The sequence below is a fragment of the Tympanuchus pallidicinctus genome, unplaced genomic scaffold (assembly GCF_026119805.1).
Source record: "Tympanuchus pallidicinctus isolate F22 unplaced genomic scaffold, pur_lepc_1.0 scaffold8, whole genome shotgun sequence".
Lineage (NCBI taxonomy): Eukaryota > Metazoa > Chordata > Aves > Galliformes > Phasianidae > Tympanuchus > Tympanuchus pallidicinctus.
This window is the reverse complement of record NW_026294802.1, coordinates 6,669,729-6,791,624: the sequence shown is the minus strand read 5'-3', so window position 1 is coordinate 6,791,624 and position 121,896 is coordinate 6,669,729. Positions and strand designations below refer to the sequence as shown.

The following is a 121,896-nucleotide window of genomic DNA, read 5'->3' as shown; positions in this document are numbered from 1 at the left end:
TCTGTAAGAAGCAAAATCATTGGAGGAGGGAAAGGAACTGACGTTGGAAAGAGAGATGTGGACAAGACAAGGATGAGTTATATGGTTCTCTAGACATCTCTTGATCTCCACACTTGCCAAGAAAGCAAGGGAAAAGAAAGAATTCTTTTTCCCTCTTAATTACTACAATCTCCTGTTCTTGTCGCTACTCTTTTTTTTTTTTTTTTTTCACTTGTTATACCAATTTTACACTGTACGCAGTAGTTCACTCAGTAAAAAGAAAAACAGATACCACATACAAAAACACTTTTATTATTGTTATAATTTGCTGTTTAATGCAATGCTTTAACTAGGGATACAGCTTGGCAAAAATACATACACATATATTGCATGTAATTTACTTGTGTAATTTCAAACCCACATTGCCTCATTCCTTCATGAGTTGTTTTGGTTGAAGCACCTTCTTCCTTTATTCTGCATAACATGTTTGAATGTTGCTGAATCAGACAGGTGTTCTTTCTCCAAATGGAGCATAACATTACATCAAAATTCCCAGTTAATATGACTATCAAACTTTACTTTCACTGTATGAATATTGTGTATAATATGTATGTATCTATACAGAATATATAAATATATATCTATAATTTATATATAATCAAATGGGTCAGCTTTACGATGCTAACCATAAACTTGTGCTTATCTTCTTTATGAGATCAAATACAGCATCAAGAATTTGACCAGTCCCCAACTTCTCAGTCCTACGATAGGATTTTTTATATCATATTCATGTAATGCATTCCTTCTTTTTTTCAATATTTACTTTGAAGAAAGGAATGCAATGTTTTTTCATATATATATATAAATGGATAACAGATTTTCCATATCATTAAGCTAGAAAAAGTCTCAAGAAGAGATGAGGTCCTTGTACATAGAACTTGAAGATAACTGGACATTCATTCTAGATATATTTACATTATAACTTAATTTGAATAGCACTACACATACTGTGTTATTTCTGTACATAGTCAAGATATGCTGCTGGTAATGTTAAAACACACTATCTAAAGGTATTTACAAACTGCTACTCTCTGATTTACTAACCACCTTTAAAAAGTGGCACCAGTATTAAGGGAAAATTATTCAAAGGTCCATTTATTGGCAACCATGGTATTCTTTCCCGTATCATTTTTATCAATAATACTGTTACGACTGTTTTGTACTTCAAAGAATGTCTATCTTTGGAGTAAAAGTGCACGGACAGAACTACTGGGGAAAGAAATTCCTCCCCTACTCCAGCAGCCTACACAAACCAGAACAGGAGAAAAAAGACAACTGAATATCGACCTGTCCTTCCCTTTTCAAAGTTAGGGCATGCTAAACCTGTGCCCCTGTGCTTTCTTCAGAGCTGCCAGATGAACCAAACCAAAGGTTAAATACACAAGGAAGTCATTCATTTCAATGACTATGATAATAAACACCTTAAACACACTGCCTCACACACTATCCATAGTTGATTTTCTCAGAGAGTCAGAGCATTTTTGGGGCACCTGTAAGTGTTTCTATGTGCTTCTTTGCAAGTACTCTGAAACACACAAAAGAAAAGCAAACAAACAAACAAAAACCAAGAGAAAACCAAAACAAAACAAAAAAGCAAAAAAACCCAATGCTAATATATAATAACTCATTATACAAAGGTGGGAAAAAAAGGAACAACCCAATGGACTTTTTCAGGTTATGCAAAACTTTGGGAGGGGAAAAAGCATGTGCTTCCTTCCCCCCCGCTTCCCCCCCATTCCATTACTTGTGACATGAAATACCTCTAACAAATCTACCCAGTATACTAAAGGCCTGGGAGAACTAATATGTTCATGTGTTCCACTAGTTCCATAATGTAGAAAATGAGGCCATAGCAAATGAAGGAACCAAAAAAAAAAAAAGAAATAAAAATAAAAAAATAAAAAAAATATTGCATTTTTTTTGGTGAATGAGTGATGTCCATCTCAACTCTGTTATAATTACTTTCTTAATCATGGATTTTCAATGAATATTCTGCTAGTAAGACTGGGAATAAAAGGGCAACCAAGGAAAGGGAAGACTGCCTTACCATTGCCCAGGACATAAAGTAAATGTTGCTGCTTAATAGTGCTGCTCACTCTTTACCATCATCCTCTGTTGTTTCTCATATAGACATAATAAAACTGGGGAGAAAGAGAACTGATTTCATTTCATGTGAGGAATTTGCTTCGTTCCAAATTAAAACCACTGAAGAAAGGATTTATGAAACTTCTTACTCCACGCATTATTTTGGACTTCAGCAGAGGTGAGAAGGCAATATAATATTTTTTGTGGACTTAAGGATTTTGAATACCAACATTCACAGTGCCTGAAAAGCAAGAGAAACTGTGTACCTGTAGCTAAAACACAAGTTACAGATACTTCTTAAAGTGAAGGAGGAAAAATGCATTTTGTCAAGACTGTGACAAAAGAGGAAAGGCAGGCAGAGAAACAAGAAAAGACGTCACAGCAAATTAAGGACCATCTATCAGCTTCCTTCAGGGAAAGATTTTCTATAAATTAAAAATGAAAGATTTCTTAGAAGTGTGGAGCTGTTCATGATTTTACAGGAAAAATAAATAGGACATTGTCTCCAGTGAGTGTCTCTAGACAAGTTTTATAAAGTATCTGTAGACCCAGGAGGAGAAAAAGCCTAACTCTTTTTGGCTGCTCAATTTCTACCATTTGCCTTGCTGGCATCTGTGAATACAGAGCCAACCAAGAAGAGGGCTCTAAAAATATTGAAAGCCCCTGTATTCTGATTCCACTTCCTGTCAATAAACACCTGAACCCCAAGGCCCAGAGCTTGTTTTCCCGTTCTTGTTTTCTTTCTTAAGTTTAACTTCACAAAGAAAGCTCCATGTTTTGTAAAAAGTAAATATATTTAGAAATTTTTGTAAGGGGAAGGAAGGAAAACAAATCTTAGCAGCATATTTCCTGCCTTCCACCAACTGCATCATGGAGCATAATGTGGCTGTAAGGATGCTTTAGCAACTTGGTCTCGCAGAGAGCCAATACCAGCAGATGTTTTGTTTTGGGTAACAGAAGTGGCAAGGCAAGGCTCTGACAACTGAGTTGAAGAATTTTAATTGTACCATCCTAGCAACACCAGAGAAATCAGGTGCTCTGTCAGCAGGAGTAGGGAGAAGAGCAGGGAGAAAATTAATAAATTCTAGGGAAGGAGCTAGTGAGTTTACTAGCAAGCCCCACCGAAGAGCAGACAAAGGAAACATTCCAATCCATGAGGAGATGAAATAAACAAACAAAAAATAGAGTGCATCTCCTTCTGCCTCTGTTACAGCTGGGATGTCTGGGATGTCTGGAATGTCTGGGAGCAATTGGTACACCCTGAGGTCTTAAAAACGAGTGGACAACCATAAAACAGAGGGCTGATGGATTTAGCTGTTGCTTTTGACTCCTTCACATTTTGTGGATGACACACAACTTATCCCAGGATTCCATTTGAACACTCTCATACCCATGAACATTTGTGAGGTTGAAGAAAGGAAAGAAAGAAATAGGGAAAGAAGGAGTTAAAGAAAGAGAGAAAAGGGAGGAAGGGAGGAAGGGAGGAGGGAAGCAGGGAAGGGAGGACAGGAGGAAGGGAGGAAGGGAGGAGGGAAGGAGGGAAGGAGGGAAGGAGGAAAGGAGGGAAGGAGGGAAGGAGGGAAGGAAGGAAGGAAGGAAGGAAGGAAGGAAGGAAGGAAGGAAGGAAGGAAGGAAGGAAGGAAGGAAGGAAGGAAGGAAGGAAGGAAGGAAGGAAGGAAGGAAGGAAGGAAGGAAGGAAGGAAGGAAGGAAGGAAGGAAGGAATTTGACTCACATATTTGCGTTGGCTGATTTCAGACTATTTTTCATCAGGCAGTGTTCAAACACTCCTGTCTCCAAATGAATCCTCATGATTTCTGGCACATCAAATGAAAATTTCAAACATAAGACTGACAAGTTTTCCTTCAGTTTTGTACTAATTGGAAAACAAACTTCTGAATATTGCTTCAGTTTCTTTCTTCTTAATTTTTTAAAAAATTAATCTATATATATTTAACCACAGATATCTTTAGTACTCAGGAATGTACCAGTTAGACTGATATATCACTAAGCTGTTGTCCTCTCCTTGAAGAGTGAAGGTAGCATGACCTGTGAGAGAGTGATTTGCCCACCGTGGGCTGCTAATGGGACAGTCCTGCCGCAGCAGGGCTACTTCAAATGGCTGAGCCTTTTTTTGGTTTTAGCTACTTCTGGGAATGATTAAGAGGAAGAAGATGAGAATATCAGAAGTGCTCACTGCAGTTTTTATTGTTGTTTGTTGTTGTTGGTTTTGGTGTTCTTTTCATGATTCATCCACAGAGTTTTTTCAACTTCTGTGTGAAATCAAAGTGGCCAGTGCAGCACACTGTATGGAATAGTTGCTGAGATCCTCTGGCCAAACCTGGTGTGAAGACGTGGCAGCACTGGCAGCAGGGCCATCAGGGGCCATAGGAAGGACGGGACGCAGGTGACAGCCAGGAAAGCCAGAAGAGGTATCCACGGAGAGTTGCTTTTCGAGATCAACATCTGCATCTTGCAGAACTATCTTTCAGAAGGAGAGTGAAACCTGGTAAATGTGGTTTGGAACACAAAGCAAAGAAATGAGAGCTTAAGAGATGTTCAGAAGAGCAAATTATTATGTGACCCTGAAAGATTATACTGTGTTTTGATCTGATCCAGAAACCTGAGTTGTTCCGTGGGTCTCAGGAACGGGCTCTCCTGTCTATTTCCACGCCAGGATAGACAGTGTCATCAGTAAGGACTGTCTCTCACCAGTTGCCAGCAAGCACAATATAAACACAATCCCATACAACATCTTGAAGGTTAGATGATTATTTTCCATGTATATAAGCCATATTGGTGTGTGTCTTTGTGTTCTTATGTGTACGTACATTGGTGTGTATTTTCACCCATTTTAATAGCTGTGAACATAAATATATACGGAACAAGATGGAAACACACAGGATTATGATTCTTGCAAGCCCCTTAAATATGCAACAGCATACCAAAAATAATTTTGTCTTTTAGGATCAAAAGTGGAGGTGACTTAAAAGAAAAGTTCTAGAAAACTTTAAACATGGCTGCCTTTTTCTTTTTCTTTTTTTTTTTTTGTTAGTTGTTTTATGAATACCGGCCCCAAAATAAATTTTTTCCTAAAGATACGTTGAGCATTATGAAGTCACAGTCACAGGATGAAAAGTATAATTGTAATCAATAGCTTACACTTCTTAACCTATAGAAATGTCCTCAGCTATTGGAGGAACTCATAATTTATGAACAAGTGGCAGTTTCAAAGAACAGAATAAAGCATGGGTGCCCAACTTTTTGTCTTTCCTGAGACTGAATGAAGAGGAATTATCTTGGGCTGTATACAGAATATGTAATATAGTTAATGTAAGTAGGTAACAAAAAATATTATTATTATTATTTTGTAATATATATTTTCTTTTTTACTGAAATTAAAAAAAAAAAAAAGGGAGAAACAAAGCATAAAATTAGTGAGGTGTGAGGTGACTCTGTTTTGTGAAACTGATGCAATAATGTCTGGTTTGATGGAAGCATTTGCGATTCTTACTGATTTTTCAAGGTGCTCATCAGCTATTTTTTGATAAAATGTTGCTCCTCCTCCACTTCATCCTTGAGAATAGTTGCTCACAAATGTATATACTGCCAAAAAGTGGTGACAAATATAAGGTGTGATTGTGAAGTGAGGACTAGTTTTCCCTGGTAAGATAGGTCTTACAAAAGTCTAATGAAAAGACATGATCAAATTTTTGAGTTGAATATCTGATGGCAACTCTATACATTTCATTTGAAAATTTGTAGGTATTGTATTTTTTTACTGAAAACGGAGTTGCAAGTATACACAAAAATTGATTAAATTCTCTTCAGTCTTGAAACCTGTTCTCAAATTCCTTTATGAAGACAGAAATCAAGACTGCCTATTTTTTGTTGTTCGAAAGACTGTGTTCAGCCAAAGCATAAAAAATGTATAAAATTATTTGCTATGTCTTGAGTTAGCACTGTACTGTACCTTCCACTTGTCCTAGGTTCAGCTGAGACACTGATATATTGGTTGTTGCTAAGAGATGGATGTGTGCCCAGGTCTTAGCTGGACCGCTCAGAAGGGAAGAACCACCACCATGATAGTGCGGGGAAGGGGCAGGCTGCAGTATGAGATCTCCTGGGGCTTATGTGGCCAGTGGATTAGACATGCCTGGAATAAAGCATTCTCATACTTGCTGGAAAATTGAAGCTAAAAGATGAAATAATCATAGAATCATTAAGGTTGGAAAAGAGCTACAAAATCATCTAGTCCAACTGTCAACCCATCACCTCCCTGGGCAGCCTGTTCCAGTGCATCACCACACTTCTGGAGAAGAAATCATTCCTAATGTTCTCCTGGAACAACTTAAGGCTATTACCTCTCATCCTATGACTGTTACCCAGGAGAAAAGGTTGATCCCCATCTCGCTACAACCCACTTTCAGGTCACTGTAGAAGTGACAAAGTCTCCCTGAATCCTCCCCTTCTCTGGACTAATAAATATCAGTTCACTCAGCCACTTCTCTTAAGACTTTTGTTGCAGACCCTTCAACAGCTTTGTTGCCAGCTTTCAACTTCTCTGCCCATGGTCCAGGGCCTTGATGTCTTTCTTGTAGTGAGAAGCCCAAAACTAAACACAGTACTGGTGAGGTGTAGCCTCACCAGTGCAAGTACAGGGATGATCACCACATTAGTATACTATTTCTCATTTAAGCCAGGATACCATTGGACTTCTCGGCCACATGGGCAGACTACTTGTTCATATTCAGATGGCTGTTGACTAATATCCCTATATCTTTTTTTGTCTGTGCAGCTTGCCAACCAATAGCCTGTAACATTGTATGGTATTGTTGTGATCAAAGTGAAGAACCTGGCACCTGGTCTTGTTGAAGCTCATCCTGTTGGTCTCAGCTCAGAGATCCAGCCTCTTGATCCCTCTGTAGGACTTTCCTATCCTTGGACAGATCAAAACTTCCTCCCAACATGGCGTTATCTGAAAACTCACTGAGAATACACTCAATTCCCTCATCTAGATCATCAATAATGTTACTAAAGAGAACAGGCCCAACACTGACCCCTGAAGAATACCACTTATCACTGGTTGCAAATGGATTTAACTCCATTCACTACCACTCTGTCCCAGGCCATCCAGATAGCTTTTTACCCAGTGAAGATTACACCTATCCAAGCCATGGTCTGCCAGCTACTGAAGGACAAGACTGCAGAAATAGAGTCAAAGGATTTGCTGAAGTCTAGGCAGACTTCTTCCACAGCCTTTCCTTAATCCACCAGATGGATCACCTGGTCATAGATAGAGATGAGGTTGATCAAGAAGGACCTGCCTTTCATGAACCCATGATGACTAGATCTGATCCCCTGGTTGTTCTACATATCACACGATTGCACTCAAGATGATCAGCATGATCTCCCATGACACTGAGGTCAGGTTGACAGCCCTCTAGCTCCCCAGACCCTCCTTCTGGCCCTTCTTGTAGACAAGCATCACAATGGCAAGACTCCAATCAACCGGTATACATTCTTTGCCATTTGATATGGTACTGTATTATTGTACTATTGATACCTAAAATACATGCTGAAAGAAAGGAACAGGTGTGTTTCTTCTATCCATCCTTTCTAAAGAAGTAAGATTTAGAAAAAACATATTTTATTTTTATTTTTTTTTACCTGCATTTATTTTTAGCAATCTGGGGGAATAATTTATATAGAAATGATCATGTAACTCTCACCCCTGATCTGTCAAGATAAGACTAGTGGATGTAGCTTTGAAAGACTTACTCAGTTTTGCAAGACTTAGTAGTGAGCAATTGTTTCTTATCAGCAGGACGATGAAACCTGTGGTAGTAAATATGATTCCAAATGAGTGTGGTTTGCCAAATTACTTTCTTGACTACATGGAGTCACTTAGATGTATCAGGATGAAATCCCTAGAGCTGTAAAAGCAGTGAGTGCATAGTAAGACATACTCATCCTAAATTTAATGTGGCCTTAATTTACTGCAGTTTAATCCTCCTCATTTTCCCTTTCTACTTGAAACTTGTACCTTGAAACATGAAAATTATCATATTGCTAAAGTGCTTTGACACTCTTCTCCAATAAGCTTGTCAAATGTAAAGCTTAAGTCTGCAGGTTTAATTTTCCCACAATCTTGAAGGCTTTTATTTCAAAGTGCATTTTGGAAGACTCTAATACGGTAACATGAAATAATAGAATGGTTTAGGGTCCCATTTAGTAGGTGGCTTTCACTCCAGAAAACAGTCTCTTGAGAGACTATGCAGCAAACTGCTTTTTGGTAATAAAATGCGTAGGTTTACCTCCTGTTAGAGTTATGGAGAAGGAGGTAACTGTAATATGCAAAATTCACAGACAATTTCATTTTTGAGTAATCTAATACTCTTTGTTCTATCCACACAGTGCTCAGTTGTGCTACAATAAATATGAAATATTGAGATAGTAAATTCTTTGCCAGGAAGAAATAATACGGATTTGAGCTGGTGCAGAGTAGCAGATAATAACTCAATCTTGAGCCTTGCCAGCCCCCAGTCTAGACTATTTTGGTATCTTGTTTTGAGTAATCACTGTTTTCATCTCAGCCTTTTTATTAATATTATCTGTTGGCATTCAGTGAAAATATTGGTCCTATTTAGCACAAAATGAAAAATAGTGAAAATCTTTTCCAGAAAGTAAAGATCTTGTCAAAGATGCATCTAGGTAGGACCCTTGTTTCACACTAAGGGCTTAGGCAGAGCATGATCTATGTGGGCACATTGGTTTCTTCCATTCTTTTCCTCAATTAATAAATTGAGAATTTTGTCTGATTAAGAGCACCGTCATTTAATATTAATTATTTCTTCTGTGGAGGCTCAGCATATTTCTTCATCTGTATATCAAACTTTAAAAGGACGTAACCTCTATTTTCCTAGTAATGAGCTCATTTCTAGTTTTCAGCTGAGGCTCTTCATTTGGCCACCATGGTGGTTGATTTGATAAGACCTTTGAATTTACAACTTCTTTTGATATTCAGTCCTTGTGCCTTAGAAAGCTAAGGTACAAAAGGAAACAAAAGGTGAATGGAAGCAAAAAAGAAATTCATGGGTGGATTTTATATGACAAACAAAGTGCACAAAATTGTCTCAAAAGCTTTCGCTTGCATGAATGCTGAAACAAATCTGGGATGTAGCAAGCTGGAAAGGCTATCTTTTTTTCACTTTTATTTTGACTTAGTGGGGGGATAATGGGACAAAAATCCCTAGAAAGGGGTAAGTGGCAAACTTAGACTGATACATGTTAGGCAATGGTTACATGTCGAGCAAAAATACACTTTCATAAATGATGCAGTTTCGGAAATGAGAGTGTTATAAAAGACATAAAATAAGTTTCATCATGTTTTACATAACATTACGTTTCTCACATGACACAAACAAAAAGCTTTAGACAACCTTGAGCTTTGGAAACCTGCTATGATTTGGATTATGTAAAGTTCTTTCAAGCCCCTATGTCTCTTCCACATCATTATTTTTAGAGTTTGCTTATTTTTTTTCCCTAGATGAAGACATTTCAAACACACAGAGAAAAAAATAGATATGGTGACAAAAAAAAACCCACAACAAACAAAGATTCTAAAGCCCTTCTTCAGAGTACTCTCAGAAAGTAAGGAACTGTGCCTCCAGTCCAAATACTTGAATAACTCCTCAGAACTTACGCATGTCCTCAAGATTTGTTGTCAGTGATTAAAATAAAAAAAAAGATCTTTAGTGTAGTTCTCAGGGGTGGAGTTGATGCTCCATCTCAGTATTTCCTCTAATGTCTCTGATTGCACATTCCATAATAGAGCATAAAGTGCTATGACATTGTTGTTTGTTTATTTGTTTTATAATTTAGCTTGGAAATTCTTCATGTTTTCCATTACTTTATTATTATAATCTATTTATTTATTTACCTTGTTGCTCCTATATTCTTGTAATGGCACATAAGAAGGTGCTTAAAGGTCTTCTTGAATGTGGCATTGCAGAGCGCATAACAAGCAGGATTGATGGTGCTGTTGATGTAACAGAGCCAATAACCTATGGTCCATACAGTACCAGGGATGCAGGATGCACAGAAGCTGTTGATGAGCACCATAACATTGTATGGGGTCCAGGTGATGATGAAAGCTAGGAGGATTGCTAAAATGGTCCTTGTCACTTTTTTCTCTCTAGAAGGTGGTGGTTTCTTTTTGGCTGGCTGCTTTGTCATCTTGACTATTTTCCGGGCTACACTATTCTGCTTCTCATCCCCATTGGTGCCTACAATTTCCACAGTAGTGTTGGTGGGAGCACAGCAGTCACCCTTTTGGGACTTGGTTACTATCCTGATGCATGTCAGCTTGGAGTTCTCCACTTTGAGGTGGTCTTGGGAGGCAGAAGTCTGGCTGGCATCTTTGGCAGCTTCATCCTCTTTTATGTTGGAAGGGACAACACTCACTGAGGTGGAGTCATTGGAGCTGTCCTTCTCCTCCCCTTGAACACAGTTTTCCATCACACTCTCTCCAGCAGTTTTTCCATTCTGAATTTTATTATGTTCCAGCCCATCTGAACTAGTTGGGATGTTGTTATTGTTTGGTTTTACTATTTTACCTTGGACAAGGCTGGGGGAAACTGGATCCTGGTTTTGGGCAGCTTCCTTTTTCCCTTTCTTTATTCGACTCTTGCTGGCTCGAGAGATTTGCCAGTAAAGAACAGTCATGATTATAACAGGTAAATAGAATGCTGCAATGGCAGTGCCAAAAGTGACAGCAGGATTGGAAAAAAACTGGATGTAGCAATCCTTGTCAGGAACAGTCCTTCCCCCTACAATGAACTGCCAGAAGAGAATTGCAGGGGCCCACAGGATGAAGGAGAGAACCCATGCAGCTGCAATCATTATGCCTGCCATCTTAGTCGTCCGCTTTACAGGGTATGTCAGAGGCTTGGTGACACAAAAGTATCTGTCAAAGCTGATGATAAGGAGGTTCATCACAGAGGCGTTGCTGACCACATAATCAAGAGCCAGCCAGAGGTCACATACCACGGGCCCTAAGGGCCAGTAGCCTATCACAGTGTAGAGGGTATATAGGTTCATGGAAAAGATGCCTATGATCAAGTCAGCGCAGGCCAAGCTGAACAGGAAATAGTTGTTGACAGTCTGCAGGTGCCTGTTGACTTTGATTGACACCATGACCAGGATGTTCCCAATTATGGTAACTAAGCTGAGAGAACCTGCCACCAAGACGATGAAGACCACTTCGATAGTTTTATAGGGGCTCTCCAGAGCTATTACATTTTCAGAGGAAGAGTTTATGTACGTTGAGTTATTCATTTCTGTGCTGCTAACAAGATACTCAATTATCACTTAAGCCTGCAGAGGAAATAAAAGACATATACCATTATGAAATTAGTCCCTTTGCTTTTAGGAAATGGAAAACTACCTGGAAAGAATTTAAAGGTAGAAGACTGAGTGCAGAAGAATCATTCAATTCATGCTAATGTAAAACCCCTTAAAATGTATAATATCCCCTTAGGAGTAACAAAGCAATAAGATTCTCTTAAATATATGATAAAGATACTACAGTTGAATGCAAATTTAGATTTTTTTTTTTATCTTCTCTTATTCATTTCTGCCTTTGTCCAGCAACTGTACACTGATTCTTTCCCTTCTAACACTTTCCAATAAACCAATCAGTTCCTGGGAATATGTCATTCTTGTAACTCGTGAGGAAGTTAATTACTATGAGCTGGATCATGACAAAGTGATTTATGTCTCCTTCTTTTCTTCATGTTCCTGAATGAGTATGCTTCTGTAAAGTTTATGGAACAAGTTTGTGTCATCTTTCCCCCTACTTTTCGTATATTGATGTGTCTTTCTTTCGTTCTTTTTTATTTTTATTTTTTTATTTTTTATTTTTATTTGTGTGTGTGTGTGTGTGTGAGAGAGAGAGAGAGAGAGTGCATTTGCAAAGATTTTGCCCTTAAGGCAGTAGAATTAGTAGACTCACCTCAGCTCCATCTCTAGCTTTCTCATTAGATGTATATAAATTAGTCTTTTTTTTTCATTTTAGTGAAATCAAAATAATTTTATATGTTCAGTTGACTATTTGTGCCTGGAAAATGTTGGGTTTGTTTGTTCGTTTTTGTGTATGTGTTTTCTTTAAACATGGTGTGCTCTCTTGATACTCGCTTGCTTGTACTTTCCCCATTATAATTTTTTTCAATTCACAATATTTTTAATCTTTTAATATTTTTAATATTGCATAGAACTATGACATAAGGTATGAAATGGGTAGGAGGAAAACTATAAAAAAATAAACAGATTAAAATCACTTCTGTTCAAATACAGCAACTCTTTTTTGCTATGTACACCTATCGGCAGTACTCAGTAAACATTAATTAAAATACTAGCAAAATATATTTGCTAGAAGACCAACAAACAGCACATGATTTTGCCATAAGGATATGTACTATCCTTTTGTGCATCCCCTAGAAATCAATAGAATGTGCTGGAATTGTAGAGACAGTCTCTGAGCTCTCATTATTTATGAGCTGTGCTCAAGGGATTATTGAGGCATGAAGGCCAGATGTGACAGAGAAGTTAGATTGTTTTTAATTGGAATATTTTCCCTTTTTTTTTTTTCCCTCCTACCCAAAAGGCACCACTTCCTCAAGACAGATCTTCAAGAATTGGAGATTCAGGCAAAAGAAGGTAGAAAAAATCAGTTATGTTTGAACCTTTTATACTTCAAGGGTAACGAATCCTTCTCTGATTCCTATAACAAAGCTGTTGATGCACAGAAATATATAACCCATATTACTTAAACAGAGCAATGCATTTTCATTGTCGTTTTAGCACTATTTTCTTTCAGATGCAGAAGGAAGAAGATGATGTCAAATGTCAACACAACAGAAAAAGCCCTTCTGATCTCCCTGAAAAATAAGCAGGTTTGTCTCTGTGGAAAAGTCAAGTTGCTAAACCAGGGTGAAGGGTCTTTGTCTGAGGTGACTTTGTAATCTCGTAATTTATACTAAAAGAAATACATCTGGCAGAATATGAAGCTCATCTTTTAAAAGATTTGTTTGCCATTTCAGTGGTAAGGTGCACACATGGATAAACAGAGAATTGTAAGGCTAGACAGATTTTTTCATACCAGCTGTTCACAGGTATATCCCTAAAGTCCTTGGGATGAGTTTCAAGAAAACAAAGCTATGAGGAGAAATGCTTTAATTAAATATGTATTTTGTGTGGTAAGAATAGGCCAAAGGGAGTATAACAGGCTTTACATTCTGTGCAAAATAAATAAATAAATAAGTTTCATGTACTTTTTATATATATATATATAGAGTGAGAGAGAGAGAGAGAGAGAGAGAGAGAGAGAGAGAGAGAGAGAGGATTAGCCCAGAAATCTTTAGTCTACTGGACTGGCATTTCAGCAGGGACCCCAACTGTGCGGCTGACTGTCTAACTAGGTATGCAAGATATCACATTTTTGGGACTTCTCCCAAGTAGAGTTATGAACATTCTTGACAGAATGAATTTTTTATGAAAAGATGAACTGACTCATGAAGATGCATTGATTTAAAAAAAAAAAATCATGTGAAAAGCATTTGTGATCCAGGGCTTTGCAGCTACCTCTGGTGACAAAGAGGGAACAAGAGAGATTGGGAAAAGAAAGGAAGAGGGTAAGAGAGAATCTGAGAGGAAAACGTTATGCTTTATAATGAGAAAATGGATGTTTCTGTACAATAACACTGTGATAAAATGTTCAGACTTTTGTTTTTATTTCACTGGAGAACTAAAATTCATTTTAAAACCTTGAAACTTGTGAAACTGAATTACTGCCTCCCAGCTAACTTTATTCCCAAGTATTTTCTGATGTCTTTTTTTCCATTTACAGTGGAAATACTGGGCATTCCCCTGATTTTATTATCTGAGTTTCTGGGAGCTGAATGAAACCAAAAAGCTAGTTTTACCTGATAGGAATAGGATTTCACTGTTCTTTTGAATGGAAGCAAAGCAGAAGAGTCCCTTTCCCACTGATTTCCCTTTGCACGATGCTCTCCTGCTGTGAGAAAGCTGATAATTCTGCATTGCAAATTATGTTAACTACTGTGGCTTTCCCAGGTATAGAAAAAGATGCGGGAGAATTCTGCTGTCACATATCCTAGCAAAATCTTTTCTCTTGTCAATATGATTGCAATCTGTGTGTGTTGATGAGAAGGTACAAAAATGTAAAAAAAAGTTTGATTGAAATTGATATATCTCATCACTGCTGATGGACCTACTATTTTACACATATGAACAGAAATGGGGGCATTCCTGCTTTGTAATCCGAAGATTCTGAACTTGCTGTACTGTCTTTTGCTGACCCCAGTAGGATTTGAATCATGCCTGTTGGGAGATCTGTCATCCTTACTGGGACTCCATTAGAACAGGATTGCCTGTGAACTACTTTTATTTTTGTCAAGCCACAGACCCTATCCCTCTTGCTGGAAAGGCAGTTGTTGTGGGAACAGATGTTACTCATCAGACGGATCTATGGACAGAGGTGTTTTAAGGTAATATGACCTCCCATTATGAGAAGTACCAGATCTTGTTCTTGAGCAAACAAAGATCTCTTCTGCTAGCCCATGGATTTTTGTGTGAGCTGCACAGTATGGCACTGACTCACACGGGCTACCATAATTTATCCTTGTATATGAAGCGCATTCTTGCTGAACAGAGAATAGCCAGAAAAGGTAAGAAATTTCTCCTGCACCCGAGTTCATTTTCTGAAATATATTTTAAAATATGTGACTTTGCAAAATGTAAGCAGTATAATCAGTGTGTGGATAATGTGCAAGTCTGAGAAATATTAATATAATATAAACATAATATAAAAAAATTGTTTGATCTTTGGTAAATGGTTGAGAAACATTTTCGGTGTAGTAGTTTTTCTTCTCTTAAGAGTTTCCTTGCAGTGCTGAAAATCATTCTTTACCTTTCTGTTGACCATAGGTGTTGGGGGTAGAATGGGGAGATCAGTTGGTATTCACAGCATGTGAACTTTTGGCATGGTTTGATGCCAGGTCTTTTTGCAGTGGGTGGTAGCAAGGTCAGGGAGCAGCTGGGCACTGGTGGTTGACCTGAGCCGCTATCACCACTCCCAAGGAGAAACTCAACAAAGGCTGGAGTGAACTTTCACAGAGCATGCTGGCTCTGTTATCTTCCTAGAAGTTATGGAGGATACAAAAAAAGAGGTCTGGTCTATAAGTTTATTCCTGCAAACCATTTGATCAGAAAGTGGAACTATTCTGAGGGTTAGAAAGCAAAATTACGTAATTGAGGGTGTTCATCTCAGAAATAGGAAGGCAAAAGAAAGGGGTAAGGACTGGATACCAACCATAGGCTCACAATCTTCCAACAGAAGTTATTTATCAATTACAATCTGCTGAGTCTGTTTTCCATTTGCCCTGACAGGATCTGATCCCTTCAGAAATCCTTACAATTTTTGCACTGTGAACAAATCATCAACATCTGTCACAAACCAGGCTATAGAAATATTTACACTGAAAAAAAAAAAGAAAAAAGAGTGATATGCCATGCCTGTCAAATTTTGTTAAACAAATCCTTCCTTTGTACTGTATATATTGCCGAGTAAAATGTGGTAAAGATTTAATGGTTTCTTTCAATTCTCTGAAACTGTAAAAAGGTCAAGAGATGAAAGAGAAAGCAAACAATCTACACCTGAAATCCATGTCAGTGATTTAAATAGAAATACCCAGCAATCTATGTGCATAGCTACTCTGAGTACTTTTCAGATTTCAGCGCTCAAAACTTTTCTAACTTTTATTTATCTTTGATCCAGTTCCTCTCTCCAATACAAACCTACGCAAAATGGATTTCATTTTTGCTGTATCAAGAATAAAATTGTATTTTTTCCTAAATTGAATTTGATCCTATACAGCACTGGTTTTGATTCTAAATTCATTTCTGGCACCATTTAATACCATACTGTGAAAAAAGAGGAAAACAAAAACCCCAAGCCTCTGACAAATACACTGTGCACATTTGTCAGATTTTATTATAAATTTTAAGAGAGATGATGAAACTTTTCTGGGCTTTTGATAAAAACAAAACAAGACGAAACAAACAAACAACAGCAACAACAAAAATCAGAAAATATCTCGAATATGAGAAGACTAAAATCTTCGCTGTATGTGTTATTCCTTGAGAAAAGAAGACTGAGAGGGGACCTGATCCAGGTCTATAAGTATCTAAGGTGTGGGGGGCAGAATGGCGAGGCCAGGCTCTTTTCAGTGGTGAGTGGAGACAGGACAAGGGGAAACGGCTGGAAACTGCAGCATAGGAAGTTCCGCACAAATGTGCACAAGAACTTCTTTACAGTGAGGTGACGGAGCACTGGAACAGGCTGCCCAGGGAGGTGGTGGAGTCTCCTTCTCTGGAGATGTTCAAGACCTGCCTGGATGCCTACCTGTGCAACCTACTGTAGGGAACCTGCTTTGGCAGGGAGGTTGGACTCGATGATCTCTGGAGGTCCCTTCCAACCCCTACAATTCTGTGATTCTGTGATTATCTTCTGCCACCTATCTGAGACTAAAACTTTCTCTGCACAATGCTACTGCTTCCATGTGGTCTATTCTTATTTTCACACATGCAGTTTGTTTTTCTTAATCAACATGTCCTACAAAACACGATACTCTTTGGGACTGCCTAGATCTACTTTTCCCCATCTCATCAATAAGAGCGTGAAGGCAAAATAAACAGTTCATGCACAACTCTTGAAACAGTGCCATAGAGCATTAACAAAGGCAAACTAGCACTTAGCCACTAACAAGTGAAATAAAGCAATAATAATAATAATAAAATCAGCAGGGAATTGTATATAAGAAGATGACTGTCCTGGCAACAGCATTACTGCCTCAGTGCTATTCCTAAGACCCGGGGATTTGTACTGTTCTTAAACATATCTTGCACACTACTTTTCCCTTAGTCTAAAACTGTTGTATATACTATGAGCCCGACTAGCCTGTATTCAAAATTTCACGATGAAAAATACAGGCAGTATATACAAAAATCCAATCTGTCTTGTTTCAGATAACAAAAAAGAGTTTTACCTAGATGTTTTGGATAATTATGTATTTCTACTAAATTGGTACTGTTTTTACTACAGTGCCGATAGACTCTTACTAGTACAATTACTCTTACTTTTTTTTTGTATGCATAGCTTTGAATGTAGATATGGCTTTGTTTTTCAGGACCTGGCTCATCAAGAGAGTATTTGCATTCTGTCTTTGGGCAGCTGACATCACTCCAATTTAAACTCTGCTTCTGTATACGCTGTGCAAACTTGAAAAATATAATTAATTGGCATAGCATTATTTAACTGATTTTGATGGGAAAAAAAATGTATTTTTGCTTTCTGAACTAGAAGAGGATATGCCTTCATTCATGTGTCTCCTTATTCTTGATAGGATTTTATATAAATAATCCTTGGTCACGAAGAAAGCAAATAACCAAGACTTGTGGCAAAGATAGCAAGGCTTTCATCTGTGCAGTGGTGGAACCATAACAAAGTACACACATATGATACAGCCATCCATATAGTAAGAGGAATGGAATACGATAGCAATTCCTTCTCAGTCTACATCAGAACTACAATACTCTTCAGCTCAGCGTGGTAGAATATTTAGACACTAGAGGAAATAAGCATAATGACAATTGGAAAAGACAGAGTCTTTGCCCTCTGCACTTCAGAGACAGTAAGTAGTTCAGGCCTTTTTCATTTTGGTAAACTAAAAAGTGTAGAATAGCCTTTTGTTTTCTTCTGCAAGTAAGCTGCACAGTTTGGACTGGAAATGTAGTTGCTACAATCAATACAGTTTTATAACACAGAAATGAGAGGACAAAATCATTGTGTATGAAATGTAAAAGGAGGTGGTTATTAAGGGGAAAGGAAGAAGCTACTGCTGTTATCCTCAAGTACTCAACATTGACTGGTTTCTGTGGCATTTCACCTGACATTTACACCAGCTGAAAGTATTGGATCCTGGAAAATGAGGCTCATATACCTCAGTGCTTCCAAATGGATGTCAGTCCTTCTCCTGTGTGCATGTCCAAGGTAGAGTAAGGAATGAAAACATAAACGAAGAGAAAGGATAGGAAAACTTATTGGGAGCATTATTAATATTAGTTATCATGCTCCTTTGTAGGGTTAGATTGAGAAGCAGAAGCCCCAGGACAGCTATCAACTGAGAATGGTACAGACATTAAAGGAATCTCACAATAAGTAATACTGGTCTGAGGAAAAATACAAGATACTGTTGTGTCACAATGGTCAATTCCTGAAAGTTGTTTTTAATCCCTCTCTGTACTATATCCACGTATAGCTTAATCTACATCCCCCGTACACACTGCCAATTAACTACGGTACTTAGGTTCCCAAGTTAAAGACAGTGTTCAAAGTGTTTCTGCAGCTGCAGACAGCAACAGTTCTTTAATAGAAATTTTAAATATAAGGAGTACAGATCTGAAACTGTGAATATTCTGCAGAGACTTAGATATGCAATACCAATTATAATAAAAGGGGAAATAGACAACAGCAATACAAGTTGGAGAACTTAGAGATTTTAGGAAATTTTAGACGTCTTAATTTATCAGATGGAATAATGTATAGATTTGAGGGTATGTTACCCAACTTTTGAGATGGAGTATATTTTATGATAGGCATAGTTCCTTCATACCCCATTTAGAAACATCTAACAAGACTACACCCTGCAGTGTCCTTGTAATAAGATGTCACCACTCATCTCTTTAATCACTAAGAAAGGAAAAAAATCAAAGCATAACAAAAAAGTCTAAATTTAAGAAATATGCCAATGTACCATATGTCATATTAGCCAACCCTAATAGTGGAAATCGTTCAATCCCTCTGCTGGTTAGTGGCATTTCCTCTCTTATTCTCCTAAGTTCTGGGTATTTGGGTTCTACAGAAGGTGTAGGGTTCAGCTTGAAATATGAATAAAATAGAGTAGAATATGTACTACACACAGGCATGGAAAGAAATCTCTGACGTGGATGGCCTGTGCAACAAATATTAAATATCAATAAGCATCTGCAAATATTAGAAAAAAAGTTACATTTTTTTTAATGCAACCCATCTGTTTTTGTCATGTAATTTGTAACTTAAGCTTTTTTTTTTTTTTTTTTTTTTTTTTTTTTAAGCTAATGCCTTAATATTCTATCTAGTGAATGAAAAGAACCATGCATCTTCTGAAACATCCTACTGTTCTCAGTGGAAGGCTGAACTAAATGGATAGGGTCTCCACCTAGAGGCATACAATGGCAGTTACCACTCAAAACAGACGATCGCAGCAGTAGGATGGCCTCAAAAACGTGGTGGGGATTTGCTTGCAACTGAAGTATCTCTTAGGTGGAGGAACTCCACATTTTATTATAATTTACATTTTATTAAAATTTACGTGTTATTATAATTAAGGAGCGTAACTATAGTTTGATTAAATTGGGAAATCATTAGATTTTGATTTATTAGTAATAAACAGGCTGACTACTGAGGTATAGTTAGACTATGATATTCACTTCTGAGCAAGCAGTTTTATTTAGTCATCTCTTTGGTTATGTTTTAACTCAAATTGTTGCTGCAGAGTAAGTTGTACAAGGGTCAGAAAAGTGACTGGTGTCATCAAAAGGCAACAAAAGTAGGACCTTGCTCACACCTCACACACATTTCATCAGTGGACCAATGCTTGTTTCCACTTGCAGCGGCTTGCTGGGAAAAGGAGATCAAAACAACAGATTTCAGCAAGTTGCTTCCTTTCTCTACCCTGCAATGTGCCACTGTAGTTGGAAGCTGACTGAAGTTCGTCACACAAGTCTACCTGAGCAAGATAAGTTTTATCTGACTCCAACTATCTTCTTCAAGCACTTTGTTAAAATATTCACCCCAGAACTCAGTCTAAAATTATATGTATCGGCTGCCCTGATAAATGTTCCCCCAGCAGAAGAGTTATTTAAGCTGCTGTTAAATTGAATTGAAGATCATTAGATTCCAGAATATTTTATCTGAAAGAACAGAGCTGTGATAGGTAAGTACTCCTTCTGCAGCCCAGTTTGAATCAGAGCACTTCATTATCCTCATATCAGCCATCATGCCTCTGCTATTAAATAGAAAAACCTTTTGAGAGCTACTCATAGTCTCCAGGTGACAGGTGATAAAGCTGGAGAAAGAGGAGGGTGTTTAGAAGGCTGAGTGAAACCAACTCATAATTTGTTCTGAATACCTGGAGTTAGTGCATTTCTTATTTAAAATACATACTTGTAGACTTAAAATGTGAAAAAAGAAAACTTACACACTACTTATGTTTTTCCTAGTTTAAATTCTATTTTTCTGCCAAAATGTGTGAGAATATTGTGGATGAAATAATAGTAAAGAGCTATAAGACAGCACAGGGGATCTCACAAAGATCTACTGATTAAATCCGTCTTCCTCCAGTGAGTCCAGTAAAGACACTGTGACATTTCAGTGAATCTCTGCAAATCCTTCAAGTTGTGGATGTCCTTGCAGGACCCTGAATAAATCCATGGAGACTCTCATTGTTCCTCAGAGGTTTTGTAACATGTGGCAGTGTTGCTGACAGAAATATTGACAAACTGTAGGTCCAAAGAGACTCTTCCTGTAGTTAAAAACAGAAGTCTTTCCTTTGATTGGAATAGGTGCTAGCCCACTGCCTTTTATCAAATATTTCCTTATTGATTCACTAATGATCTAGCACACTCAAATTGGAAGGTATTTTTACTCAACCAGTACTTTTCAGACATCTTATCAGCCCATTGTGGTCACTCTTGCACGAAGTCCTCTAGAGCTTTAAAACTGAATCCCTTCCATTTCTGTGCCCACTAGTCTGGGGCAATTTTTACACACCTTCCATTTTACGTAATTACTTGCCTAAGACAATGATTAGAAGCATGGAGAAGAAAACTGACTCAGATATAAAAGGGTTTGGCCCAAATTCTTTGCAAGAACTTAAGCATATATTATACCCAAGTTCACACTTATTTCTAAGAGGGCAACAAAATCTTTATTTACATCTGCAGACCAATTTAAGGTAGAGAAATAGTGGAAGAACTTAGTTAGTTCTTTAGCTTATCAGAAAAGAGTGGTACCTAAATTCCCAGAACAGAATCTACATTTTCAAGACCATTTTGCAGTCTGAAAGACTTTTTTCTTTTTTCAAAAGATAGATATAAGATCCAAAATATAGACAAGTTTGTGTTCCTAGTTTTTCTGGAAAGATGTTAACAGTACTTACAGTTTTAAGATATTTTAAAATCTCAGAAAAAGTGCTTTCTGTAGCTAATTATAAATATAAAACACATCCAAGCTGGAAGTGGCTCTGGGCAGCCTGGTCTAGTGATTGGCAGCCCTGCACATATCACAGAGGTTGAAACTAGATCATCATTGTGGTCCTTTTCAACCCAGGCCATTCTGTGATCCTATGATAATTAATTACAGCTATGTATGTTTATGGTGAGTACATGATCATTTTCCCTTTCGTGGACAGAGAATCTTGAAGATTATATATTCGTTGCCAAGGCAGGTAGTATTTATCTAGAGATATTATTTCTGTGGCACTTATGTACAGCTAATACATTATTATAGGCTCTCTAAATCTGACTGTGTCACATTCCACTAAACGTCTGCTACCTGCTTTAATTGCACAAGCTGTAGTCGCAAACTAATAAAATTTTTATTCCACTGCAGTTTAAGAAATCCATGTCTAATTCTGTCTCTGATGCATAGCTACAGATACTGGTCTCAACACACTGCAGTTACACTTAACAAGGTAAAATATCTTAGCTTCTCCTATGAATAATTCATCATTGCATTAAGAGAAACCCCTATCCTATGTTAAATAATAATGTAACATTTAATAAGGTTAACTTAATAGCAGGAAACAAGGGGACTTGTCTCTGACCATGTACCTACTGTTAGAATCATATTTAACATCACTAGGCCAGGAAGACTGTAATGCATAAAAAAATAGTTTCAAGTTCTCTACTTATTTTGGTTTTTAGAGAGATCTTGCAGAGCTTGAACACTTCCTATTCTGACCTCTCTTGCATGTTTGTAAAAGCTAAAAAAAAAAAAAAAAAAAAAAGGACTGTTTGAAATGCAAGCTTTTAAACATGCTAAATGGGATTATTTGAAAACAAAACTGTTAAAGGACTGAGGAATAATCCTAATACGGTATAGAAAAAAAAAGATAGCAATTATTTTGTAAACAGATTTGTACCATAAGGCAAGAAAAGGCTACAGGGGAAAATGTTCCTAGGTGCCATGGCTTCAGGTGATCCTCTCTGTCATAGGAAGCAGTAGTCAATGATTGCTAAGCATAACTTATACCCCAACTTCTTGTCACAGGAACTGTTTGAAAACAAGTATGTAGAAAAAAATGCTGTTTTTCCACATGGGAAATTGCAGATATCACTTCTACAAAGAGGACTAGGGATACAAAGCTGCTGAAGAGTCATGGTGATAAATATGTCCCCTTAAAATCTCATTCTGATTCCCAAATGAGTTAAAAAATAAATTTAAAAAACAAAAAACAAAAAACCACCAAGAACAAATTCACACTCGCACAAAGACTTCAGACTCAAATAATTTGATTTAGAGATTCAAACACTGTGTTTTTCTATTTTACTGCATATTTTACTTTCATGACAGAACCACTGTATCAACTTCACCAGGGCTGTTGCCAGCACGACATGACTTGTAAGGAGTCAGCTTTTATCTCATTTCTGATATTGTTTTTATTAATTTCCTGAAATTTCATAATTGTGCTATAGATTATTTGCTCCCTTCATTTGTCAGGCTTATCTGTTGGGATTTTTTGCATGCTTGTGATTTCTGTTTCCTCACCTTAGACCACAGCAAACACATCTGTGGAAGAAGACTACTAATGACTTTTATTTATTGAGGCTTTAGTTTACCCTCATCTTCTACAGTGTCACTTCATGTCTCAGTTCTCTTAACCTAGTTCCTTCTTTATCAAAAAACCCTTTAAACTGATATTTGATGGGAACACAAGCTGATGGGAGGTGAAATACTAACTAGATAGGAGTGTCATCTAGTAAAGTACTTTGGGAACAATCTCCTTCATCAAACTGCAGAGTCCCTTGGTTGTCATGCCGGAGATTAAATCCCTCCCACTGTGCTGTGCCACAGCAGAATCTCTTAGTAGCAACTGCTGCATTGCAACGTGCCTCCGTGTAGCACAAACCTATCTGATGGGCACCAGAGCATGCTTAAAGAAAAGCCTATCAGGAGTTGTCGGGGGATAGAAAAGAGAAAATAAATGAGTTGAAAGCAAGAAGCAGCAAATTATAGAGGGGAAAAAAAAAAGAGCTGAGATGTGAATGAAGAAAGAAGGAACTAAATGAGGAGAAGCAAGGAAGAGTGACTGCAAAAGAAATGTAGTGTTGTGCAAGAGCACTTCACCTAAGCACTTTGAAAATATACAAATGTGTTTCAACAACCTGGATTAAATGGGATTTTATATTTTTCAGTTCTCCTGACATTTCCTATTTTTCAGTGAAACAATTTTCATCTGTTCTGGTAGAAGTGAATTTTGTAACAATGAGATGAATATTTCTAAGATGTCTCTGAACACCAGTATCCATTCTGACAAACAAACATAGGATCGAAACCTTCTAAACAAAATACCCTCAGTTTTGTCTGTTAAATTATGCCAATTTACAATTTATTTTGAACTGCTTCTTTGAAACAGTGGAACATATCAGAAAAATAGCAAAAATGCACATAAAAGTTGTTTTGTAGATTAAAAAAAGGTTTTCTTTAATTCCTGTCTCTTATTCTCTGTTTTCATAAGAAATCCCTTACTGAGTCTATTTTCAATGCCTATGTTATTCCATGACAGCCCATGGAGACACTGGCTAGCAGTCCCTTATGTCTCTTGCATACTGAATAAAGTCTCAAAGCACTGAGTGAATTGCAGATTCAAAATCTCATCTCCAAGTGTCATTCAAATATTTAATTTCTTAAATCCTGTTGCGATTTACTGAGATACGGCCTCCACAACCTCATTGGTGAAGGAAGTTGAAATGATTTTTAGAAGTTCCCATTAATTCCAGTGTATTCATTTTTTCTATAGTGATGAATTTCTCCTCTGCAAATTTATGTTGCTGTTTCCTTTGCTGTTATTTATGGTGTGGATATGAACATATTTCCCTCTTGCCCTGTCATTTTTTTCTTGCTCAGTTCATCAGCAAAGTCATGACCTTGGATCTGGGACCCTTAGCAATCAATTCTTTGATAGGACTGCCTCTAGAAGGTAGGATATTCAGATAATCAACAGGGATTCAGATATTTATGTCTAAAGCCTGTTTCATAGGAGCTGAAGCCATCACAAATTGCATTTCTCTTAGGATTTCTGTATCTTTGCGTATGATCACTGTTAAATTGTACAAAAATACAATAGAAAGAAGTAAAACAGCAAAAGAAACATCCATCCAAACTCCTGGGACCCCTGGAGCCTGAAGTCCAGAACACCATGTCCCTGCTATATCAGACAAGTTGGCAGAGGCACAGTTCAACACCATGGAACAGCTGCAGCTCTCTGTGGAGTCACGTCTTAGGGATTTCAATTGTCATTCTATCTTCCCCAGCACATTTCCCTCCTTGTTGTACTACTAACTGCTGTCACTGCATCTCCTCTCCTTAACAACACTCCTTCCTCAGATCTGAACTGTGGCTTAAGGACTGATATTGACGCACATCACTCTCCTCTTGCTGGCTTCCCTTTTCTTTTTTCTTTCTGCCTAGTGAAGCACCTTTAACCTCTCTTGCCTTTCTCATCTTATTCTGCAGTCTCTTGCTGCTCAGATCAGACTCTTTGCTGTCATGTTTTTTTTTTAGGCTAGAATGTGTTTTCCTCATCTCACCTTTTTCTGTTTTCTTCCCAGAGCTGAGCTCCCATTTCTACAAACTTTTTCAAATTCAGAAAAATGAAATCATTCATGCATTCTAAACTCTTAGAAGGGTCTAGCAGGAAGTGATCCTGAGATTGAACAGTATGGTGCTGCCCTCTCACTCAAGATGAGTGCTGAATAGTAGTTCTACCATATAGCTTACAGAAACTATCCTAACCTTGCTCAGCTTTTCTCCAAAGTTTGTAAGAAACTTCAGCACTGTTTATTCCAAAATCACAAGTCAGTTTTGTTCCCTATTTAATATTAACATTAGGGCACAGTATCTTATATACAGTATCCTTTATGTAAGAATCATAGAATCATTATGATTGGAAAAGACCATAAGATCATCTAGTCCAACTTTCTGCCTACTACCAATATTGCTCACTAAACCATGTCTCTCAGTGCCACATCCACAAGTTTCTTGAACACCTGCAGGGATGGTGATTACACCACTTCTTTGGAAGTGTATTGTAGTACATCATCACTCTTTCTGAGCAGAAATGTTTACTAATATCTAGCCTGAACCTTCCATGGCACAGCTTGAGGCCATTCCCTCTCATCCTATTGCTGTTACCTGAGAGGAGAAGTCATCAACAACTCACCACAACCTCCTTTCAGGTTGTCATAGAGAGCAAGAAATTGCTAGGATGAGAAATGCAGATCTGTGAGCGGAGCATAAGGAGATATAGCCAGTCAGGACTGAGATTTTCTGCTAATCCATGTGTTTGACTATGAGTTGAATCAAATTCATCTGAGCAGAAATAACTTTTAGTAACTTCAAAGAATAGCATATTCAGAGGGTAGATTAAAAGGAAAATAAAATGGCAGAGAAGTGACAATATCCAGTACTACTAGTGATTGGGCTGAAAGGAACGTAAGGTAGTAACCTCACTTAATTTATGTATATATAATAAGAAATTATTATATATATATAGAATGTGTGTGCATGTTCAACATCTTCCTCAAAAGCAAATTATACCAACACAACTGCTGTGCTCATTAGCAGTGAAACTCCCAGGTGGGAAGGTACGATCAGAATAGGAAGAATGAGAGGAACGTCTCTATCTAATTTTTCCTTTCGGAAGTTTTTGGTTCTCTGGTGCTCTGAGTCTGAGGCTGAACAAAGCCTCAGTAATGCCATGCTGATTTGCAGATGTCATGTACCACAGTCATATATGCCTTGTGATAATCTTTGAGAAGTCTGTGGCTCAAAGGCATATTTCACAGCTTCTTGCTCTCAGTCATTCACACTATAAGCCTGTGACTTCAAAGGGACATCTGAAAGAAAATGTTTGGAGAAAAAAGAGAAAGATTTTCTGCTTGTATCTTCCCTCCCCCTCCTTTTTTCCTTTTTTTTAACCTTTTTTTTTTTTTTTTTTTTTTTCTTTTTTTGTCCCCCCTCTGGCACATAATATAACAGTTTTAGGACACTTTTGTAAAACTGTTTCTCAGGGTTTTTTCTTTTCTTTTTTTTTTTTTTTTTTAACTTCTTACTTTACAAAAAACACAGAAAGAAATTGACGGGAAGAAAAGAGCTGTGTGATCCCAAACCACAAGCTGACATTGGACTTCTCAAAGTACAGGTAGGTAAGTATCTACAAGTATCTACTTCTAAGAGGTCTTTTTCGGTCAAGCTGGGATGATGTCCGAAATAGTGACTCCAAGGCTTTTTCACATCAGGACTATCAATAGTGGTATACAAAAAAGTGTGTCCTGCTCCCTGCTGCATACCCAATCATAAAATAATTTAGAAAAGTCTATGATGGTAGGTCAGCCTATAGGTGGCATCACTAATATAGGTACAAATGAGATTCAGTCCTAAATTCAGTAAGTTTCATGTTTTTAAAGATGTTATATACTGATGATCTCCATGTAGAGTCCCAGTGAGTGACTTTCACGAAGTGTCTGAAGCGTATTACTTGGAGTGGAGGCATTGCATTATATATACAGTAGCATTAGACTTTCTAATGTTTTTAATCATGTTTTGAGGTCGTTTTTGTTGTAGTCTGTGATATGCAATACAATGACATCAAATGGTTGTTGCACAGAATGATACTGAATGGTTAAAACACATGCATTCTTGTTTGTAGGGAGACATAATGGAGAGATTTACAGTCAGGTTAATGTTTAACCTCTTAGTCTTTCTGATGTTGTGGTTGCAAAATGCCCTTTAAACTTAATTATCTGCTTCTTTACATCTGCTGTTTCACAAATGAGAATTTAAAAATGTCAGTCATCTCTCTTCACAGACACCTATAATAAATAATTTTGTACCACTCATAATGATGTTGGTCATTTTAAGTGAATGCCACTCAGCCCACTGTGCCACTGGGAGAATCATTTATTCCCTTAGTGGTTTGAGGTTTGTGTATCTCAGACCATGTAGTCCAAGGGATAATGTATTTTCTCCTTTACTCCTCCGTATGTTAGAAAACAGAAATCATTTAAATCTTAACATATTATGATTTTTCATCAATGTGATGAGTTCTTTAGTAAAACAAGTCATACAAATTTCAGTAGGAACTTCTATTTAGGAATGTGCTACATTGTCCTGTGGAATTAATTATTCCAGAAAAAAAGGCCTAAGATTAAAGCTCATATCATATACTTACTAATGCTTAGAAAAATATAAATCTAAGAAAGTAACTTCATATGGATTCTACATAAGGTACAAAATGTCTTAAGGCACCTGTTGCCATCCCATTTTCTATATTGTCATATCATTTTCTCAAATGTTTGGTAGAGTAGGCTTAACACTTTAGACTTTTTGTGGGGGATATTGCGTGGGACTGCTGTTTTTAAATAGCTGAAACAGAAACATGAGAACAGTACTGCTTTAACTACGTGATGAGGATAGACCCTGTAGGAATAGATGGCAAGAAAACATTTATCAATGTAGCATCTAGCTCCCTGCCTCAGGTTTCCAGCTTACTATCCAGGCTGACGGGATAGTAAGTCATTATCAGCAAAGAATGGCAGAATAACTAGGTAAAAAAACCCCAAGAGATAACTTTGTTATCTGTTTCCCATATTCTTTCTTACAGAAATGAAACATTCCTTTGCACAGGAATGAAATACCTCTTGGGGGGCCTGGGGCAGAAAGGACCTCTTGGGGCCCTGTTGAAACGGAAAAAAAGGTGAATATTGATACCATTGCTTTTTTTTTTTTTTTAAATTTGAATCAATGCTGGAAACAGACAGAGGACAAATAATGTAAGGGATGTGGGAAAAATAGCACAGTTCCTTACTTAAATGTTACACAGAAGTGCATTAATTCTTTCTTTAATTATGTTCAAGGCAGGTATTACAAATAAGTAATCCATTTAAACCAGAGATATTGTATTTTTATTGCATTACCTAGTTAGATAAGGTCAAACATCAAAAAAGTGTCTCTCCAACTAACATTATTATTCCTAGTAATAAGATATATGTATTTTCTAGCTACTCATCCGGGTCTTCTCATTTACTATGTTTGTAGCCTAGGCTTTTTCTGCTTCTGCACCATCTGAAACCAAACATAGTAACACAGATCATGATTATTTTCAGCTACCTATTTGGCAAAGATATGAGTAGGATTAACTCTTACACTATTCCTGGGGGAATCTGTCCTCATTTCCTCATTGTCTTCACAGATGAAGGAGGTTTGATGCTTTACATCAATGCACTGGCTCGATTCTCAGGATACTGAGAAACTGATGCAATCTACCCTGAACTAAGCAGAGCCAATATTCTTTAAAATCCCATGTAAATATACTGGGACTTTGAACACAAACAGAAAGTTGAGTTTTGAACATTCTGTTGAATTTGTCATAGTCCTGTTGCCCACAACTTGCAATACATTCTGTTCATTCAACACTGGGAAACAGGGTGATTTTGGAGACCAAGTAAACATTGATCCAGTGTATTCTGATGAAAAGAGTGTACTGGTATTTGGCTAAGAGTAGGCAACATATTAGAAAGAGGAAAAACTCATGCTTTCCATATAGTTGATCTTTTGCAGTTGCCTATGGTCAGAAAATGGTTCAATCTACATGCATATGTTATTGTGAGTATAAAAGTCAACCTCATATTGTGAACGTGGATGGTTGAGGCAGAAGTTTTTGTTTTACGGAGATGATTACAGGAAGAAGCAAGAGGTATTTGAGATTTTATTCTTTCTGAAAATAAAGGTCACAACATTTTTGAGACTTACAAAGTGACAAAGGTACTAGTATTAATCATGGTGAATGCCAAAATTGTAACGCTTCATTTTTGATGAACAGTTCATAGTTATGATGCTCACGTATAACTGTCTTACGCCTATGCATTCAAGACCTCTCATAGGAATGTGGCATTTTTTGCTTGTGGACAACCAAAGCGCACTCTTTAGGGCTTTTCCTGGTTCATCCCCTTGGATACCAAGAAAGGACTGTGGAAAGTGCCCTAGGAAAAAAGCTAGATGAAAGATTTATTTCATCTAGAATATCAAAGAACAATTTGAATTATAGCTTGTCATGAATAAAGTATGTTTGTCTCCCCCTGTCCAGGCAAGTTAAAATTAAGATTGAAGTGTAAGAAGCATTTTGAATTTTTGGAAGATTTTCTTATACATTCTTTTTTTTTTTTTTTTTTTTTTTTTTTTATGAAATAATTAGCCTGCTTGATTTTGCCTCACCAGTTTGAGAGGCTAAGTATGTTCTTACTCTGATAGGACTATTTCCTTCAGCATGACACACTGGTGACAAAAGGCAAGTGCTTACTGCTGATATTTTCCTGATTTGTAGGAAACCTTTCTGTTTGCCACACCAGAGCTAACAAAAGTACTAACAAAGTTCTGCTGTATGGCAAGCCATACACCAGAAACCCTCTCCTCGGTTTCTGTGAAAATCATGCTGAAGTGATCATCAGTCTACACCCACCTACAGACCAGACATAGACTCCCCTCACCAGCTCAGCTCTTGAGGCTGCACATAGAGAAGTGCTTGAGATCATAGATTTTCTTCCTGGGTACTCTGCAAAGGGAGCCTTGAGGAAGGACACACTAACCAAACCTGTGCTCCATCTACTGAACTTTAAAGGTTTTGTTTCATCTGTCTTAGCATTAACATGGTTTATCACTAACTTAGGAACCAGTAGGCATCTTCTGGTCTGCGGCATCCTCTAGTACTTGCTAGCTCTTAACATGAATCAGGCATGTGATATGAACCATTGAACAGTTTCATTCAATTCATGAGTGAGTTTCAGCTGGGATCCTTTCCCTCCCTTTCTTTCCCTTCTCTCCCTCCTTTCTCTTCTTTCCTTTTTAAAACTTTTAATGTTTTCCTATTTTGTTGTCTTATCTTTATATTTTTATTCAAGGAGATTGTATAACACCAGTGATGACAATTGATACCCCAGAATATACAAAAGGCAGATAGAGCTAATTGCTATTCAAACAATTATTTTTTCCTGCTTTCTTACGAAAACCTATTCTGCAAAAGATTGAAAATCAGAAACCCATGATGCTAGAAAATATGATATGTCTATCAGTGCATGTGTGGAACGCACATTTTTTTTGCAGTATTTCCTATCTTTTTTGTCCTTTACTGGATACATTTCTTCATATAGTTTATTTGTAATGCATTGTATTAGTGTTTATCTGTCTTCTTGTCATTATGTATATGAGAAGTTTTGGACAGAATGGTGAATATTTGACACACAACAGTAAACCCAATATGATCCAAATTATACAGGCTAATTAACAATAACCATTGTTTCCATTAGAAAATGTGCACCTATTGAGTATTTAGCATCTTTGATGTCTGTTTCTCTGTGTTGTTTGTTTTCCAGATTCACAGAACTAATCTGAGCTTTGTCTGTACCTAGCAGACAAAAAAGAGCAGAAACTATTTACTTGTGTTAGATTCATTTAATCCAACCTGCAAACATGCGACTTTTGTGCAGGCTTATGTTCTTAAGAATAAATTAAATATGAGCATTCATGAAACCAGCAGTCACCAGGAGAATGTTACTTAATTTTCATGAAGTGACTTGTGAATTTCCATGCATCTGCATAGGCAATGAAGCCTGTCTCAGAGAGCGCTGAGAGCAGGGGTCTACAGTATAGGCTACATTAGTCATCTGAACTCCAATTTCAGAGTCTAAAGTCCCATGGTAAATTGCTCTGAAAAAAATCAATAGGTCAAAAGCCCTGTGCATACCAATGAAAAAACTGCTGTTATTCTTGGTAGGTTCAGAATTTTGCTAAGAAAGGACAAGGGAAGGGAAGGCAAGGGAAGGGAAGGGAAGGGAAGGGAAGGGAAGGGAAGGGAAGGGAAGGGAAGGGAAGGGAAGGGAAGGGAAGGGAAGGGAAGGGAAGGGAAGGGAAGGGAAGGGAAGGGAAGGGAAGGGAAGGGAAGGGAAGGGAAGGGAAGGGGGAAAAAAAGAAAAAAGAAAAGAGAAGAAAAGAAAAGAAAAGAAGAAAAAAAGAGTACTGACATCTGGGACAATCCCTGTTTTTGTTTTATTGGATACATAATTATATTCCTGTGTTCTCTGCTGTAAAATGTCCCAGGATTGTGTTTGCTATTCATCACTCAGGGGGCAAGTCTCTCTCCAGTAGCCCTTTTGTAACGTTCATTGTGTCCAACCAAGCATTTCCTTCTTCCGAAAAACTGCACTCCTTTTTCTCTCCTTTGCATAAGGTCATGCAAACATACCTAGGGCTATGACCATTGCCAAGCAGCTGTCACACATAACTTCATGCAAAACAAATCTGCAAAGTAGATTTGGATTCTAATATGCTCCTGTGTAACCCAAATCTGTAGATACAGTCTGCTTCATAGGCTTTTTGTCAATACTTCCCTGCTTTTGAGCACCTGTTGCAGATCACTCATCAAGCAACCGCATTTTGTTTATAGTCAAATGGATCTCTGTATAATAGTCAATTTAAGTCATAGAGTGGGATCTTTAGCTGATAAAAGCACTTTGTGAATGACAGAAAATAGCAAAAACATCATAACAGAGGACATAGTAGAAAGATCATAAACATGCACGATAAGCAGCAGAACAACTAAGGAATAAAATATCATCTCTATCATTCATCTTTTCTATGGAGAAGATAGAGATAACAGGCATTCCTTTATAAACTGGAAATTAAGACTGGGGAAATAGCTGCAAGAAGCAGAGCTACTGGAATGAAATGGAGGAGGTCCTGATGAGACAGGATAATCATACTGCACACAGAAGGAGAGGAAATAAATGATATGACTACCATGGGTATTTTTCTGAATTAAAAAAAAAAAAAAATTAAATCTTCATCATCATCATCATCCTCCCTGTTCATCCCTGATGATGCTGAGTGAATTGGACGAAGTAATACAGAAAAATGCACAGAACTGCCACACACCCTCTTTCAAGCCCCTTGACCTCTCCCCTCACTCCCCCCTCCAAATAAAGCAAATAAATCTGTATTATGGAGGTTGCTCCAAAAGTAATGCCTGATATTTTTTATTTCCATGGAAACTACAATAGATGCAAAGAGTGCAATAAAACTATTTGATAAAGAAAATTCACAGCCATAAAACACTAATTTTTTACATAGTCACCTCCATTAGCTGTGCTTTTTTGACATTAATGAACAAGAGCCTTCTGCACCAGCAAAGGTGATCCACTGTCATTGTCACCACTGCTGCACTGTACCACTCATAAAAGATGTTTATGGTCTATGTAACAGTTCAGCAAGTATCAGTGAATGTCAGTGGGTTAAATTCATCTGGAGGAATTCAGTTCCTAATCTTTGCTTTATCATCTCTTTAACATCTTTATCACTGACATAGATAGTGGGATTGAGTTTACTCTGAACAAGCTTGCAGATGACACAAAGGTGTGTGGTGCAGTTGACACAGTAGAAGGGAGGGATGCCATCCAAAGGGACCTGAAAAGGCTCAAAAAAGTATGTACATGAGAAACTAATGAGGTTTAATAATGCCAAGTGCAAGATGTTGCACTTGGGCAGGTGCAATCCCATATATGAGTACAGACTGGGAGAAGAACTCATTGATGGCAGTCCTTTTGAGAAGCACTTAGAGATTCTGGTGGATGAAAAGCCTGACATGAGCCAGCATGTGCAGCCCAGAAGGCCAACAATATCCTGGGCTGCCTCTAAAGAGTAGTGTCCTACAGGGTGAGGGAGGTGATTGTCCCCTTCTATTCTGCACTTGTGAGGCCCTATCTAGAGTATTGCATCCAGGCCTAGGGCCTGCAGCACAAAACAGATATGAAGTGGTTGGAGTGGATCTAGAGGAGGGTCACAAACATGATCAAAGAGCTGGGACATCTCTCATGAAGAAAGGTTGAAGGAGCTGGACTTGTTTAGCATGGAGAAAGCTCTGGTGAGACCTCATTGCAGACTCCCAGCACTTGAAGTTTACAAGCAGGGACAATCAACTTTTACATGGTCTGGAAGTGACAGAACAATGGAAAATGACTTCAGACTAAAAGAGGGTAGATACAGGTTGTCTAGAGATGCTGTAGATAGTCCATCCCTGGATGCGTTCAAGGTCAAATTGGATGAAACCCTGGGTAGCCTGATCCTGCCCATGGCAAGAGACTTGGAACAAAATGATGTTTAAAGTCCCCTCCAGTCTAAGCCATTCTATGATTCATATTCACTTTTGCAACAGACAGCATTTGTCAGACTGCCCCTCTGCTGCCATCTATTCCAAGACAACAAAAAAATGTAACAGAATATTCTCGGGAAGGTTCAACATCTACTGCCATACCAACATCTTCCTCTGATGTCATAGCCCAAGATAATAAAATAGAAGGCATTATTTTTGAAGCAGCCTTTGCAGAAACATTAGTACAAGATTCTGAATTGTCTTTAGCTCCTTTATGACACTTCTGTAGAGAATGGTAATAGAAAAGCTGCCAGGTAACAAAATAGTCTCTCCCTGCTGAAAAATCTCTGGGTGGCTTAGACTCAACATTTAAAAACACTTAAAAATGTGATTAACTTCAAGGTTCCACAGGTGGCCACTTCTAACACAGTTTAACACAAAGGGCACTAATTAAAGTTCTCTTTGTGTAAAAGGGAAAGCAAAAGGGAGTTCTGTGTTTCACTCTCTCTCAAAAAAATCGATGAAAACTACAGGAAATTTCTAAGACACCTGATGGATTGGAGATTGGTTCCTACAGTTCAGTCACTGAACACACACAGAGTGGAAGATATAATGCAGTATTCTCAATGGCAACAGTGCTCTGCCCTGAAAGGTGCAGAGGGAAAGAATCATCACTGGGGGAAATGTGGTGTTTATTCCTTCAACTCACAGTGTTCTGTGCAACTTTTGGGGAGTTACCACTGTAATGTTGGGGGCTGCGATTAGACACCTGCCCAACGGGCAGTAACTTTCAATACCTCTTCATTTCCCATGAGCTATGAGACAGAAGGTATGTCCATGGAGAGCTATATTCAGCAGACCAGAAATATCTGAAATCTAGAAAAGATTTCCAATCCGAAAATGCTTTTGTCTATAGATGGATGCATCTTGGAAAGTAACCTGAGAGCAAGTCATGTGTCCATTTGATATCCTCAAGTATACTGCTTGTGAGGGGAGATTAAGGGTAATGGGTTTGATTAGTCTGGAGGAAGATAGCTTTATGGTAACCTGGCAGCAGCCTGCCCTCCTTCAGGGAAGTTATGGAGAAGATGGAGCTAGATTTCTAATAGTGGTACATGGTGGAGTGTTCAAAGAAAACAAACAGGGTATGGATTTGATGAGATTTAAAGAGAAATTATTTCAACAACTGGAAAGGAAAGGTGTGTATCAGGTTGTCCAGAGGTATTTTAAAGCCTCCATCCTTGGAGTTTTTCAAGATAAAATGAGCATAAATCTTAAGAAATCTGGTCTGAGCTTGACACTGAATTTCTTTGAGGAGGAAGTTGGAATAGAGACCTTTGGAGACTCCTTCTGTTTGAACTGTTTGGAGCTTCTGCAGTTATGTGATGTTAGTATATGCCTTGAAATTCACTGTTAAAAGGGTCAGGGAAGCAGGATCACATTTGCTCTTATTTAATGTAGTCTACAGTAGTCATGCTTAGTTTTATTTTCCAGTATGAAAACTCAGTACAGAATCATTGGAAACACTGGCTACATAGAGTTCAACCGCAAAGGCTTATGGGAAAATAGACAGGCTTGTTGTACTATCACGTGAGCTGTTAACATAGTGTTCCCAATTTTCATTTACAATTGAATTGTAATGATGGAATAACAATTCACTCAATATGTAGTCCAAAAAATAGTTACCTCCAGAATTGGTCCTACTCTTGTTACACCAAAGGTAGATCAGTATTCTCTGCCTTTTTTTTTTTTTTTTTTTTTTAGCTACCAAAATAGTATTAGAAGTATAACTTGCAAAACACTTGCATATGAAAGAACTTTCAGGATGCATCAGGGCAGAACCATTATACTAGAAGGGATAATGTCATTACAGACAGTGACACAAAACTTTGAAGGAAAAAGAATTTTATAATAAAAAGCAAAGGCAGATTGAACTTTCTCCTGCTCCAAGTTTCTCTTGCAACAAGGCATAAGGGGTATCTCACTCAAAGCTGCACAAAGCCAGGTAGAAAAGACATGATAGCCAGTACAAAACTGTACTGCATGCAGTTTTGCATTCTGGTTTGTTTCCAGGCACAACATCCAGTGAAATGTGCATAGGCTGGATTTATTTCTAGATCTGTGGTACACAGAGCCCATTCTTGCTGAGATCTGGTGACATTTTTGAGCATGTCACTGATGGCAAATATTTTTGTGACACTAAGGGAGGGCAAGAACAATGCTCAAAAATGAAGGAAAAAGCAGGACTTGAGAAGGCAGTAAAAGAAGGTAAGAAGATTCATTGAATGCAATGGAGCTGAGATAAAACCTGGATCAAAGTCTTGAAATGATACCATGAAGTTAATGTGAGCCTGGCAGAACTGGCTCAAATAAGGCTCAAATAACAAATGCTTTTTGCATATAATTTCTACTCTCCTTCATCTTTATGAATTGAATGTAAGTTAACTCTTATTCCATATTGCTGTGTTCAGTGAAACAGTGAAGAAGGAAGTGTTGAGCTCCAGCTGTACTGACAAGAATTGGCAAAGGCCTGATAGACTTGCAGTATTTTTCCAAAAAGAAAAGCAGCAAAGTCCAAGATGCCTCCAGCAGCCATCACCTTCCTCTCTTCAGTGTATATATTATTGCCTCATCTGTCATGACATTGGAGCCATTGGTACTTTGATAAATGGACTAAAAAGACATTGAAGTTCACTGTAGCCTCATTAAGTACCCTTGCATCCTCAGCCAATATACAGCTTTGTATATTTCTGAAGAAATTTAATTCCCAATGAATCACAACAAAGGGAACTTAGCCTCCTGCAGAGTTGTCTCTTTTCTCTCTTGTGAGGGCAAAACTAGGACAGTGACATGAGTGATTAATTCATTGGAATATGGAATCTCATCAAGTTCTGCTATTAAAGATGAATGTCTGTCCCACAGCCAGATTCTAGTATCTCTTGGCTTTTCTATGATGCCTATCCTGCTTAGGTATTTTTGCAAGCACCATAAAAAGACAACATATACCTTTAAACGTATGAGTAATTTAATAATATCTGATCTTAAGCCTGAAAACAAACACAGCGCTATCAACAGGACTGCTTATGAGCAGAGCTTTGTCTCAGATGGTCCCTCAGGACTTGTGTAAACTAGTATCTACAAAAGTGTAAACTGGAAGTTTTCTGGAACAGTATCTTCCATTCAATAAGTACTGGGAAATATCACAAGGAGGATGCTATGGATAAAAAACAGACTGGGAAATTATCCTCCCTTTTCTGTTCAGGTTCTAACTGAAGGCTTGTACACATAACTGCATATTGTTGGTTTAATTTTCTTTTTTAGTATTTTAATTCATCTTTAAACTGTGGATCAGGCAAAAAAATATTAGCGTTCAACTTCTGAATGCTGAGAAAAGATTACTTCTGAGCATCTGCAGAATTAGGCTACTTAATTATTGAGGTTTCATTACGAGGAGCCATTGGAATATTATTGTACTAACAGACACTCACAAACCCAGAGAATATTCTGTTCTCTGATGACAGCACATCTCAGACTGTTTTAAGAGGTCAGCTCCTGATTTATCCAAAGTCCTCATTACTTTATGCCTTTCTGATACTGTTTGCATGAGTGCTCTAAAAAATAGCATTGATGAAAACAAGGATTTAAATAATTTTTAATTGCATATTCACCAGTAATTCTGTGTGATGTACAGGTGTTTTAAAATGCAGTTTCTTCTTAAAGTCTTTTCATTGCACTTCCAGTCCTTGTCAAAATTGCTAATATGTTTCTAGCTAAATCTCATATTTCACTAAAGCGTTTTGAAATTGCGTGAGATATTCATATGAAGAAAAAAAGAAAAAAGAAAAGCATCAAGGCAGTTGATGGATATTTATACCAAGGGCATTCAAACAGTCTTTTCAGAAAATGCCAGTGCCTGGAACTTTTCACTGAAGAATTGTACAAGTGTTGCCAGTTTGAATGTTCCAGTTAAGAAAATCTAATGTTTCACTATTCCAGTCCTGAAGAAAGGTAAAGGTCATTGCTTCCAGAAAAGCTGCATTCTTTCCAAGGTAGACAGCAACATATAAAGGTGGTTTCTGTCATCAGCCGTGGTATGAGTGGATCATGCCATACACTCCCACACACCACAGGAGGCTTACAGACTTTGCACTTCAAAAAAATCAATCTTGCCATTTGCTATACTCTCTTAAATTTACCAGATCTCATTTATTTTGAGAAGGTAGTCTGCACAGGACAGCTTCTGTGGAAAAAAAAGGTCTTTCTATAAACTTAAATATTATCTACAACCAAGGCCTGTACTGGTGATTTGCTTTCCTGTAAACATTTTGCCTGTCTTGCTGCTGCATTTTTGTCTCATAAATCATATTTGGTGGGAGTGGAATCTATTTCTTCTACCGGAATCTATTTCTTATGTATGTTCTTTCACTGTCTTCCTGACAAAATTAAGTCTTTGGACACTATGCATAGTGCCAAGCAGTCATTGGTGATCGAAGACTGGCATAAAAGATGGAGGTAGAAACCTGCAGGAAGGAATTTAAAGAAAGATAATGCCTCCAAGGTGCGGAGAGAGGTTTTGTATGATTGCCAGATCTGCACCTAAGAGTCTGAACTTTCTGGATGAAGGGAGCAGAGATATTTTAAAGAGGAAAAGCACAATTGTCTTTGGACAAAAAGATGAAAGAAATGGTAAGTATAATGCTGGAGAGCAAAAGTAGAGTAGGAATGTAGAAGACAAAGAAATGAAGGAAAAAAATGGAAGGAAAAGCACAGTAAATTAGAGCAGAAAAATAGAGGACTTTGTGATACACAGAACAGAGGAAATAGGTAGGGAAGAGGATACAGAGTGATACAAGGCTGTTACCTAGATTTTTAAACTGTTAGTTCTTTATGGCCAGTTTGTACAGCAAGAAGGCTATGGTGCTGTTTCTGATTATAGAAAGGGTAGTAGATGGTAGTTGCACAGATGAACAGATGTTTAATTACCTCCCTTCAATTTTTTTTTTTTAATTTAATCTCAAACTGTTAAATTGTGTTATGATTATCAAGATTGCAAAGTTAATTAAGTAAGAATTTCTGCAGTCAAATCTACCTGCATGCCCTCAAATCAGACTTTACATAGATAGTGATACTGTTTTATGTAGAGTTCCAGTATGTTCACACTATGGAACAGAGTAGCCTCAAGAGAACAAAATGTAAGTGTGAAGGAATTGGTACTGAGAGAATATCTGGTCTTCATGCAGCAAAGCTCCAAGACTATGTCAAGTATGATGCTTGCAGTGAAGAGGGAACCAAGAACTAAATTTTCATAATTATTCATTCACAACATTTGCTGTCCTTTGTAAAAGATACTGAAAAGCATAAAGTACCATGTAGAAGGAGAACAAAAAAATATATCAAAGAATTTCTACTCTTCTTGATCAATTGTAATATGTTTTGATAGCAATTGTTTAGTACTTTTTAACATGATATCAGCTAGACTGTCATCATAAACAGGGGTGAGGGATCTGGAACACAGGCCATATGAGGAGAGGCTGAAGGAGCTGGTAATGTTCAGCCTGGAGAAGAGGAGGCTCAGGGGGGACCTCATTGCTCTCTATAACTTCCTGAAGGGAGGTTGCAGTGAGCTGGGGGTCGGCCTCTTCTCTCGTGTCATTAGTGATAGGACCAGAGGGAATGGTTTCAAGCTACGGCAGGGGAGATTCAGGCTGGACATGAGGAAGTATTACTTTTCAGAAAGGGTGGTCAGGCACTGGAACGGACTGCCAAGGGAGGTGGTGGAGTCACCGAGCCTGGGGGTGTTCAAGGAAAGGCTGGATGTTGTGTTGAGGGACATGGTTTAGTGGGAGCTATTGGTAATTGGTGAACAGTTGGATTGGATGATCTTTTAGGTCTTTTCCAACCTTGGTGATTCTATGATTCTATGATTCTAAACACCTCTCTTTTGCTTTATAAAATCCAGCAAGGAAACGTGTTACAGAAAAACTCACATGTATCTGTACTTTCTAACCCATTAATTCATCCATTTTCACAACTGATCCTCTGATGCCATTAGAAAGAAAACTGCTGAAAATATTCCAAAAACATTTGCTTCTCTACAAATTGTTTTATACATATGACAGTGTTTTCCGTCCTTTGTACCCACCAAGTTGTGCACCGTCTCTCACTGTTCTGTCATTTGCCATCCTCCCGGGATGTCTCATTTAGGGTTTGAAAACTCCACAGGGCTGCTTTCAAAGTAATACTCTATGTTTTTTTTTTTTCATGGACACTTTTCTATTTATAAGAAAAATCTTTCTGGAACAAACTTCTAAAGCACTATTCTGCCTGATATTTGCTTTTTCTCTGAATGTCTACTTTCAATTTCTTAGATATTCTGGAAATGAAAAAGACATTTGAGATTTGAATAACTGCACTGCTTGAAAGATATTTAAGAATTGTCTTGTCAAATGGCTTGTGTTCTCTTATTTCAGAGCTCATGTCATCATGCCAGTCCTATTCAAATACTCTCCACCTTTTAGTGAAATAAGTAAATTGAGCACCAGATATCTGAGGAGATCAAACACTTTTAATTCTAAATCACCTGTGACCACATGGTAGCAGCACTCAGCAGTAAAAATATTGTTCTCTGATTACTGTCCCACTCCCTTAAATCTTTGCCACACGCTTGGTAGAAAACCACAGGGTTTCCTCTTTCCTCCTTTGTTGGCTTTTCAGGTATTGTATAGGCAGAGCCTTTACCAGCTATTGCTCTTCTGGTATTTATTACTCACCAGGCTGCTAAACTGTGCTGGAAGTCTACTAGATGAAAGTCCTCAATAAATTCACTGTTTATCTTTTGCTTTTCTTATTAGTTGGTAAGTGAGAAGAATTTGAATCAGGTTGCCTCATCATCATGCTCTTTACTTTGAACAGCCTACAGTCCCATTCATACTAAACTTATTCACAGATTTTATATATATTTAGGGTTTCAAGATTTGCCCCAGACAATCATCATTTTATATTATGCATTCTAAAAATACATGACTTTGACTGCTGCCAGAAAAACAAATTTTTACACTCTCTCTCTAAAACCTTCTTTTTGGTATTTGGATTATTTCATTTCTAACCAAATTCATAAATACTCGAAATACCACTTTAAAGTATCTCTTCACTTGAGAAGGTGAAAACTTTAAGGAAGTTACCTACATCTAAGTATTTCTTTAGCATCCTCACATGACTACATAGAATCATAGAATCAACAAGATTGGAAAAGACCTACAGGATCGCCCTGTCCAACCATCTACTGATCACCAATAGTTCACATAGAACCATGTCCCTCATTACAACGTTCCTTGAACACCTCCAGAATTGGTGACTCCACTACCTTCCTTGGAGGTGGTCTGTTACATGACAGAGATTGCTCTATTTTTATTATTTGGACCCAGTATACCAGCAACTTTAGAAGGAACAGAAATTGTATCAGAAAGTAAAGAAAAGGAAAAGGATGGAATCTGGATCGTCAGTCACTACAGTTTCTGATCCCATGACAATACTTATGACAATCCACTATGCACAAGAATGATCAGGGTAAATTCTTTTAGCACAGCTCTATGGGAAATATCAGAGATTTTCAATCATTCCAGTCTGATTTTTTTTTTTTTCTTTCTAGTAAGGTAGACTTTGGGATCAAAAGAAATGAGGCCATTCTGGATTGTCCCAGGAAATAGTGCTCATCATGTGCCTTCTAGTATGATTCATATTTTTCAGCATTATGATAATACCTATCTTCAGAAAGATCCAAGCATAATTCTCTAGTGAATCTGTGTTCACAGTTATTGTAAATGGCATGTATTAGTTAGTATAAAATTGGAAATGTTGGTAATGAAAGTATGCCTAATAAGGGTTTTTACTTGTAATGAGCAGCTGACAAGCATCTAGGACTTCTGAATTCTAATCTGATCAAATCGGAGTATGTAGTTCAGTTGACTTGCATTTCTTGTTTTCCAGAACTGCATACAAATCTTTAACAATGGCAATTACTGTTGCTTTCAATTTTATCTAGAGAGGAACACATAGGGTGGGATACTGCAAGTGAGATGTGGGATGCACGGTAACAATGATGATAACTGTTTCATGTGAAGGGTGAGAAATGTGTAGTTCCCTTTTTTGAGGTTTCATAAACCTACTCAGGAATCCACACTCTGGAATGATAGAATTAAGGAAGTAAAGGAAGTAAAAAAATAGTCAGAAGATATGGAAGTCAAAGAGAGGACAAATTAGAAGTCCTTGCTCACGGATTGCTATAGAAGCTATGTGTGTGGAACAGTATGAAAGCACGGGAACACAAGCTCTAATATGCCAGCATGCTGTTAAGTATCTTTCTGCCAGCAATAGTTACCATTTAGTTACTGTAGAACATAAGAAAAGTGGAACAGAGAGATTTCATACTAAAACTGGCTGATGTTAAATTATGGTGCATAAGTTAGCAACCTTATCCTCAGCTTTATAATGAATGAAGATAGAGAGATCCTTTCACAATGGTTTGTCTCTTCAGAGTAGTCAGCCCCTAAAGCCTTTATCTCCTGTGTCTTAGGCTCCTAACCCAAGGATCTCAGCTGGCTGTCTCTGGGTCAAAAGCATGAATCTCCACTGTGACCAAAAAAGAAAAAAAAAAAAGAAAAGAAAAAAAGAACTGTGTTGTCTAGCCTCTGCTATCCAGTTAAATTCTAGAGAGTATTTCAGTCTCTCATCTTTATCTCATCTCTACTTCACAACTTAATGTGCAACCTCATGTAGAGAAAATTGACAGTCAATCAGGTATGTCATAAATATTTTGGAATGAGAGAGGTAAACTGCATGACAATGAACCTGCCAGCAAGCCTCCTTTGCAAAATGCTTTTTATTATGTTCAGTTGCAAGTATCATCTCCCTAATGCAGCCCATTTGTCTTGTACTGGATTACAAATCAAATCTGCATACACCCATGCTCCCTTGGAATTTAAGAGGCCTACCAATGGCAACTCATGGCAAATACACTGTTTTAAAACCACAGTGGGTTCTCTGCAACTTATTCTTCCAATTTTTGATTTTGTTGCTACAGAAGAGACAACAGCAACTAGATGTTCTTCAGTCACATTGCCTTGGCTTGTCAGGCAGATGTTTCAGATGCAAGAACAGTAGCAGGGGGACTTGGTGAAAAATAAAAACTCTGGTAAAATCTAAATATTGTGCAGTGGTAACATAATTGAGGATAGATATAGGAAAATGGGTTACTGCTAAAGGGAGCAGAGTACATTTGCTGGTACTTCAGTAGCATGATAACTTTCACCTGAGACGGAGAAACGAATGTTTGTGTGCTTTGTGAGAAGTGGAGGAACAAAAAAATGAGAAAAGCACAACACTATAGAGGATAATAATGGAAGTTTCTAAAAAAGCAGTTGCTCAAGTTCTCATCTGGAGTCAAATTGAAATAAGAAGACAGAGATGGCTGCCATGATACAAGTTCAGTATCTGTTTGCATCAGTAGCAAAGTGAATTTGCCCTCTAACATCTTCTGTCATGAAGAAAAATCCTTTGTCTTTCAGCACTTACTAAAACTAAACCATGACAACTTCTACTAAGGTTAATAAACTATTCTTGTTAATGCATTCCAGAAACCCAAATCAAATCATCTGCCTAATCTCAAATTCTAAAGCACATATTTCTGAAACTTCAAAATATTTACATTTTCTAATCCTGGCACAATAGCAGGCAGACGGTTTTTCCTCTTTACTACAGAATAAGCTTTTCTGCTTCTTGTTTGTTTGTTGAATCATGAAAGATTCAAGTGCAGCTTACATTTCAAACCTCTTTTGAATTATGGTTTTCACTACCTCAAAATTTAGTGATTAAATAAGGAAATAACTTATTTCACTAGAAGGAAAAAAACTTCATCAAAATATTTACCGTTAAATACTCTAAGCAATTCTTTAAAAGCTACATATTGGCCATACTGAGTTAATATTTTTCTCTCTAAACATTTTGTATTTAAATTGCTTTCACCTCTTCTACATCTACAAATATTTTTTTTTTGTTTGACCTAGTGAGATCAGAGACCAACACTTATTAATTTGAAGAAAAAATTGGAATGGATGTAGTGATCAAAGAAAAGACACTCATTGTTAGAGGTTAAACTGGACTCCTATGCTTTACCATCTCTACAAACAGGAGGACTTAGGAGAAATTTGAAACTGCACAGATATGAATGAGATATGAACAGAAAGATGTTCATGTACTGTACACATAGCTGCAGAACTCACTGACATAAGAATAGATAGGGATTAAGCATTTAAAAGCATTTTTTAAAAAAGAACATACATACTCATAACAGGTACACCTAAAATGTTCACAGTATAAGAGAGCATGCTGGTCTTCTAGTTCACCTGTGTGTAGATTTCAGGTCTTAGAATCATAGAATCATAAAATCACCAAGGCTGGAAAAGACCTCCAAGATCATGCAGTCCAGTTGTCCACCTATTACCAGTATTTCCCACTAAACTATGTCCCTTAGGATAATTTCTAAACAATTTGACTTATAAACATTTATTTATTTATTTATTTATTCATTCATTCTGACTTGTAAAAATTTATTTGTTTCTTCTTTCATTCAATCAGTCAGTCATTTATTTTGACTATTTATTTATTTATTTATTTAAAAATAGTGACAACTGGTCACCGTGGCATTTATTTAGAAGTAGCTGATAGCTCCACCAAGATTCTCTGAAAACTGTTAGGCAGGACTAAACTGATACTACAAACTCTTTGAGTAAACTCTGTGTTCTCACAGGTTATCACTGTTTGACTAGCACAAATTGTGCTGGAGTCACCCTTGAGCATGCACATTTTTCAACCTTTGTCACACCATTAGATCTCTCAAAGATTTCATTCTCTTGAAAAAAACGTACTTCCTCTCTGAAGCGTTTGTTGATCTGTGGACCTTAACGTGGTCTTGCTCTGTGGATGAGGTAAGAAGGCTTGGAGATAATGCTCTGGATTTTTTTGCAAGGCATACTTATGCTAACATTACTGCAATTATCCAGAGTGCTAAAAGGACTTACCCAATATATAATTTGAGTCAATGTTTTGCAATTTCAGTAATATGAATTATGAATCATTCATTAAGTGAATAATGTGTTTAATCAGTTAACATTAAGGTGTCCTCTTTTATTTTATTGTGTAATATGAGGTCACTGATGTTGTTTTACGTGTGTTATAATTATATTGAGTTTTATATGGAATTGTCACTAAAACAAAACACATTATTTGCTTCAGTTCAAACCGTTTTTATACTTAGGAAAGAGAATATGGAAATGGAGAAGAGTCTTAGATGTGCAGCCTATGATATCTCCCCAGTTTTGTATGAAGTGCCATTCCTTTGCTCACAGGTCTAAGAGACAGAATGCTGAGATATCAAAGGATGAAAAAGAAGTTAGTGATGCATTTGCTTGCTTGATGTTTCATATCCTCTTTTGCTGTAAATTGGCATGCTACTTTAAAGCTAGTAGAGTTTTGGTTACCAGGTAGAAAAGAGGCAAAAACCTGGATTTGAGCAGGGCTCCATTCCCCAGACAGTACACTTCCAGGCTGCCTATCGCTCAATCAGACACTGCAAAATTTTATTTAATTGCACTGTTTGCTGGTTATTTCATCAAAGATTCCAAAGATGATGGAGCCCCAGGATACATTCCCATCATTCAGTGTCAGCAGAAAATAAAAGGATGCAGGCAAAGGGACCTAAGTTTTCAGAGATCTGAGTAGGCCATTTTTTTTCTACACTGACTTAGTTTTTATTTTTCTTCCAGTATATCCAAACAAAGAGTTGAGAAAATTATCTCCCAATTTTGCACAGACTCACATTTTCTGGATATAGTCATTCCCATGCTCAGTTAACAAAGGAATGAAGGCAAAACTTCAGTTTCCTGAGAACTACCTTTAACTGGATAATAATTGATGCTTTTATAGATCGTTTATTTGTATTGAACACTTTGATGGCTTAATCCTTCCTCACACAAGATGGAAAGAAATAATAGCTTGATAGACTTCACCATTCATGAAATGCAGAGTAAGCAAGCCATCAAGAAGATATTTTGATTATATTTTGTCAGAAGGATATTGGAGCACAAAAAAAGCAGTTTTCCCTCACTCCTTTCAGTTAGGGAATTTATACCAATCTAAATTTTTTTATTATTGAAAATTGCACTTGGGTTCAAAGCTAAGAAAGGGAAGAATGACAGGGAAATTATGTAAGAATGAAGACTGGCAGAACACTATAGACACTAAGGAGAGAGATTCATTACTTGTGATGGGGCTTGGAAAAGAAAAACCACTTAGAAAATGTAAGTATAATGGGGGAGGAAAAAAGATTCTTGTGTTTCATTAACTCTTTGCTTTGTTCAAATTTAATATGGTCAGATTTTGTGCCATAACAATGGAAACATATCAGAGCAGTTAACTCACTGCAGCAAAACTTTCCATTGATAGATGTTCTTCAGTCATACTTTCTCTAAATATTCCTCCCTATCTTCCACAAAATGCATTTCTAAAGAACAAGCATAAAGACTCAAATAAATGGCACATGGTATGGATTATGAATGTAGAAACTTGGCTTTTGATTAAATTAAAACATTTTGTCGTAAATTAACTTTATTTGAGTTGAATTCAAGCTCTCTAAACTCAGATGCTTTCTCATGAGTCTGTGATTCTACAATCATTTTTGTTATGTGGACTGAAATAGCACTTGCAGAAGGTTTTAAGTGTTACTGTATCTGCAAACAAAGTTCTGCTATTACCTCTGAGTGCTAATGTGTTACTTCTTATCTCACAGAATCACAGAATCAAAGAATTGTAGGGGTTGGACCTCCAGAGATCATCGAGTCCAACCCCCCTGCCAAAGCAGGTTCCCTACAGCAGGTCGCACAGGTAGGCATCCAGGCAGGTTTTGAACATCTCCAGAGTATGTTGTAGTATATCCTCTAACAATCCCTGGTAGCAAACTGATGTATGCAATTTAAAAAGTATTTTATTTTATCTTATTTTATTTTATTTTATTTTGTTTTGTTTTATTTTATTTTAATTGCAATTTATGTTGTAGACTGCAGAGTTCTGATACTGCTAAGGTGAATTCTATTGAAGGAATAAAGATAAGAAGCATTTAACTGGACTTTGGTGCATGCTGGAAAAGGTCAATAGCTTGTTTGCCACCTTGGTTGGCATTGAATATCTCAGAATTGGAATTAAATAAGGTACTTCCAAAAAGTACTTTGAACTTGATTTATTCTGTTGCCATTTAAAGTCTATAAAAAATACTCTTGGCATTTATTGTAGTGCAGTCATGGTGGGACAGCAGCATGAAAATCTTGCCATCCTAAAAGCTCTCCACACACTTTGCTGACAATAGAATCATGCCCCAGGATTCCACCTAGGTACCTTTTTCAATAATATATTTTCTGCAATCAGTCAGTTTCCAAAGCAGGAATGGACACTGCATGCCATTTATACAAATAGAATCCTTTTTTAAATCTTGCCAAGCTTTTAGAATCATTAAAACTCCCTACAGAGAGAAGCTTCAATTTAATTAAATGTTGCATAAAATTATATATTTTTTCCCTGTTGTACATTTGCTGCCTATTAATGCATCCTGTATTATTGAACTCAAGGTAAACAGACATCTCTCTCTGGTGTTCTCTAGGCAATTAATTTGCTTTTATAATACTGTCAATGACTGATTCAACTCTTTGCTTTTAGATTCATCTTTCCCATCCTCTTCACTTCCTTCTTGTACTGATATTTTCCCACACTGACCTTAGACGTTAGATAGTAGCTCCTATTTCTGTATTCTCTTCCCTAAGAAAATTGAAAGCAGAAATGGGAGGGCTGAAACTGCTGTTGTTGAAACACTTCACATTACAATTTATTTATTTCCTCCTTCTTCCTAGTTTTGCCCCCTACTAGATAAATTAGAGAGATTTATCTTTTTTTATTTTTATTTTTATTTTTTTTCCCCTGTAAAGATTACCCTGATTCCCAAATTTGTCAGCGGACATGTACAGTCTCAGGTGGGTCTATATTTACCATCCTGGAATACAATACAATTCATTTGGAGTATCTTGTAGTCCTACATATACCGTCTTAGGTAATCTAATCAATGTCATTTGATAATTTTGCCAACTCAACATTTCTGTTTAGCCTACTGATTCTTCAGTTGCTAATAATTGCAACTAAGAGCAACTGACCCAGGTGACAGTCCACTTATGAGTCTGACCTCATGCATAGTTTGACATTATGTCATTTCTGTTGGCTTCTGTCTCTTTGAGCCATATTTTCCTTGTAGAAATGAGCTCTGATGAGAGCTGAAGGATGGATGTTAAAAGTCCTTTGTTTATCCAGGACATACATAAATCAAGTCTTAATATGATGTGTGGATTTTTTTGTACTTCAGAGCCTGAATGCTGTAAAACCACACAGTAGTCTGAATAACTTCTCAGACAGAGAAGTAAGGAAAATTAAATTGCCTTCCTGTGGGGAATATTTATAACCTGTTTTCAATCCACATTGATGAAACGTTGACATCTTAACTATTTTCACATAAATGACAGTGGAAAACAATCTCAATTTATAAATATTGCACCGCAAAATGCTTAGTCTTTTGATCAAAGAGAAGAATATTAAACTCAAAAACCTGAAATGTTTGATATTTGATAATGAAAATACCTATAACATTTCTATACCTATAACAAATGGAAGTACCAGTGCATTTTTTTAAATTACTATTATTTTTTTTTTAAGTTATACAGAAAACTAATTTGAAATGTTCTGGAAAAGTCCTATATTTTTTGTAATATGAATATATTTTTTTTCTTGCTTTTTCTTTGATGTTCCAATATTTTAAAGGAAAAATTTTCCTCCACCCCTTTCTCCCCCCCTACTTTTTTTCTTCTAGAAATAAAGGAAAAGAAACCTCTTAGAGAGAACTCTCACATGGTTTCCTGCTGGTATATAACACATTCATGCAAACTATGTTCTCCCAGTGTGCCAGGGAAGGGGTATATTGAAGAGATGTCTGTTACAGAAAAGCACAATGACTTCTACATTAACTCATAAATTCCCTTAATTTCGTTTAGTTATTCATCTTAGACTAGGGATTATTGATGACAGTTTTCCTTAATTGTGCCTAGTTTTCATTTTCATTAAAATACTTCAGATAAATTATGATGATGCTGTCTTTATTTGTTGTTTTTGTTGTTAATTTAATGTTGGGGGATTAACTGAGAAGAAAATTGTGTTTAGATGTGGAAATGGAGCCAATTATCCTGGTAACTGAAACTAAATTTTGGTTTTGAGTTCAGGTAAATATCTGTAATATTTATTTAAAAAAAAAACAAGCAAAGAACTAAGAAGCTAACAAACAAACAAACAAACAAACAAAAAGGTGATGGGATTAAATTAAATGTTCTGATTACATTGGTTTACCTGAGTGGGAGAGTTCTGGAGCAAAATACATGCCACAGTCCAAATTTCAAGAGTTTCCTCTCATCTTGGCCAGTGCAGGCATGTAGCCTCATCATCCACTAACACTTCAGCTCAGGCCTGGAGGCACTGCAAAGGCAAACTGAATCAGCTAACTGTATATTAATGGGCATTAAAATCATGCAAGCATTCTCTTTCAAGAGTCAAGACTCTGTATGTCACTGCAGTTTAATCTTTCTCTGAGGAGAGCTTCTCCTCATTGAAGTGTTAGCATAAGGCATAACTCCAGCATTGTTACTAGCCGAACTCCTGCACACACACACAGCAGTCCCTTGCTTGAATTAAGCAGTGATTAAAATGTCTTTATTGTGTTTTGCATCTGTGCCAGAATATCAAATGTAGTGTCTGGTGTCTTACATATCTGGATGTGGAAGCTTGCTACTTGCTGACTTTTAGTCTGCTGTACTGCATCAGAGTTGAATTAGCTGTTTTATTGCAGGCCTAGACAAAAAGCTGAGCAACGCTTATTTTCAGAGAACCAAGAGGGAATCCAAACTCTTGCTGTTAATCCCTGCATAGAGGTTGTCACTAGTCAGTCTCTCCCTACAGCTTCAGTATTTTCAACATGACCGTATTTCCCAAAGGATGTTGGCTTCAAAGGAATCAAGCTGCCTGTAAGGGTATGGGTGCATGACTGGAGTCAATTGAGTTACTGAGACTTAACAAGTTGCCTCTAATCAGTTGATGAGCTGTAACTCAATAAGGCACAGAGATTTTATTGCTTTTAATTTCATATCTCCATCTTTGGTAACCTGAGTTAACCCTGCATTAGCAACGTTTTTCCCAGAGAAAATACAATGGTATATGAGCAGAGAGACATAAGAGGGGAGGGGGGAGATTCATTGGTTCCAATTTGTGACATGTGATTTGTCTGGCTCATTGCTGCAGTATTCTTTAGAGATAGGGAAAGGGAAGCCTGTGAGAGGTGGCTTTGAGCATATGAATTAGGCACACTTGCTCTGAGTCTTTGATCACAAGCCATTAGGAGGAACAGCCAGCCAAATCAACCATAAATGCTTTCTTTGGACATTGTGCTCACAAAGAACAGAAAGTAGGGTTTTGGAAGAAATGCCATGTGTCTTCTTGAGCAACAAACGATAGATTCTCCCCCATAATTTGGTGTATGATGCCAGCAGGGGATACAAAATGTACGTCCATAGATTCTGGTTTAATTTTACTAACTATTTGCAAAAATTAATACTTTAATTAAAAATTTAACCTCCTTTTTTTTTTTTCTTCCTTCCCTCCTTCCTTCCCTCCTTCCTTCCTTCCTTCCTTCCTTCCTTCCTTCCTTCCTTCCTTCCTTCCTTCCTTCCTTCCTTCCTTCCTTCCTTCCTTCCTTCCTTCCTTCCTTCCTTCCTTCCTTCCTTCCTTCCTTCCTTCCTTCCTTCCTTCCTTCCTTCCTTCCTTCCTTCCTTCCTTCCTTCCTTCCTTCATTGTTTGTGTAATCGGAGAGAACAAGCACAATGGTCCTTTTGAGGTATGGTCTTTATTGCTCTTTCAGCTGACTAGGTAGAATATTGCTACGTATTACAATTTAGAAAATCACTTATATACACAGGCCTTTCACAATTATCAATCCTAAAAGTTCTTCTGAAATTGTGTGGGACAGATTTGTTTAAAATTGCACATTCTGCAGCCAAGTTAAGGGCATTGGTGAAAGTTATAGCAGACCAGGATGGGTTAGAAGAATTTTTGCAGCAGCAAAAAAAGGATTTCTCATCAAACTCTATTCATACAGCATACCTCTGACTTCAAATTTCATTGGATATTAGAAGATGGTGTACTACTCACTATCTTTCATACCCCTTTTTGGCAAATATGGAACCTGTTTCAAACAACATATGCTTTCCAGTGAAAACAGATATTCTTGGATATTTAACGTTAACATTCAAAACTCAGATTAAATGAAAATTGACAAGTTTACCATGGATTACCAGTGAAAAATTCATCAACTCTCAAATCCCAAGTCCCAAATCCTTGTTATTTGCTACTCCTTTGTGATAAATAATCATATCTCTGAGAGCTTTGTCACCAGAGAATTTTCAACTTTAGCAGCACAGATAAAAGCTCTGGATGCATAAGAAACCAGTAATGTGCTCTACCTCTCTGAATCAGAAATGCATTCATAATTTTTTATTAAGATAAAAACTCATGCTAAATTTTCCTGTATGGGAATTTGCTAGAAGAAAAACATTGCAAGTTGGACATCTGTTGGACTGTACAACTATTTAATTCCCAAGCCTCTGTCTCTCCCATTTTCTCCTGTCTTACTTTCCTACACTTCCACATAGTGCACTACAAAGGCTAAGAAAGTTCTGAGAAAACTTATTCACAGAAATTCAACAGTATGTCCCAAGGGGGCAGTTTATTTGGACATAGACCCTCCAGTTTTACTCCAATGCATACTTGTTTTTCTTCTCTTTTTCTGTGCTAAGAGTAGATGCTGATTTTCATCATTTCTCTCCACATGTTATACTTGCTCCACTTTTTAAACCTCAAGTGCTCTTCAGCAGATGTGAGAGCCTCAGGCTCTCTTGGCCTCCGAGCCATAGAGAAATTCTAATTATACAAAATCAGATGTTAAGAATCAACAACAGGCATTGGAGGATGGAGGTGTATTTCTAACAACAAGTACTAAAGTTGTAAGGATGTCTAATTGAATTGCTAAAATCCCGCAAAGGAGGGCTAGTACAATAAAGTTCTCTCCAAATATGTCTTTCTGCTCCTAGTGTTGCTCTTTTTAAAACCCGTTCACATTTTCCTGGCAGCAGTTCTATCCTCTAACTCTATTACTGCAGTTTCTCTTCAGCAGTTACTCAGATTAAGTGGTTTGATTAAAATTCTTTGCTAAGCTCTTGAGTTTTCAGCCATGTAAATGGAAGAGTTATTGAGAGAATGAGAAACTTCTGCAGTCTCCAACGAAGTGTCCTGTGTCTCATCTTGATTAAGGAGTGAGCAATGCAGATTCCTTATTCTAAATAATGCGCTTCAATACTTGAACTATCTTTAGTCAAGGGCCACACTGAAAACAAATGTACGCTGCTCCCATTGTCTACATGCTATGCTTACAGTATTGCAGCATTAGGTACAGTGATTCCTTCTAGTACTGACCAATGTTCTGATATATGTTGTGGATATCTGTTGATTCCATGAGTGTTTCCATCATGCCAAATTCCTAACAAAAGACTGAGGTTGATATAAAGATATTCAGACTCCAAAGGTGAAGTCTACAGAAAATCTCATGAAAATTGCTTTTATTACTACAGTAAACCAAGTTCATTTACTGAATAGCTTTTCCTTTTGTTTAACACAGTTTGAAATGGTACTGGCTTTATCCCTTGAAAATTTAACAACTTTGCATTTCTAAGACTTGTTTAAAATAATTTCTGGAGAGAACAGTCATTATTTTGCTCTGTGAATGTTTTTATGTATGGGTGCATACCCAAAGGACAAATGTACACATGAACCAATTTTTTTTCATAATTGAAAATGGATTTAGTTTGAGCTTCAGGTTAATATTAAGGTCATTTCTCATTTTAGTTAAACAGCTTATTTTCACTAATCAAACACCGATCTTTGCCTGAGCCAAAGCCTAATCTGAACATGAGCTTTTTCCTCAGTAAGATTAACTTCCCAGAGAGTCTTTCTTTTCTACAATTATTTGTTATGGATTGAGAAGGAATTGCAGTTCATTGGCATTCTCCTGCATTCACGATCACAACTTTATACAAATCTCAATTAGTTACAGGCAATACAGTTTAAAGCTAAACAATGGTTACAGTGAAAGTTTAAACTAAACCTTCAGTGTATATAGACAGTACTCTTGTTTCAAAAGTGAAAAGATGTGGGGAAAAGCACAGGAACTGACGTGTCTAGAAACTTCATGATTGTACTGGAAGTGTTATTATCTTCTCAGAATCTAGTGGAAAGCAACAAGATGAGGAATTGCAGAATAATTGCAGAATATTATATTAAATACATCAAGACCAGGGGAGCAGTTTTCAACATATTGCTTGTCTGAGGTGATGGTGGTACTTCTAAAATCAGTTTCAGGGCAGGTTTCTCTTCTCTTTGGGATAAGAGATCCAGAGGGAAAAGGATGCCTTAGGGAACAAAATAGCCTTTAAAATACCTTTAAGATCTGCAAGACAAAATCATCAGCTAATATAAAGCAGCATAATTTCTTTCTGGCTTTAATCCCAATACAGTTCCTGAGCAACAATGGTTTAGGTTGCAAGAAACTCTGGAGATCATGTTGTCCAACTCCTTACTCATTGATAGGATAGAATAGGTTGTCCAGGAACATGTCCAGACGTGTTTGAATATCTCCAGTGTTGATATTCACACTTCTCCACAACTTCTCTGGACAACCTGTTCCATTTCTTCCATTGCTTTTACCTCGCAAAGAGTTTATGAACTACACAGAAGTGGAAGAAACTAAAAATGTAACCATACATAATATATCTTTTGCAAGTAAGTAAGGGATAAAGCTATATAGAGAAAGATTTTTCCTGTTCACCATGAAATCTCTGCAGGACTGTTGATGAAAACAGAAAGGAGATGATTACTGTACACTAATTTACGTGATCACTCGCAGACAAGTTGCATTTCAGTTCTTGCACTTGGAGTCTCCTAGAGGACTTTCTGTGGCCGGAAGGCTGGCATAAAAGACATATGTTGTTTGTACTTTCTCCTTGAAGTGGAGAAGGAAGGTGACAGATGCAAAATCCCATTGCAGCTAATTTGCACTGAGGGATTCCCCTGGGACATGAGAAGCAAGGACACGTTTTTTCACTGGTGGTGTGAAGTGAGAAAGGAAAACGTATGAAGTTGATGAAAGAGTACAGCTTTGAATATCATTTTAAACTTGAATCTAACACTCCTATCATAATTGGACTTCCTCTTTGTATCTCTTATGTCTTTACTCCTGATTATGGGAGCAACATTTAATTTCCCAGAATGTTAACTTCAAAATCAAAAAGCATCTCAGAACATTTTGTCAGTCAAAATCAAGTAGAGTAAAGGAACCAGATGTTGCAAGAAAAAAATTCACAGCACATGTAGAGATTTTTTAGCTACTGTTGCCATTGCACACTGACATTCTTCATTGCAGCTTTTCTTCAGTTGAGAGCACAGGGACAGAGATTTTCATTTCCACTGCATATTATTTTTATTAATCTCTTGGTTGTTTTTGTCCTTTACATTTAAAAGACTTTGCTTCTTCTGTATATATTTCCTCTCTTGAATTTCTTCTTGTGTTCTCTTTTCTCCTCTACTTTCAGTTGTTGCCTCCAGTTATCCAATAATGTCACTTCATTCACTGATAAATGCATTCTTCATAGCTATCTGAAATATCATCCCTAAAACCAAGTTGTATTTTGAGTATTTCATTTCCATACATGCTAGGTCCCACCACAGTACTGTGTGCTGTAACATACAGACTTATAGCAAAGGGAATGACTCTTTCTGAATTTTAGTTCACTATCTTTCATTTGCAGTTCACAGGGCATGTGCCAGGCATGTTGTTTCACAACTGCCAAAAGAAAATATTTTTGTCTGAGGGCAGTTTTGAAGTTCTCAGTAGTGTCTCTTATTCTACAATGAAGCCAAACTAAGGCTCTCAAGACATTCCTATAGAAATGAAACAGTACTAAATAGCTATTATCAGAGCTGGATACATTTGATTCAGGAAACCTGCTAAACACGTTAACTATTTATTTCCATTATAATCTCACTTGATGAAACTACAGGGGATACTATTTGTCTCTGTGGAGTCAGAGATAAACAACAAGGTATTTTTTTCAAGTGTCAACACCTATGAGAATTGCTGCACTATTTCATCAGACTATCTGAACCACTCACTTTGGAATTTGCTAGCAAAAATGTGCAGATATTCTTCAAAAAAAAAAAAGGAGGTTCTGATTTGCAGCATTCCCTTTAAAATATTAGCAGAGATTTGGAAATTTCAAAATCAAAGCACTTGAGAGCTTATGGCCTGCATAACCTGAAGAAATACGCTGGGTGTATTCTGCCAGCTGTTGAGCAATCTTGTTGCTGACTTCCTGAAGGCCAGGTTGGGTACACCAGACGAACATGGAAAGAAGCACAAGCCATGAACCTCCTTGGACACCCTTTTGATTCGTATTTGCAGGGGAGGGATGAGTTTTTCTACTTTTCCCAAATGGCTTAGTTTGGAAGATGAATTCTTCCCAGGAAGAACATGCCACCAGTCTGCAGTAATTGCCATGAGAGATAAGTCTATGGCACTGCCTGATATAACTACCCGTATCACTGGAAATCTCTGTTAAACTGCAACTGCTTGGGGAGAAATAAAGAGGACAGAAAGAAGAATGGAAATTCCCAAGCTCGGCACAGGTGATATAATTACAGAGGATGTTAAAAAGATCTGATTAAGTGAGGCTGGTTGAATGATTCATCTGATATCTGCTCAGAGAAATTTTACACTTCGAGGCATGGGACAATGCCAGAAGTTAATTACCATCATTGCTTGTCCATAATAAACATTACTTGCATAGGCGCTTACAAGTCTATCTGCTTTTCAAAATTAGGAAGCTGCAGAGTACAAGCAGAGAATAAGAATAAAAGCTCATACTCTCTGCATTATATATTCAGTACAAAAAATTACATTTTACAATGCAGCATGGTACTAATAAAACTTTGACTGTAATATAGTGGAAAGACATAACCTCCTACATAAGTCTTGCATTTTAAAGCATCCAAGGTCATACCTTCACTCATAAGAAGCTTTATGGCACCTAACTAAAAGCTATTTTATTAGCCAAAAGTGTTTCCATGCCATTATACTGATTATTCAATATGCAAAATACTTAGCCACTGTTCCATACTCTTGGATGTCTGAAGACAGTTTGTTGTCACAGTTTATGATCAGTGCCATATTTATAGGGAACTTGTCGAAATAATTTGAATTATAAAAATTAATTCAATGTCAAACAATGTATCTGGTCAAAAATGACAAATATATTCCTTTGATTCTTGTCAGCATTAGAGAAATGGAGAAGTTGCATGCAACCTGTATCACTGATGCATTCATGATAATCTCATTATTCATGGCAATCTTCAAATTCATTTCCAGTTTAAAAAAGCTTTAACATTTGAAATAATTATGTGCCTCAGCTACTTAAGAGATATTTTGATGTTGTCATGTATTCATAAAAATGAATATAATTATTGACATTTTTGCATAATTTATGTTCATTTTAGAAGGATGATTATGTTGCAATAAATGACTGTTCGAAATATTCAATGGACATTAAGAATCAAAGCACATAGGAATATAAGGAGAAAAAAGGAAGAACTTGTATTATACTACAACACAGTTATCTGAAAAATTCAGAAAATACTTTGTAGTCATTTTCAGTTAGGAATTATTAAAGAGTTTAATGTTTTAAATGTGTGTAAGAATTAACAGAATTGTATAAATACCTCATTTAAAAGTATCAACAAATCAACTTCTTTTATTTTGAAAAAATATTTGAAAAGAAAATTGACCATTCAAAGCAAAACTTCAGAGGAAAAACTGAATTTGAATTGAAAATTCTTCTTTTTCTTTTTTTAACATTGAAAATCTTCAGTAAGACATAGAATTTAGGATTTTTCTAATGCAAGATGCTGATGTCAGTTTGTTGTGTTAGGCCTGGGTAACTGAAGCCCCCTCCAGACAATATATGGATAATAGAGAGTTGTAAGGATATATGATGGCCATTTTTCCCTTACTAAAAGCCTAATCTTTAACTGTCATGTAGTAAATGCACATGCAGTTGTTGATTATTTTGAAGTTTTATACTGAAACCAAGGAAGAAATCAGGTACAATTTGTTCTTTGAGCTATGTGCTACAGAGGATGAAAACAAATAGATTGATTGGGAACATGTGATACTCAATGATTCTTATGTGGATTATTGTCCAACACACTTTATTTGTGTGCATTCTTCTCAGTTACTAACTTGTTCCTAAAATCGTTGAAGTTGACCAGGTTAGAGTATTTCAAACCAAGTTTCTCCTTACAGATTCTAGCATAATCTTGACAGGTCATTCCAGCTGTAGTATGCAGAGGGACTTAATCTGAGCTGTTCAGCCTTCCTGTATGCTTGTAGGAGGCTGAGGGCTACTTCTGTACAAATCCCTACACACTAAACCTCAGGTGACAAAACAGTATTTATGCTGCAGTACACATATCTTATATAAAGCTAAAGAAACATAATTTCAAAGATAAGGCTTCATTATAAGTAGAGAGTCCATTCCTTCCTTTTAAGTGTCTTCAAAGTCATCAGAGTAATTGTGACTGCAATTAATACAAGCACTAAAGAAGAGCAAAAATTTGCATTTTTAATGAATAACAATACCTATATAAAGCAGCTTTTAGCCATTCCCTGAATGCATTCTACCACATCGTAACTGAACCTAATGTTTGTGGTCACAGATCCCCTTTCTCAGGAAAGCTGGGTGATTAAATGTCTAATTACATTGTTTTCTCTATACTTAGTCAGTATGCCCTGACCTGACATTAGAAGACTAATTTGCTTAAGCAAATGAAAGATGCCTGTCCCAGCTAATTTATATTTGGCATCAGTACTGTAGAATTTTTTCAAAGAAAACATTCTTTCCCCTTGCCAGAGGCAGGTAGATGTGGTGTGAGTGACAACCCTATTGTAAGTTGTAGGTTAAGAATGAGGTGGGTGAATCTAAGATACTATCATGAAAGCACAGGGGACAAAATATCTTAGCAGTAACTCGTATGCTGCAAATTCTCTGCACTATCGATGTCATTGTTTCAAGGCTGTGTCTAATTCAAAGTAAAAGGTTGCTAGGATGAGCTGGATGTGGGATTTGCATTGTCCTTTCTTGGGAAATTGATTCACAAAAAGAAAATAAGTTTAGGTTTACATCTGAGAGATTGTGAGATGAAATTGAATCTTATAGCTTATATTTTTCCCGTCCCCTCTGACAATAAATACAAGAGAAGTTTTCTAAATTCCATTATGACTTCTCTCTAGATGAGGCAACCTGACTCTCTGCCAAATCTTCTTTTGGCAAAATTCCATTATGCAGCTGGAGAAATCCACTGGCTATATGAGCAGAAAGCTTGGATCATAATCCCCGTCATAAACAGATGTAATTGCAATTTCAGAGGTTTGCCTAGGGTGAGGGAGGTTATCAAAGTACAGTACTAGAAGTAATATTGCTGTTTTAGTTAGGAGTTTAATATCTTTTGCCTATTATAGATAGTTGGAAGGAAAAAAGGGTGCAAAACTTTTAATTTAATGAACTAGGACAGGAAAAGGAGACCTTTCCAGAGGGAGAAGGAGGGAAACATTAATTATTGTGCTAAGAATTGGAAAATATCCTTCTTAAAAACAGAAATGCTGTGTGCATGAGAAAAAAGTCCTTCCATAATGTCCACATACGTTGAAATAAAGATTTCTGTGTTAAATTAAGCTGAAATGTCAGCAATAATTTCAGCTGTACCACTAAGCAAATAAATCCTTTAGCGGTATAAACATTTTCAGTATCAAAATGCAATAAAAAAGATGTTGGGTATCTGTAAACCTAAGGAGACAACTTAAAGAAGATACAGTCTAGGTACCTCTTGTCCTGTGCTTTTGTTGTTTTATGTCCTCTAAAAGGAGAGAGATGGCAAGAAGCATGAATTTTAGACACATTTTCAGCTGTGAAACCAAGCTTTGTTGTAGGGAAATCTGGACTTGTTATATGCAATGTTACTTTGAAAGTTCTGGCTACAGGACTTTGATGAGGCCTTTCTTAGTGTCACCAAATGGCATGGCACCTTGCATAAGCCTTGTGCCTCCAGTAAGACAGTTATGGAATAATGATACTCATTTAGTCTCCAACTGAAGGTCAGCTGAATCATATAAGCAGCAGAGAATAGAAAAAATTCTAATGTGCCTGACTATTTAAGGATCTTCCATGTTTAGAAAGGGCAGCAGTATGCCTACAGTTCTGGAGTTTCAAAAGGCTTTTGGGTTTATATTTTTCCATTACTGGAATGGGTCTCATGGAAATGTTACTCATGTTTTGCACAAGACTATAGTGAATTCCCAGCAGTTACTATCTTTAAAGAATTGTGTTAGTCTCAAAAGGTTTATAAAAAGAGAGAGCAGCTAAGAGGAAACTCCCCAGAATGTTTAGTGGTCTCCTTCCTTAATCTTAGATCTACTCTCTGAACTCTTTCAGATCTAAATTGCAGCCTGGTTTAGTTCTTCTAGTGATTGATCATGACCTGCCTAAGGTGGAGTGTCCTCTCTACAGTACTTGAATTTTCTGGAGTAATTTGTATCCTATAAATAGAATAGAATAGATAGAATTATAGAATGGATTAAATTGGAAGGGACCTTAAATCCCATCCATTTCCAAGCCCCTGATGTAGGCAGAGTACCACCCACCAGATCAAACTGCTGAGGGCCCCATCCAACCTGACCTTGATTCCATCCAGGGATGGGAAATCCTCAGCTTCTCTGGGCATCCTGTGCCACAGCATCAGTACCTTCTGAGTAAGAAATTTTCTCTTAACACCCACCCTAAATCTCCATCTTTTTGTTTAAAGACATTCACCCTTGTCCTTTCACTATCCGATCATGTACAAAGTTGAACCCTCCCCATCCCTCTCCTCCTTTTAAGCTTCCTCTAAGTAGTGGAAGGCTGCAATGAGGTCATCCTGGTGCCTTCTCTTCTGCAAGCTAAACAAGCCCAGCTCCCACAACCTTTCTTTGTAAGAGAGGTGCTCCAGCCCTCTGATCATCTGCATGGCCCTCCTCTAGATCTGCTCCATATCCTTCTTGTTCTGGGGGCCCCAGGCCTGGACACTGTATTCCAGATGGGGCTTTTCTGAGGGCAGAACAGAGGGAAGCAATCATCTCCCTCACCTTGCTGGACACTCCTCTTTTGATGCAACCCAGGATACAATTGCCCTTTTGAGTTGAAGGTGCACAGACTCTCTTGTTTCAGCATGTTTAGAAAAAAAATAATCACTGTTATTCATTTTTCTAAACAAACCTCAAAACATATTTACCACTCATCGTCTATAAATCCAGATGAAGAAGTCACATTTCCAAACTGTTTGAATTATGTAGATTACTCCAAAAGTAATGTTCCTGTTTATATCTGTGGAAACTACAACAGATACAAAGAGCACAAAAGCACTATTTGATAGAGCAAATTCTCAGTTACAGGATACCATTTTTCAACATAGTCACCACCATGAGTTGTGCATTTTCAACAGCGATGAACAAGACTGCAATTTTTTTTCTGCAAGGTGGAATTTGGTTACACACTTTGCTTTAGATACACTTACATGCCAGATGCCATTTTGTCAGACTGCACCTCTGCTGCCATCTGTTGCATGGCAACAAAATATAATGGAATATTGGTGAGAAGGTTCAGCTTCCACTGCTGCAGGTCACCATCCACCTCTGGTGTTGTGAGCCAACATCACACAAAAGGAGGCATTACTTTTGAAGAAATCTTTGTATTTCTCCTGTATATAGTGCTCTCTTATGTTTCAACTCTTCCTTTCTTATTGACAACATAAGGCCAATATTTTTAAAGAGACTCTCTTTTAATCTGTCTAGCCCAAGACCCAACAAACATACAAAGTTTATGATTCAGCTGTATGACCTTTGCACTAACTGGCCGATATTACTCTCTCAAACTATCTATCTGAAAGGATACTTCTAGACAGCAACTCAATTAAAAGCCTGTTTCCTTGATAAATGTTTATTTGATTAAGATTGCTAAGGAAGGCTGTCCTTCAGTCTGTGCTCGAAGATAGTTTGTCTGCTTACTGATGGGGACATTCAACATAGATAGTGAACATATTTGCATCCTTTCTGACAAAGAAATTCAAAACAGAAAGAGATGATTATCCAAAAGGCTGTGTGGAGATTCTGACTGTATACTGACAACTGAGTGCTTTTGCCATGTAGTATGCTGAATGTCTAAGCTGTTTTGAGTATCTTCTTTTGAGAGCATATACTCCATTACTGTCAAAGGACAGAAGCCTTCACATAAAAGATATACGGCAATGGGAATTTTGTGATGACAGAGAACTGAAAAAAAAAAGAGAAAGGAAGGAACATAAAGGAGAAAGAGAGGAAAAAAGAAGAGGATGAAATGCATGAAAAATGGTGAGAAAAGTTAAAAATTAGAAAAAATGGAAAATGAAATATTCTGCAGCTTTTATAGTCATAGCACTGGTCTTCCTGGAGGATTTATACAGCAATTGTAGTTGGTAAATTATCCCATGTTGAAAAGTTTCAGTTCATTTATGGCAATACAATTGCTGGAAGCAGTCTAAGATTAGTGAAAATCCTTGCGCTTCTCATGTGCAAGAAGAAAGGCTTCCACCTTTTGATAGAAGTGTAGTGATATTTTTTTCTTTGCCTTTTTTCAAAATAACAAAAATTAAAGACAAAAATTCCTATTGCAGACTCACAATTAAACAACTGAGCTCTGTCATCTCTGCTTTTATCAGATCAACATCAGCTCTACCTCAGGAAAAGTATATAGTAGATCTTGATAGAAGGTACTGATGGAAGAACGAAATACCATTAAAAACCCACTTTCTCACTGTGCTTCAGGATGTTTCTGCTCATCCTCATGCTTTTAAATACAATTGAGTGTAGTATCATTTTAATAGCAGACAGTAACTCTAAGAGGAGACTGCATCCTTTCTCTAGAGCACTTAATGGTGTTGTTTTCCGTCTGTAACTGATATGAGCCAGCATATGACATGAGAGCATGGCATTATACCATGCCACTGTGAACTGTGCTACATCACCACCCCTGCACTGAGATGCAGCCTGATGGTGTTATCATGTTTAGCTTAGTTCTGAAAATAATGCTCTAAAGGTTACAGTTATAAATAGACCTGGTATGCTGTCTTATCACCTCCACAGTCTGAGCTGGGAGCCAGCATCTGATGCTCACATAAGACTGACTGCACATTCCCAACCTTCTAAAGCACACCACAGCAACGCCACCAGGGTGCTGTGTTTTGCCAGTTGTGTGAGAAGTTGGGTGTTTCTACAGGTACTGAAAGGTAAATGAACAATATATAGCATTTTTTTTTATTTCTATTCTCAAATGCTCTATCTGCACATTAATTTTGCATGTAATGCTCTAGGAGAGATAATATCAAACAATTCTCCAAAGTGAAGTCATGAGATGTTGTTAAAGTACCCAAAGCAGAATCTTATGAAATATTGTTCTCCCCAGAAGCTCCATCTGACTTAAATATGATCACTTGAAAACAGACTAGGGAAAAACAAAGGACTGCAAATAAGGATAACATTTCTGTGATGACACTTTGTCAAATCTCCTGGTGCATGCAAAGGAATGAGAGGATGGGTAGAGCTACTTTTACATTAGCTATGAAATCTGATGCTGTAATTTAGACTTAAATCTTGGGATTACCATTAAACATCTATATAAACACTTTCTTTGGGGGGATACTTTCATTAGTTGGGTTCTCAAGAGATTTGGAACCAGAAGAGGAAAAAGCAATATCAATTTTCAAGTCTGAAGAACAATAGTTGGAATATAAAGCCACAATGAAGAGGAAGAAAAGAATGTATTAGGAGAGGTGTGATCAGTAGAAATATTATTCAGATAGTATATTGCATTGTAGTATAGATATCAAGGAACAGTGTGATTTAGCACTCTCCTTAGAAAGGTGGTTTACCAAGGAAAAATCAGTAGTAGTACTCCCACACTACTGTGAAAAAAACAACACATGAATTGGTGAATTTTTCTCAGTGGAACAGATGGAGAAAAATTATGGAAAATATCTCTACCCCACAGTCCTGGAGTTGTTAATGACAGTAGTCAGATATTTATGACTAAAATAAAGGAGTAAAAAGATGTCTGCATCTATGCATATTTACATACATTTGCGGTGGCATTCTTTTCATCTAACTATTATGAAGAATTAATTTTACCTGCCTCATAAACCTAGATGACTAGGATGAATATCTATGTAGTAAAGTAGAACTCATCCTGCATGTACCAAGGAATGGACTAGTATGACTAAACAAAGGAAATAGGATGAAAAATGGGATGAAAAGAAAATGGAAACTATGCATTCTTAAGGCAGCTTTGTACCAAACTGGGAAGGGTTTATGAAACAGAACCTTGCAGAGAGCTCTCCTACTTGGAATGTATTTTGAAATTTTGTTTAGTGTTTTAGATGGTAAAAGATCATTTACAATGTTTACCAGTGTTTGCAAGTTGTGTAACAATGATAAGCACTTAGAATAATGATCAGAATTTTAAAATATCCAATAGACTGAAAACAAATCTGGAATCAATATGGTAAGATTTAATAAAGACAAGAAAGAAGTGTTACACAGAGGAAATGAAAATAGAAAATAGAGAATAATGGTCTTGTGGCAGAGAAGATCTGAGTATTAGTAAGAACTAAAAAGCTATGCTATCGTGACAAGATGAATTTTGTTCTGGTTGTATATGTAGTGATGGTGGCATCTGTAAAAGTGAGGAGAACAACAGTAACAAAATATTGTGTATTTGATATTCATGTTGACATATTTTTAGGAATTTACTTGCTGCATCAACTTCTTCTTCTAAAAATTAACTTTAATGACTTGATGTCATTGAAAAAAGTTTATACAGGGGTCCGTGTAGTTTCTGAGCTGCTGGAAATATTATGGGATAGTATCTTGGCTGCAGCAAATCATCATTCTATTGATTGTAATGGAACTGTGTCACGTAACAGTTGCTGAGATCAACATTAGGTCTGGCTGAATATAATGCCTTTTGACTAAACATTATTTCTCCTTTCAGTCATTTATCTTTACATACGATCTGGAAGTACAGGCATTCATCTACTTATGGTTTTAAATCAAGCTCCTTTGTACTTCTACTTGGATCCCTTAATATTTTTGCCAGGATAAAATATAGGCCTTAGAGTATTAAAGGGTAAAGGAAATACTGTAAAACTTCCTGCATTGATCTTTGGAATCTAAAGCAAAATGCCAATTCCAATACTTGTAAAATGCCACAGGGCATGACAAAATGAGTGACCTCAGAGTAAAACAAAATCCCCCAGTAATTTATTTTATTTTAATTTTTTTAAGATTAAAGTTTTTGCTGATAGAACATCTAAAATCATGCATAGGGGCATAACATTCAAATATATATCCTTTTTTGAGTAGGCTATCAGGAGCATTAGGAATTCAAAGCAATCTTTTACAGCAGGAGAAAAACTATGAACTCCAGAAATTGTCAGTATGCATACAATAAGGCAGTTCATGAAAATTAACTACACTATAAAATCACATCAGTCTGGCTTCGTAGGACAGAAATCACCCATTGTGAAGTGTGCAGAAAAATCATTTTGTAAGTTTAATAATTCTCCAATATTTTTATTATAGCCTAAATCCACATGGAGAAAATATAGCCTTAAGTGTTAATACTGAGGTGAGCTTTAGCTAATTCAAGAGAAAGAATTGATAAAAATGGAGCTATGCAGACCACTGGCCCAAATCAATAGCATTTAAAAAAAAATCTGTAACTTTCAGAAATTTTTTTCATGACTCAGAGATTTTGTGCCTGTTATCAGGAAAAAGAATTAGAAATCTTGTTCTTGGAAGGTTTATTTTAAAATTAATATGTAATCAAAATAAAATAATTATATGATACTTAATAATTTGAAAGATAACTGCTCTGTTGGGAAAAGAACTCCTTTGTAACATGTGTGAGTTTTATACATTGGTAAATATAATTATACCTGATAAAAATGGACATGCAATGCATCATACTTCATTTTACAAAATTATGAGTTAGGAAAGAAATAATAATAATAAAAAAAAAAACGACCATCAGCATCACCACTTCTTCCATCTCTGGAAGATCAGTTTCCACATTAAACATCTCGGAAGCACAGAGATCATTAAGTTAGGAAGGAGGACCAAAATCACCAACATCACTATCTCAGTGGGACATCAGTTATCTACTTATTTCTGAAAGTAATTTCCTTGTGGAGCTTTAATGTCCAGGGAATTAAGCTGTCTGGCGCTGAGCTGGAACTATCTGTTGATTCAGCATCCAGTACATGGGGATTTTTTGTTGGAACCTTGAATGGAAAAATAACAAACAAACAAACAAAAATTAATACAAAGAAACATCTTGCTCTGTATCTCACAGCTGAAATAGAGTTCTAGCAAAAATTGTGCAGGGGGTTTGGATGTTTTCCAGGATCAGAGCCCCAGATCGTAGACACTTTCAAAAGCAGAAGTTACTGAAATGCAGTTATGAAAAGCATGGAAGTTCCTTGCAGCTATGCCTTGCCTTGCTGATGGATACTCCTGCTGAAATCAACAAATCACCTCCAAAAAACTTCAACTTAACAATTTAAAGTCTCCACAAGTAAGATGGCAAAAGAGATGAGCCAGCATGATATCTCCTCACTAGTTACTAAGGGAAAGGTGTATACCTTTCACCAGAACAAATCTGTTTCTCTGACAATATCCTATGGAAACAATCATATCTACTTTAAGATACAGTAGAAAGTACTTATCCTCACTTGTTTCTAACAATTATTCTTATTTTCTGAGAATCTCAGCAGAAAGGCAGGAAAAACGTTCCTCAGGAACCTATATACATCACCTAGCTGAGTATTGCTTTGTGTTAGTAACCATGTAAGAAAAACATCTCACAGCTACTTTGGAAAAAAATTCCTACGATGCATACTCCAGTTTACTTTGTCCACTCAGTCAGCATGCACTGACATCTCTAAGGTGAAAAATAAAAGGTTTTTGGAAGTAAACTAGTTTTCTTCTTCACTCCTATCAAAATTTATAGTTTTCCTGAAGCAAGGAGGATGCTTTCAGATGTCAGAAGGGACAGTTAGTTGGAAACAACATCCTACTCAAGTTGCAGGGATGCAGGCCCTGTTATTTCCTTATGTTAGAAAGCCATGGGCAGTCATGCTATCTATGAACCATTTAGATTTCAATTGTGAGGCTTCCCATTACAATCAAGAGACAACATCAAGAGACACTACAACATAACACAACTGTGTTATGAAAGTCTTGGCACTTATTAAAAAATAAATATATTACTCATTTTCTTTGACATTAGCAAAGGTTCTTAAAGCACACAGATTTGGCTATTATTAGGTAAAATGTCAGTCCTCAGGCCTGTGATTAGAAAGCTTTCAAGCAAAGAATTACAGATGCAGGACAGAATTCATGGTGGAAATGAAATGGCAGACATCTCTGGAAACAAAACAAAGTAATAATGGGACTTTTCCTCCCCACTCCAAAGGTTGGTAATAACTACAAGCCTACACCATAAAAGTAACATGAGGGGAGTTCTATTCAATGTTTGCTGATTTATGTGGATTTTCATATCACATCTGCTCAGCATACAAGCAAAAGGCAATAAGAGTGTCTGCAAGCCCTGCAAACCCAGCCTCACTTCTAAAATTTCCCATAATAGAAGTGCAGTGACTAAGATGTAGCTGACAATTTTGCTGATGATGCATGCATCAGAATATCAGAACATAGCTCATTCTTTCAGATTGCAATAGCTCTGCATTGCTAACAATAGAAAATCTTGGTTTGGTCAGTACATGAAGCAGAAATCTTCAAGGACATTTACATAATAAGGACCAAAAAATGCCTTTTTCCCACTTTAGACTATTTTAACTGTGTTGACTTGTGCTATCTACTGCAAATGGTATTGCTTCATCACAATACATCAATAGCACTGAGGAATAATTAAAATAAAAAACTTTGAAACAGGGAAGCAAGAAACCTCCTCCTGCACAACTTCAGAAAGGCAGCAAGCATGAATGGACAGATATAATCTCAGAGGGTGAATTTAGTGCAGGATCTCTCCTGTCACCTAACCTTCAAAACAGTAATTTGTGCCATGGATGATATAATATGAGGTAGAAAGGAGCATGCATAATGATTACAGTTGTTCTCTGAGTAAAAAACACTGAGGAAAGAAATGGTTACATCTCTCATGAAACTATAGAAAGAAAGGCAGAGTACTAATCCACCTTTTGAATGTATTCTGTTCCTATTGAAAACTGACTTTTCATCTTACTGAAGCCCTTCAAAAAACTATTAATTATCTTATCCAATAAAGTAATATTGAGCAACAAACAGAATTTCAGTCTTCTCAAGAGATCCAGCTGGTGGAAGAAGTCACTGCTGAGAAGTCATCTTTATTTATATTTTTTCTTTCCCTTCTGAAAATGATAATAATAATCCAGCAGGAAAAAAAAATCTTTATAAATCAGATGCACGATATAGTACTGTCAGATCTTGCAATTCTAACTTGAGTCATATATTCACTCTTCCCCCACCCCACTCTTCAAACCCTGATTCTGTGAATTAAGTAATAATTGCGTCTAATATTTTGAAAGAAAGTTTCCAGTACTCATTCTGCTGTATCAAAGCATTCCAACATCTGGAAGGAACTGAAAAAAATAAAATGTTTTATTTTAAAAGATGCTTGGTGAGGGATTATCTTTAACAAGAATGATTCTGGGTTCCTGGGACTGAGGAAAAGCTGCTTTCATATTTGATGTTTGTAAAGAGAAATTTAAAAAGAACCATCTAATGCTAGGTAAATCTTTAATGCTTATGTAATAGTTTCTGTATTGTTCATTCTTTCATTTATGAAGTGGCTTGTGATTCTAGTGAAATTACCAAACATTCTGTAGTGCTGGTGGCATAACTTAAAACCTTCACTTTACATGCTAGAAGATGACAAGATTTCAGTCATCCCTACTCCTTTTCCTTTCCGTCTTTCTATAAGAAAAAAAGGAAGAGAAAAAGGGAATTCTAACCTTGACAAAGGTTCATTATTCTGAAAAGATTTAGTAGAATTCCTCTTGCCATATTGAACTGACAATATGACAGATCATTTTTATTTCTTGGTGTACACAGCCAGTTTTGTATCAGTTTCAAACAGTTGGTGCACTGTTTATTCAGCAATACCAGAATGAAAAGGATGGATTTATAAACTTTATAAGATCAGCAGGTTGAAAAGGGCAACTTGATTAGTCGTTTTTTAGTATGCCTCACACTTAGCAAAATAAACACACCAGCTGGAACTATATAGCTTGTTGACAAATATCCATATGCCACAATATCTCATAAACAATGAAAATAGTCGTCTTTTTTCCACTTTGGATCAAAATGTAATTACTTTTTAAGTATGATTGCAATTTTAAGTGATCATTGCAGCGAAATGGAGAACAACTGGAGCTAAAGCTACAGCTATAACGCATGAATATCAGCTGTCGTGGTGTATTGTAATTCACCACCAATCTGTCTAAAAATAAATACCATGAATAAAAGGAAATAAAAGACCTTAGCCCATAAAGGTTAGAGCAGAGTTTTTTAAAGTAATGCATTTTCTTCTTTAGATGGCAAGAGAAAAAATAACCTTTGCAAACTCTCAAACAGATCTATGCAGAGAAGTAAAGACAGAGCTGAGCCCCTCTGCCTCAGTAAGACCATACTCTTCTCTAAAGTGGTCTGAGAACAGTTAAAGAAACAATGTGTGAATGTTATTTTCAAAGCATCAGGGATCTACTAGATCATAATCCATTCATGCAGTCAGAATTTAACACGGTCCACACAATGTTCTTTTGAATAAATGTGAACACTTTGTTCTTGATTAAAAAACCTTTACTTAATAACAATGATCTGGGGACTGCCAGCCACTTTGGAGTCTATGTTTCCTTTATGACACTAGGTCACCAGCAAAAACATGACACTGTGTGCTTTTTTGCTCTCCATCTGCCACTGGCAAGTGGAACTACTGGAGATTGCTTTGGAGACGTCTCTTACCACTCTGTGAACTCAGCAGTATGCCAATACAACACTTGATAATGAGGAATACACTGCCTTCATCTCCCTGATTATCAGCTCCCTCTTCTTCCCAAACATTACCAAGAGCTTTAAGGGCTCAGGTGGAAGAACAAAAGAAACAGCCACTCAGCTGTTGTTCATAGACCAATATATGGCACAAGGAATAGCCTTAGGAAAACAGAGAGCAAGGCAGCTTACAATTCAGTGTAAGTCACAACCACAGTCAATAATGTCAATAATGTTGCAGTCAATATCACATACTGTACATGCACTTTTTACCTGTGAAAGTCTTTTTTTTTTCTTTTTCTCTTTCTTTCTTGCTCTTTCTTTCTTCCCCCCCCCCCTTTTTTTTTTTTTCCCTAAATATAAGAGGATAACCTCATGAAAAGCAAAAGAAATCTGTAAAAAATCCATTGCTTTTAAATTGTTTGTCAGTGGCAGCCCGGATATGTTTAAATTGCAGTTCTGTCTGGCATATATAATAATACATCTTGTGTTATAGGTTTTTTTCTCATGTTTGTTCTCCTCCAACCTCCTACTCAGCCCCTCAGATAGAAATGCCATATAACAAATATAAAATGTAAACAAATCCAGCAAGCAAGGCTTAGTTTTTACCTCTGACTATTCCTGAGAGAAATAGTGATTGGCTGTAGTTCATTATCAGCCTGCTTGAAGTGACTCAGTGCTTTTAGTCACAACATGTGAGTAACTCAACAGCACTAAGGTATTTGAGCAGCTGTCTTATGTTCTTGACTTATACCCTTCTTCCAACATGACAAATTCCTTTGCTCAAGTGTACAACCTAGGAATCAGTATTGAACGATACCAATGCAGATAAATATTAATATCAAGAAGAAGACATGATCCTCCATAGGTATGTCTACACAGCCAGGTGAAAAGAATAAAAGTGGATGTAAGGATACTCATTATTTCAAAGCTTTCCATCCACACTGGCTTTTATAACTCAGAGGTCCACATTATCCATGGAAAAAGCTTTAATTCATTCATCTGATGATGATGTAGGAGTGTAGCATGCTCAGCCTCACCACAGCCTAGTCTGTCTGTATCACGTACGTATGTACATCATGTACATGTCCATATCAAGAGTTTGGGTATATGCAGTGGCTGGGAGTGGGTTTGGACTAATTAATAAATTAATCTAAATCTATGAATCATAGATTATCCTCAATCAAGATTCCTAACATCCTTAAGATTAATCACTGTGGATGGAAGGCAGGTATGGCTTTGAGAATAGGTTAGTATCCAGTACTTTTTGATAGTGTAGGCATACCCTTTCAGAACATGCCTGACTAGTTTGCTGTAGATAACTATCCACATTAATTTTAATTTCATCACAAAGGACATCATTTGCCCAATCTGCTTCTTCCTTTGACAGCGAATGGAAATTTACAGCACTCACAGGAAAAAAAAAAGAAAGAAAATTCATAGCAGAAGCAAGTTCACATTGGCACACGCACGATACACACGCTTGCTATCACCTTGGAAATTTCTCTAGGTGTGTATCAGCTGTATATGTATATTGATTGCACATTAGTCTTCAACAGTGAGATGGTATGATCCTTCTTTACAGTTGTGGAAGGTTTTTATTTTTCTCCATGAGTAATTTCTTCCAAAGTGAGTGCAATGCTGATGGAATTGCTCCAGAGGCAGATAGGGAAAATAACCTGGTAGCTGAGAAGATGTTATTGGCTTCCGCTGCTTGTGAATAGCTCAACAGCATGGAGTCCTCCAGGTTGGTGTATCTCTATAATCTTGACCCACCTGGAGATCCATGGTGTCGAACCATGAACTTATGAAGACAGCACTGCCTCCAGTGGGTGTTGGAGCTCCTCTTCATCCTTAGTGTGATAAACAGTCCAGGACTTGCTGAATTCCTTTCCATTTCTTCTGTGACAGGCAAGATCCTCTGTTTCTATTACTAACTCTCTTCAACCATTGTACAGTTTAATTTACATGGACAAGAGATGACATGTGCCTTTCATTTTAGCATATAATAAGTAGTAATCACTCTGCACCTTCCATACTCATTAGCTTCTCTGTCATTTGAAAAATCAAGGCAGAGACCCCTAGAAGAAATTACAAAATCTCTGATTCTTTTCACTTCTTAACAGTCTCAGATTAAATTTGAAGGATGACTGTTTTACAGGGATGGTAAATAAAGTAGAAAATAATTATGTAAAGTGTTCTTGGTTGGACAAGAATGCTTTACAAAAGAGGGAGACTTCATAGTTTGTCTCAGAGATTGTCATATTCTGGAGTGCCTGCCTTTGTACTGCACACGAATCTTCCTAAAGATGAATCATGTATTTATTTCCTAGGAAGATCAGATGCTATGGCAAAGTGATGATGATCATCCAGTATCATTTCCTATCATTGCCAAATGCGAAGGAACAGCATCACAAATTGTTCTTTGGTTCCACTGTCTGTAGTTAGTCTTTATGTCTCTAATGAGACCTCTCTCCCAAGCTATGACTGTTATTTTCCAGCTTTCTGTCTTGCCCATTTCTTTCCTACTGATTGGTTTTGATGAATAAATAATAAATAACCAGCATGATGACTACATGAGCTTTATAAAAAAAGTATTAAGAAATCTTCTTCCTGTAAAGGTTTAGATAAATTAATTCCACTGAAAGAGCAAATTTAAGCTGACTGCTTGACATTAATTAGCTTAGCTTTAAAAAACCCCTGCAAAGAATTATATGAATTTTACAATATGCTATGCATTTTACAGATTGATATGCTGAGGTTCACAGAGAGACTAAATGCCACATTATTCTTTTATGCAAACAACTGACCAATGTGTTGATTAAATTTTGTGGAGATATATTCTTGGTAAGAACCTTTAACTTACTCCACTGGGGAGAGATAGCAGGACATTTTGAACGGACAGTTATCTGTTTTGGAACTCATTCCCCAACTGATTTGCAGCCTAAGTTTCCTAATTTTTTCAGGCTCTTTGCAAAAGTAATCGGTTTAAACAGGGATTGTCTGTTTTCTTATGGACGAATGATAATTCATTTAAAAAAAATATATCACCCCAAAGTATAGTCCCTGGATACACCAGGCCTCACAGATATGTTTTGAAGTTATGGATGCATGCCTGGAGAGATAAACCTTGAGAAAAAGGCTTAGAACAAATTGTGCTCAAAAAAGTCAACTACACACTGAGAAAAACAGGCACTACTGGAAAGCCCTTACATACCTAGAAGAGCAGATAGATCATCCGTTCATGATTTTGAGCTAAGTCTTTTTTTTTTTTTAGTTTTTTCCCCCCATCTTTTTGGGGTGAACAAAGCACTCATCATTCACTATTGATACTTAAATACAGCATTTTCTGATGAGTAGAGAAGTGGAGACAAGATTCCTTACATGAAAATGTCATAAGGAACACTGATGCCAGGTCATTTTATAAAAGATTGGAAAACTCAGGAAACGGTGAAGAGGGAATATTTAGGATCCTGATCAACATGATAGCAAAAGTTAGTCTTTTTTTTTTTTTTTTTTTTTTTTTTTTTTTTTTTTTTTTTTTTTACCTAGAGCTATAAAAAAGGTTTTGTGTTATACTTACAGAAAAAAATAAAAACAACCAACAACAACAACAAAAAAAAAAACCCCAAGGGCTAACATTTAGTATTGATAATACACTAAATGCAACTAAAAATATAGAACAAATCAAACACCACTGAAAACTACACTGCATCAAGAAAGGACTACTGTAGGTAAAGAAATTAGTGCTGCATCTTGCACTTTATCCCTCTAAAGATATCTCACATGAATGTTTCAGTCTGCTTGATTTGAAGAAATATTTTGTTTCTACAATGAATGTGTTTGATTTTTTTTACTATTATTTATTTATTTATTTATTTGGTAATGTGTTGCAATGAATATTTCCAAAGACAAATTATGTGAGCAAAAGTAAAAGGGTTTTAGGTTAGCATCTGTTCTTGCTGCTTATTCTTATTTGAAATTACAGTGCTTTTTTTGACATTAACTTCAGCTGCAGAACAGAGGCAAACAACATTTATAAGATAGAACAAGCTCTTATTTCTTGCTTTCATTCACATTCCAATAGTAATCTTAAGCAAATATATATGTAGTAATTCCAGCTGTGGTGATGACATATACTTAGTTTATATTCCTAATACTACTTTACTTCATGAGTTACTGTACAGAAATATATAGGATTCCTTCTTGCTAAGACATTACTTCTCAAGTAAACCCCAAAATATCTGGGAATCTGATGTGGTGAAGAGTAGTTTTCAGAACAAAAGAAAATGTGGCAGAATCAGAATGCAAGGTAAAAAAAAAAAAAAAAGAGAGAGAGACTATCTCGTAAATCAACTAAATTACTACAACACTGTGTGTTTCTGAAAGTTTCCCACAAAGCATTAGAAGTTTCTTGATCAAATGATTATACAATGGCAGAATATATTTGTTTTTCTCTGTTCTATTTCCAACAAGCATGAGTATGACCAATGTTTTTTTGTAAAGAGCTTGGTTTGAGAAAATCTTTAAGGAATGGAAAGTGAAAGACACAAAAATTGAATTTGTGCTCCCACTTTCCAGACCTCTTTTCATTTTAACTTAGATCTTCTGCCCCCTTCACTGCTCTTGTAGGACTATAAGCCTATATTTCAAAAACACTGCAGTGATCACTGACAGTAAGATACTATAGTACCGCAGGAAGCTAATGGTTATTGCATTCAGTTACTCTCTCTTATGATTTTATCACTAAAATCATAAATTCCAGTGAAACACCAGAGAAAGTTTGTTAAGAATTTTCTGACTGTTAACAAGAGAGGTGAGAGAAAATATTTATATTTCATTTCTGCTTGTGTCAAACATTCTGGCTGGAATTTTGCTCCAAGATTTCTTCTGCATTTCTAATTATGTATAGTAACTTCTGGCTGGCTGATCACTGTCTCAAATATAGCAGAATTTGCTGCTATGAAGAAGGGGACAAAGCTCTTTTTTAGATCTCATAAGATAAACTAGTCTCTGGATGTCACCCTTCTCAGAGATGAACATGATTTTAGGACGGTTTGTTCCTTCAAAATAAATGCATTCTGGTAGTGGTTTCTCTCTCAGAGTAGAGAGTTCATGTATACTGTTACACTGCTGCAAAATATTTTTGTCTGCAGAAGACTATGTTATTGCTATGTGTTTCAGAAACTGAAGTGATGTGAAAGACCTTCTTCAAAATAGGTTTTCTTTTATTCCTTTCTTATTCTTTTAAATGGTTCTGTTTTGAGTCTTTCTCTTCTAACATTACAAAGACTGAATAAAACTGCCCCCAGAGATAGCTAGTATCACCAGCAGTTAATTACTAACAACTGTGCTCGACTCAGAAGTCTCTTCTCTCAAATGATAATTAGTTAGATTAAAGGAGATAGAGAATTGCTACCCTAATACAACTTGGGTAATTAAATTCCAATATTTAAAATTCTACCTGATATTGCAATGGGATACTGTGTTCTGTTTTCTATCCTTTGATAGAACATAATTCTTCTAAATACTTTGAGCCATCTAGCATGTTTTAATCAAAAAGCCTACTGAATAAAAGACAACAGGGAGTTTCCAAGGTATCACAGTCCAATGAGCCAATATTTGATTACTTGCTTAAGGTAAAACATACATCTGTAAGCCATTTCCAGAAGCACCCTATTAAACATAATGGAGAATATAATGGAGGTTTTGGAAGTGCTGAGCTCTAAGAGCTCCAACTGAAGGCTGTGAAATCAAGAGATTCCCCAAATCTCAGAAGATCCACCTCATATGCTTTCTTAAAATACTGCTTTGAAGACTCTCTTGTAATTGCTACTAGTAATATGAGGGAATGCAACACGGACAATACAAAAGAAGTTGTTGGATAGTAGTTTTTTTTAATCACTGTAGAAGAGAAAGTTACAAAGTGGAAGTTATGTATGCAAAGTGGAAGTCCCTCCAGGTCAGAATATTCCCTGCTTATTCACAGTAACAAGTCCAAGAGGCTTTTCAAAGAAATTTATCATAAATTGCTTAAATTGTTTACTGGAGTAGAATTTGAGTTAGTGAACTCTACTAAAGATTTTCCATTGATTTCTGTGGGGAACTTGATGAAAATATACAGTTTCCTCACAAGAGGAAAAGTGTCTCATATCTCGTAGCATCTCCATATGTGTTTCTCTGCTTGTTCATTTTGCTTTGGAGTAAACTGTTATCAATATCATCTGTCCACACAGGAATTAGATGAAGGCTTGTGGCCACCAGAATTAAAATGAGATCTGCTTTGACCTGTGTGGAAATAGGATTTCACCCATGGAAGTTGTTTCTGATCTGAGATTTTTATCTTAATCATAGAAGGAAAATTGGAAGTGATCTTAAAGGTAGTTTATTTCCAATCCCACTGCCATGGGCAGGGTTGAGAGCCACTAGATCAGGTTGCCCAATGTCCCATCTGATCTGGCTTTGAATGTCTCCAGGGACTGAGAATCTACAACATCTCTGGGCAGCTTGTGCCAGTGCTCCTTCTCCCTTTGAGTAAAAAAATTACTCCTAACATCCATCCTAAAATCTCCCTCTTTAATTTAAAACCATTTCTCCCTATCCTATCTGCCTGTGTAAAAAGTCAGTCTCCCTCCTGTTTGTAAGCTCCCTTTAAGTAGTGGAATGCCACAGTGAGGTCTCCTGGGAGCCTTTTCTCCAGGATGACTAAGTCCAACTCCCTCAGACTTCATAGGAGAAGTACTCCAGCCCTTAGATCATCTCTGTGGCCGTCATCAGGACCCACTCCAACAGCTTCACATCTGTCTTGTGCTCGGGGCCCCAGGAGGGGCTGTTTTACACAGTACTCTGGGTGGAGCCTCACGAGGGCAGAGCAGAGGGGAACAATCACCTCCCTTGCCCTGCTGGCCACCCCTCTTTTGATGCGACCCTGGATACAGTTGATCTTCTGGGCTACAAGCAAGCACTACTCTTTCTTCTCAAGCTTTTGATGCACCAGAATCTCCAAGTTCTTCTCTGCAGGGCTGCTCTAAGGAGTTCTCTCATTCTATAAACAAATCCAGGATTGCCTTGACCCAGATGCAACACCTTGCACTTGACCTTGTTGAATCTCAGTAGGTTCTTGAAAGTTCATTTTGGAAGCTTATCCAGGTCCTAGAAGAGCAAGGCTAGCCAGAGTTTAGCAATAGCATACAGTGTGTACTATTTAACTAATTAATAGTTGCTGATGTTTGTAGTATTTAAAGGGCATTTCTCTATGCTGAATCATGGTTTTCTCAGTATGTCAAAAATAAAAGGATTCTTCTAAGGTCCAGTATTTTCCTGAAGAGTCATAGAGATCAACATGCCGCTAAAATCTTTTCAAGTGACAACACAATCCATCATTTCAGATACGATTTTGACATTTTTCAATAACAAAAACTGACCGTGCAAACTACTTGGCCCAAACACTGCCACACAATCTCTTCCATCAAACAGTTATAACCAATACTGAAGAGATGAATTGTTTGGTGCAATTGTTTTAATTGTCTCATAAAACCAAGCAGCTATATGGCAGCACTGTGATAGAAAACAAGAAAAAGGAAGTTTGAAATAATTTTATCTGGGCTGAAATGTATAATAAAAACTACTTCATTGTGAAACATTTGCTCATCAGATGTATCCATAGAAAGAAAGATAACTTGGCTCTTAAAGAGTACTAGGTAGAGCAGTATTCTCAAATACTACCAGCTAAATGTTATCCACAGAAAAATCAGAGGCTTCAGCTACTAGAGAGAGAAATTTGGTTGGAAAGAAGAGAATACTTCTTTTTATCTAAGAGACAATCTTGCCCCAGACCATGGGTTGTCACTTCATTTAGGGATTTAAATCAGAAAAAAAAAAAACACAGAACTCCTACCAGTTTTATCAGTTATATTGAAAACAAGTAGCTTGTCAGGGATCAGTTAAAATGCCTGACTCTTTCATGAGTTTAGTTTCTGCTGTGAGAAACGTGGATCAAGATCAAGATCTTGATCAAGAGGCATCAAGGTGTATTTTTGTGTCCCTGGCATTTTCATATCTTTCACATTAAGATTTTTTAGTCTTCACCAGTTCAGTCCTCACTCTGCTAGTCATTAACTGAATGCAATTTATTATCATATGGAAAAATTTCTAGCATGACACAGGCAATTTTATTTACTAAAATTCTGAATTCAGTCTCAGTGTAGCCACCTGGTATTTTAATGAACTGTGATTCATTTGTTACACTATCAAAAACTTCGTCCTGACAGAAGCAACTCTTTTTTGTAAAACTGTTATGGGAATACTGACTGTGTTTAGGTAGGATGTACATGCATATGTGTATAGGATCATTTTTCACAGTAATATAACAGTGGAATAAGATCAGACAGGGTTTCCACAAGGATTCAGACCTGCTAAAAATTCACTGTGTCTTCTATGGAAAGATATGATCTTGGTTGGAGAGAAAGAGACTTTAATTTAATTTAATTAATGGTATTGGATTTTTTTTCTTATGCTTCTTTTGAAGTTGAATTATTGTTTATTACTATTACTGTTGTTGTTTATCTATCTATCTATCTATCTATCTATCTATCTATCTATTTATTTTGTTTTTTATAGAGGAAAAAGACATGATGCCTGAAAGAAATTGGTGAAAGCGATAGGAAGGTGAGAGAATACATCTCTGTCTCTTTTGTCCCAGCCTTGTGAATTTCCTGTTTAGCCAAGATTAGGAAATAAGTTAATTTGCAGGAAGGCATGCTGCTTCACCAGTGTCTGAAATCTCCTGAAGTCTCTAAGTATGCTATATATCATTTCTGACAGGTGGCAAAAAAAAACCAGTTCAGAAATAGAGGGTACCATCTTAACTAGGAGAAAAATAATATACCAAGGGACAGTAGTAGAAACAATATGCAGCTTACTACAGAACACATGGAATGAAAAATGGATGTATAGAATATGATCTTTTTCCTCATTAGTGGTACTAGACACACTAAATAGAAAAGGGAACATGTAAATGGAAATTTGCTCTTTCAAATAATCTCCAGCAAGATAGGCGGCTCATTTAGTGCTGTTATTGTTTGGAGCCTTAATTGAAAATCTAACTTGGGTTTGACATGTTTTTCTTTTAGTTTTCCTATTTTGTAATAATTTTGTCTAAAGATAAAAGTAAAGATAGACAGGCAGAAAAACTTTGTAGTTAGAGGATAAACTGATTAAAATGGAGAAAAATAAAATGCATTAGAGGACTGATGTGTTGCAGGACAAAAAAGCAAAAAGTAAAAGAAAAAAATTAAAAACAATTCTGGAAGAAGAAACAGTCGATTACTTTTTGTATCCAGAAAATGATTATTCTTCCCTCCAGTTGAAATATTATTTTAAGATAAGTAATTTTCCTCATTGGATGGAAACTGGATTTCCACTCTGACTAATGAAACTTTCAAGGAATATAGTGCTTTTAGAACATGCTGCTGTGCATAAATAATTTGGTAGTATGGCCTGGAAACATGTATGATAGCACCAATAAACTTTGTAAACAGCTAAGCTTGGTTTTCAGTAAAATAAAAGTGAGAGCAGAGGTTCACTATTTCTAACACTATGATGTTAGTTCCTAGAAATGCATTGCAGACTTATTTAATATTTTGCATCTTGATACAAAACGGGTAAAAGATAGCAAACAATCTATCTGGAATTAAAAACAAAACAAAACAAAACAAAACAAAAAAACTTCTAAAGTATTTTGGTTATCCTAGTTCCTGAAAAATGAAAAAAAGAAGGATGTAAAAGAAACAGAAGACAGATATGTAAGAGAGGAAAGAATAAAACTAAAGAAGGCAACCTCTAGTATAACCCATGTAGCACATGCAGTCTGCAACCCAGACATGATGTAGACTAGTTGAGAGAAAGAAAAGACAGGAAGTCAGCTGAAGAGGGAATGACTGGCACCTAAAGAGAGCTTAATAGGCAAATCAGAGGCTGGCCCAAAGCACTTGATCCATTCCCAATATATGAGCATAGCTTGCTAAAATCATTTGTTTTCCACACACCTAGTTTTCCTGTGTTTTGTTGGAGCAACACAGTGGCTACGTCAAATTATATCTTCTTAACACATTCTTTAGTCTTTAAAACAGATTCTCTATGAAGGAATCATTTTGATGTTTCTACTTATTTTCCCATACATTTTTGCATAAAATAAAAGAAGATGTGCTAGTTTTTCATTACAGTTCAGAACAGAGTGGTGTAGCTAATTCAGTTAGGATCGGAATTAAAAAATAGTGTAAGATAGATTACTTTTATGGAAGTATAAATTTTATACATATATGTACGGGTGACCTACAGATCTTATAATGATTTTCCTTCAACTAGGACCAGAAAATAGATTTTGAAACTAAGCTATTTCTTGAGGAAGGAGTGTTGATAGTTTCAGGGTCTCTTCCTTCCATCTATTTCCCACCTGCTCTTCCAGAGCTGGTGAGTTAGTAAAAAAGCACACACAAGCAACTACATAAATAGTATATAATCCTCCTCACATCATAGGAATTTCTTTGAATGTCTGTCCAAAATAGTGCTCTCTCACTATTAATGTCTCCAACTCTGTGCTTGGTCCTACCTTTTGCAAAGGCAAAAAAATATGCTCACACTGGCCATAACCAGCAATTCCTTTTCTTTTCACCATTTCTCCCTGAGAATTAGTCAAAATACCACTTTGCAGTACAGCAGCACTGTTGTCTCCTCTTTGTACTTTCATGCTCACGACCAGGTGAACACTTCCCACAGGTTGAAACCTGCCCATATACTCCTATCAGTTTTAATGCAAATGATGGCTTGTCAAACTTCTCTTTCTGCCTATATTTGCTAGTCAAGCTGTCCAAAATACATCTCTAACTGAAGTCCTACTGTAGAAGGTAACCCGAGCATGTTATTTAAGCTCAGTAGTTTATAAGCAGGAAAATATACTGGTGTTCACAGAGAAAGGGAAAACATTTTAAGAAAGTAACAACTCCAGATCTCTAGCACTTGACCCTGTCCAGTCCTATCTGGTCAGATAAACTGAACCAGGAGATGTTTTGAAAAAGATTATCCCACAGTGCCCTTGCTTGGTAAACAAAGGCCTTTGATACAGGCCATCAGAAACATCCTCCACAAGTACTTACGTCTTGTGTTGATATTATTAGAAAATTGATCAACTGCTCAATAGGGAAAAAAAGGAATAAGGGTTACTGTCAAACACATATACTCAACTTTCCCAACCACATGAACTGCACTATGGAAGACTAAAAAAAATATTTATGTTCAAAGTTAAACATGCAATTTTCAAGTTTAGGTAGTATTGTTTTCGCAAGTCAGTCCAGTACTTTCTAGATAATTCCCACATTGGGCTATTCACACAAGCACATACACAAAAGGAAATTACCTATTGCACTGGAAATTAAACTGCAAATGTAAATTAATTCAGACAAATAAAATGAGTGTTTTAGTCATCAGTATATAAGGGTTTTGGATCATAATCTTATTCTTTTATGGGCTATATCATAGTACTAATGAACACATTTTAAAAACTTACCACTACTAATAAGACACCTATGACCTTATTATCTTCTGTCTTTTTTCTACTCATTTGATCTTGCAATGTCTTTGTTGTCTACACATGCAGCTAGTATGTTTTTGAGCTGACAGTCATTTCTCAAAATGATGTTAAGAATATTAGCATTATTTTTAAAATGTTAAGAAAGTAGAGAAATTAAAATCAGCTGTGGTGAGAAGGCAAAGAATGAGAGAAAACATTGTTTTCAATTCCTAATAAAAATATGATTTTTTAAAATCAAGGCAGTTATTTTCTACTGCAATTTTTTAACTAACAGAAAATGAAATATATTATTAAGAAGTCTTTAAAAATAAATTAAAGAACAGCTTTTCTGTGTTTCTGCATTGTCACCATTTATTGTTTATTAATACAAATAAATAAGTTATTGGCTGTTTAATTTTTATCTTCCTCTTCTCTAAAGTGTTGTCTAGTGTTTATATATAAGAAATTGATATATCTGAAAGGAAATAAAGCCTCTCTGTTTTAAAACTCTTCCTTTCATTAGAAACAGCAATAATTCTACAGTGCATACAATAATAAGTAAGTGCAATGTATAAAGAAAAACTATGACTGAAAAAGGAGACAGACTGTTTAAAAAGGAGTGAATTTGAAGTGAGAATCTCCTTACCACTGTGGCATTAGTGTAGAGTCTTCAAAATGAATCAGGGAGTAAAAAGAGAAAGGGATAAAAATGAACAAAAGTGATAAAACATAACTAGAAATCTGGAGAGTCGACAATAATAAGCATAGCTTGTATTTTACTTTTTATTTCCATGGAGAGAGTGAGAACGCATCTCATACATTATGTACACAAAGCCTGGTGATTTTTTTTTACTGCCATTGATTGTTGCCATGAGCTCTGAGGTTAGAAGGATCCATTCAGGACAGCTACCCAGTCAATGCCATATTGTCCTGAAGTAACACTGTATCATTGCCTCACAACATCACAATTAGGCTGTTTTTGTCTCATTCAACCTCCCCTTTTTTTTTTGTAATACCAAATCAACATTTCTCTTTGAAGACTAGCTATGGAGTAAATACCCTGAGTGGGTATTTACATACCCACATACCCCCTGGCTAGTAGGGCCACAGGGCAAAACTTCAGAATTCTTGCAAGCCAGTAGAGCTCTGTTAAAGACAGAGCCATCATACCAATATGTAACTAACTTAGCTTGTCTGTTCATTACAAATCTTTACAGTGAACTGATACTAAATACTAGGTGATTTTCTCATGTTTATGCATGTAAACTAAGATTATGCATTTTTTACAAGTTTCTGTACAATGTCATTTGCAGCCTTCCTCCACAAAAGAGCACTGAGTTATCTCCTTGCCATTTGGAGATAGCCATTGTTAATAAAAAGAAGTTCCATTCCCAGGTATGGTGTCTGATTTTGCAGTCATTGCTTAAAATGCTTAAGCAAACTCCTGCAGGTCTTCTGCTGACATTCATGGAACTCTTGTGAGAGTTATGATAAAAATTGTCAGCAGGAGAAAAATAGCCACTGTATTTCAGGATAAGGATGTTGAAGCTGTTCTAAAGACCATAGCTACTCAATAAGTATAACCAGAAGCATTTTGTACTTTTCAGAGCAGAGGGAGAATGAACTTTCACACTAATTTGTGAGCTATACTGCAAATGTTGTTACAGTTATCACCACATGCAGATTCTAAATAACATGTACAAGTATAACGTGCTAGCTGTACAAGCAGCAGGTCTAACAGTTATAACTTTTACTAGTAAGTAGATTAAATATTGTTTTGCACATAAGTATTAAGATGGAAAAAAATCTTTTTTTTTTTTTTTTAACACCAGAATGGCAGTATGGAGATCTGCTCTCTAACAAAATAAAGAGGAAGGAGAAGTCACCAAGGAAGGCGCCATTAAAAAAAAAACAAACACTTTTTGCTCCAGGTGTTTTGTTATTGCTCTCTTGAAATCTGAAATATAACAATATGTTGTTGAAATCTCTCAGCCACGAAAAAGTAACAAGAATATTAGGGGAAAAAAAGGGGTTTTTTTAACTTCTATGTCAGTTGATGAAAGATAGCTTTTAAACATTCAGAACTGCAATGTTTGGACCACACATATGATTTTCTATTGTGTCAAAATCTGACAGAATAAAGAAGCAGTTTACTCTCAGATCTCGCTGCATGGAAGAACACACCAGAGTTTATCCTGCTTTTTGGAGCACTTGAGTTTGTTCCCATCCCCATATGCGTCAGTAAGAGCTCCTGTGCAGCCCTCAACCTTTCAATAGCTGATTTACAGTAAAGATACCACTACTATAAAATTATATTTTATTTGAAAAATGCAAGGAACTGTAAATGTTAAATGCAAGTACAGTGAGGAGATTTATTAAGGAAGTGGATAGGTAGTATTTGTTTCAGATCAAGCTCTGCATCAGTCAGGAACTGGAAAATAAAACCAGCCTGTGACAGGTAATAACCTGTTCTGATGACACAATGGCCCTCGTAATGAAGCTACAATCATTCTTCTGATGTCCCACAGTCATGTTTCTTTCTTTTCCCTCTTGAGGAGCTGGCAATTCCAATCTATTTTAATTTTCCTGATTCTAGGCTTTGATTTATGCTGCTTTAGCCATTGTTCATCCTGTCAGCTAAGGATTTCAGGCGGAGGGAGAAACAGGACTGACATGAGGGTGTATAAGAAGAAGGATATCAGAGATTAAACAATTCTGATAGGTAACAGTTTAGCCTGTAAGGCTCTGCAATTCTACATAATATTTCTCTTTCAGTCCCAACTGACATGAACTAGTACTATTTCTAATGAAATGTTGTTATTATTACTAATAATTATGATTATTAATTATTAAATCTTCATAGAAAATTATGGTCCTATATGTAGAGTATGGTGCTGAATTTAGAGTTGGGACATCTGGGCTTTGATCCATGTGGCATAAACGTGAGACCAGACAGTACACATTTTTTCTTCCTCATGTTCTTTGATACAGAGAAATAAATTTTGATAATATCTACTTTGCAAATAAAGAATAGACAGTTTAAAAGTGATGCCTTGATTAGAATTTCCATCACTGTGGTAGCTGAGAATCTCTTCTGTCAATTTACAGGTCAGTAGTGGCCCATGTGCATCCCATGCTCCTTTTGGTCATTCATTTATAAGTCTGAGACATTTTTAAAGCACATGTATTCATGCAGTCAGAGATCACTGATGCCCTTATCTGTGAGTGCAGTATTTTTACATGCTGACAATACAATAATAATTTATATTTCATACTTCAAAGGAAAATCAAGAGCTTTGACCATTAATCAGCTGTCTTAAGTGTAAGGATACCTATTTGAACTCTGTCTTGGTAATTAGTGTAAAGCCAGGCACATAGGTGCCAATACCAGCAGCAATTTTATCACAGGGTGCATAACAATTAGTATTTCCGGAGGTGAAACTTATTTCCTTGTGGCTGACAAATGCTTTATAAAAAAGCATAATTTGTTTTATTCAATAACTGCACATAAATTCCATCTGACAACAGAAAAGCTGCTGAGTAAAATATTCCCTGTGCACATTTTCAAACGTACATCCGCATTTTCAGTACATGTGAACAAATGTTATGTTTGAGAGAAGTGCTAAAAAACGTGGATAGGATAGATCACAAAAGATAGATCAGTCTTTGCTCAGACTGGATTCTGATTCATTCCATCAGTGTTTTGTACCAGATTTGAGAACCTGCATTCACAGGACATGACAATTGATTTGGCAAATGTTTCTGGACATTTCTTCAATAATATGCACTACTCAATGTAAATAAAAGAACAGTAGCATATGACCTGCAATGAGCCAAAGAGACAGCAGGTGTACGTAAAAAGTGATGCTAAAACAGCAGAAATGCCATAAGACTATAGTTCCTCTTGCTCACATTCCAAATCCAAAGCATTCAGGAAAGAGAGTAATGGAGCCGACAGATGCTTACTTGAAAGAAACCATGAGACAGAAACTAATGTCCTAAGGAAGCAAGGCCTGGGGATCAGACATACTGCCTTAAAATTGTACATAGGATTGGATTTCTGGAGAAGGCTGAACCTGCAGTCAGCATGGAGCAGCTTCTTTCCAATGTGATGGCAGTCCTTGTGCAAGCAATGAAAATATCTCCAAAAATAATTTCTAGTACTGTCCACCATTGCTCAAGAGACAGACACAAGCTACACCTGCGCTTGCCTTGATTTATTCTTTAAAAAAAGGTGTGCATGATGTGAAATAACACTTCTTTAGCCTTGAACTTTTGTAACATACCAGCATTATGTACAGAGATAATTGAACCAAAGATCCTGTTCCAAGTCATCATCAAGAACAAGCTGAGATATGGAGTTAACCATCAAAGGTTTGTAACAATTGTCTGATTTAGGAAAAGGGAAAATAAACATAGCCCCTGCTGAAGGGCCCATTTCTCTATTGTTTTTTTTTTTTTCCCTTTCTTCAAGAACTTTCTGGTCTGATATCTGTTCTCTCAAATGAGCCACACTTATGCATTTTCCATTTTCTGGCCAGTTTATCTGTCCCACCATCTAGAGCACCTTTGGCCTTTCCTTATAAATTCCAAATCATTAAAATTAAAGGTGGGAAAATATGTCACATGAGTTAAGTAAACACAAAGATACTAAATTCTCAGCGCTGAACACAAAATACTTAACAGAATCTCTTGATCTTGATATGCTCTTCAATCTATTAATCAGACTGCTAAATTTAGCACACTTGCAGATGGACAGTTCAAAAATATGCATTGGACTAATTATTGACAATTAACAAATTGTTCAGCATTGTTTTATACATTTTTTTTTTTCCTGTGATCTGACAACAAAAGAGACCATGAGCTGTTTGATGATAGCAGGGTCCAGTTATCACTTAGGACTGAGGTAATGGCTGTTCTCAGAAAAGCTTGTCTGTTTTGCAGTTAAAAAAAAATTCCTCCATCTTTCAGGTTAATGGGAATCTATCATTTATGCCATTTTCCCACGTAGAAGCCTACCAATTATGCCCCTATAAAAAACATTTATTTTGACACTACATTCCGTCATACCAAGCCTGATCAAATTAGTTGCTTGCAAACAAATTTCTTCACTGCAGATCCAAAGAATCACAGAAATATTGTGGTTGGAAGGTACCTCTGGAGATCATCTGGTCCAGCATCCTGCTAAAGCTGATTGCCTAGAATAAGGCTGTGCAGGAAAGCTTGCGTTGTACTCACAACAATCCACTGTGAGCACTTGGTATAAAAAGCAAGCCTGACATAGAGGTTTCCACTGATTCTCAGCGCATCCAAACCTGAACAGTAAAAAAGTGTCTCTCTAAGCTTCAGAAAGTGTAAATAGTTCATGAACGATGGATTATTGTGGAAATAGCAAATGTGCAATTTTTATTTTCCCAAATATATCACTTTCACGGAGGAAAGCCACTGAATGATGGAGGGTGATGAAGGCTCAGGCTGGTGCCCAAATATGTGAAGCGATGGTCTGTGAGGCCACTGACGAAGTGAGAGATGACTGTGATCTCATTAACCTTTGCTATATAAATTTGGTCACCAACAGAGTTCAGAGTGGGGTTGTGCCTGGACTCTCATTGATCATATATGCAGGGCTTGGATAACTGAACGAGCACTTAGTTGGATTGTGCTGTGGGGCTGCTGGCAGAAGATCTCAGTGCCCATTCCACAGCATCACCAGTGTTTCCCTTGCCCTGCCTGGCTCAGTTGCCTGAATCTGAATGCACTTGTAGCAGCAAGATGAGTGGTATGGGAGCCACAAGAATGGTTGTCAAGGAGAAAACAGTTCCTCAGAGGGTGACTGGGATTTTCAGGTTTCTCATGAGCCACTGACTGAAAGATTTAAACAACAGATGATGCCATTTGTCTGGGTTGTCCTTTTTCAAAAAATGATGAGAAGTTCATGCTGAAAGGAAGAGGTGCATGGAAGAGAAAGCAGTAAAAAAGAAAGTAAGAATCTGAATGAAGAATAATACTCTGTTTTCAGATTCATTCTGAATGGAGAAGAAGATTTAAACAAAGATTGAAATACAAGAAAGAAATCTTAAGATAGAAACTTTCAGCACAGCCCTGCTGAAAAAGACCTGGAAGTACTGATGGATGGCAAGCCGGAAATGAGACAGCAATGTGCCCTCACAACCCACAGGGCACATCCTGGGCTGTGTCAAAAGCAGCATCACCAGCAGGGTGAGGGAGGTGATCCTGCCCCTCTACTCTGCACTAGTGAGACACACCTGGAGTACTGCATTCCAATGTGAAGTCACAGGAGAGACATAGAACTATTGGAGTGTGTCCAGAGAGAGGTCACAGAAATGGTGGAATACCACCCCAGTGAGACAGTCTGAGAGAGCTGGGACTGTTCAGCCTAGAGAAGAGAAGGCTGTAAGGAGCCCTGATAGTGGCCTTTTGATATCTAAAGGGGAGATACAGAAAAGAAGGGGACAGACTTTTTAGCAGGGTCTGTTGTGATAGAACAGGAGGAAATGACTTCAAGCTTAAAGAGAGAAGATTTAGGTCAGACATTAAAAAAATGTCTTTTACAGTGAGGTTGGAGAGGCACTGAAACAGGTTGCTCAGAGATACGGTTGATGTCCTGTTCCTTTCAAGGCAAGGCCGGATCAGGTCCTGGGTAACCTGATATAACTGAGGTGTTCATTGCAGAGGAATTGGACAAGAAGACCTTTAAAGGTTCCTTCCAACTCTAAGGAGTCTATAATTCTGTGTTCAGATCATACTGGAGCAACTGAGTGCAGATGGTCTCCTGATGAGAAGTTGTCTTGTTTTAACACCTCTCTTCTCCCTCCTTTCGTGTATCTCTTCTAAACCCATTAAAACCCAGCTTGCCAAGCCCTGCTATCAGAGGAAACATGTTGTCAGCTGACAAGAACTGGATTAGACTCCTGAGGCTGCACTTTAAGTGCCCAGAGGGGTTCACTCCAGAGCAACAGGAGGTCTGCACTCAGGATGCGTGTTAATCCTCTCAGATCATGGCAGGGAAGTTCGGGTTGTGCAAAAGATAACAGTCTTTAAATTGGTCTTGCCTGCATGCACAAGATGAAGGTATGCACTCTTTTAGTATCCATAGTGCAGTGAAATTAGAGTGGAATGTGCACACTCTGAATATCTGCCCTACACATGCCTATGGCTGATCACTGCAGCAGAGTAGAACGGGTTAAACCAGGATGCAGGAGGGAGTTGGCATGACGACTGTAGAAGTCTTCTATGTGGCCTGTACAATAACTAATCATTACGTAGTAAAGGGTAATAATTATTTCTTAATGCTGCACTGCAGGTCTAGCTTCATAGCAGAGAGCAGTCTGCTGAAGGGATGAGATGCTTGCAAATGCAACAAAAATGAATAAATTGGTGCAATTCCTATCACAGAAGCCCCAATGGACCTTCAAAATAGTAAAAATGCTTCATCTTTATTTAATTACTATCTTTTTTCTTACTGTGTGCTCAGATATAAAAATTTCTTCCTTCCTGGCTCTTGTGCTTTTTGTTTTTTTCTTGGTTTCTGAAGCAGTAAGAAGTAATGCACTGAACACTGATACTGAGCTCTTGTGAAATAAACATATAATAATTTAAAGAACACAAACAAACAACAATAACAACAAAAACAAGAGTGTATTCCTGTGTTTTCCTCTTTGTTTTCATTCCTGCACTAAAAACATTGTCATATGGCTAGTAAGCAATCCCTATGACAGATACATTTACCCTTGAGGGAAAGGGATAAAGAAGATTTTGTGGTTGTTCTATCTACCATAACTGAACACACAATCAGGAATTTTTAGCACTCCTTCTTCATCAGTACAGCATCTAAAAAATTCAGGAAATGCATTTCTCTTTTGCTGTTGGTATGTTCTTTCCTATCATTCTTAGCACAGAATCATTACATCTTCAACTGGTCTTGTTTGCCAAAGTGCAGAGAATGTTGGGCAACGCAGGAAGGTAAGCTTTCCCTTTTTCCCTTCTATCTCCTTTCCTTCTGTAAAAAGACTATCTCAACATCACTTGTGCAAACTAGTTGTACTGTGAGAGAATTTATCATATGCTGACCTGCACTGTATATTGACTTGTACTATTGATTTGATTTATAAACATATTGATGAGTATTTTGAGGAAATCACCAAACTGAAATGGGTCAGAAAAGATTTTAAAAAAATCAGCTTGAGTGATAGATTAAGGATACAGTTAACTTTCAGACAGGAAAGGTTGCTCAGTAGTGTTAGATTGCTAGAAAGTGTTTTCCCCAACCAAGCCTGGAAAAAAAGGATGCATATCCCCAGGCCTAGCTTCTTTCCTTTGTCTTTTTTTCCTTTTTCTTTTTTTCAGAATGATGTGGAGAATGCCACTGAAATATTCATCCAGAGAAAAATTCCAGCTCACTGCAGCTTGCCATAGTACTACATGTTTTCTAGCTATAAAGTTGCCCATGAGCTTCTAAAACTCTCAAAAACTTCCTCCAGAAGATAATGCAATGCTAACTTGTGTGGTGTGGGCCTGGCTCTCCTTTGCCTTCAGTGTTTCTCAGTCATCTCTATGTATATATAACAGCTTTGAAACACAGCTCAGAGCTACAGTATTTTATAGTCTTGTGGGCAGCAAGGAAATAAATTCAGTTCCAGAATGGAACCAAGCCCACAATTTTCTTAAGAGATTTATTTTGTTTTGCTTGTTAAAGATTTTGGCTTAAAGTTAAAAATATTGTACCTAAACTTGGATTTCTAAAGCTATAGCCAAAACCACGCAGTAACAGCTTGATTTTTAAGCTAGTAAAGCACACAGAAATAATTTTTACAGTTGTTCAATGACAAATGTGGAGGCCTAAGCTATTATGAGCTTAGAAATCTAATTTTAACCCTGCTGTTGTGTGGCTTTCTTCATAAACAGAAATCTTGGCTTCTCTGCCCATTTCAAAGCTGTTCAGCTCACCTTTAATTTCATGTCTTTAAATTGCAGTATGGAGCAATCCCATATAGGTGAAAGAGCAGTGTTTTCATTCCCATAGAACCATGACCATAGTTACAAAACTGTAACCTACAGAGTTTTGCAGTGAAGCCCTGACCTATCGTTTTCAGATATAAAAGACATCGGTAAAGGAGAGATCATCTTCAGGAAGAACCTCCTTTAATTTTATATTCTGTGATCTTTGTGATTTTATTTTTTTTTTTACTCATTAAAAAACGATTGTTTAAATTTTGATAAAGCATGCAAAATGATGCAGAGTTTTGAGAAGGCTGATCTTGGATCTTTCAAGTAAAAAATAACAGGAAGAAATAATTTCTCCTTTGGCATTTGGGAGTCATTACCTCTTCTCTAATGAAGTAAAAAACTATATTCATGCAACAACCGAAGGAGGCACTCTCCTATTATGTATAAATGGATGCAAAAGTTTATATGCTTATCACTTCCTTTATTATTTTTTGGTGTGTGAAAAGCTGTTTGTTCCAGATTATTTACTGGAAACAGAAAAGTGATTGAGAAAAGAGATTATTAGCAGAGCTGTAACACATTTTCCCTTTGCTAACCCACTGTTCCCCCATAAAAGGCAATCTGTGTAAAGGAAACACAATGACATTAAGCTGAAAGAATTGAGTCTGCAAGAAATTGATCTCAGTCTGTTATATCAGAGTTACAGAGAGTGGGGCAGGAGAGCACATTCTGTAACTAGCATTCAGATCTGCCTGGAAACCACATGTATATTAAAATTATCCAACTGTTACAAGGGACAAATAAATAAGTCTTTGAATTTATTTGTAAGAGGTATTGCTAGGTATCCAGGGGTTAATTAAAATAATCTTCAGTGTGTCCTGTGTTTGTTTTGATAAGTGCCTAGCCAAGAAAGGCAATAAATTTTCTAGTGAATAGCACAAGTAAAACAGTTAGAGAATCTCTATCCTGAAAACTTGAAGTGATTCTTTGAATGCGAGAGCAGCTGTCACTAAGCCATTTTTCTTGCTGTCCTCTCTAAAAAGTGGCCAGCAGCAAAGAACTTACAAAAAGAAAAAGCAGAGTGGAACCTTTATTGGGTTGAAACAAATTGTGATCCTATAGGTTTATTTGCATCACAAAGCAGTTGATAATGTAGGTGTGTTTTTCAGTATTCTGTTTAATCACTTCTTCACTCATTTATACTTTTGAAATCTGTAAAATAATATAGGATGAAAAATACCACAGCTCAATCATGCTGATTTTTAAACTCACACCTGTTAAGTTCGACCTGAGAGTTCTGGGTCTTGTATTGTGAAAGAGCTTTAATAGTCCCTTACTCATCTTCTCCATTTCTTTCACAAATGTTTACATCTACATGTGTTCCTCATCAGTCACATTACTTCTGGGATGATGAGTCCTAGCCTATTGAGCATCTCTTTGAAGGCTAGTAATTCTCATCGTGTTTATCACCTTCCTGTGTATCTAATGAAGTTCCTCTGTACCCCTGTTACAGTATCATGGGCAGAATTCTTCTCTTGAGGAGTAAAAGTGATCTTTTATGTACTCACTCCAGATGGAGGCTGCAGAGAGATATTCCACGTGTAGTTACTTGTGCCAAGAACCCCCAGGTGTGAGTGGAAAGGATCTTGCTACCCATGTAAGAGAAATATTATATCTGTGTTATAAGCTTATGATTTTTAAAAGTGATGAGAAGAAACCAAATGTTTGAAAGACGTGATATCTTTAAATTATTTCTACGAATCTCAGATTTTGGTAAAGTTCCTCAATGTACGCTGTTATGTAAGCGCTGCCAAATTAAACAAAACTAAAGAAAGGCAGAAAAAGCATGGGAGAATGCAGTGTTATTTTATACACCTGAGTATCTGAGGCACAGGAGGTTTCTGGTTTTGTCCTTGGCATCACATCAGCAATCTGCAGTGACGCTAAGAATTCAGCATTGCTTAAAAGATATAACAACAAAATTGCTCCTCCTCTCTTTTGTTATGTGTCATTCACACTCCTCACTTTAATTGTAAAAGAGAATATAAGGAAAATAATGTGGGCTATTTATTGTCAAATTTGCCATTCAAAAGAAGGCATTTCCTCGTGCTCCAAAGAAAGCAATATAGAGTCTCTGTGCTAAAGAAGAAAAGTTAAAAGTTTTCTTCAGTCAAAAAGGCCAAATAGTCTTCTTCATCTTTGCTCTTTTTGCTTTCCTGCTTCTTTCTAATTGTGTGTATATAAATATATATATATATATATCTATGGGCACTTTTTTTTTTTTTTTTTTTCCCCACTTCACTGAATTGCATTGCAAAATGAATAATAACACTGAAATACTCCTTGCTGGGAAGTGTTTCTGATGTCAAAATCCTACAGTAAAGATCTCTACATTTACTCCCAGTGGATAAGATTGTGAAAATGGCTTGCAGACATCAAACAGATGTTTTAAATGAGAATTTAGCAGTGAGCTCTTCATATGTTCTTTCCTGCCAGTGACAGCTAAGTATAGTGACCATCATAAATGCAAAAAGCAGAAGGGTAACTAGTGTTACCTTCCTTATTATCTACTTTTCCTTAAACCTAGGAGCTTTTTATGTTTGGTTAAAGGAAGAAATTTTAGAACTAATGTGCCCTGTTCATATCTTCACTGACAGGGGTCGAGGTCAAGTATGAGAAGTCATGGAATTTCCAGGTTAAATATAGCACTTTGTTTGGTGATGGTCTCTCTTCATGTCACTCATATTCTGACAGCTTTCATCAGCTGAGAATTCACTGTTAGAAAAGTAAAATTAGTGTGGGTGAAAGATACCAGCAACAGATCAGGAAATCACTTTTCAGCTTATTCTCAGCATGGAAAAGCAAATAGCAGAGAAGACATCTAACTAAAATCTAACTAACTAGCTCTACTAAAATCTAATATTCCCTTGCCACTGAAATTTGGGAATAAAACTCATCAACCCAAATGGCAGGTTAGAAAGCTGACATTACTTTATTGCAACACTGGGTGCATGGGGAATCACCCTTTCCAGCAAGTACACCCACAATTGAAAACATACAGATGTCATACATTTTAACATATGAATATTCGTACAATTTCTATGAAGTTCATTCTTATCCCTAGGATTGTTGTACATTTTAAAATTTCGTACTACTCACGTACTGTGTTAATTTGAGGTTCTGGTGTGGGGTCTTTGGTGGTTTTAACCAAGCAAAAGCTCATGTGTTACATAAGCCAGGTCCCATATATGCTCAGAAACTTATTCACAAAAAATATGACTGTGGGCTATGCTTTTAATTGGCACTTTGACTTTGTTATATCACCCATTATCAACTCACTCAGGACGCAGTTTGCCTCCTGTTCAAAGCTTGTGGAGTGCTTGGTCTCTGCTTTTTACACTCCAGCTGTCCTTACCTAGGAACAAAAACTTTCCCAAGTCTCTGCTGAGGTGTTTGACTTAATTAAACAGCTCTGAATTTATGGACAGGTATCACCTTCATCATTCATGTTGAACAGTTCCATAGTTCAGTGAGGGTCACATTGTCCATATTCTTACTCCAAAGCAAGACCCTCTTTGAGTTTGCTAGCACCAGCTCTCACCTTCCTTCATATTCCACACATATGTTAATTCGCAGTCATGTCATTCTATGTACAAAATGTAGTAAACTGGATTGTCCACCATGACAGAATAATGTTAGAAACATAGAACAGTGAGAGTTTGATACAAACATTTTAATACATCGTATGACCTAGACAAGAACTGAAATGTGTAGAACTCTTCTCGATCTACCACACTGATGAAGATGAAAGTTTTCAGTGACCTTAGGTAGAGGAGAAAAGTGTAATCCTTCTGTCCATTAGCATATGTTGCTTAGTCTATTTATCCTGTCAGAAAGTTCAACAACTCTATTTTATGTCAGGAATGTATGTTGGGCTAAGAGGTATAAGAAGAACCAGCAGGTCCATATTGCTTTTGTGAAAAACTCTGTTGTAGTATGTGATCGAAATGAGATAATTGCCTTGTTATCTTCAGCAATTTTATTCCTACTTAGCACCAACTACGTTGAAAACACTCAAAACTGAGCAAAGCCCCTGATTCAGGTCCTTCACATTCAGTCTCTCTCTCTTTTTCTCTTCCTATTCTCTTCCACTAACACAACCATAAAATTGAGCTTGTTATTTTATCCTTTCCTTCTCATCAAGATCTGGAGAGATTAGGGTATTCAGGGTGTTTTTATTGTAAAGATACTCAACATTTTATTTTGTCCTCTGTTCTGACAAGAAACTTTTCAGGTAATCAGCACCTGTAAGTTCAACTTTCTAACATCTCAGCGTAAAAAATATGGATGTTGTGTTTCTCCTCCAATTTTCATGAACTAGTACCATACAGCCTAACCTCCATACCTGACTGCAGCAAGTCTTACAACACTGTCATGAGACCAATAAGACCTATTTTTCCCACTGCAGGAAGGTGAGACAAAGCCTACACAAAGTAAGAGTTAATTTTAGGGTACCCCCCAAACAGAACATGAGAACAGGCTTTGTGAGAACATGTCAAAGCTCAGGCAGTTAGACTATGATATACTTGATCTCAGTCCAGTGTGCTATGCTTCAATTTTCATTTTAAAAAGTGTAAAATATCCTTTTTTAAAAAATTAAATTTTGATGCCTGTACAAGGTATTATCACACTTTCTCAAGGAAATGTCTGGGATATGTATGGAGAGAAATCAAAAAGACAACTAAATCCAATAAAGTAGTAATCATGAATGACTTCACTCACTTGTACATTGGTAGGTCAACTGGTACAAATAGATTAGAAAAAAAATCTATAGGTGATTTCTAGAATAACTGAAGTATATAATAGTAAATAGTTTAGTCTTAAGTAACTGGAGAAATTATATAGTTAGGCCACCAAATAGTAATGAACTAATTAGTATATTAAGAGTGACATTAAAGCTGATTATATTTAGTTAATGGCTTAAAAAAGCACAGAAGGCAAAAAGAAAATAGAGAGAAAAGAAAAAGACAGAAGAAAAGTAAGGAAAAGTAAAATCTGTGGTTTCAAATCAGAGATATTAACAACTTGTTTCTGATTCAAGGAAGTCATTCAGAAAGCAAACTGAAAGACAAGAGAGGGAAAAAATGTTTTTGTGAAGTGTTTAGATCCACAGTGTTGTTTGAACCAAACAAATAGATTTACTTCGGCTCTAGTGGAGTCCCCAGATAAGAAAGAGAGAGAAATTATAATGAAAAATGAATAAAATGTCATCTACAAGTAAAGAGGTCTAAGGATGCATTGACAAAAGTTAGCAGAGGGGGGAAACTGCAGGACATTTTTGAAGGATCTTAAATTCACTGTGTTTTTGAGGGAGCCACTGGGCTGTATTGGGCATTCGGGAGATAATGGGAAAAAATAATGGTCAAAAAGACATTACAGAATTTCTAAATGATCTGTTGGGATATAAGCTGCCACACCAACAGTGCTGTGCAAGTGTGCTTCCTTGACCTTTTTTTTTTTTTTTTTTTTTTTTTTTTCAAGACAAGAAAGGACATGAGTTGTCAGAATGTGAAATGTTGAAAGGGGAACAAACTGATAAACTAAACAGCAGCATGCCACAAGGATCTCATGGTTATATATGTAAAGGTTTGGAAGGCATTTGAAAATGAAGTGGATGAGCTGATAGCAAAAGTACGCAAGCTGTCCTTGAAGTAAGATATACTACAGAAGGATTAAAGTGTAACAGCTACCATACGTATCTTCAGGACAAGAGATCCTAGGTATTATGTAATGAAAAGTCTTATTTCAATTCCAGGTAGATTTACTGAAACTAACAAAAACTGGAATTACATACAGGGGAGAAAAATATCAGCTTGTTTCCAATAAGAATCTGCATCTTCTGTATATTCTTTGAAATATCGAGTGAACAGACAAGGAAATATAACCTAATAAATACATATATATATGTGAATATTTATCTTCTTAAATTATTTGAGAATTTTTTTGAAGAAATTCAGTCATTATAAAGTTAGTTGTTTATTACAACTTAGAAACCATCTAGGAGAGAAAAAGGAAAAATTACATATGAATTATAATTTTTCACTCCAAAAGATTTTAGAAGATGGGCTGGCCATGGTTCTGTATCAAGTATGTCATGTTTATTGAAATAGTTGCTGTTAGAAAATGTAAGGACTGGAGCATTTCAGAGTCTGAGTGAGAGAAGAAAAGAGCTAGAAGGTTCGTGGCTGAGAAAATTAATGGCACTTAAACAATGAACTGAGTTGTCTGATTGGCATTTTCACATTGTATAACAGAAAGATAATGATAGCACTGAAGGACAACTAATTTAAATAGATCAAAATTTATTTGGAGTGTGATTTTCCGAAGAAAGTATGTAATTAACCTACTGAACTCACTCCTGCATGCTATCACTGAGGCAGCAAGCTTACTGAGAGGTAAAACTGTATTAGCTGTTTATCTGTTTGGCTAGAATATCTGCAGTTTGTCTAGAACTAATAGAGATTTCCATTTGTTTGGGAATGTGGGTATCAGTTTTCATTTGGAAGTGGTTTCTGAGCAGCAAGCAACTGCAAATTGGTAGGTATTAAGAAAGCATTTAACTTAAGGACAGCAAATTTATCTAGGATGGCATATTCTGCACCCTCCTCTGAAACATGTGGTAAAAGGCATTGATAGAGACGTAATACTGGACAAGACAAAACACATACCTGATCCAACACTGCAACAATTATATTCTAATATTCTAATAAAGTTCTTTAACTGAATGATTGGAGGTTTTTTTTTTATTAGAATAAAAATGAGTAGTGTTAACAAATAACACAACTCCATTAATTATTCATGCTAATGTTCATGAAAATTTTGAGATGTATGAATATTTTCATGAATAAATCATTGGCTACCCATTTGTACAGAATGACCCCAGAAATCATAGTGGAATGAGCCTGTGCCATTATTCATGAAAAAAATTGTGAATCATTTTCAATATATGACCCCTCTAGTTTCTAATTGAATAAATATGAGATAGATGAGTATAAAATAGACTTCAGTCTATTTATTATTGCAGTGCTAAGGGAAAATTTCTCAGGTAACTATGAAAGTGCAACTGCTGACTGCAATAGAAACTCATTTCTTATGGATAAATTGTCTATGTTATTTTCTTCCAGGCAGGAATGAATTCTAAATATGAAGGGACTGATCTTCGTAGTTTGCAGATCACAGCAGGAGAGCTTTATAAGTTCAAACTACCTAAGCCAGAGAAATTAGGAAGATAATTATTTTACATGACTAAGTTTATTTTATCTCCTTGGTTTCCAACACTAATTTTTGCAATGATTTAGAAGAAATCACAGAATCACAGAATCACTAGGGTTGGAAGGGACCTCAAGGATCATGTAGTTCCAACCCTCCCTGCCTAGCAGGGCCACCAAACATACACATTCAGATCAGGTTGCCCAGGACCAAGAAAGATCTCTCTCAAAACAAACAAAGAGAGAAAAATCTCACACCTACCCACAGTGTGTTCAGTGCTTTCTAAGAGGGTGAGGAAAACCTTGGGAGATGCTGGTTTACATCAATTCTCACCTCTCTATGTTGTGGCTCATATTAGAGATCTACATTGCCAACATTTTCAGAGGTGTTCCACCCATTTCCAGTGTCCATTATCACATTGCATTTCCCTTTCAGGCAGAGTCTGACAACTCACAGCCATTGCATGAACAGCTGTCAAAACATTGGCATATTCTAATTACAACACTTACTATGTTTCTATGAAAGTTAAATCCTGAGCTCTATTGCACTAGCATAAAACAAAAGTAATTAGAACTAAGGCATTCACCTTTGATTTGCAAGAGTATAAACGTGATCAGAATATAGCCCAACGAATCGAACAAGGGAGTCAAACAAGATGCCAGAAAGCCCAGGATCTGAGGAGCTTCTTGTCAAAAGGAAAACAGGCAAAAAAGGCACTCAGCTAACTAGCTGGCCCAAAGAGATGATACACTTCATTCTGTCATGATCATTTTCTTAAAAATGAATACGCAAAGCACATGAACTGCTGAAATCCCACTGTGTATTTAAGTTTCAACGGCAGGCATTCTTTAGGAAGTGCTTGATAGAAATGAGATAAAACTCACCTCACTCTTAAAATCATGTTATATGAGAGGGATCTCTTTGAAACATCTGCTGATACGTATCTTTCTGCACAGGGAGTAGACAGCGTTAGATACAGGTAATGATACTGCTTTAAAGTTAAAATAATCAGCAGCTCCACAGACTAAAAGCATTTAAGCGGTAACAAGCTCTGGGGTCATGGGAGAAAAATGCAGCCTTTTAATACAATTTCAGGGATGCTCTCATCTTTTAATTCTGCAGTTTGTTTAGGGAGATGTAGAAAGTCAGTGAGATAAGTGAATAAGCAATCCTCATTCTGTTTAATATGTAATGGGAATGCAGCCTACTAGGCACAAGAGATTGGCGTTCAGCTAGTGGGACAAGGACACTCAAGTAGATAACTCCCAGCTTGTCTGGGCAGGTTGAACTCAGGAAATGCTATGGAGATCCCGGCAAATCTGAACACTGTCAAAATACAGGAACTGCTGAAGACAAGGAAGAGGGTGCTAATTGTCTCATTTAGTGACAGCTACTTTTTGTAGTTCTCTGTGCTTGGTCCTCTTCACAGCTTGGTTTCTAGAGAAGGGATCTGGACTCAGATTTAACAGGGCTTGAAATGCTACCATCCAGTGTAAGCATTTTTAAGGCTACAAGCATTTGTGAAAAAGTTATCCCTGTCATTCATATGAGCTGTATTTAAGCCCCTTCAGCTTTTCTTAGACTGATTACTGTTACTCACTCATCCACCTATCCAAAGAGCCCATACAAGGTCAGGGCAGCACTTTCACAAGTGAGTAATCCTTTTCCATGCCTTCAAATTTCCAACCATTAGCTGCAAGTTGCTGCAAGCTGTGAAGATCAAACTCAGAATAGTCCAAAATATGGGAATTAATGGTTCTGGCCCTAATTTCTTACTATCAAATCCTCTATAGTTTAACCCTCCCCCTGGAACCTTCAGTGTTAGGCTAGACATGACAGAACCAGGATCAGTTGTACACCAACCTGCCTTTTTATTTTTGTAGGTTGGGATTTAGAAGATGGAATAGAAGGCATGGAATGGAAATAGAAATAAACTGCTTGAAATGCCCTTATTTTGTATCATTTCTTTTTCTCTATTGTCTATGGGCTTTTTTTTTTTTTTTTGTTTGTTTGTTTTTTTGTTTGTTTGTTTTTTTTTTTACCAGGTTTTGCATCCCCTGTGTCTGAGGATGCCCTTCTTTGCCTGCCTCTGGCACTAGAGGGCGCAGAAATCTGGACTTTGAACTGGAAATCCAAATCTCCTCCGATCCCTGCTTTCCTTTAAATCACACTCAACTTTCAAAGAAGTTTTGATTTCAGAGGGAGGGAATCTACTTCATTATTACTGGTTTGTGTGCATTTCCCATGTTGCATCGCTATGGAAACAGGACCAGAACATAACTCTTTTGCATGTAGGTCATGGTATTACTGGAGCAGAGGAAGCCTGGGTGAATAGGTGAGTGGCTTACAGAAGCAAAATGGGGCAGAGAAATTATCTGGGGCAACTGAAACAGTGGGGGATTTCACAGTAGATCACCTCACAAGACTTTTGAATTAGAGACCCGATGGGTGAAGGATCCAAGCATGTGGAGCAACTGAGAGCCATGAAACATACACAGAGACTCTGCTCAGGGGTGGAAAAAACATCTAAATGATAGTGGTGCATGCAGGCAAAAACAAGCAAACACACAAGCAAACAAACAAAGCACACTTTCATTCATAGATGCAGTTATTCAGCGGTGGCTGGTTTTCCTCTTTCTGCAACTTGGCCTCCTTCTGAGGCAGTGACATGGAACAGCATGACTGCAACCTCTTCTATCTCCTCAGGACGCTTCTGACCATGGGCAATTCAGATCTCCCCAAGCTCTGGCCAAGTTCAGAGTTACAAGTGATTCTGTAGTTTCCTAAGATCTTGGTTTTGGATCGGAGAAGATTGTGACCTTTTCTTTTTATTATTTCTCTCTCCCTCCAAAATAACTGGAGTGGGACTAGCCCAGATCACCTTCCCATGTATGAAACCCTTTTTCCTGGTGGACTACACTGCAGAAATCACTAAGCACTTTGAGCTGGCACAGAGAGGGCAGCTCAGCAGGATGCAGGCTTGACAAGCTGGCAAACCTCTGTTACGACTTCTCACTCTCCAGATGCAAAAGCAAACAGGGTTGCTTTTGCAATCCAGAGGTCCTGCAAAGGGGAAGCTCAACCAAAGTTATAATCAAAAAGCCTAAAGGAGAGAGAGCAGACTCTGCACAGCATAACACGGTTTATAGACGAGTCATTGAAAACGGCTGGTGTCATAAACTATGTAATTGAGGCTGGCATGTATTTAGACAGAGCTGAGATTGCAGGCAATGCAATACCATAAAAGCAGACAGAGTGCCTAGTCCTCTATTAACCTTCCTCATTGACAATCTCTTAAAAAACAAAAACCAAAAAACTGCTAAAACTCACTGTCAAGCAAAGGCTGGCCCCTCTTTTTTATTTCCTCTCATCTTTTTCTCTAATGCAAAGGAAAGATGTGCAAACACACTGTTTAACACATAAGTGGGGAGATGTACTTCTCTGGCTGAATTTGCAGCAAGAAATACCCCTCTCCCCACCCTCCTGTTCCAGTTAAAGAAAAAAGAGATTGCCTAAAGGAACCTCAAGTACTTGAGAAAAATATGGACAAAAAGTTTTTCTTGAGTGTGGGGAAAGTCCCTTGTCCATTCTCCACCGAAGGGGTGGAAGGATCACCCCGAGGCTCCTGGGAAGGACCTACACGCCTGGCGGCCCTGCGGGACCCCAGGTGAACTGCAGCCTCCCCCGCTGAGAGTGAAGGAACGCTTGCAAGAAATTCGCCAGTGGGGCAGGGCAGCACTTTGGCCCTCCAGAGCCCCGGAAATGGCTAGACTTTGGGGTGAGGAGGGGGGGTAACCTAGACACAGCTCCCGGGGCAGTCCGGGAGGCATTCTTGTTCCCGCTGCCTGTGCAGCTCCCTCTCAGGCTCCCTGCTCCCGGCCGCATGCAGCCCAGAAGGAGCCCGGAGAAGCAGCCGATACCTGCTCAGCCCTCCCAGGAAGATCAGTCGAGCCGTGATAGCGGGTAGAGCTGAGCCCGACCCTGAAGCATCCTCACCTCCTCCCCCGCATCCACCACGGACCGGACCCCGGGGACACCGACCCAGAGAAGGGAGATCGGAACCGAGGAAGCCCCCTGCCTTCCTCACCTCTGGTGGCACCCCACGTTCGGAAGCCCCCCTCCCCCTCCCAGAGACCTGAAGCCACGAGGATGGGCGCTGACTCTGAACAAATGTACAGTCCTTAGGAGGGGTGCTGAGGGCGAGGAACCACGTTGTCACGAAAGAAGCCTTCTTTTCCTATTACCCCGTCTCCATCTCTGCCCTCCCCACTCCTAGAGCAGGCTCCGCTCCCAGCTCCTGAGGACATTTTGCAGGAGTCACCGGCAAATATGTCACAGGAAGATTTGGGAAGAGTAGCCCGGGAGATGTTCCTGCATCGGAACGCAGCATTTGCACTATTAAAACAAAAACAAACAAACAAACAACAAAAAAAAAAAAACAACTTGAGGAGCGCTTGGTAAATGTGAAGATTTCCCTAAATCAGGTTACCGCGTCTCTCCTTCCTGTCTGTACCATTTAGCCTCGGTTCCGGGATGAGTATCACAGCTGTAACTCAGCAGAGGAAAGCTCTGCTGGGGCTTTGCCTTCTCTCCTCTCTCTCCCAGCCCCCGATGACAGCACCGCGATGGACCCTTTCAGCAAAAGTTTCCCCATGTTTTGCTCTGCTCCTTCTATCAGGAAGCAAAACGTAAGCTCGTTTCTTGGACATTATTTTCTTGGCGGGAGCTTTCCTATGACAGCAGCAGATGAAACTGTAGGTGCGGCGAGGAAGGGGAGGAGGTTAGAAGGCGAGAAAGAGAAGGGTGGGGGGAAAGAAGACTAAAATAAAGACCTAAAGAACAAGAAAAAAGGAAGAGGAAGGAAAAAAAAAAAAGAGAGAGAGAGAGAGAGAGAGTGGAAACGTCAATGAAATAGCGAAGGTTTCCTACCTGTGATCCAATCACCAGAAGTTGCAACCCATCCCGCGGCAAGCGGCTCTTTGCGAGAGGCGGCTGCGGAGTGGCCCCGGCTCCGGCGGCAGAGGCATGCGAGCTGCGCGCATCAGCGCCCGCAGGCAGCCGCTTTATCTTTCTCTTCCATATCTTCCAAGAGGAGGGGGGAGGGGATTGGAGGGGGGGAAAGACAGATTACTTGGTGCCGTGATAATGAGGGGAAAGAATAACAGTTGGGAAGCATTAAACGAGAGGTGGCATTGTCCGGGTTGATGGAGTTTTTGTCTCTCCCTCGCTCGCTCTCTCCCTCCCACATGCGCAGGCACACACACACACACACGCACACACACCGCACTCTCTCCGTGGCACTGGCCCTTGGGAGTCTGCTCCAGCTCAGCCAAGTTCAGCTTTTAAATACATATATATATATATATGTACGCACATACACACACACACATATATACATACGTAGAGCTATCAAGCCTAGCTTAAAGGTTCAGACAAAACTGGTGAATTTAAAAATAGTGGATACTGGGACTCATAAGTGAGCCGATGGTAATTCCTATTTCCCCCAGCGCTCCTAAGGAAATGAGGACAAGCTGCCACCTTCATGAGGGTTGGCAGCAAGGAGGGATCGGGGCGCCCAGGTGAGCATCTCACGGTGCTGGTAGCTGTGTGGCTGTGGGTCCGGGTGCTGCGTGCTGTGTGTGGGTGTGCAAGAGCCAAGTGGGCTCGATTAGCTGCAATGGGCAGGCAATTTCTGCAGAGAACATTTACAATTTTCTTTCAATATGACAGGATTAGTTGCTGTTGAGGGCTCTCCTCCAATAAGATCAGCACTGCTTTCTGATTTGGTGGCTTTGCTGAATAGAAATTACTGATTCTTGTTATCTCTCAACACACTCTCCCCTCTTCCTCATTAGGCACTCCCCTCTTCCTCATCAGAAGTCTTTATCTACAATTTGCACATCTGAACTGATTTTTTCTGTTGTTATCTCTTCCCCATTTTTCAGCTCAAAACTTCTCACTTTATTTCTGTTTTTTTTTTTTTTTTTTTTTTTAGTTTTCCTTTTTTTCTTTTTTTTTGCGATTCTGTGATAGCTCTAAGTCTCAATTGATATATGGAAGGAGAAAGAGAGAAAGAGATCTGGGTTTTAGATTATTGCAACCACTGGAGTCTTTGTGCACTGTGGGGAAAATGTGCTAAATCCAGTTTAGTTTTTTAAACTGATTATTGTGTTGAAATATTCATGGGATGTTGCTTCCCCAGCACAATGACAAACCAATTAGGGGAAAGAGATACATTTTGTGAACAACAATTAATTCTCCTTGGGTGTAAAGCACTCCCTTTTAATTAATAGTCATTAGGCTGAGGAGTATTTACTTTGCTTAAGGGAACTTGCAGGTTCCATGGAAATTATCTAGATCTAAATATCTTCAAGTCTGTCTAGTCTTTGATCTGGATCAGAATGGATTTGTGGGCTGGTTTTTCTTCCCTAAGAGTCAGAGCTGCTGGGGTGGCAAACAGAAGAAGGGAGTTCACCTGATCTATAGCACGAAGAGTGAGAGGGCAGAGGTGAAGAACAAAGAGGAGAGGGGAGCACTCTGTGAAGGTGGTCCCAGCTTCTGCTTGAGTGCTGTGTGCACAGCCTTCTACACCCCAGCTCCTTTCTTGAAGGACCACTGGATGTACTGCCCACTAACTCCTCTCCTCTCCTCTCCTCTCCTCTCCTCTCCTCTCCTCTCCTCTCCTCTCCTCTCCTCTCCTCTCCTCTCCTCTCCTCTGCTCTCCAGCCTCCTCCCTTCACTTTGAAGAAGTTATTTCTTCTAATGGGCTAGCTCTGAGCAGAGAAGCTGCCTAGAGTACTTGCAGACATTTAGCTGTTTTTCTTTGATAGATCTCACCACTGGTTTTACTCTCCAAAAGGTACCAGGATTCTGGAATTCTCTGCTGGGCCCTGGGGTGAGTGCATCTCCTGCTCTAGCCTGACTCACCCACAGGCAGAGAGCTCTGAGATTTGAAGGCATTCATGTTTCAGTGTTACACAAGTGTTTCTCTACCTGAGAGCACTTTCGCAAGGTGTAATTGTTGAATTGTTGGATCACCTGTGACTCTTTAGGAGCATCAGGTCAGTTGGGTTCTGGCCTGAAAGCCTTTTTTTTTTTTTTTTTTTTTTTTTCCTGAACACATAGGACTTTTTGCCTGGATTTCAGAGTAGAGTTAATAGATAGCTGCCCAGCTACGTCAGATGAGTTGCCAGAAAAGGATATCTGATTTGACACTGGAAGGTTTGAAGCAAGCTGTGGGCATGTTGTGGCCCTGTAGGGCTGCTCCTCTGGGACAGAGAATAGCCACCCCAAAGCTGACCCTCCCATGAAGACTGAGAGCTTGGCACTAGAATGAATATTTCAGCATTCATTAGTCAAGATCATCATCAGCTTTAAAAGGGACAATGCCTGCCCCCTTTTCCCCTTATTATTATTATTATTATTATTTTTCCCTCCCAGGAACGTTGTGAGTGTTTGATTGAGCACATTGATTTCCAGAGATTTAATTAGAGTTCAGTAACAGCCTGCACGGGTCAGCCCTTTCCAAAACTAGGAGGAGGGAGGGGGCAAGACCACTCGGCAAAGCGCAAGCACCTTGGCAGCGCCCTTTGGGGATATCCCCTCCCTTGGCAGGAAAGGGGCCCAAGCCTCGGCCCTGCCCGCCTCCAGCAGATCGCTGCTTTCCACGGCTCTGCCAGCCAGGAGGTGGCTGTGGCTCTGCGCGGCTCTACCCGGCTGCAGGGGGCTCCCCAATGCCGCGCTGCTTGGCGCCGTGCGGGCTCTCGGCTGCAGAACTGCAGGGCATTCCCTTCACGCAAGTCTCCCACGCCTGGGAGCATCTCCCTTCCCCATACGTATCCCGGCACTGTGATTTCCCAACGAAAGAAAAGGTCGATAATGGAAAGCCTACCATAGCCCCCCTCCCTTGCATTTTCTGCAGCTCGCCCGGGGAGAAGAAAGATTTCAGCTCTCCTGGAAAAGCGCTGTGTGCGCAAAGCTGCCTTCCTGTGTCCGCGGAGCCGTGCTCGTAATCATCTCAGCCACTACATCTTGATGGCACCCGGCAACTCCGTGGTAAGCAGCGCCTTTTGAGTTTGACAGAGACTCTGTTATTAGCAGCTCTTCTCTTTTAAGCGCTACGTGTTAGACACACGTCCTAAGGGGGAAAAAAAAATTTCTCCTAAGCTTAGGACATTTAAAATGAGCACCCCACCCCATTTATGTGCATCTACATTGTGCTAAGCATCTGTATAGATAAATCCACTGGAAAATCACAGAACAAACTGCTTAGCCCCTTCACTCATAGAACAACAACAACAACAACAAAATAATAATAATAAAAAAAAATCACGAGGATGAGAATATTTACCAACGATGATTTTCACCTCTTGCAGAGGAATTGAGAGATGCTCCTTGGGAGAGCAGGCTGAGACAACAACTTTCATCGAGGAGATTTCCAAAATAAATTATTTCCATATCCAGTGCTGCCAATTGATCTCTAGTGAGAAGTAGCCATGCTGTTTCTTGCCTTTATCTTCATGTCTCCCAGATATCTGCTTGTCTCTGGCACAGAGCTACCCTGTTAGGGTGAGGTCTGAGAGTACAAACCCTGAGTGTTCTATAGCTTGGGTGGTCAAAGGGCAGACAGGGAGGACAGATTTCTCTGTGGACCACTTCCATGGTGATCTTTTCTATTATGCTCAGGGTTGTGGACCCCTACTTGCACCCAGGGTCAATAGAAACATCTGCAGGTCCTCACAAAGGCCATCAAAGTTATCAATGGGCTTGGGATAAAATGCCGAGACAAGTCCTCCCAGCGCTCTCACGACATGGAGGCCTTCCTCAGCAACCTCAATGCCTGTTTCACCCCCTCACTGGAGAGTTGGATAAGGGGTTATGAGGGAAGGGCAGGCCCCAGAAGACAGTTTTGGCTTCCTTTCCTTCCTTTCTAATCTCCATGTGGTACAGAGGCAAAGGAAAGCATCCCTTCTGCTATCTTCTTTTCCATCCCAGCACCATGTGTATTCAGGACACCTCTTTCCTTGAAGATTTTGAACTTATTTTTGGTCCTTGGGACTGGGAAGACAAATTAGAAGCCTTAATCTCTCTGTTGGAGGTTCATGAAAATGAGAATTTGCCCTAAGGTTAGTATAGGTGAAAAGCAAGAGCTGGGGACCCAGGGCTCACCTAGCACAGGTGGGTACATCACTCCTGGCAGAACTAGGTGCCTGAGAATGCTGCCCCAAACCCTGCCCTTGATCCCCTACTGTGCTGAAAGGATCTGTCACACTCTTCCACTGATATTTAGTCCTCTCTGGGGTTTGCACACTCATTTACGCATTATACCAGACAGATGACTTTAATGATTTTGTACACGAGGGAGTCAGGCATTTGACAGATGCCAGGTATATAAAATATATATAAAATACTGGAGAGAATGAGAAAATGAACCAGAAAATAATACTAGCAGTATGAAACACAGAGAGTGAGAAGAAAAGAAGTAACAAATACAGAACAAGATAACGAACAAGGCTCCATGCAAATAAAACATTAATAGACATTTACCATCGGATATTGAATGAGTTAAACAAATGTATGGTCAAACATTTAACAGAAAAGGACATGTAATCACTTAACTATGCCCAGAGTAGTGTGTTCATAAAAGCATTATAAAACAGAATCTGATGAGGGATGGCACTGAAGTACTGACATATCTCAGCTTCCAGTTTGATAGTGCTAAGGATAAAGGAACTTCTTGATTTCTCCTCCCCTGGTGAAAGCCCTGAGCCCCTCAACACAGACAGCAAAGAGATGCATTGTTTTTACTGGCCAGCAACATTAAGCACTGCCATGCTAACAAAAACTACGTAACTTTTATTTCCCTTTTCTCTACATGAACATGGGATTTTCTGGATCCCTTTGAGTCTAAAAGCTGGACATACAAAGAATTATTTAAAACAGACCACACTGATGAAATCGAAACTCCCAGCAGGCTGCGACGAGGATCAGTCTAATGTTCAAAGCTAAACTGATCTCCTCTCATGCAGAGCAGATATGTGGTGAACTGGAAAGTCAAACCTACTGTTTTATTAAGGATAAACACAGTATCTAGAAGAACATCCCGCTAGGCACTGTAAAGCTGAGGAGGTATTTTTAATGCAAACATGCACTTAGTTTGTCTACCGTTAAAGCCCCAGAAAATGCAGATCTGCACTTTTGTGTGTAGGACTAATTGTTATTTGCAAATGTTGCAGGGTTCCAGGTGAGTGAGTAACTATAGAGTGGGACAGATCTGAAAGCTGTTTCAGAGCAATCTACAAAATATATTTGGTGATAACCTTTGTAGTCTTTGTCCAGTCTTGGAAAGACAGCTACTAAAAATGAAGGCTCCCAGTAGAGCATATGTTCACTGCTGACAGAAATACATCTGAGTGCCGACAGAAGTGTGACTTTCAGGAGAAAGCAAAGAAGAAACTACTAAAAGATATATGGCCTTGATTGATGTGATCTGGGTGTTAAACAATGTGAAAAAGGAACCAAGCACTTGTATGTTTGTGTTTATAAAAGGATATGTATTATAGTTGTAAAATAAGGCTCTAAAGAGACCGAGAGTTGAATTAAACGATCTCCAAAGTGTTTGTGTGTGTGTAGGGGGGCGGGGGTTCTATCGCAGAAAAGTTTTTTTTAAAAAAAGTTGCACACAGAAGAAAAGAACATCCTTGACCCAAACCTCTGGCCAGTTCAGCTTGAAGTGATTAGGAAAACAAAAACAAAAACAAAATAAAGGGAGTCTCCGAAGGAGCGCGGGGCAGCCTCATGCAGCACCCTGGAGAGCAGCCGGCCCGCCGCTGGATGCGTCTGTTGGCGTGTCCGTGTCTGTGAGCCTGTGTGCCTGTGTGCCTGTGTGCTTGTTGGTGTGTCTGTGAGCTCACACGCACGTAGATTTCATCATATGCTTTACAAGTGTAAGGGAAGCTCGAACACACCGTGAAGAACAGAGTAATATGAAACTCAAGATTATGAATAAGTCATTTTCATCCAGACTTCAAGCAAATAGCTATGCTATTGTAAAAATGCCTGTGGAACTTTTCTGCACAGGTTCGCAGCCTCTAGAAACCTACTCACTTTACTTTCATTATATACAGGGCTAAATTCCGGTCATAGGAAGGCAGGTGTTAGGCAAGTTATGTGCTTCCTTTATTTTAATTACATGGGAAAAGACGGGGGCATTTCAAATGTCAGCTTTTCTCAGGGAAGTTAGATCCTTGTCAGAGCTCCTGGAACTCCAGAGGAGCACCAAGGACTATTGGATTAGTGGAGAGATTTAAAGAGGGCCACCATTCCGTGGGAAATATTTTCACACAAATATTACTATTATGAATGCATCTTCACCAGCATGGAGTCAAGGGCTCTGGCTGCTCTTTAGGCCCTTCAAACACATGAACCAAGGTCTCCTTCAGGATATCCCTCTAGGCACTTCCCCCAGGTACTGGTGATTCTGCCATAAAGCTTGTTCAAAGTCACTCTAGTACTGGTACTACTCACCTAAACACATACGTAATAAATGATTGTATTCCAAAGCATAGGAATCTTGATACAGAATTGCTAAATTGTGCTTCCCTATATGTATATGAACATATGTATATATGTATATATATGTATATATAACACTCTACTCCTGTAGGCAGCTTGAATCAATCCTGATAAAAAACTAAAACCGGAAAATGAATACAATCCTTCTGGAGGTACAGGAGTTGCAGTTCACACTCTATGTTCCCAGTGATAATTTTGCCTTGGGATGCTCATTTTCTCTTTTTACTCCTGAAATTGTTCTACTTTGTGTCTAGTTACACTTAATGGAACAGTGACTGTTACAGGACAAGAACATAAAACTTCATTGCCTGTTTAAGTGGTTTAAGGTTGTGACACGTACTCAGCTGAGGTGAGAATTCAAATATTAACAATAATAATAAAGTTATTTTAAAGGAGATATAACAGGAACATTCAATTAACAATCATGGATATCACCTTCTCCTTCTTAGTGTCTAATGAACTGCTGATTAGAATCGGAATGAAGGAAATCCCATTTGTTATGTATGCTGGGGCAAACAACACTCATTGTGATAAGGAGCAATACCGCTCTGTCCTATGCTTCTCCTTTCATCCATTGGTAATAACACAAGAGACACACTCACCAGGGCTTTGCACTGCACAGAGTCCTGCACCTTCAGAGACAGAAGTGCTTCTATAATTAGACATGATATTGTCTAATTAGCTCCCATATGGAGCAAGGCTTACTGGCTTAGGTAAAACTCCATGCTGTTGAAAATCTCTGCTTTCAGTACCTGAACTGGTATCGGTCACTGCAGATCACTGTGTGATGTATCATATCTCTAAGGGTCAGCTTGGACATTTGTGCATCACATTCCATTGTTCTCTGTAGAAGTAGCTTTAGAAATACATCTTGAATTTGTTTCCTTTGCTCTTCAAACCGAGTTTTGTATTTGTTGTCTCTACAATGTTTACTTCTTCTGCTTTACAGCTGGAATTCCTTTCGAAGTCTTTGGTGCTATTTGTACTCATAGAACTAGAGAAGTAAAGAATTCCCAATCTGTAGACTGGCAACAATGGCCAGAATTAAGTATTTCTGTAGAAATAATAAAGTAGTTGCTCCCCTAAGTATGAAGTAATCTGCTTCCTCCATTAAGTCTCCTTCTCAACAGAGAACTACAGGTGCGTGTTTTTCCTCATCTCTTGTACTGTAAACAGGACAACAGTCTTAACATTAATTACCACAATTTAGAGTATTGCTGGCATGCCTAGAAATGTCTATTCTTCCTTATACCTTATGAAATTTTGCAGTCTCAAGGTCATCCTTGACCTGAGAATTACAGTGCAATTATGTCTTCTACAGTTCAATTAACTTTGTGAAAACTGCATTTTCTTTTATCAGTTTTGAAGTTGATACCTTTTAATTCACCTCTGATGGCCTCCATCATGCTTTTGTGTCTCAAGAGACAAGAACAATTTTCCATCTACATATTGGGTTTATTCATTGGATCTTTATTCATATTATTTCTCTCTAAAGCTAAGAACTCTCTTTTTTTTCCCTTCAATATTTTGTTGAAGATCTCTGGTTCTCTGTGGATTTTTTATTTTTTTTTAAATGTATCACAGCAGTTATTTTTCCTTCCCTGATATTCCTCTACTTCATCATTATCTTACTCAAGACAAAGTCATTTTATAGCATGCATAATTCCAGATGAAATCACACCACACAAATAGATGGCCTGTATAATGTTCTAATATAATTGCCTTATATTATTTTGTAAATCAGGGTAAATTTCATTGTTTAAGCTTCTTCTGTCTTTGCTCTATTGAACACTAAGCACATCCTCACAAACCTGTCTGGAATTATATCCATGCTACTGGTGTGTTTAACTGAAAAAACTTGAGCAAATTATATCAGCTTTTTTTTATTTTCTTTCTCTTTTCCAGCATCTTCTGTCATGTATTTATCATCACTGAACCTCATTTACTGTGCTGTAGTTCAGCCACTGAGCTGATTAAATGCAGTCACCTTTCCTTACCTTTTCTATTGCTTCCAGACCAACATAAACCCCCTTCTCTATTCACTAAACTGCTTTTGAGTTCCCTTTGTCAGGACTAATTTATAAACACTTTCATTCCTAATGGTTAAGTGCTGTATTCTAACTCTCATTTCCTTTACTCTAGCATATTATTGTTCCTCTTTTTATCTGCTTATTTGTTGAAAATAAATACATAAATAAATAAATATAACCCTCCACCAAATGCAGTTACTCTGATGTTCCTAGAATCTGCAATGAAGTTGTATTGATATTTATCATCCATGTATCAACAGCTTCTCAATCTCTGAGAATCAAAATAAGATTGGTAAGTTACACTCACATTTTGCAACTCACGACTTTACTCTTTTTACTCTTACTCTTTTTACTCTCTCTCTTTTTTTCCTATTCTTTTCTTTCTTCATCTTCATCATGATCACAGAAAGTGTATTCCTAAGCATCTTGGAGAATTTAATCTTTTTACTGAGAACTGAACACTATTCCTACTTGTAGGCTGAAAAATGCCAAAGAAACACAACAGTTAGAAGCCCGTATTTGTTTCCTTATACCATTTTCTTTTTTATTTACCATCAGTAGGATACTATAGTGATAATGATAATGATATGATGTATAATGATATGACAATGTTAAGAAAAACAATGAAAATTTCAGATGCAGTTTGTCTTGGCAGATGAAGAATATAGAATGGTTGCTCCTAAAGCAATGCGTCGTACTTAAATATGTCGGCCAACAATCTTGGAGGTGGGTGTGGGCTGTATGGCAGTAGAGGTTGAACATTTGTGGAGACCAAATAGTAGATGTGAGCACAGTGAGGTGGTGGGTGATGTGTTTCAGCAGTGATGACAGTGATGTGAAAGACAAGCCATGTTCTGGACTGCCATGAAGCATCAACTTGTAATTTTAAGAAATCAGCCGTTCAGGAGGAGGAGGAGGAAGGCTTTTCACTTTGATCAATAGTGATGAGGGAGATTAAGTTCCCAAAACCATCTAGCTTGAAAACACAAACAAATAAGCATGCTTTTCAATATATACCCTGTACACAGTACTTCCACTGGGTCTAAATAGTAGACATGGATACGGACATGTAAATGTAAGGGGTGAAGAAATGATTAATTGTAGTAATTCTTATCATTATCTATCTTCAGATGTAGAAATCTGATGAATAGACATAAATGATGTATACATATATAAATTATATATATAAATTCTGAAGTGTATATGTGTAGGTATATAAATGTAGATATTTTAGCACTCCTGACTTTAACAAATTACAAACTGAGGCTTAGAATTAACACTCTGATTCCACACCAGGCAAAAATGGTAGATCAAGCAGTGGAGATGAAATGGGATTTGTGTAAAAAGCATATGATCTGCTTAACCACAACACCTCTATAGAAGATAAATATTTGCCTTCACTAAACCACACAAATATTATCCGTTGCTTGGTCCCCTGCATGGTGTAATCTGAGTAATTACCACAAAATGAAAATGCATTATCTTTTTTCTTCTCGACTCCAAAGATATGGGTAATTAATACCCCAGAAAAGAAAGATCAAGAACAGTTGCTATTTTGATATAATTTGTTTCCAGGAGAAAGAAAATACTCATTAGCTTAAACTGAAAGTGAAGTGTTTGCTCTCCTTAATTTTATGGTGATCAGCTAAATGACATCTTTTCAGCTTCTTTGGTCCTGAGGTCACAGAGAATGTTAAATAATCTTCTCATCTGTAGGTCCAGTTCCTCTAACATAGCATGATGAACCTAAGTGTGTTGGTTTTTTTTGTAATTAATTTTTTGTTGCCTGAACACTTTACACTTTTTTATGTTATGAGATTTATTCCATCTCTCCTGTCAGTGCAATGAATTTGAGTGACCTCTTTGCTGAGTAGAAATTTTGTCTGGATAGCCTTTATTTAAGCACGCCATTCGTGATACGAGGACCTCTCTAGCCAAGTGCATTGGCCAAGATAACTATGTCAAAGGTATTGTTAGAGTCTCAAGCTCCTCATGCTTCTCTGAATCTATGTAGGACCAAGATCCTCTTGCCCCTAGGAGAAAGATTCTCAAAAATAGGTTCAAGCATGGTTTTAAAGAACTATGCTAGAGTGAACTAATTTATCTGGTTTGACTTAAGTAATGGTTAGCTGTTATTTGCATCTCCACTATACTGGACATGGAAACCAGGTAAGTAATATTTGTTCCTAACTTTAATCCACTAGGCCATAAAATTTCTCAAAATAGCAAGCACATTTGCTCTGGGAACCATGGTCAACAGGCAGATGACTGGTGCTGTAGCTAATGACCGTACTACATCCTTGACCTTGTTAGTGCTGTGTGTACTGCCTTTTACTACTTCTAAACAGGCCATGCAATGCTTAGGCAAGAGCTACAAGGCAATTCAGAATCAAAACCTCAAACTATTGATGCACTGAGCAAGGATATCATTCCCACAAACATTGCTGAGAGAAAGTGTTAATTATGGGAATAGCAGCACAGCACATGGCAGTAATCGCAGTGATAAAGCACTCTGTGCTTCTATGTGAGTATTTGGGGGGCAGAGGCAGAGCTCACCACTGCTTTCCAACAGAGAAAGCCTATTTGTGAATATGTTCAGACCTATTCAGTCTGCTTTTCTTGTTGTGTAATTACTGTTTGCCTCCCTGAGTTACATCCTCTTTAATGGGCAATATCATTACAATAGCTTTCTCTCATATACAGTGAAAGACAGAAAGAAACAATCACCCATTGTTTTTATTAGGATTAGTTCAGCTCTGGGAGAGCAGCAACAGAGCTATTGTTATGTTCTCTGCCAGATCTATTTATACGCTGTCAAATGGAACACTTTCCCTTGTTACTTGTCTTTCTTCCATGCATTGCTGAATGCCTAGTGTCTAGACAATAAGATCCTAAAAGTTTTTAAACTTTTGCATTTTAGATATTCTAAATAAATAACCAAATAAAAATCCCATTGGAGCTGCAAATATAAAACCAGTGAGAACATGTTAGCTCTTCATAGCCATAACTTCTGTATTCCTTAGAAAGAGCCGAAGTATCTCTAGGGGCCTGTGGACCAGCAGCTGGAAAACAGAGGAAAAAAGATGAGTTTTCTGTACTGTAATCATAGAATCAAGAAAATTTTGGATATTATCCAAGCAGGAGATTTTTGAGTCTGAGAAGACGGTTCTGACTACATGTACATAAGATTATGGTTGCAAAACATATCTTGTAGAAGAGAGCAGATATGGTCTGACATGCAACTAAAAGAGAGAGAAATACTATTTTTTTAATAAGAGCTTTTTTAAGATGTAAGGAGCAGATCTCAATGTCTCTAGGCAGAAAACAGACAGTAGCAAAATATATAAAATTCTTTTTCTTATTAAAGGGTAAGGGGAGCCCTTCTGGACTCAGAATTTCAAGAAAAAGTCCAGTCTACATTATGGTACTTCCTTAAGAAAAATGTAGTGCAAAATTCACCTCTGTGTACATGTAACTTTATAAATGTTTGCAAGACTACACTTGATTGATGTAGCATATAGTTATCCATATATTTTTCACCCCAGATTTATAGATCTCAAGAAGATAATAGTAACCAAGAAAGAATTCAGTGATTGCTTCACCCTCAGAAGATGCCTTTCTGTCATGATGGAATAGATTTGTGAAAAAGACAATTTTTATTGTTCCCATTTTAGCAAATATTTTATATATAAAAGCATGACTTGCATTTGTTTTTCAGAAAGAGTTGACACTGCAAGATTAAATATGGCTGCACCTCAATGGAAATTAAAAAGAGATTGAGTTGTTGTTTATATTTGAAATCACATTTACATAAATAATTCTAGTATAAATAATTCTAATTCATCTAGCAGCAGCTTTGGAGGAGCAAGTGGATAAACTGAGGGCTCTTCTGGTAAAATCATTGGACAGTCTCTCTGTGCATGCATGCATAACTTCAGGTGTCTGCATAAGGAGAGACTAATCTATCATCCATTTCTCTTCTCTATTTTCATCTAATAGTGCATTTTATGTCTTAAGGTCTTCTACGCACTTCCTATTTCTGAATTGCTCTGGATTTTTCAGGAGACATTTTTAAAGTTGGACCTTGTTTGAAGTTCCCTTGTGAATTTCAAAAGAATGATAAAATATCCATGGGAAAGCAGTGCAGACAGTATTAACTTCCTTCTTAAAGTGAAAGGAAGAAGTAGCTAGGACACACAGTGACTGGAATGCTGTCACGGCCATAGGATATTTTCTCTAGCTCTTATGAACATGTTCTTGCTGTTCAAAAATACAGCTTGGCATACTAGATATTTTTAGGTTAAGTTTTCTTTGTGCCATATCCAATTCAGATACAACAGCAACTTGGATGAATGAAGAGGAAAGACAAAAATGTATTGCTGATATCAATGCCTCTTCAGCTGCCAGCAAGGTTATCCCTTCTCATCTTCTAAGAAGACTCAGAAAGCATTAAGAAAGCATTAAGAAAGTCCATACTTACCTAACATGATGCTCTTACTCACTGGAACAAATATAGATTTGGGCTGATTTAGATTACCTATTGCTTATCTCTCATGGATTGCACACAAGTACAAGAGGGAAAATAATGAATTAAAAAAATAATCTACAGAACATTCTTCTAGAGTTTCCATCTAATAAACATTATTTACTTTCTTGTATCTTTCTAAAATACAAAAGATATAGCCTTTTACAGTGAGGGAAAAAAATGAAAGATGAGTAACTGAAGAAGAAAGTGGTTTCCATATCTGATGTATCATCTTTACTTTCATTTGTGGTAGAGTTGAAAGTATACTATTTAACAGAGCTTCATGACCTACTGCCTTCCCCTTTGTATTAGCAAGTGTTTTGAAAATGCTGAAGTGTAAACAGTGATTTATTAGATCCAGGAGTCAATCCTTAGAAGAGAAAATATATCACTCAGTCAAGTTCTGCTGGAGGAATGCTGTTCCCAGGAGGATGTTCTTGATGGATTAACTGCTGCTGGCAATGGTGAATGGGTACAGAGACCTCCGGGGAAGCATGATATTACTCAAACTCTCAGAGCATCTCCAGGCCATGAAACAGATATAACAGTTTCTGTTTGGAAACAGTTAATATACACCTAAAATCTCTGCTTGAGAAAACTGTACCAACATAGTTTCAATGATAGTACATGACACATCAGTTCAGCAAACTTTGCTTTTACTTTTGCAGATCCCACTAGAACTAGAACTAACTGTTCCTTAAAGTTACACTAATTTCCTGGGAATACCAGAAAATACATCAACATATTACCCAAAATGCAATAGGTTGAAGAGCTGCTCGTTTGTAAGTAAACATACTCAGAGAAAGAAAGTAGTGGATAATGATTATTTTTTTTTTAATTATTTCTAATAGTTAGATTCTTATCTCCCAAAGGATTAATTTGTTTGAGACAGCTTCTGAATATTCCCAAAGTCTTGTTGAACACAAGGGTAAAGCTTCTGAAGTTTGTACCAAAGGAGACATCAGTTTAAGAAGCACATATCTGTATGTCTGAGGAAACGTGTTGGGTCATTTTCTTCTAGAATTAAAATAAAATAAAGCAATTTTATTATCAAGAAATGAAGACAAATTATGCAGCTTGATTTCTCTGCTAATTACACTGGTTTTGCACCAGGATACTCCATTCATCTCAAAGAAAGTATTTTCAGTTATAAATAATACAAATGAAGGAAGAATCACAGTCTTTGTTCTGACAAGTTTGTAATAAGTGCTGAATACTTGCCATACAAAATATTTTATCTCTGTTCAAACAAATTCCTAGGACACACTTTGTTCCATTTTAGATTCTCCTTAATTGCATCCACCATTACTTTGATTTGCAAGAATGTTTTTGTCAAACCTAAACATTTTATGCAAGTTCACAAAAATTATATCTAACATCCAGTATTGTATAATGAAACTTTATATTTACCCTTCCGAAAATTCTTTCATGTTGCATCTTCTTAAGGAGAGATGAATCTTACTCATCTTCAAAACATGGCTAGAAACGAAATTAAAGGGAAAAGGCATTCTGTTCTGAGACCAAGGGAAAAAAAAAAGGAGAGCTAATCTGCTAAAAAATTAATATGATTTTGTTTTGTTTTGTTTTTTTCTCTTTTTTTCTCTTTTTTTTTTTCTTTTTCTTTTTTTTTTTTTTTAAATCAACCTTTACTAGGGATTTCCAGAGAAACTTTCTGAAGGAAAATAATTTCTTGTAAATCTGGTTTTAATATGATAAAAGCTGATCAGTATATTAATTTCACTGAAGTTACTCCTGGGTCTGTCTGGAAAGCAGAGTGCAACTGCCTATTCTGCCTATTAGTTACAGCACTCACCAAGTTGTTTCTAGCACTAAATTCTAGTGTATGATATTTTTTTAATGGAATCATAGAATCACCAGGTTTGGAAAGACCTCCAGTCCAACCATCCACTTATCACCAATATTTCCTAAACAGTGTTCATCGGTACAACATCTAAATGTTTCTAGAATACCTCCAGGGATGTTGAATCTACTAACTTCCTTGGCAGCCCATTCCAGCACCTGATCACTCTTTCAGAGATGAAGTTCTTTCTAAGGTTCATCCTGAATCTCTCCTGGTGCAACTTGAGGCCATTCCTTCTAGTCATATTGCTAGTTTCATGGGAGAAAGAGGCTGACCCTCATTCGCCACAACCTCCCTTCAGGTAGCTGTAGGGAGTGATAAGGTCTCCCCTGAGCATCTTCTTCTCCAAACCCAGTTCCCTCAGCTGCTCCCCATACTTGTGCTCCAGACCCCTCACCAGCTTCATTGTCCATCTATAAATGTGCACTATGGACTTTCCTGTAGTGAAGGGCCAGTGTTTGAGGTGCAGCCTCACCAATGCTAAGTACAGAGGGATGATCAATTCCTTTCTCCTGCTGGTGACACTATTTGTTATACAAACCAGTATGCCATTGCCTTCTTGGCCACCTGGACACACTGCTGAGCTGGGCTCACATTCAGCTGAACGTTGACAAACAACCCCAGGACCATTTCCTCTATACAGTCTTCCATTCACTCTGCTCCAAGACTGTACCATTGCCTGAGGTTGTTGTGGCCAAAGCTCAGTACCTGGTACTTAGTCTTGTTAAACATCATGCTCTGGCCTCAGCCCAGCTATCCAGCCTTTCCAGATCCCAAGCAGATCAATAATTTCTCCCAACTTTTTATCATCTGCAAACTTACTGAGTGTGCACTCAATCCAGATAATCGGTAAATATATTGAACAAGTCAGACTCCAATGCTGAAGTCTGGGAAACACCATTTGTGAGCAGTTGCTGGTTGGATTTAATTCCATTCACCACTACTCTCTGGGCCCAGTCATTCGGCCAGCTCTTCATCCAGCAATGGGTGTACCTGTCTAAGCCATGGGCTACCAGGAGAATACTGTGGGAGACATTGTCAAAGGCTTTGCTGAAGTGTAGATAGACTGCATCAACAGTCATTTGTGTCAGTACATCAATATATCACTTGTTTATTATCAGGTGCATGAAAAAGATTAATCCACATCTTTCTCACAAATGCCAATGATTTTCCTGAGGAAAAATGGCTGCCACCATCAATATAAAAAAGAAAAAATAAAATAGAAACATACTATTACCTCAAGGATGTACCATATACAAAGCAAGCTCTTGAGAATGACTGGAAAAATGCTGTCTAAAAGCATAAAGTTGAATAATGCCCATAATTCTGAAGAAATGGAAGTCCATGTGGGTTGGAGAAGTCACATGCTAGAAAGAGCATCTCTGTGTTACTAGAATAGTATTCTGTAGTGTTGCTGATGAAGAGCACTGAGATCATGGGATTGCCATCTTACAGTCATTTTAAATCCCAGTTAAGTGATAAAAAGGAATGAAATATCAGGTAGGAATCTGTCAGAACACCAGATCTACTCATCCACAGTCGGTGCGATATTTTGTTCTAGAGCCAAATGTTGTTTAGGCTTGGTGCCAGTGATCTAGTGTAGTGATTCATTATTAGTATGCTCAGGGTAAATGAAAGCCTACTACAGCTGTGCACATATTGATTGAAAGCCCAAGTACTGCTGATGGAACTACTTGCTCCCAAGAGTTTAAATCAGTCTAAAACTGGATTCCTGAGGATATTACTAACACTCTGTTATACATCTTAGGCCCATGCAGACATGTAGCTATCTGTCCACTTAATGAAACACAGAAGTTTTCAACATATATCTAATCTGATATTAGCCCCACCAATTCATATGCAGCTTAAGTTCCAATAACTAATTACAATGCAATGTGCTATAAACTAAGCTATGTTCTTGCAGATATCTAGTAATCGTCAATGATACTGTAAAGCCTTCTGCTTATGTTTTTCATTCTTTTATATAAAAGGCCATACTAAAATCTATTCCTTTAATTAAAAAATGTTGAAGCAAGTATCCATAGCGACAGGAAGTAGAAAGTGTTTTCAGAAAGTATTTCAACTTTGCTTTCTTTTTTTTTTTTTTTTTTTTTTGTATGCAAAAGACACATCCATAACAGCATCATTTTCTAGCAGGCAAATAACTACATTGCAGAACTATTTAAGAGAAAATTGTTAACAATTAATTGCATGCTTTAATGCTCAGCTTCCAAATGTGGACATAATGGTATTTAAGGTTAAGTTTATGTAAGAAAGTAATAACATCTGAAAATATTTTTAAAGTTTACAAAGAAAAGCTTCCAACATCAGTAAAACATGGGAAAAAAAAATTAGTTGCTTTGACTTTGCAGTCTATATATATTTACTGGAAGATCTGCTCATAAATAAACACATATTATTTTGAGAGACTTATCTATTGCTGAAGTAGTGACTGATAAAAGCTGCAGAACAGAGGAATAATTTATAAATGTGCAACATAATTATGAAATATCTAAAAATTACAAAAATACAAGACAGGAAGATGAGAGAAGGAGTAGAGATGGGCACAAGTCTACAAGTTCTGATTTATTTTCGTATTTACTTCATGTACCTTCATTTGGTAAGGTTAAATTACTATAAACGAATATCTCTGAGGCCATGTTTCTAGAGAAAGCAGGTTATGAAGGAATGGAGAGAAAATTCTCATCAAATGCCGTTCTTGAACCATTTAAAACTATAGCTTTGCATTCAGACTTTTTTCCTCAGAAAATTTACTTTGTACATTTGCTTTCAGTAAACTGATTATATTACCTATAGCTTGCCACAAGACGTAGAATTTGTCCATTCTGTCAGTAAGTTTCCTGGAAAATACATTATGCAACATGTGGAAGGATTGGTTCTGATGTTTTCTTGGTTCTGATACATGTCCCAGTTTGGAAAGAGAAATCTCTCAAATATGGAAGCAAAAAGACCCTCAACAACACCAGTACAAAGGTAAGTTTCAAAGCTATAGAAACATCTCATGAAAATGGTGGGATTAAAATAAAGTTTCTTCAATTTGAAAAAGTTATTACTAAAAAAAAGGCATCAAGCTGAAAAACTACACGAAAAATGTATCTCACTAGAATTAACATGTTTTTTAAAGTGTTATTCATTTCCAAATGACCACTGCTCATTTGATTAACAATTGAATATCTTCTGCTGTGATAAAAAATAAACTCCATTACATATACCAATGTAGTCAACATGAAAGTTAATGTAAATTATTAACTAAAAGTAATTACGTGTGGAATATCAACAAAGTTTAATCCAAGAGTCATATTAGGGTTCAGGTCCCTATATTTTAATAAAAATATGTAAGTGGTTTTCTAAAACATTTTAAGGGCTATGATAGATACTGACACAGCAATAAGAGTTTTTAACGAAACAACTTGGAAACACTTCTGAATTTTGAGGGCTCTCTTAGTAATGATTGTAGGTAAATCAATTGACTTCTATGATTTCACAGCAAGTCATTAAACTTTAAGAAACTATTAATAATTTATTAACAAAACTATGAAAAATAGGATCTTAACAGAAAAATGTAACCAGTGAATTATTCAAATTAGCAAAATAAGGCAATTCCTTGAACAGTAAGAATTAGTCAGAGTCCATTTAAGTCAGGAGAAGTGGACCTGTTAATGTCAACTGATTACGTAGTTCTTAAGACAAGCTTAAGTCTGCTGTCCTCTCATTAAGTATAGCACAGCTAGAGATCTTAATATACTGAACTGTAGAAAGCCTCTGCATAGTGAAAAACACATTATTCTTCTGGTATTACAAAAGGAATTTGGAGGTGTGGAGAGGTTAAGTGATTTGCAAAGGCCATGGAACGGATAAGCGGCAGAGCCAGGAATAGATCTGGTATGTCATGACTCCCATACAGTAACCACAGAACCATCTGGCTTGTCAGAATAAATACACATTTAATTATGTGATGTTCTAAGGGCAAACAAAATTGTCAGCATAGGTTAAATGTCATCTAATAATTTGTCCTCATTGCAGTTCATCTATAACGAGCAATTGTGTGGCTTATTTTTTATTTGTTGCATCACCGCTTCTGTTACATGACTGTTAAGAAAAGAACCATCATCTGTGTACTTGAATACAAACTCAGTGTAGTGCTGGTTAGACTGTGCTTTATTTGGAAGTATAGACAAAAGCCTCTCTCAGTCTACTTCACTGCTGCCCAAGTAACACTGAATCTCAGTAAGTCAGAACACTTGCCTTTACTGCTCTGTCATTTGTTAAATGTATTTTCTAACTGGGAAACAAAACTCACCTGATTTTACTCAAGACTTTCCCAACTTGAAGTTCTGTTGGGCCTCTCTCCAGTATTGACTATCTGTCAGAAATGGGATCACTTATACAGATCTATATACAGTACTGACCACTTCATGGATATATTTCTCTTAAATTGGCCGAGTTTGGATTTGAGATACAAATCCCAAGCTCCATAATATCAGACTCTTTCCTGTTTGTCTCCCTTTCTGCCCCTCCTCTCATGTTGCTCTCTTAGTAACAACTATTACTGATTAAACAGTCTTTAGCTGAGGAGCCAGCTTTAATAGCTGGGTAATTCTTAACTCATTTTACATTAAAATAATAAATTTCAGGGCATGTTTTCCCAACATATTCTTCTTGGCAGTAACTTTGCCTTTCTAACCTTTACTCCTACGTTCTCCTCTTTATAAAAGTTACCTTGATGACAGATGTATTTTTCCAACTTCCCTGTGCACCTCAGAACATCTAATTCACCTTCAGAATATCAAAGCGTCCATAAAATGTTCTGCAGTATTAACACTACAGGAAAGATTGTACAAAAAAATGAAGGGAGATGAGCTTCAGGTGTTGAATTATTAGAAGTTATAATGACTTGTTTCA

At 37.4% G+C, this 121,896-nt stretch overlaps 1 protein-coding gene across 4 annotated transcripts; it reads right to left on the bottom strand.

Moving 5' to 3' along the window:
• Window positions 1-268: 268 nt before the first annotated feature.
• On the bottom strand, window positions 269-102,185 carry CHRM2 (cholinergic receptor muscarinic 2). Of its 4 annotated transcripts, none has more exons than XM_052667526.1 (3): window positions 28,731-28,856; window positions 10,065-11,500; window positions 269-4,628 (listed from the first exon to the last, which is right to left on the bottom strand). In XM_052667526.1, the coding sequence occupies exons 2-3, from the start codon at window positions 11,459-11,461 to the stop codon at window positions 4,604-4,606; spliced, it is 1,422 nt and encodes a 473-aa protein (XP_052523486.1). In that variant the 5' UTR covers window positions 11,462-11,500; window positions 28,731-28,856; the 3' UTR covers window positions 269-4,603. The 4 variants fall into 4 exon arrangements, with proteins under 4 accessions (XP_052523486.1, XP_052523487.1, XP_052523484.1 ...); XM_052667527.1 differs by lacking the exons at window positions 269-4,628; window positions 28,731-28,856 and adding exons at window positions 5,148-9,151; window positions 101,913-102,185; XM_052667524.1 differs by lacking the exon at window positions 269-4,628 and adding an exon at window positions 5,148-9,151.
• Window positions 102,186-121,896: the final 19,711 nt, after the last annotated feature.

What these genes read in the sequence shown, in the direction of transcription:
- CHRM2 (XM_052667527.1), bottom strand. Translation starts at nt 11,461, where the DNA reads ATGAATAACTCAACGTACATAAACTCTTCCTCTGAAAATGTAATAGCT. An exon ending in AAGAATATAGGAGCAACAAG is followed by an intron (nt 9,152 to 10,064) that starts GTAAATAAATAA and finishes CTAAGGCACAAG; the next exon opens with GACTGAATATCAAAAGAAGT.